The following is a 144,179-nucleotide window of genomic DNA, read 5'->3' as shown; positions in this document are numbered from 1 at the left end:
TACCGTCAAAAAGCATTACCCCAACAGCGAAATCGCCAATGTCCGCTCCGTTCTCCAGAGCAGCAGCCGTGTCCTCTTTAGCCAGTTTGGTGATGAAGTTCTTGGCGTTGTTAGCTGATTGGGTTTCCATGGCGGCCCAGACGGCACGGGCCACGCGGCTGGTCTCGGTGGACACACCCGTGGATGGGTTGTTGATCATTCCCAGTCGGACATTGTTGCTGGATTTCTGTAATGGATAATACAGCGTTTCACCGTACGACTGTATAATCGTGATGTGAAGGTTCTCGTTGAATATTAGATACCATGTGTCTGATGGCGTCGTAGAGCAGCTTGCGTCCTGATGGAGTGTCAAAGTCAGCCACCACCCAAAAGGTCACTGGGCGAATTAAGCCATCGTCTGGGGGGAAAAAAGAGGACAGAATAGTAGAAATGTGATAAAAAGATTGTTTAAAAAGACAGCTATTTACCCCATGAGTTAAAAACAATCAGTTCATGCCAACTAACGTCATATCAAGAACATAATTAAAGTGCAGCATGTCGTGGACATGTTTCTACAGGAAGCAATGAGTTTTAACTGGCCAAGACCTTCATCAAAGCACTAAAAGCCCAAAATCGCTTAAAAACGTCATTCATATTTCGTCTGGCACCGTTACTATACACAAGGATTGTTTTAAACACTTACACTCTTCGACTCCATTATGTTTGACCTGTATGCTAATCATTTATTAGCATTTACTACAACAAAGCCACATTTGCGTTTTCAAATGCAGCTGTGCTTTTGTACGATGTCATGTGTCGCTGTATAAATGTCAGAACCACAGCTGACTGTAAAGATTAGAACTGTTCTGATTCAGCAGTTTATGCAGATTTGGAGTTTGCATTTGTTTACGTTAGCGACCTGAGCCAAGATGGCTGCCGGTGGCACAGGTCACATGTCTGGCATTAACAGATTAAAGTCTCAAAATGATATGGTAAAGAGATCTGAATTGTGTATTTTATTGAAGATGACAAATAATGGAGGGTTTGTCAGAGAAGCTCAGTGTGAATTTGTCCAGAACTAAAGTCTTAATAAATATTACGACATCCCATCAAGGGCTCAGTGTTTTTACTCTCATTTTCCACTAGCTAACCTTGTTCCACGTTGTTGTATGTTTAAATATCAGTATTTCATCATGCATATTATTCTTAGTATCATGCATGTACAACCCAACAGTGTATGCTAGTTATAATCTTTACAACACATTCTAAATACATCTAGACATTGAATGAAATGTGTCTCTAGCGCTGCGTTCACACTTGCACGCACCAGAATTGGGACTTAACTGACACTAAGCCCCGAGTTAAACTTCTTGAAATTTGAGATGAAAAACAAAACAAAACAAATGGTTTGGACAGAAGGAAAAGTTGGAAAGATAAACAGGATTACCATGTCTGTTGGTAGAGGCAAGCCCTGAAGTGGGAAAAGGAACAGCACACAAACGAAAGATGAGACAGACAGAGAGAGATAGAGAGAGGGCAGGTAAGGACATGAGGAAAGTCTTCACATTACAGAGAGCGTTAATAATACAACTCCAACACAACCTAATCATGTACCTTTCTTTGTCATGTAGTTCATGCTGTTCGCGACGGCCGTGTTCTTCTCCTTCACGTCCAAAGTGCTAAATCGAGCATAATCGTCGATAAAATAGGTATCTGCAGAAGAAAAGACAGAGCCGTACTAGGATAAGCGTTCCCCTCTGTGATTCTTGTCTTTTATTTTGCTGCAGAGTGTAAAATGTTCCGTACTTGTGTCAGACAGGTCCAGGTACGTCCTGCTGGTGGACAGCACTCTGGGGTTGATGCGTGGGACCACATTGGGCTGGTTCATGATGTAGTCGCTGATGTCGTGATCTGTAGCCAGTTCACCCTGAGAAGAGAAAACACAAAGTTATTATTAGTGATTTATCTGCTGTATTTGTATGCAGCCGACTATACATTATCAACACTGAAACAGCCTGGCTTATCTCTGCCAATTACTTTTGACTGAATCTTGTGATCATAAAAACCTTCACAGCTCATTTAATGAAAGGGCTGCATATTTCACAGGTTTTTAGCAGCTGTGATTGTTATTCACAATTTCAAATAAAACAGTAACTGATACAAGCTTCTTCATTATGAAAGATTACACAAGGGTCTAAAACAGTCTGTTGAAGAGGCAAAAAAATATGTTTTTAACATTGTGATTGTTTCCATCCATCCCCTCCTGTTTATCCAGGGCCGGGTCTCAGTGGCAGCAGTCCAAGCTGGGAGTCCTAGACTTCCCTCCCCCCAGACACTTCCTCCATGTTCCCAGGCCAGCCGAGAGACATAGTCCCTCCAGCGTGTCCTGGGTCTTCCCCGGGGACTCTTGTCCTTTCGGTCATTACCCAAAGTTCCTACCCTCACCTACGTAGATTGACTGGTAAATCGAGAGCTTTGCCTTTCGGCTCAGCTCCCTCTTTACCACAACGGTCCGATGCAGCGACTGCATCACTGCAGCCGCTGCACCGATCCGCCTGTCAATCTCACGCTCCATCCTTCCCTCACTTGTGAACAATTGTTATTGCTTATTTCCTCAAATTGACTACCGTAATCTCAATTTATTTTTAGTTTTGAATGACAAGCACAAGTACACAGGACAGAAATACATAACACTTTTGTTTTTGCTCCCATTTATCATAAACAGAAGTCAAAGATAAAGACGCATATCGTTCAAATTTTGTTCACAAGTCTGCCAAAATCTGTTTGACTGAGCAGTGAATATCAGTATGAATAATGCGTCCCACCTCACAGGTGTGACCTGTCCAGATGCTGATGAGTATGAATATGTCACAGGTGTGCCTGAGGCTGGCCAAATTAAAAGGACACACTGAAACTCTTTTGTTTTATTGGGAGGGTCTGGGGGGGGAGGGGTTCTTGTTCTACATAAACATCTTTGTGAATCTAAAGCTTTGACTTGCACCATTTCCACTCGGCCAGGTGACACAGTGATGGCAAAACTCTGCTTTGGCCTCGGAAAGTTGTATCATTGTGGTGAATAATTAGGACGATTGGAATATGTGAGAAAGTTAAGATATCTTTGGACTGCTGCAAAAGTTTCAAATTAATTACTTCTGTTTTAAGCTATGTGCTTTTCCAACCACTGTATTGTCCGTAGACTTGTCAAGCCAATAATTGTGATCCTTAAACGATTTTATCTCAAATCTATTAAAATTTGATTCATTGTCGAGCCCAGATTTGGCCCTTCATCTGACAATATGACATCATCAAAATTGAGAACGTGAACCTAGCCTGAACGGCACAACTGAGCAGGATTCTAAAAAGGAAAAGTACGTTCCGCAGCGTTTCTCAGATGACACACAAGAGCAGAATGGAGCGGGAACACACCAGGTAGACGGCTCTCTGGTAGAAGGTGGTGGTCTCCAGGATCTTCTGCATGGTGACGGTCTCCATCTCGTCTGGGTCCAGGTGGTCTCTCTGATAGGGTATGCCATTATACAGGACCACAGGCAGGGGTCCCACGCCCGTCTGAGAGTAGTAGGCCTTTGCTTCCTACAAGAGCAAAGAAATGTATGATAGTTTGACCTCTCGCTTTGGCTGAACCATTTAAGAAAACATTTAGTGACAAGTATTCCAGATAATATTATTATAGTATTACCAGACAATACAATACATCACAATACATGTGGCGATAGGAGATATATGTAAAAATGTATCATATCATGGAGATTTGCAAAATAAGAATATTGAGTGTATCGTCAATAATTAAAATTTATCTGAAAGAGATTTTTAAAAATCTAGTGTAATCTCCCTTTTTCAGCTGAACAGCATTAATGCAGTACTCAGCAGGTATTATGTATCGTGAAAAAGTAGGCTTCCCTATATCTAATTGCAAAATGCCAAGAAGTCCATCACAACAATATAAGATACTTTGTGATTACCTTTCTGTTTGTATCATAACTGGAGTCAGATCCGAGCACGCTGCTGATCTCCACATAAGGAAACTTCTTCTCCAGCACTTTGACCACATCTGTAACAGTCAGCTGTCCACCAGGGGGCAACTGGTTGAACATCTAAGGAAAACAACCAGAAGAAATCTTTGAATCTGTGGGAAAACTTTGTCATCATTTTACTTTAGTGTGACTGAACTAACCGACATGACGGCCTCAAAGGCGCTCTGGCTGTTGACCTCGTCACACATGTAGTTATAGGCTCGAACCAGTGCCACTCCTGCGTCCTGCATCCCGTCCACATCGTCCTCATCAGACACCACGAACACCAGCCCGATCCTTTCATAGGACACCAAGACAAGAGTTACAGAAGCAGATCCAAAAGCTGTTATGTTTATTGTGTGGCCCAAGTTAAGGTGTTGAATGATCTCAGGAGCTATGTTGTTGGGGGCTTCAAGCCCCTGGTAGGGTCTCCCAAAGCAAAGTGGTTCTAGGTGATGGGGTCCAACCCATCAAGAGCGGTTCAGAAGCCCCTTACGTCACCAGGATTGGCATTGGCATGACATCCTGGAGCCAGGCCTGGCAGGGAGCACAGCCCGAACGAGCGATGTAGGGCCGTCCTCCAGTGGACCCACCTGCAGAGAGATCTGGGCGGCAGTTGACGGCAGGGGCATCGGCGACCAGATCTCCGGACACAGAAACTGCCTGGGGACATGGAACGTCACCGCGCTGGGAGGGAAATAGTCTGAGCTTGTGCGGGAGGTTGAGTGGTACCGACTAGATAGTCAGCCTCACCTCCACAAACAGTTCAGGCTCTGGAACCCATCTCCTCGAGAGGGGCTGGACGCTCCACTTCTCTGGTGTTGCCCGCAGGGAGAGGCTGGGGCTGGTGTAGGCTTGCTTATAGCCCCTCAGCTCAGCCGCCACGTGTTGGAGTTCACCCCAGTGAACCAGAGGGTGAAGTGATGCCGTCAGGCTGAAGAAGGAGGCCTATCAGGCTGCTTTGGCTTGTAGGACTTCTGAGGCCGTTGACACGTAACGGCGTGCCAGGCGGGCCACAGCATGTGGTGTTGGAGAGGCAAAAACCTGGGGCTGGGAGGAGTTCGGGGAGGCCATGGAGGAGGACTATCCGTCAGCCCCAAAGAAATTCTGGCAAGCCGTCCGGCGCCTCAGGAGGGGGAAGCAGTGCTTCACCAAAACTGTTAATGGTGCAGGTGGAGACCTGCTGACCTCGACTGGGGATGTCGTCGGACGGTGGAAGGAATACTTTGAGGACCTTCTTAATTCCACTGTCATGTCTTCTGAAGAGGAAGCAGAGACTGAGGACTTGGAGGCTGGCTCGTCCATCACCCAAGCTCAAGTTACTGAGGACTGAGGTTGTTGGACCTTAAGTCTCTGGATGTTGTAGGACTGACACGTCTCTGTAACATGGCGTGGCGGTCTGGGACAGTGCCTCTGGACTGGCAGACCGGGGTGGTGGTCCCTCTGTTCAAGAAGGGGGACCAGAGGGTGTGTTCCAACTATCACAGTCCTCAGCCTCCCAGGTAAGGTCTATTCCAGGGTACTGGAGAGGAGAATCCGACCGATAGTCGAACCTCGGATTCAGGAGGAGCAGAGTGGTTTTGGTCCTGGTCGTGGAACACTGGACCAGCTCTATACTCCACCATTCGGTGCTCAAGGGTTCATGGGAGTTTGCCCAACCAGTCCACATGTGCTTTGTGGATCTGGAGAAGGCCTTTGACCGTGCCCCCACAACCTGACCCCGGATAAGCAGAAGAAGAATGATGGATGGCCCTTTAAATGTCCCTGGGATGTTGGCATGTGGGATTGTTTTTAATGCACTGTCAAGCACTTTGGGTACAAAAAGAACTGAATACATAAAGTTGGATTGATTGAATAATGATGCAGATACTGCAATTGTGATTATAATTTTTGAAGCCCTAACTCGACAGATGTGAAATTGCTTGCTTAGGAACCAAAAAACTTTCTACACCAACCTTAGTGGAATGTTATTTGAGTAGAACATCTCAGCTACATTCAGAAGATCTGCAGAGTTGTCTTGAGTTGGGTCCAGGATGATCACCTGCACGTACACACAAACGCACACATATTTATCTCTTCTTCATGACGACTCTGATCTCACTCACAGGTTTGGGCGGATTGAGTGTGCGGCGCTCACCAGATTGTGGAAGTTCTTGCGGATCTGTCGGATGACTCCAGGGAAAGTGGGCCTCAGCAGCTCTTGCACATTGTACGGCCATGTGCTGTACCTGTGGTCTGTCTCCAAGTTATTGATCCACTGAGGATGAGAAACAACAAAAACAACGTGTCAAGACGATTGTACCGTGTGGTTGCAGGTTGTGTGTTAGTGTGTTTCTCCGGCTTTTTAAAACATATTTGGTCTTTTTAGGCTTGGTATTTCACATAGTACAACCTGAAAGATAATGTATACCAATACGAACACGCAAGTAAAATGAGTTTACACCTAAATTTCACACAATTCTGTTTCCCACTTCAAAATATCACAATAAATATCACACAGAGAGATTTGCATATTGTCACATCCCTGATTAAAACGGAATTATAGTAATGATCAAAGCTAAATAATGAGAACAACTTATCATTGTTCAATATTGATTTAATTCCAGACTTTAAAAGAAAAAAGTACTTCATAGTGGGTAATTTATAGTGGTTATTGCGACAACAATAATGAAGTGAATGATGCCTCACACTGATGGCGGGACTGCGTATGTCCACGGCGTAGTCGGACTCCGCGGGCTGCACGTTGAGTTTGAGGATGTCATGGATGTACGGCGTCTCGATGAGCAGAGAGCGCAGCCCCTCCATCACCCGGGCCTCACTACGCAGCACGTCAAACACGCTGCACGCAACACGGACACACAACATCCATCACATCCAGTCACTAAACATACTGTCCAATGTACTGTGGCATTGTTGTTTTGTGTGTGGAGTTAAAGTCGTGTTTTTCTAATTACAGCCTGGCTTGATGAGACTTGTGGGAAATATTTATCATAGTTTTTCATCAGTGGAGAGGATAAAAGTGTTCTAAAGAATGTTCTAAAACGGAATGTCATCAATGCAGAAAATTCCATCCAAAATGCAGGGATGAGTTGCGTGTGTTGCGCCCTTAACCTGTCACACGTGCAATGAAGACAGTTTAAACAATAATTTAACAAAATAAAAAAGTCTTTATTTGTATTAGTCTATTTCAGTGCAATAACAAATAAGCTTTTATTCCTTGTTGCTATTAAGATTCATACTGGGGCTTTAAATATAACAGTGTTAAGTATATGTTAGTGAAATTAACATTCGAACCTTGTCATATGCAGTTTAATGAGGAAATAGTGAAAGTGCAAGAACAAAATCATATCTTAAGAGTTTCAATGAAATGAAGACACTCTAGTGGTTAGAAGTGTACGCAGCAGCACATCAAATAGTTCAAATGCACTCTAAAAGTCATTTCTTTACCTGTTAAATTGTTTTAATCAATGAAAGTTTTCAGTCTCGTCTAAGACTATTGAGGAATTATGTATTTTATGACTTGGTTTGGAGAGAATACCTACTGTGCTGTAAATATGTATCATAGTTTTACATCGGTCAAGTGACAAAAAGGTTGAAAAGGAAAGTTAAAAATGGAATACCTCTACCTTTGTCATTAACACGGAAAATTACAACCAGTATTATTATTCTACTGAAGAATTATACATGTTTTTATATTGGCAAATTCTGCCGAATCGATCTACAAACCTGAAGATATCCTGTGCATCCAAATCTATAAGCAGCCCGTTAATAAACAGCGCCGAGTCTCCGGGCTGCAATCCGAGCGTCCCTTTGAAAAACTGCAGGGGAAACAATAGCGAAAAACGTGTTTACATATGCAGCTTTCATCCTAAATTACATTACACATGTAGATTTAAAACCACAGCCCGGGAGAAGGGTTGACACTCTTATTTAAAACGTCTGCAAACACACGCCATGGAAATAAATGGAATTATTAAGCAAAAGGATGTGGTTGTCTGTTGAGAGGAGGAAAAACACTCAAAAGTCATTGTAGGGAAGTCAGCTCTCTTTACGGCGAGACAAAGACATCAGATTAATCATATTCCAGACGCAGCAATTATCAAAGTTGCATGCGGAGGAGGGGGAGAAGAAAAGAGGGGGAGTGAAAACGTGTCCAAACTGCAACAATCAATAATCATTTTTGCACAGCGGGACTGGCCGTGCTTGCCAATGAGTCGCTGATTTGGTAATTAGGATGTTTGCTACGTACTTACCCCCCTTGAGCCCCCCCCGACGCCGGAGCAGAGGAAATGGGAAACAGCTGGAGAAGGGGCCGAGGTGACAGGGGGGCAAGGCCAGTGGAAAAACAATTACCTACTCAGTCAGTTTGTTTTAGGCAGAGCTGCCGCGGTTTTGTGGACTGTTTAAAGTTGATGGTATAGTTACAGATAATAGAGAATGCTTTAGATGCCATACTTTTACTCCTACTAAAAGCTGACAGTGTAACAATACTCTTACCAGGGCAGAAAGCCTCTAGTCGATTAATCCAGTATTTTTCCTGGTACACTTTATTTTTGCTTGAAAAGATAACACGACAAACCATCTACGAAAACAAAGTAGATATTTTATTTAAAAATCTGTTATATAATGTGGTGAATAATATCCATGCCACAATTCACCTTGTCCCACCCACTTTTGGCTCTTTTTGTTACGGATTAGTACTTCCGTTGTAATGGCACTTCTGAGCTGGAATTCCATGCAATAAACGTGGAGAACGAGGGAAAAGTCTAGCAGCTAAAATATGATGTAAAATGGGTCTATGTGTGTTAAATATTCAGCGTTCATGTGAACAAAAAGTCAACCATGCACAGATTCTGTGGGCGGACAGAAAATGGCTTTGTGTCTGTATAAAACTACCAAGCTCCTGTGTTATGGAATCAGCTCCTGTTAAAGAGGCCGACACAGTCTCTTCATTTAAGACCAGGCTTAAAATGTTCCTTTTGAAATCACTTATGGTCAGGACAGTTAGGAACAGAAATATAAAGCTACAGTTTCAGCTGCACTGCCCCAGGAGCAACTATGCTGGGGAAGTATGTCAGCTTGAGCATTATCCTCTGCTAAAGACTACTTATTCTATCAACAATATTTCATATTTCAGTTCTATGTCTGTTCACATGTTTTTGTCCTTCTTCCACTGGTGCCGTTTCAGACACAGCTGATGCTGACCTGTAGATCCAGATGTTCCTCAACTGCCAGGAAGAACGCTCTCTACTCTAGATGAACGGCTCTTCATCTGCCTGGATGAACTGTCTCTAGATGAACCACTCTCTCTCCTGATTGGCTCCAGCTCCACTGTCCATCTCTCGTTTGCCTGTCCGTCCATGGAAGCCGGATTCCTCCTTCACTGTGGAACTCCTTGAGGTTTCTAAATTCTCCTAAAGGGTTTCCTAGTTTTTCCTAGCTAAGAAGGAGGCTATTTGCCAATTTGCTATGAACATTAATCTGTTTTTTACTGTCGCCCTTTGAGGCAACAGCTGTTGTGATTTTTGGCATTACGAAACATTTTATTGAATTGAATTTGCTGTGGAGATCGGCAGCTCTATGTTGACTGAAACAAATGGAAGAAGGATTACAACGGATGGTGGAGTCGACTTCCAGGCTAATATGGCATTATTGTATTGTCATTGTCCTTTAAACGTGTTCTTGAGTACCTTTACTTATATCTCATAATTTATAATTAACTAACTAACTAGATTTATATCTCAGTAAACATGGAATATTGTCATTCTCTGGAGCCACAGACACAGGCTAAACTAATGGGGCCTCTAAACAGGGTCACTGAACTTTATTATGAGACACAATGAACCATTTCACGGTTTCACACGAGCGGTGGAGTAAGTTGTACAAAGAACTAAGGCTAGACTCAGTAATAAAGAACAGAGCAAATCAGTCAAAAATGAAGGAATGTGGACAGTAGTTTTTGAAGTTGTAGCCGCCTTATTAGGGGCCGTTTTACTCGCACTCATTAGCAGCTCCACATTAACACAAAGCACGTGTTGTTTTACTACACACTGCAGAGACAGGACATCTACACGAGGTAGAAGTACAGGAAGTCGGAATATCTATATTGCTTGTTGTAGTTTTGACAAGATCAGATTTATTTACGTCTAAATTACTGGCCTTGATTAAATGCATTTCTGACTGACATAAATGAATCACCAAAAAGGTCATGGAGGTTTTTTTTTTTTAAAACAGCCAGAAATACATTAAACAAACATGTGGATATTCAAACCACATTCAAACTTGTCAAAACAGGTGAAATAAGATAAATATCTTAAATCCAAGTAATACATAACAGTACTAAATCTAAATTTACTTTGGGTTTATTCATTTAAGGAAAGATTTATTGTATTTTATTCTCACTACAATACTGATATTTTATTCTTGCTTTTGATTTTATTTTGCTGGTCGGCTGCATGTCTATAACAAAAATAATTTCCCCTTGGAGATGAATAAAAGCTATTCTGTTTCTGGTTACAACTGCGTGCTTACATTAGCATGTCAGGGGCTTTGTTTAACTCCCCTTTGTAATTCCCTCTGCTGCCAGTAGATGGACTTCTAAATCAATTCGTGCCATTGGAAACGCCCGACTGAAATGAAGTCATGTTTGCTTTTTGTGGACCAATTATAGGTACAAGAGCAAGTTTAGGACAGCGGGACTGGACATAACAGAAACAAATAAGTAAGTAAGTAAGTGAATAAACAAATAAATAAATCATATTTACTAAAAAAATAAAATGTGTTTTCAAAGTCATACCTTCTGGTTTTCCCCAATCTCTTTGCGCATCTCGGCGCTCACCACGGTTTTCGTGATGGACCTGGGGACAGCAGTCAGAGTTTGAACAAGAGGAACTATAGCGTGCACGTAGAGTTGTTATGAAAGCGCGTGTTTATTCCGGCCGTATAATACCTGGCTTTGGTGGGGAAGTTCTGGCTTAGGTCCTTCATCACATTTAGGGCGTCGACAGCCGGAGCAGCCAGGATGCGAGCGGCCGTCTGGAAACTCAGGTCTGGGATGGAGGGAAATGAACAATACAGAAGGATCAATAAGTCTAATTTATAGATTTTTACTGGCCAACAGCCACCGGGGGGAACTCTAGCAGGAAGTGCAAGCACTTGGCACTGTGTAGAAGAGTTCTCTTTAAGCTTCAAAACGCTGTGTGTTTTATTACACAGACTGATTATCAGACTCATATTCATATTAGCATATTCTGTTATAACACTTAAACCATTGCATCTGGTTCGTCCAATGTTATGCCCATATTAAAATAAAATAAATATTAAATTATAATTCACAGAGAAATTAGTCCAATGAGGAAGTGAATCTAGACGCAGCGAAACGCAGACACCTGCAGCATTGAAAATGAGATTGAAAATGAGACTGAAAATGAGACTTTCTTGGCTAGACCTGACCCACGAGTCAAAAGACAACTCCTGTGTTAAGCTTCAAAATGCTGTGTTTTATTACAATCCAACTCATTAACTGAGAAATTAATCTAATTAAGTCCGCTACGCCATGGGTGTGTCGCAAGACCCACGGTTCAAAAGACAACCGGCGTACATATAGTACACTACTGCATTTATTTATGTGTAAATATCTCATGTCACAATGTGGGCACCTGTGGCTTATTGACAAGTGCGGCCCGTATATGGACAGTTTATTTTTTCTTTGTAAAGATAAAAAAAAATAAACTGTACGGTAGTACAGTAGTGCTATCTAAATGAAAAGGCTGAAAACATTACGTAATATTAGTATTCTTTATGTATTTTTTCCACTTTTGGCTGGTGCTTTTGCAGTGAGATGGCTCTTCTATTTTTAACGCTGCGTTTTACTTGAGACACAAAAGGCCTTGAGCTAAATCTGATCCTGAGAAGCTTCTACTGTCCCCCTGCGGTCTCATTATGTATAAACCGTGTTACGGTGTAGTTTAGAGGAAATGTATCAGATTTTTTAACTATATCTAGTTAGCAGCAATTCTTTGGTAAAGCTTGTGTTTAGAATGCGTTTAAAATAAGCACTGTTAATTGACTCTTGATGTTGTGAACACAATGTGACCGAATTAGATATTTTTCTGAAAATGTTCCACCCTACTATTTTTGCAGCAAGAGGTGGGCAATATATCAGTATTTAGATAATATTGTGATTGTTCTAGTCAATATTATCCCGAACCCTCATTAAAAGATATTTAAATTTCATTGGTGCGTTGCACCAATGAAATTTCCCCATGTGGGACAATAAAGGAATATCTTATCTTATCTTATCTTAAATTCTTCATCCATCCAACAGTAGCTTAAATCCTGCCAAATATCCAAGTGTCAAGTTTAAAGTGACAACGTTTACTTAATGGGATGAGAAATAAGATAAAAGATAAAGAGGAAACACTTGACTCAAATGTGCCTTCAAACGGATTGGCAGCCTTGATCGGACCTGCGAGCTTATCTCTGTACAGTTGTATGCATAGAGCTGTTGGTGGTTAAACAGCTTCGGTGCTTGGTGCCTGCTGAGCCTGTCAGTCTGCTGTTATAGTGTGATCACTGCCCTCTGGAGACGCCCCTCTATCTGTAAACACAGCCAGCTAATGAGCCCCACGGGCCCCAGATAAAGCAGGCAGTCAGGCAGCCTCCTCATCCCAGTCAAGTCACCCGGGCTCAAATCACTACACAGCAGTCGAGTGTCACCGCACTTTCAAACTCGATTTGAGACGCCATACCACCACAATTATTATTATCTCTTTTACTTGAATGATATGGATCAAGACAATTTTAAAACTAAATCGAGAAATTACTAACTTTGTCCTGTTCATGTCAAATTGTCAGTGCAGGATTCAAACTCGTGACGCTGCGGCAAACATTTATCAAGCTTCAATCCAAGCTTTAGTATCAGTACCTGGGATCTACACCAAAGCAGCACAGCATACGTGTTCAGTTCAATTTATTTTTGTAACGCCCGAAACCACAACAGCAGTTGCCTCGAAGGGTGACAGTGAGTAGAGAAGTAGAATAAATAATGTTCACAGGAAATTAGCGAATGGATAAATATCCCAGCGTCCCCTGTCCTTAGACACTACATCTCTGCTAGGAAAAAACATCCTCAGGGAGAAACACAGAGAAGGAGAAATCTTACTCCTGTGGATGGACAGACTGCAGATGGTCCAGGACTTCCATTTGCAGTTTATGGAGCCAGAACCATCAGGAGAGAGGGGTGGGGGTTCAGCTTTTGACATTACCGTATTTTCCGCACTATAAGGAGCACTTAAAAGCCTTTGTTTTTCTCAAAATACGACAGTGCGCTTTATAATCCAGTGCGTCTTATATATGGACTAATTCTGGTGGTGCTTTCTGACCTTGAAGCAATTTTGTAGTCCGGTGCACTTTGTGTATGAAAAATGATCTAAAATTGACCATTCATTAATTTTAATGTATCAGTGTCAATGGATAGTCTCCACTGTCAAAATAAACTTACAAATTCAATTTCAAAATAAGTGATCTACAAACATGACGTATCCAGGACTTCAAGGAATGTGAAAAGTTTATTATTGAACTGGAGGAATGTACACTTTAATTGCTGAATACATTCATTTATTTAAAAGCCCAAAATCACAGTGCTGCACAAAATTGTTGATTTTATCAGCAGAAAGGAAATCACCCTGTCTTTAGACCATCCTATGCGACATCAACCATCAATTTAACAAGAAAGAGTTGAACGTTTGACAGTAAATAGCCTAATGCCAGCGCGCCAGCCACAGCTTATTACTGCTCTATGAAAGGCATTGTCCTGATGATCAACTTTTACTAAATTTAAAACCTACTTCATCCAAACAACATTTAATATGAATAGAAGACACACAGACTTATGTTGCAGTCTCTGGTGTCGACTGACGCTTCAAAATATGGTTTGGAGATTTACTGTAAAACCATGTCATCTCTGAATGTTATTCGCTGCAATAACGATGATTTACAATTACGTTCATAGGTTGTTGCCCGTTATTGAGTTGAGGTGCTAATTATATTTTCTTAAAACAGACAATAATGTAACATCATGATGACTACATGTGTCAGGAGGTTACCATTGATTACCTACAAATTCAAGCAGCAGGTTTTAATCTCGAGTGTAATTATTTGGCATTGTCCCGGTTTATTGTGCAGCGTTTGGGAGCAGACTCACCTTGCATTTGCCAGACTTTGAGCGGAGCCATTTCATTAGTGCTTTCGATCAGATGCTTCCTCAGCTCCTTCAGTTGCTCTTTTAGTTCGGGGTAAAGAGTCCTGGAACAAAAGAAAACTAATGAATGCACATTATCATGGATCTGTATTAAACAAGCTTCAACGGAGCGCAACAGTTCTGACGACTTCGAAGCTCGTCGAGGTTAGAGACGCAAATTTACCAATGTTTCCATAAACGTTTCGAAGTTTAAAGGAGACATATTACACTTTTATTCGGTAGTATTGAACTATAACATAAGTAGATTTTCATTTTGTATTTTGTTCATTGTTAACTGCAATATTGATCTAAAACAGCTCTGTAACAGAAACAGGTCCATTGACTTCCTGTTCAAAGCCTTTTCTTAGTCACATTTCACCGTAACAAGCAGTGGATTGTTACAGTGGAGCAGATAATTAGAATAGATGGATAACTCAGTAGTTCAGATTTGTGTGTTTACATGCACAAAAGGAATATGATGAACATAAATAAATAACATATGTTGACACGTATGAGTTAACTAGTGGATTTTAACTGCCATGAGTGGAGTGTTATATTTCAGTTTGCCCGTTTTGCATACATTTCCAAGTCAAAACCTGCACAGCTGTGAACGATTATAGGTGTGCATGTGAACAAAGCCATAGTCCATCCAATCCATTGCTAAAAAGGAATAACCACTAGCTTTCAGTCTTGTTATAAATAAAAACTTGTTATATATGTATTTTAAAAACCGTTTGACTAATCAAAAAACTGAAAGAAATAGTTGACTACTAAAATATAAGTATAATAAATAATAGTACTTTTGCATAAATAACTAGGAAACAACATATCACGTTTTTCTTTTGTGTAAAATTAAAAATTGCAGGCAAGACAGACAGCAAAAGACAACTCTTGGTATCTTTGCTCATGTTTACAGCAAAGATTCATTTCCAATATTTTAATATTTGGAGGGGGAGATAAGGTGGGAGGACACGACTAAAGCCTGCCAAGTGGTGCAATTCCAGGCAGAAACCTCCTCCTCATGTTTCATCAGGCTCCGACACGGCATCACTCACTTGAGTTTTCCAAAGAGGAATCCTTGGACCTCATCCACGGGATCGTTCTCCCCGATCACTGTGGCGTTCACCTCCACTCCTGAAAGCAGAGTCCATGAGCTGGTTATTCACGGCAGGAGCACAGTGCAGCCGCGACCGTGCCCCAGCCGCCACCGTGCCCCAGCCGCCACCGTGCCCCAGCCGCCACCGTGCCCCAGCCGCCACCGTGCCCCAGCCGCCACCGTGCCCCAGCCGCCACCGTGCCCCAGCCGCCACCGTGCCCCAGCCGCCACCGTGCCCCAGCCGCCACCGTGCCCACCGCCACCGTGCCCCAGCCGCCACCGTGCCCCAGCCGCCACCGTGCCCGCCGCCACCGTGCCCCAGCCGCCACCGTGCCCGCTGCTTACCCTGGACTTGTGTGTCGTCCTTTGCCTTGTACTCCTGGCTCTTGATGGCCAGCTCCACGCCGTATCCTGACAGGTGCACTTTCTTGGCGCTGGCTTTCTGGGGAAGCAGAGGGGTTTTGTTAAAAAGAGGAAGGCAGTTAAGAGAATGATTCAAGTGGAAATGTTTCTGAAGTAGTTACGAACATCAGGAGTAAAACCTTGTGAGTAACAGTGGAGAAAGGCTACAGTGCAGTCACCACAGAGGTACTAGTAGTACTTCTAACTGTTCACCGCCTCCTTTTTCTTTCTCTCACTCCTGAGGACCTGTGGACCCAGATGCCCCTCCCCTGGTGAAGTGGTCCCTGCCCTGTGTGGACGGTCCCTCATCTGCCTGAGGAGTGGGTCCAGCTCGCCCCCGACGGTCCCTCATCTGCCTGAAGAGTGGGTCCAGCTCCAGTCTCCTCGTGTCCGTCTGTCCGTCTGTGAGAGTCGGATCTCTCCTTCACTGGAACTCCTCCAGGTTTCTACGCTTTTTTCCCAAAGAGGTTTTTTTTTGTAGTTTTTCCTGGCCGAGAAGGAGAGTCTAAGGACAGAGGACCCTGGGACATCGTCCCTCGCCACCACAGACATTGTCTGACTCCATCGCCACCACAGACATTGTTGATTCATTTCTCCCTGTGGCCCTCAGAGGCAACTGTTGTTGTGATTTTGGGCCTTACAAAAATAAATTGATTTGATTTGACTTCTTATATCTGTAAGTCTTTAGCGCTTTAGTCGCTTTATCAGGAGATGGCATCTTCGACAATCAAAATTTGTATTAGTCGACTAATTATTATATTTAGATTTATATCACAACAGCAGAAAGGAGGAGGCATGGAGTTAAATTTGTTTACAGCACGTGTAGTATGAATGTTCATTAACATTCACTGTCCCCACCCCAACAAATAAGAATAAATGTAAAATACAAATCCTTGTTCAACATATCCTGAAATAGTTTTGACATAACAGTACTTCTTGTACATTTACTTTACTTCATTTTTGATGCAAATTAGATTCAGTGACAACCTTTGCGCGCACAAAGCGGCTGCAGTGGAAGCACATCACACAGGCAGTGTCTGGAGTTACCTTTTCAACTCCAAACTACAATAAAAACCCAGAGTGCGTAACAACCTGACCACTGCCCAGGACCGCCGTCTAACAGATGGTGGGAATATCTTTACATAATTACGAGCTAAACACGGCATTTGAATTTGAGAGAAGCAGGAACGAAGCCCAACACGTTTACTCGTGTAAACGAGGGCTAAACTTAACAGATCGAGAGAAAATGAGTTTGCTATTTAAGAATAGTTGCTGGCTATTGTGTGCAGTCTTCTCTTCTGATGAACATGGCAGCGCTATATTTTAGATTGAATTGAAATTTAGAGAAAATCTATGAAATGTATTTTGTTTATCTTGGCAGGTAGTACAAACCTTAGAGATAAAAGTGTCCGTATATTTATTTGAATAATACTATTTAAAACATGTTAAGTATTGTAAGTAAATGAACATTAGACTTAGGTAGTTATAGTAGTTGTGGTGGTCGTCGGGGATCGGAGAGATCAAAACATCACATGGTTATAGGGTATTTATACCCCGTTCTGCCCCAAGTAGTCCTGCCATAGAAAGTGTGTCCTTTTATCTTGAGCTAGGTTTATGTAGTAGTAGTAGTAGTAGCCGTAGTGAAAGTAGTAGTAGCTGTAGTGAAAATAGTAGTAGCTGTAGTTAAAGTAGTAATAGCTGTAGAGAAAGTAGTAATAGCTGTAGTGAAAGTAGTAGTAGCTGTAGTTAAAGTAGTAGTAGCTGTAGTTAAAGTAGTAGTAGCTGTAGTGAAAGTAGTAGTAGCTGTAGTGAAAATAGTAGTAGCTGTAGTTAAAGTAGTAGTAGCTGTAGTGAAAGTAGTAATAGCTGTAGTGAAAGTAGTAGTAGCTGTAGTTAAAGTAGTAGTAGCTGTAGTTAAAGTAGTAGTAGCTGTAGTGAAAGTAGTAATAGCTGTAGTGAAAGTAGTAGTAGCTGTAGTTAAAGTAGTAGTAGCTGTAGTTAAAGTAGTAGTAGCTGTAGTGAAAGTAGTAATAGCTGTAGTGAAAGTAGTAGTAGCTGTAGTTAAAGTAGTAGTAGCTGTAGAGAAAGTAGTAGTAGCTGTAGTGAAAGTAGTAGTAGCTGTAGTGAAAGTAGTAGTAGCTGCTGTTGTAGTAGTGGAGTAAGTAGAAGTTTATTGAGTTGAGTGCTTTATTTCATGCCTGAATTTTAAGTAATAAATTAACACCTGTTCTTGAATTTGAGTTCAAAATAGCAGTAAAAACGTACATTCCCATTATTTTTCAGTTGTATTTTAAGCGTCCTTCACTTACTGCCACATAATGTCGGAGCACATATGCCGCCTCGCCTTTATGCACCATGGACACCAGCGTTTGATGGAGCTCTCTGAACTCTGCTCTCCCAAACTGGGCGTACAGGATGACCACAGGGGCATCCGGGCTGGAGCCGGGGTATTTGTGATCGCCTTTGAACAGGTACGGCTTGGGTCTGAACGAAACACCACGTTAGCTCAAATCAAAACTCCTCACGCTTGTAGTCGTGCCCGTTGGTACCTCTCAGATGCGGCTTTCAGCAGATCTCCTAAACTTTCAGTATCACATGTCTTCACTCCATGGATGCTGAAAAACGCTGAGCAGCCAGGAGGAGGCGGCTCATTGGAAGCGATCTGCAAAACATAATCATGAAACTAGATCAACTTTATAGGGTGTAATAGGCTTTATATGGACAAACAAACCACTTGTCTCCATGGTAGGGATGTCAAGATTATTAAGCCAATCGATAATCATGATTATTCAGGTCATAATATAATTGTAAGAACCAAAAAAATAATAATTGTGGGAAGTTCTTTTTTAAATATAAAATATACAGACCTAAATGTAAAGAACTTTTTTTAACTTTATTTTGTCTTTCAGGAAGTGCCATATCATGAAGTCGGAACAGTAACATTCACAGGACAATTAAAGATTTCCCCGGTCAGAGTCTCAATGATCGTGAATAATCGTTAAATCGTGATGTTTTTTCTCACAATAATCATATCACTAACATTTGATATTGTGACATCACTACTCCATGGTGAAGTTATTGCTTTGCCAATCATTTCTCAGTATTGTATTATGCTTGTCTATATAGCGTTTGTTTGATTATGGTTGTTTTTATTGCTCTAAAATGTGCTTGCCTTTCCACAGATTTGGCCTGTGACTTGGCCTGATGGGGTCACCTACTTGTATGCATGGAGAGAGATAATTTTAATGCTATATTTTGTAAGATTTCCAGGAAAAACTATACCATTCATGGAGACATAGGGTTAGTGTTGTCACAATACTAAAATTTAAGTTTGATTTCTTTAATCTAGTGTAAGCCAACCATTAAGACTATGTTCCATTATCACACAAACATTACTATTTGGATAAAATGTGCACGTCTGGTCTTAATCTGATTCATTCTGTTTATCATATAGTTGGTATTTTCCATGTGCTCATTGCAGGGGGCGGGGCTTACACGCTCTTCTGCCTCATGTTTTGACTTCTCTGCTTTCCTCAGTTTTATGCAGAAACCTCATACATTCCTAATACTGTATGTACAATTTCTGATGGTTTTGGGAAAGCAACGTGAAGTTTGTTGCTGGATTATTTACCACAGGTTAGCGCAGCTCAGCTCTCAAGCGCCTTAAAAGTAAATAATGTAAATAAAAGTTCAATAAAAAGTAAAATGCCATACATTTCTAAGAACCCTCCATCCCTTGTTGGGAAATGGGAGGTTTTGTCTATAGGAGCTTTTGTTTATAAGAGTTCTTCTATTAAGAGTGTTTTTTAAACTTCCTATAATCTGTTATCTATTCTTTTCCTCTGTATCTACCTGCGTTGTATCAATGAAATTTCCCCATGTGTGGACAATAAAGGAATATCTTTTCTTATCTTATCTTATATCTTAACCTCATGTTTCTCTGGAATTATTGAGGCTAGAGAAACATTCTGGAACAAAATAGAGACTGAAAAAGGGGTCACACCCTGCTATACATGTGTAGCAGTAACACAGTACTACTAAATGGGACTGAATTTGGAATAAAATACAAAAGAAACAATGGTGTGTAACCTTTGATTACCTGTTGAAATGAATGAACAGTAGCAGAGTAGACTCTCAGGGACAAGGCAAACTTCAGCATGTTGATTTGGACCGAGCTCAGCAGTGCACCCGCTTTCTTCACTATCAGCTCGTAGTAGGCAAGGTCCGTGTCTAAGCAAAAAAACATAGACGTGGGGAATATGTTCAGCATTTATTGTCATTTCCGTTACCACTTGTAAAGCAGAAAAGATCCTACAGCAGTTGTTTTTTACGCTAAAAAAAACAAACATGAATAAAGCGAAACACAAGGCAGCTCTGGTCCGGTCTCGTTAGTGCTTACACGAAACCCTGACGCTGCAGGCGCTGCCAGGAGGATGCACGGGGTACAAACATCATCAATTCAGCAGAATGAAAAATGTTATTCTAGTTTAGCTCAGCCCTACCGTCATGCTCGCCCTCGATGTTCTCATTAGCCTCCACAAAGTCCCAGAACTTCTCCTGGCTCTCCTCTGCCATGAACTCACTGAGGGCAGGGTAGAGAGAGGTGAGCAGTGTAGATAAACACACTTGAAAATGTATGTATTGTTTTCTGCTGTAAGGGCATCATTTATAATCATTTATTACAATTTTAACAAGCGTACAATGACCGTTAGAGCAGCCCTTTTTGATTGAACTTAAATTATAAGAACACATTTAATATGCATCAGTCTTGCAGTCGAAGTGATGAAGAGATTGATGCATAATTCATTACGCCTTGGGGCAGACTGAACTGAAATGTGCCTGCAAATCTGTGCCTACAAAAAGCAGTGTGTGAAGTCAAGCGTCTTTTCTCAGTGCATGTCGGGCGTGTCAGTTCGGATTGGGAGATTGCTCGTTCACCCGACCTGCATTTATCCGCTTTCTTACTTTGTATTTTTGGTTTTTGACTCAAATTTTCAGAAGTTGGCAACAGTTCTCCCAAGCGTAAAGTTAACGTGATACAAAATACCTTGCAAGCTATCTTATTTGTTGTGAAATATGTTTTGACTTCCACAAATCATACGCCCCCGATGCCACAACTTGGATCGTTCATGTCGCTTCCAGAATTCCATTTTCTCTGACTTGAGCAAATAGCTATCATTAGCAGTGTTTTCATGTGCAACTTCTGCTCAGAAAGTTGTATTTAGAATTTATCTGACGCCACACGAAGGTATCATAAGAATTAAGATAATCCTTTTATTGTCCCATATGGGGAATAAGGAGCTAACCCGCGGCTTATGCTAGGATATTAAAACAAAGATATATAATTATTCGTCCAAAATTCACAAGCACAAGTTATGAATTAGTTATTAATGTGTAAAAGGATTTTTTCATACAAAACTGATTTTTAATAGAATATTGCACCTGCTTATAATTAAAGGCGTAATGGACGATTTTTCGGCGATTTGAGAACATCTCTTGTCTCCCGTAGATTTCCGTCTCTTCTGAGTCAGCTCGAACTGTCTTTCTCCGTCTTAATTTTGTCCCGTGCACTGAGGGAACTATATTATGATAAATCCATGCGCTTAGACACGCAGAAACGTGCTGCTCTCCTGGGGACGAGCCGACGAGGCTGCAGGTGAGCGGTAGGTGCGTTCTATGATTGATACATGGCAGAACTAATTGGCCGTCCACGCCACGAGGAAATGAGACTCAGATTTGGGCCGAAAAAATCGTCCATTACGCCTTTAAACGAAGCACAAATTTGGCCTTCTGGTTTGGCCTGTATAACAGCATCATTACTCTTGCAACTGAAGGCACGTTAGTTACAGTATAATAGACAGATACCTGGCTTCGAGCAGCAGCAGCGTCTCAGTCCATTTGGTGGTGAGCGTGGTTGTGACCCCGTTAGAGTCCTCACTCCCAGACGCAGAGCAGAGCAGGGACAGCAGCAGGACGAGAGCGAGCCACATCCTCAACGTAAAGGCTGGAAGACAGGGACACGAACCAATCAAACATTGCAGAATACTGACAAAATAAAAAGGTAAATAAACAGGTGTTTCAATATAAAAACACAATAAATACTACAAAGATACATTGGTTTACACTGCCATATTATGTCGTAGTTATAATCCAAAGGAGTGGACCCTTTAAAGCTTGTTAAGAAAACAAAACAAACATCCTGGACTGGAAGCAAACATAAGTGGAATGTGATTTCAATGGAAAAACTGGTGTTAACCTTAGAAATATTACCAAATATGAAGAATCAACGCAGTTTAGACCGATGAATATCACTCAGATACATGTGAGTGAATCAAAACCTGATTTAAATACTTTGACAATTTTATTTTACAATATTTGTTTATTTCATAGATTACAACAGACACTGATTTACTGGAGAAATACGTACATAAATGTTGACTACTTAATAGTTTTTTAATTTTATCTACAGACAAGTTGCGTGTGTTACCACAAAATTTACTTTCTGGGTAGCTCAAATACAGGAAAGACATTTTATTTTTTCAGCAAACAAACTGACATTTCTAGCCTGGAAACACAGGACACACAATGTTCAATTTTAAAGCAAAATTTGTGGATGAAATTAGATTTTTGTTTAGTTAAAGTGAAGATTAAGAATTTGACGCCAAAGCTGGAACTAAAGCGTCCAATAGAAAGTTTCAGCGTGTCTCCTCTGTCCAATCAGCGCGGAGTTTGGACATTCTCTGACAGTCTTCTTACCTGTCAAGCGCTTTGGACAACAATTTGAGCAATATCTTGATATTCTAACAAGCTTTCGGGCTGTGTATATGTCGCGTTATTGCCTCATTCCAATAAAATGTCTCGCCATTGCACACGGGCCAGTTAAAGACTATTTCAATGCACTTTTGTTGATGTTTTAACTGCAGCTACGCTAACAAAGCTAGCAGGTTTCTATTGTCCAGTGGGGAAAATATCAGATTTATAATATGTGCAAGCTTGATTCTCTGCTGCATGAAGCGGATGTATGTGACACGATCAGACACATTGGAAAACACCCATTTGTAGCGTCAGAACGGAGAAAATATCTGATAATCCTCACCGAAGCCGGCTCCGGTGCGTAAAGTGCTTCCTGCTTTCATGATCCGCGAAGTGCAGGGGGCGTGTCCTCAGTGAGGACGCTTCGCAGCCACTTTAGGCGCCCGCAACTGTCGCCTGTACAAAATTATGTCATGATTAATAAAAACATGATTTAGCGGGAATTAATTATGTTTATATTTACTAGACATTGGACCGATTTCCTTTTGGCCTATACATTGTGCCCATGCAGTGCAAGTGTATATATATTACTGTATTATGATCATAATAATTATGTTTTGATCCTGAAACCAATCAGATTTCATGTGTGTTGCCTATTAAGTTGCCTGAATATTTTTTTTATGACATGCATTGCAAATTTCTGAATGAACGGTTCCCCTATAGATTTACAAGTACTTTGTGAGCTTGAGACATCCAAGCATCTGAACATGTAAGTTCCAGTCGCCACCACAGACAAGGGTTCCCTCAGAGTGGTTTGCACAGTGGGAGTGGTTTGGACTCCATATACCATATTCTGCAAACCACAAGGAGCAGAATGCTCCATATACAGTGAAAAAAAAGAGAATAAAACGAAACAAGACATGTGATACGTTCTGGTGCGGCGAACTGTGGAGTCATCACCATGGCGCATGGAAAGCATCAACAGTATCTATCTGTTGTGCAAAAGAGCAGGAGAAGGGCCTCAGTGATGCGGGAGGAGGGATATTAGGGACCGTGGGGGGCCCTCATAATAAACTTAGTAATGAGTTTTTGAGTGTTTGAGGGCCCTTAGGATCCTCCGATCACTACGGGCACCACCGATACCTTCACTTTCCAAGCCTTCTCCAGCTATATATATATATATATATATATATATATATATATATATATATATATCGGCTTTGATTTTTTCAAAGTGGTTACCCTGTGGCACTCTGCCCATACTTCAATGATGCCATGTCATGCTGCATTTCCTCTCGGCGCCATACCCAGTCCAACTTGCTTTTTTAATCAAATGTTATATATTAATTGTTAAAACCCCAATTCACATATTCTCTGAGCACTGGCCAATCAGAGCTGTCAATGCAGTGTCCTTTTGTGTGTTCTTTGGTGTTGAAATTCCAAGTACAATCAAATGTTTAAAAATTGACCCAAAAAAGTACAATTAGTCCAAAAACGTACTCAATTACAGTAACGTGAGTATTTGTAATTAGTTGCTTTCCCTCCTTGGCTAAAGCCCATGAATAAGGCCATCGTTTACACATGCAGAGGTGCTGACAGAGAACCTGCTCCACGCTCTGAGCAGAGAGCTTGAGAAGATAGGTATGAGAGAAGAAGTCCTGCTCCATCAGCCTCCACCATGTTTCAACATCAGCACCACAACCACAGCCTCCACCAAAGGATTCACCAGCAGCCGCTTTGCCACCTCCAGCGAAGGATTCAGCTCCAGCTGCTCCACAGTCACCTCCACCGCCTCCAGGGAGCGACTCATCATCAGCAGCGCCACAACAATCTTCACCGCCGCGAAGGATTCAGTCACAACATCAGTTCCTTCTTCTTCAGACTAGCGTGAATGAAGCTAAATAACTCCAGAAAAAGTCAATACTGTATAATATGTGTCCTTTAAGTTATGTAGTGTAATCTGTTATGTGCGTTTGATTTGATCCATCCTTTAAAGCAGCTGGAGCGAGGCTGTGTTACATCAGGAGTACTTCTACCTATAATGTTGGAGAATGGCTGACAGTGAATGTTTCATTAGAGAAAATAACTACCTTGAGGACACACAAATAAAACAAGCAAATTACACGCAGAAACCCCTTGTGTGGTTTGGAACAAAATCTGTGACCTACTGGCTGTGAGGCGAGCCACGTGGTAACCACCAGGACAACTGCCACTGTGCCTCTGTTAAAGATACACTGTGTAACTTCTCTGGTGGAAGATCCACCACCTGCTTTTATTGCTTATCTATCTCCAATTGGCACCACTAGGCCAATTACAGGTCAGATCTGTTGAAAGGCAAGCCCACGCTTAAAGAATGGCGGTATTTTTGATCAATAAAAATATGTAAAATTAAATGCTAGATAGTAGAGGTGGTGAGATATACTGAAAATGTGATAATATTGCAATTGTTATTTTGGAAATATGTAAAATATCAGGTAAAACGTCTATAATTAAAACAATAAAATATTGGCTCAAAAAGGGACAGAAACGCATCAAGTTATTCATTCATATTTGAACTTCAACCACGACATTTACATGAACATTTTATCATTATCGAGATTTTGAGATATTGATTTTTGTCAATAATGGTCACCTGCCACCAGAAAAGTTACGCAGTGCACATTTAAGTTTCAAGGTTTTCTTTCAGTTACTGACCTTGTAAGACCTTGTAAGCGTTTCAAAGGTAAATCAAAGGTGACAAATTACAGGTGCAAACGCCATGTCCTTTTTAAACCAATGACAATTTACTATTTTTACTTTTCCACTTCCACACTCTTCTGCCTAAACGAACACGGATATCCGATCCTCTGGTGTGACAGAGTTTTTATTTAACGTAACATCAACACAGCCACATTAATTATCCTGTTGACTTCGACCTTGGAAATACACAGTCCCCCAAGTGTAATTCACTTCATAGCGTGTCACTATTTTCAGTACTTAAACCAATATGGCCTCCCCACGTCCACCCATCCACCCTGTGCTGTTCATCTGCCACCATCTGACGTGCACTGATGAATTATGGGACCAGGTTGTCATCTCCTCTTGGGTCACATTTGAGATATTAACCCAGGCGGACTCCCTCTCCCCGCCCTGTCACAGTGTCAGCCATTTTGGAGGTCGAAATGCCTCAGCAGGGGACCAAATCGACCTCAATTAAACTTGCATTAATATGAATACATTTTTGGCGTTTCACGCGAGTTGCCTCTAATTAAATGTGTCCCTGGGCGTGTAATGGGGGTCAGTGGGGGTCCGGATGGAAGCTAATTGACTACATTACCCAGGGTGCATGGGGGGGCAGTGCAGGAACAGGCTTAAATACAGCTTGATAAGAAGGGGAAAGTGGTGGTTACCTTGGCCTGTTTAAGTTGGTTCAATGGGGTCGAGGTGTTTTCTGCGTCAGCGCTGATCCCTCGGGAGTGTCTGGGTTCAAAGGGCATGTGGGAGTGTAAATAGACTTTGGTTGAGCTGTTATCCATGGTATAATTTGTTATAGCCGTGCAGCTAATTTGTCATTTCAAAATACTTCACTCTACATTGTTGCCAGCAGAGTGCGCCAGAGAGTAAATACATTAAAGCGTCTCTCCCCCTTTGATTTGACAATATTCTCTTAATGATAATGTAATGCAATGAATGATAATGTAATTGGGTAATGACCAAAAGGACAAGATACTAAAACATACAAACTTCACAATGAAAGACCCAATGTCGCCTTTAATTGCCTGGAGAGTTTTTGTATTTTTTATACAGATCAACATCAGTCAGGTCGCCGGTTTCATCTCCCCAAGTTCAGCGTGACGGACAGGTGGATTAGCCAATCAGATACATGCAGATACACAGGATTTGGTTTGTTTGCTTTTAACAACAGGTTCATAGAAATAAAAGTAAATGATTAGTAATGACAATAACTATAAAACAATGAATGAAATGAATACAAATACATAAGTGGATGTTAATAATGTGAAGCTCAATTGCACAGAAAATGAAACAGGAACAAAGACAATGCCGATAGGGATTAACCAAAAAGAGCTCCTACTTTACTGTCATCGTAGGAAAAAATACTTTGGTTTGTTTTTTTATAAAGATTTTTTTTATTTTTCAAAATGTTGAATGAACATGAACCAGACCAGAGCGAGTACAACAGAGAGAGAAAAAAAGACATCCATTATAACAATGGAAACTAAAACACTCTTTTACCTTTTACCTACCTAATTTGACACCTAAAAATGTCAAATGAGATGATTTTCAATTTCTGAATGGGATTTTTTTTATATTTTTGTAATGTCTAATATAATGTCTGTCCAATTTTTGATTGTCGGTGCATTTTGTGTCATCCATTTATTGTGAGGGCCTTTCTTGCTGCAGATTGTGTCCCAAAGACATTGTTCTGAAATCCAGCGGAATGGAAATGTCATATATTGTCTGTGAGGCTATATTGATCTCAATCCAAAACCTCTGAGCAACAGGACAAACTCCACTGTATTTGACACATGCTTTTCTGCCACAGTGGTCACTTCAGACTCATCTCCAGATCTGGACTGAGATCCTGGGCAGGAGAACATAGCAGTGACATTAGCCTGTGTGGGGGGTCTTAGCAGGCGGGTATGTTCCCCAATCCTGCAGCTCACAATCCATAAGAAATGGGGAACATAGACACCAGGTGACATAGGTATCTGCACCCTAAACTGTCACGCCCCTTTCCTTGTGTGTGGATGTGGGCGGAGTCTGCTGGAACCACTCCCCTGTGCTCACTCTGCTGTCAAGCTGTGCAGGACAAATACTCAGTATACACCATTACCTAGATGGTGATTCCCAGTCAGGCGATGATACTTTCCAGGGTTAATACTTTGGCTCTTCATCTCCTGTGTCCTGGCTCCTGAGGCCAAGACTTTCGCCCTCAGAGGCAACCGTTGGGCGTTACAAAAAATAAATTGAATTGAAATTGAAGAGTTCTTGTTCCTGTCAGTGGCTCCTGAGGAAAACCCTGTCAAAAAACTCTGTACTTTTGCAGTTGGTCTTGAGTGTATTTTTGGATCCAAAAACTAGCCTAGCCTTAAAACTAACTTTTACTCAATTGTAAAAAAAAAAGGAAAAAAAAAAACTAAATTAAAATTAAGTATTTGATAAAAAAATGTATTATGGCCAAACAAATTTGTTCTATTTATTAAAAAAAAAAACACAACAGTCTTAGATGTTTTGTTTTTGTTAGATGCCCATCATATTGCAAGTTCAGATCAGCTACAGTTTAATGGGTGTACAACAATAATTAACAATAATATAAGGTTTAACTGATTATCACAATGTCGATGGGCGAACGCTTAACCCACTGCCAGTTTTGCCCCCAGTAGTGATAACATTATGCCATTTTGACTCACTCAGTACAGCCTTCCCTGGTTTATTTCCCAACAAAACAGTCCACGAAAACATTTCTGTAGAGATTTATCTCTTGTGCATGTGATGATTAAGGTCTAATGTCTCTCCTGGCAGCGGCTCATCCTCCACACAAAAGACTGACTCCATTGTGGGCCCAGCCAACAAGGGCATCCCTCCAGAAATACATTTGGCTCAGTTGGAACTTATCTGCTGAATTCTGTGCTGAAAATAAGCAATGACTAAAACCGATGCATGCTTTTGTTTGAATGAAAGCGCGGGAGGCATTGGGACCTCTTCATAAAGGACGGCAGCTGGAGACTAAAACCTGGATTCTGGCCTGGGATAGGGCATGTTTTATGGTTCATCACAATGGCAGGGACTATGTGAACATTGGGCTATATAGTGTATCGCTCTTGATATATCGCCATTTGCAATATGTAAATTGGAATATCGCAAAATACTTACACATTCGACAAAGATTGTAGCTACAGCTTCAACTTTTCTCCTTTATACAGTGATACAAAATGTATGACACATTGCCCTTCTTCTTTGTTTTCAGATAAAGCTTGAGACTGGTCTTGCTGTTATGAGGCGCATCTATTACCTTCACTTTTGCTGGTGTAAAAGTGTGTGAACTCAGACTACTTGCTATTTAATACTTACAGCAACACAGTGTGAGGCGACATAGGAATAATGCCTTTCTATTCACCACTGAGTCACTCTACACTAAGCCCTTAGTCACTGGTTCTGTTCATTCTTATTCTTATTCTTCTGAAGTCATGGTTCTTGACTGTAAAAAGGTGGCTTGTCCTCTCCAGGTGAGAAATGTGGCTCCTGTGCTGTGCTTGAGTGGTTAAAGCAGGAGCACATATGCCAGGCTCCATGTGCAGCCGGCCGCAGTGTCATGAGTTTGAATCTCGACAATTATTTACTGCATGTCCTCCCTTCTCTCGCGTCCCCATTTCACGCTGAACTGTCCTGGGTAATAAAGCCTATGAGCAGGGCCGCTGCTAGCCATTTGGATATCTAAGCCTGAGGTGTCCAAACTTGTTGTCCAACATTTAGTTCTTCCAAAATGTATAAAATCAAAAAATCCAATAAGAGCCGTGTCATATTTGTTACGGCGTAGCTGTCGTGATGACACAAACCTCCTGTGTTATTTTAATCAGAACATCGCCAAATCTTTGAAATACATCACACAAACTTCTCTTTGGGCCTTTTTTTAAAGTGAAGGGAGAAGTCTCGATAGCGCCACAGATTCGGCAGTCGGTGGAGGCAGCGGCGCAGACGAGGGCCGATCATTGTCGCTTGCAGCTATATTTATTATTATAATGACATGTTTAGAGGCCCTGTGGAGCAGGCCATACGCACATATGCACTATAATCACATCCTGGAGCATCTTGTCCTTTTGGGATGAATAAAGTGATCTGATTCTGACCCTCAATTATCCACCAGAAAACATGTCCAGGAGTTATGCTGGGTGAAAAATGCATTGATCAGAGCTGGAATAGAGGATTTGACCACCAACCTTCAGCCCAACACAGGTATGAAAGACGCTTTTGGCTTCTTTTACCACCTCTGATACATACATAACGATAACAGCAATATTGTACAGGTTTTTTGGAGTAAACATGAGCACAGATGTTGTCGACCTTCTCCTCTAGTCAAGGACAAGCCCCCCACTGCCCTGCCCTCGCTCCCCAGCGGCGGGGGGGCTGCATTAATGTGCGTTAGCCTGCTCCCCGAGAATAGAGAATAGAATTACTGTGTATATCAGCGCTGACAAGGTTGTGGGTGTCATCAGGGCGAGTGTGGCTGCTTTATGGGGTCACGGCTGTGGACAGTGGAGGCCAGAGAGGGGCTCGTCCTCTATAGGTGTAACCAAGGAAACAGTTAGACCTGTACCATGCAAAATGTTTAGTCCTGAGTTATGGCTGGTTTGATGTTGAGGTTAGACTGGAGAAGTCTTGATGTAGATTCTTTGAAGAGTACACAAGTGAAGAGGACTTTTTTTTTTTTAAATCAATGTGTGCAGCAGACTATACATTTAAGTAGCGTTGTAGCATTTATATTACCATGCGAGTCAGTCCCTTCTAAGGTTTAGCATCACAGCCTGGTGTAGTAATCTATCTGTTCTGCTCAAAACCAGGCCTCGTCCACATGGCATTTGCACGGGAACAGGACCCGTCCCTGCAGAGCATCTGAGCAGGTCACACTGTTTCAGGCCTGTATAAGATCCTGAATGACCCTCAGCAGGCTCTGTACTCAGTTATTACCTTCAGGGAGGAGGTTCAGGGCCTCTCACTGTCACATGAAGAAACTTCAATACTCTTTTGAGTCAGAGTTAAGTTAGTAAATAAGGACAGATTGAGTTGGATTCTGAAACGGCATCTTACTGCAATTTGTATGTCATTTTTAATGATTATGTGTTTATGGGTCCTATTAGTGGGACAGTACATGTCATTTTAATCTTCTACTCTCTGGTGCAATGGTCACAGCTGCTGTGAAATACATGCAGCAAAAACTGTCTGAAAAGGATTCAAACACACGATGCTGTGGCCTAGAGCGCACGTGTGCTATCCACTATCTTTTTAAAATGTTTTCTTATTTACTCAAGAGCTTTTGACATGAACAAACTGAGTGTTCTCTGATTGTAAAGTATTGTAAGTCTTGGCTGGTCATGTAACCAATTACATCGGCTTAAATTCCATCATGTTTGAAGAACTTTAAAGACAAATGTTTAAATGTATTGATGCAAAAATCATAATTTTGCTCTTTTTCATCAGGACTTGCTGCAGAGAACCAGATTGTGTGTTATTCTGTACATCTGTATATTTAGGCCTGAGCCCCAGCAGGACGTAGGGCCTATTGATCCTGCAATGCTGCAGCAACTGTTCCACTGAACATGTTCGATCCCCTGTTGCCAGTGGCGATAGCCGCGGGGGAGCGGTCGTAATCTCCATGTCCACAAGGACTGAAGGCACGTTAGGACCTCAATGAAATGCAGAGAGCGGAATACGACGCCCCGGTTGCCTGCGAGGGCCGTTCGATGTCGCTTGTGGCTTTAATTTGTATTTATATTCAAGTCTATTTTCATTCAAACACTCGCTTTTATGCATGTCTTTATGTGGTTTTAAGTGTTTACTGTTTTTCATTGTTTTATGCATCACATCGCCAAAGACAATTCCTAGTTTTATTTTCTTTATTGACAAACTTTTCTTATTCTTCATGAACCAGCAACATTGTCAAAATATAAAGTTTATTTTTTATTTACTATTTGTGTTGCTTGTGATGATAGGCATTTTTTTTTTATTTATGGGGATGTGATTTTGTAACAGTAACAACAAACAAAAGCTGTTCAAATATGCCACAGAGTGAATGTCTCCACTGTGGGACCAATACAGTTCAATCTTGAAGAATAAAAGAATGAAATACAAAAATCAGTTTATTCTGTAAAAATGAAATATTTTAATTGGTGGTTGAATGATTCCTTTTTGCAATCTTAAAAAAACAAACCCATAATGTTGCATACAGAAGGAGACAAACTGCACACCATTCCAAAACCATTACCATTTATAAAAATAAAAGGGAAACATAATGCTTTGCTTATTGAAAATAAACCAAGTTAAGACATGAACATCGTGTGAGGCCATTTTCAATTTCCCTTCAACAATTCAGATGCAACTGAACAGTTTCGACACAGGATGATTTATAAACGGACACAGACATTTCTTGAATGACATTTCAAATTGCTTTAGAATTTAAATTTTGGATCACAATTTGCCGTCAGTATAAAATTTATTTAATCACTCAGACTGGGCATTCAAGATTTAAAAATGGTCTAAAATAGAGTTAAATGTTATTGCTAGTTACAGAATGCATGGGTAAAATTGGCATCAATTCACATAAATTGGAAAAATGAAGTGTCAAACATTTCAAAATAGACTAGTGACCTCAAGGCCCAAGGCCCAAGGCCTCAAGGCCTCAGGGCCTCAAGGCCAGGTCCGAATGATGCCAAAACATTCATTACTCCCATTTTACATTTACTTAAAGGTGCTGCACCTCATTTTTACGGTTTAAGTGAAATACAGAATTAGTTCATTTGAAACAGTTTTCCACAATCAGAATCTGAAAAGGTTTATTGCCGTTGTCAATGAACAGAATTCACAAACATAAGAACTTGCTTTGGCGATTCGGTTCAACATAAAACGATGAACAATGATAAAAACACAACAGCTCTTCACAACAAGCAGCTAACAAACGTTAGCATGCTAACAGTGCACTTCCTGGTTTTCGGAGAATAAAATGTTCTACAATTAGATGCAGACAGCACACAGTGGTCTCATTTCCACCCTTCCTGTGCTGGGGCAAAACAGATTTTACTCCATGACATGGGAAAAAAACAAAAAAACAATTCTGGTACAGTTCCTTCAATATTGAGAGTTGAAATTTGAGATTTTGTAATTTTTAAAGCAATTTGTCAAGGTCTCCTAATTGATAGCTCTTAAAAAATGTATGTTTCAAACGTCATTGACCATAAATATGTCAATACAAGTAATAATGCATTCTAATAATATCAATAATATTGCATGGGCTGCAAATATAGACATAAGGCGAGACATTTTGAAAATATATGTTGAATTCATTGTTCACAGTCCAGTGTCTTGCAAGTAAGATTTATCATGATTTAAAAAAAAAAAAAAAGGATGTTAGATTTTTTATTTTATTTTACACTTTGGAAAAGCAGACAGAAGCAATGTTGACTTTTGCTGTGTAAAGACTTTATAAACCAATATACTTTATGATTATGGAAAAACAAAAATACACTTTCGGCACAAGCAAACAGTAGTTAGGCCAAGAGAGCTGTAACATTCAAAAAGAAAAGAAAAAAAAAGCACAATTGCAATCGGTTTATGGTTCATTTCTCAGTTTGAACTAATCAAAATATTAAGCAAAAAAACCCCCTGGATTGACAATATTTGCATTTAGTTTTTTGTGTGATTTAGTGTTTTTTCTCATTTTTGGAATTGGGTTCAAAACGGAAAACGCAGCTTAAATGCTTCTGTTTGCTTCACCAAATTTAATAAAATTCAAAACGCTTCATTAGCGTTTTCGAAATTATTGGTAGAAACCTGCTGGAAATTATAACGACAAAAATAGTTGCTATGGATCATTTATTTGAAAAGGGCAAACAGGACTGGCTCTGCATCACACATGTCGCCATATTGGAATGAAATTATTAAAAAAAAAATTGAAAAATAATTTCAGGCACGCATTTTTTTTTTTTTACAAAGGCATTCACATCCAAAGGCATTCTGTACATAGTATTTACACAAACACACAGTCATTCATGAGTAGTCACTTGTATATGCGTCTGTTCTGAGAGGCACTGCTTGGCCTCGCCCAAACCCAACCAGAACCAGAACCAGAACCAGAACCAGAACCAGCCAAAGCAAATACAGAGAACGCACTGGTCGATGGCAACGTGTGAACCAACAGTAAACGTGGACTTATGTTGGAGAATGTTCACTTCATTAAATGTATTTTGGCTAAAGTTATAATGGTTTGTGTTAAGAAGCAGGCCATTCATCTTTTGAGTACATTTGGACTTATCTTAGAGGATTTGCCAAAATAACTTTATATTCTACTTTAAGAAATTTTGTGTTGCACTTGACAATTATATATTTTTTCAAGCGGTAAAAACTATTGTACTGAAATTATGTACTGCAATCCAAAAAAATAAAAACATAAAAAAGGGCATAGTCAGAATTTACTCAGATAAATATCTAGCCATTTGAATTTATTTAAGAATTATTTTTATTCCCGAAAAAAAACTGAAAAATATGAAAAAAAAATGAGAATATTGTGCTGCTTTTATTCCTGGAAAAAGTTGGCCTATATTTTTTTCAATTGGTAAATAAATAAAAAATATATAAAAAACAAGTACTCTCCATCTTGAATGAACTCACATTCAACAAAGACATTCGATAACCTGTGGTAGAGTTAAAACAGAAGCGGCATTTTGTCAGCAAGTAAAAATAAATAAATAATAATAAGTTGCAGAGTGTTCACACATTGCCATGGCAACCTGCAGTTCCACATTTCCACATTTGTCTGCGGTGAGGCTTCCACGGCGGCTCCTTTGATCCCGCCCCTAGTCCAGAACCCTGCGCTCTAATTGGCTGTCGGGCTCAACAAAGCAACAGGGACCAGAATTGCGCTGGAATATAATGGAAAAATACATTTGAATGATCTGAAGTGAGACGTCTGAGTTACGGACGCTCCCATTGGCTGTCGCTCGTCCACAGAGAAAGCATGCAAAGTGGCTCTTCCCGTGTCAGAGGTGATGAGAATAAAAGCTTCACAAAAAGCCCCAAAGATGATTCATAGATTTAAAAATGTGTTCATATTAAAGAAAAATGTCACAAAAGGTCAACCCTAAGAATTTAATATGTCATTTCTGATTTATATGTCACCTATAGTATTGCAACTAACGATCATTTTAGTTGTGGAATAGTCAGAGATTAATTTTTTTTATTCGTCAAGACTTTTCAAATTTAATGTTTATCCAAATAAAAGGTTTACTGTGACTTCTAGCTGGAAAAGATGTATGAATTAAGTGTTTTATTAATGAAAATCAGGAATTCTGTATTATTTTTTTAAACTTTCGAGTCTGTATAGTCCAGATAACGATTACTTAAATACTACAATAATTGGTGAAATGAAAAAAGTGATATATAAAAAAAATCTAACAGTAAAATTGTGACATTCAAATGACTCCTTCATAATTCTTCATTGTAGATTTGATTTTTAAAAATGCTGAAGAAAATTAAGATCGACATGTGATACATTTCCTACTGTATTTGCTTGAACTATGGAAGCCTTACCCAGACAAACTTAGACAATCTTTATGTTTCAGAAATGGTCCGACTCTCCAATCCAAAAGCTTTGTAAAAAAATAAAATCAACAAAAATAAAGGAATAAAGGAATTCTTTAGGCAGCAATATTGGTCTCAGTGTTATTACAATTCTGCTTTCAAAAAAAGCATCCACACAAAAGGAAAAGACAGAATGATGCGTCCTCCTAAAATGATCATGATCCAAGCTTGTTCGCGGGGAAAATGGCGGATTTCTTAAAGCAGAAAGTTCTTTTAAAGTCTTCTCTCCCCACGTCTCAGATTGTTCTGTTCAGCAGACACTTTCACCGTCTTCCAGGAACTAGTCTGGTCCGAGGCTGAAGTGGGGATTTTGTTATAAATGTCTCATGCTCCAGACGAGACTGAACAGGAGGCTGCTCAGACGGCGGGACAGACACAAGCGAATGGGGCAGGAGGGCGCTAATGTCGGCCAAGCCCCGGGTTTCCATAGCAACCACACCGACTCGGCCCCAGAGCCGAACGTGGAGTGTCCTGAGGGTAGTTTTGTGTCTTTCATCCAAGCTCATTTATGTTACGGAATTTTTAGATCGTTACATTTTCACAAAAAAATTATAAAAAAACTAAGTTACGAGTTTAAAAAAAATAGATGGTTTGATATGGATCGTTTTCAGCCGATACAATATGTGATATTTGGCTTCAGCAATCACAGATATTTGCCAATAACTATATATATATACATATATATATATTCTAATTCATAGCAAGGCCCACAAATTAAATTCAAATTTTAGTAAAAATAAACACAGAATGCATCTAAAATGATTTGTGGCACGATTGTGTGAACATACTGACATATTTTTCTTCTTTTCTTCCATTTTTACTCATACGAGTTTGTTCAAAAAGTCATAAAATATATGAAATATCAGAACGAACTTTAGAACAAATAAGATTTTTCTTTTTAAATCTGCAAATAATAGTCAATATTGGCCAAAACGATATATCACCCATCACTTCTTAAAAAAACTGAAAAAGAAATATTAAAATGGCTCAAAAAAGTATCCCACCACAAGCCCAAAGTAGCTTCCACAAAGAAGAATACGTCTTTCTTTCTACTTGTAGATTATTAATACTTCAATTTGATTTTAAAAATGACATAATAATGATAAAATGATATAGAATCCGATCTTTTAAAAGTAAATCTGTTCTCTTAAAAGTAAAGCACACAAACCCAGAGCTAAAAAGGCTTGAAAAGACACAAAACCCCTTCATTGTCCCCCGGGCGCCGGAGCCGTCCTTCACGTCAGTCCCGATGCTACCAGCGGTTGATGATCTGATTCATGTAGTCTTCGGTGGGCAGTCTGGAGCCCGCCGTCTCCTCCGTGCGGCCCCCCGCCTCCTCGGCCCCCTCGTCCCGCCCCTCGGCCCCCTCGTCGTCCTGGGGGGAGGAGGGCCACAGGTTCACGCCCAGCCCCAGGCCCTGGTGGGACTGCTGCAGGTGGTGCTTGATGCGCTGCTGCCTCCGCTCCTGCTGCCTGGTGTACTGGTAGCGCTGCTGGAAAAGGTCCCTGGCGTAATCGTACAGCTCCATGTCCAGCTCGTTCAGCTCCTCGATGCGCTGGATCTGGGGACGAGAGGACATTTTTACACCAAACGGAGGACAAACTGCCTGATTACTCTTTTCGGAAAGTAACCGAAGTACTAACAACTACAGCTCTACAGCTACATATGGAAAAGTAAGAGTAAAAAGAAAGTATTTTGCACAGATTTTGAGAACTGTGTAAGATTCACACATAAAATTGAGCAGATTTTACGTAAACAGTTGCAATTCCAATTAAATTCCTCATTTTTGTAGTGAATTGTACGTATATATTTTTTGTTTTCTAAAAGCTGGAGCTGGAACTCATAATCTTCCGTCAGGATGTCCCCATGAACGCCAAAATAACACCTCAAACCAGTTCAAACGTGCAGTAGAGTAGAAAGTACAGATACCGCTCTCAAATGTAGTGAAGTAAAAAAATAAACGATACCTAAAAACGGCATTACTTTCCACCACTGACTAAAAAAAAGAGGAACTGTAATCGCTCAGGGACTAAAAAGCCGGTTCTTCCCACTTCTTACACTTCTCCTCATTTCAAATAAACACCAGCAGAGGATAAACCAAGTATTAGTTTGGGTTCACAGCTGATCTGCCACAGTCAAAACCAAAAGACACATTTCTATCGACAATACATTATATCAAGGAAAAAAGTGACAAAAATGAACTAGGGCTGCTAACATTGAATTAGAAAACACTTATTGATGTTGTGTCCTTGGAAAAAAACATTAAACTCTAAATTTAGAGTTTGTTTGCAGCCAATTTAAATCAATTTAGAGTCTAATTTGATTTAAATCAGCTGCAAACATCCTCGTCGTTACCGGCTGCTTCACTTCTCAGTGCCAGGAGTCTTTGCTTTTAACATTGTCAGTGTCATTCTTCTGTACTGTAAGTGCCTATGACAGGTTTTTACAATTTTCTACTTTATCTGGTGTAGTTATCCTGTTGTACATATAAATTATAGTTTCACACCAATTGGGTAGGTATTTGTGGAGAAATGACAGGAAGTGACATCACACTTGGGACATTCTAGTCAAAGTTTATGGCTACATTACAATAAAATGTTTGACTCTCTAAACATTAATTCAATAAAATAAAGTCGCTCTCATATATTTTAAGTTGTCAAATTAAAAGAGGTTAGTTTTTGCCCAGTGTTTGCTAAATAATTTCCTTGTGTGATGTCATCAATTACAAGCAGGAAGTGAAATTATAAACCTAAAAAAATTGCTATTCTGGGATAACATTTTTATATTTTGAAGGTACAGGTCAGATTTGTGTGTTTTTCAGGGTATTTTTAAGCAATAAAAACAGCGTTAGGGAAATAAACGCTAGATATATAGAAGTAAAGCCAAACTGTGGAACATGTACATGCACCTTTAACCACCAGGAGTCAAGACTGAATCGTTTTTGCCATTTTGACACACAAATTGTACCAAAGCCGAGCAGTCCGAAGTGTATAATAGTGACTAAACGTGTGCCATGTTAGCGTTTTTTTTTACACTGACGTCTCTGACTTTGTGTATTCAGCGTCGGAAGGCAGTCTCCGGTGTGATTTGAGTTGCGATTGCTGAAAAGAATTTGTGTGCAAAACAGATCCATCAATAACTGCTCCAAAATTATATGTTGATGAACCGAGAACGGGACGCGGGCTGACAACACAATTTGAAGCTCGTCAAGGCGATGTAGCGCCGCGGAACTGTCATCCGTCCTTTCAATCAGTCTCACAACAACTCGTTCTTTTAAACATCAGTTCCAAACGAGGTTGTGGTCCTTCCGTGCGAGCGGCGAGGTCATTTCAGAGCATCCACGCGTGATTGGTCCACAGCAATGCAACGGAATGGTTTTTGCTTTCTTTCTGTGAACAGTTTAATGTCAAAAACAACAGAAAAAAGAAAAAAACAGCTGCTTAAAATAGTGTTTTTTGTCCTCTAAGTGGCAACATGGCTTCACACATCACGGTTTTATTAAAGTGGTCACTCAGTCACTTATGGGCACATTCCTGTCACTGCAGAGGAGCTATAAATAACAAGTGGTGTGAGAAACTGCATGGTCCATTTGTGGGTAAAGATAGTGTTAGCGAAGGTCAGATTTAACCGGTATTTATTTATGTATTATTCTTATTATTATCATCATTATTATGGATGGTGTGTTTTGTGTCTTTACAGAGCACTCATTGCTAGATCGATAAAGTAAGAAAAAATATGTCGAGTTGGCAGCTTTTTCCCACATAGTGTAGAGTTGCCTTTTTATCTCTTCTATTATGTAAGGAAAAGTACAGTTTATGATCTCCATTAGTGCTTGGAACCTTTCACAATTGGGGGGAACCGGTACTTGAAAGATACCTGGTGAACAGGCCCTCAGAGGCAACCGTTGTTGTGATTTTGGGCCTTACAAAAGTAAATTGAATTGAATTGAATTGAACAGTACCTTTTCCTCTATTCATCGTGATTAACAATAAGAAATGATGTTCTTAAATTACACTGAACACCAATTCTTTGAGGATAAAATGGCCAAAAAAACTTCTAAACTGTCAAGAGAATTTTTCCCCCCATATCAATCTCATATAACAATAGTATTTATTTTTTGATACTGTAGTGGTATTTAAAGGCACAGTACGTCACTTTCTGAAGGTGGAAAGTCTCCTGCATGATTCCATGGAACTAGAAAGGTAAAACCAGACATGGATTCGTTTTATCGCATACTGTGGAATATTATTGTTAAGGGACCAACATTTCCATTGAATCAAGCAGGAGTATGAGTCAGGTCTGTGGAGATGCTGCTCATAGAAAGGACGCATGTTTTTCAGTGCAAAAAAACGACATGCTTTTATTCAACACTTTTATGACTAAAAAGTACTGGGGCTTTAAACCTTACTTTTAAGACGGTAAAACATACAAATTAAATGTGAACAGTGCCCAGCTTTAGTCTCTGATGAACTCTTGATCTAAACTTTTGGTTTATGCATGTTTTAGGTTGAGTTTTAGTAAGTTTGGAGGGAAACCCACCGAAAACCCCCAGCCCAAACACTGAACCTGAGACCCCCTTTGTTGTGAGGCAGGAATGGAGTCACTGACCGTGGCATTGTCCAGGTCCACGCCGGCCGCTCTGGTGCTGTTGTACTGCATGAAGGGCCGGATGAAGCGCAGCCTGAAGGTGCGCTCAAACAGGAACTGGGTCTTCCTCTGGTACTCTGTGAGCCCGAAGAAGGCCATGTCCCGCAGGTTCTTCTTGGCCGACTCCAGGAGGAGCTGAGCACGCTTCTTCTCTGGCACCGTGGACATGTTATAACAGCCCACGAGGCTCAGGTCTGCCAGCATACGCACCTGCAGGGACACAGCAAGAGCAATACAACATCGGATCTTTATTTAACTGCCCAAGAGCCCAAGTGTTTGTGGCTGAACTAATCCAAAACATCACCAATGTGTGTCATTTTGTCCAGTGTCTTCACCAGACTGCAAAAATCAGCAAATCAATGAATTGGTCTGGCCCTAATTAAGACTGGGCAATATATCGATAGATTTTAAATATCGATTTTATTTTTGGCAAGATATAAATTTGGCCATATTGTACATATTAATTAGCTTGTGATTAAGTGTGAATCTCAGATGGAGGGTGTTGTGTTTCCTCTGACCCAAAGTGAGATCTATCCAGGATTTATCTGAGGTTTAATTTCACTCACATTTGCGTTTACAGGAAAAGCGAGGCAACTGTGGCGCCAGTGCTACGTTAGCTTCTTTCAAAAACGTTTTCCCTGTGTCCGTTTTGCGTCCCGAGAGCTTTGTGTGACACATCTTTGTGATAAATGTGCTCAGAAACGGACCTAAACTAACTCCAAACTGCGTCCTGCGGAGGACAGGGGCTTGTGGGCTGTAGTCTCTCTCACAATGTCAGATGTAGCTACATTAGCATTAGCGCAGTGCTAACCATGGGTGCTAACACAAAGCTAAGCTGTGCTGGATGCGCTGCTACATTTTTGTCCATAACGCCAGGCCCTAGTTCTATTGAATAGAAAATGTACGTTTGTTTGTATCAATTAAGTCTTTTTCCATTCCATACAACTAACTATTACATCACTAATTATGTATTAGTCGTTATCATTTTTCATTTGACATGTAATTCACTAAATATCAGCGTTTGTAAAGTCAAAGCATGAGCGGATGGAACTAGGTCTAGTCACACACAAAAGCATGAATTCTGACAATAAGTGCAAGACTTGTGAACAAAACCAAATATGCTGAATAGCTTTGGCATTTCCATCTGAAGCTGGTCCTACTCATGAATTAGTCTATTGTTTCTGCCAAGCGTGACAAATCCATTATTAACTTGGCAAGTCGAGAAATGAATCGTGTTTTTGCCGTTTTCATCGTCGCACTGGTCCTGCAGTCTGCGTGTTGCATGTGTGAAGAGAGAAACATAACCTGCAGTAACGGCCCTAATGCACAGATGAGGAGGAGGAGGAGGAGGAGGAGGAGGAGGAGGAGGAGGAGGAGGAAGACAAGATGGCGGGTGTGAAGAGAAGGTGTGAGCGCTGGCCAGTGGAATGTGTGCGCTTCTTCTAGACACATCTGGCCACAATGCAAAGCCCGAGAGATATTATTTAGTAAATGTCACGGAATTCTAAAGGCTGGTTTCCACTGGTTCACTTTGGAGCGGACCCAAAGTGTCTCCACGGTGTTAAGTGAACCGTATCGGGCGTGTTAAGTGATCCAATGTGGGCTGTGAGAAGTACTACCTCACAGAGCGGTCTGGCTCGCTTTGGCTCCAGAACGCTTTTAAGTGACGTGATTGGATAAGAGAGACGCAGACTCAAAACGCTAAACAGCAGATGTAAACAGAAAAGAATGAATTAAAAAAAGCATTCAACATCAGATAAACTCAACGCACAAGACAAAGAAGAGAAGTAAATTACCAAATAAGCTGATGCAAACAGGAAGTAGTTTCTTGTTTATGCTAGCTTTAGCCACGTCTCACAGCGCCACAAACTTGGAATTACTAAATGTATTTTTGTGAATCCCTGAGAGTATAATTCAGGTACAATTTAGATTTTCTTTATTGAGAAAACATTTGAAGTGTTTGGGGACTTCTGCGAGCCAGGACCTGAGAACTGGTGTGTGGGGCCGGGGCCTTAGCGACGTGTATGTTGACTATTTATTATATTTAAAGTGCGTATGACAGGTTTTTACCATTTTGGAATTTACTTTTTCTGGTGTATTTATACCTGTTGTACATATAAATGAGAGTTTCAAGCCAATCAACAAGCCAATTGTGGAGAAAAGTTTAAAAAAGGTTTGTAGGAAATGACAGGAAGTGACATCATACCAGGGACACTCATTCCATCCAAAGTTTATGCAGACTTTACATTTTATATATATATATATATATATATATATATATATATATATATATATATATATATATATATATATATATATATATATATATATATATATATATATATATATATATATATATATATATATATATATATATATATATATGACAAATATATGAGCGCACCTTTATCTTGCTGAATTAAAGTTTAGAGGGTCAAATAAAAGTGTGTTCTTAGATGAGTTTATGAGTGGTTGCTAGGTTATTTCCCAGTGTGATGTCAAATTCTAAACCTAAAACAATTTGATATTCTGGGATAAATTTGATATATATTTATCTTAACTGCATTTTAGTTCACCGAGTACTCCAACCTGTACCTGAAGTTTAAAGTATGGTATGTAGGAATACTTTAGAGGTCTAACGTTGTGCACTATGTTTTATAGACATCAGTTGCTGTTATAGACTTTATTTCTCATCACCACCAACAAGAGCAGCTCTCTCCCATTTTTAGAAATTCAATATAATTTACCAAAAAAACCCCTCAAGGACAAAATATGGTTATTTTTAACAGTAGTAAACAGGAAGTAGAAAATTGCATGAGCTGATTTTTTGTGTGCGTGTTTTTCAACTAAATTAAAAAAAAAGCACCAGCCGGTATTATGGAAACCTCAGGAGTAAACTAAACTAAAGGGGCGCACAGATAAAACAAGATGAAAGAGCAACTTTTCAACCCCCCCATGTTCAGTGCAAGAACAGACCAAATGATTTCCTTTGTTGTAGTTTTGTGGTGGAAATAGTTTGCTCTGTCTTCATCTCTACTAAAGCTGCTGTTGTTAACCTCATTTGGTGATGTTTTCAAGTATGAGTATGATTCGTCTGTCTGACCCAAAGTGCACACGGGCCTCACCTGTCTGTTGTTGGCCAGGTTGTAGGGACAGTCCATGAACTGCTGCAGGGTGCACCCGGACCAGTCGGAGCCCTCGTAGCAGGACGGCAGCTCCTCTGGCGTGGGGGTCCGGCCATCGCACATGTGCAGAGAGGTCTTCCACGTGGCCCCCCGCTGGACGTGTCTCCATTCGCTCAGGTACCGCGACACCGGGTCCCTCAGCAGCGTGATGTAGTAGAACTTTCTGTAGAAGGACACAGGGAGGGTAGTCATGAGATACATGTAATCTGGGAACTGTTTTTCAGGCATAACATTTAAAAACATTTATTACACCGGTGATTCTAGAGCAGAGTACTTTAGACACAAAAATGAGGCCGCTGTGTGCTGTCTGCATCATCAAGTTTATGCCTCAACCTGGAAGTAAGAGCAGCGTTCTGATGTTGATGTATGATGGCTGTGTTTGGTGCTCCAGTTTCACATCGGAGGAAAGAAAAAGCTGTTCTAAAGCCAAAAAATATCCATATTTCATTGTAAACTGAAATATAGTAATGGAAACAGGTCCATTGTGAGACAGGTTCTACTCTGACAATGTTCAAATCTAAGCTAAAAACAGTTTTGTTTAGCTGCGCATATGACATTCATTAGTTTAGACAATCAGTTGGACTGATTTAAAAAGGATTTAAAAAGGAGTTGGACTCCGAAAACACGTTACCCTTTGTGGCTAGGTGTTTATTTAATTATTGATTTAGTTAATTTGAGTGTATTTCTGTTTATGTAATTTCTTTGTGATTTGAATGCATTTTTCCTGCTGTGAAGCACTTTGAATTGCCCTGTGTATGAAATGTGCTCTACAAATAGACTTGCCTTGCCACTGACTTCCTGTTGCAGAACTGATAAGCTCTGCCCCTTCATAGTCACATTTCACTGCGGTTTTTATTTTTGAAAAGTGGCTACATGACATTTTAGAACATGTAGTGTTGGAGTGTTACTTTTTCAAATAAGCACGTCTAGGTACAGATGTGGGCGGGGATAGGGGGTATGTGAAAACACGACTTTTCTGAGCACTGGAGCCTCTGTTGCAGGATTAACTCAAACATGCAGGAATCAATCTAAATACAACTATGAGTAAACTGATGACGAGGAGACGGCTTTGTAACAAGGTTAAAAACTCATTAAAGTGGATTTAGCATAATATGTCCCTTTAATAATGATTCTATCAGACACAGCAATCTGCACATGTCAAGAGCGCGCCAAGTGCCCCAGGACGAGTACAACGCAAATGGGACCAGACCACATCAAAAACAGGAATATTACATCGGGAATTAACTTGAAGTTGGACAAATTTGTCTGACTTTGGACCAATTGGGACATTTGTGTTGGAGTTTGTGTCTTAGTTTTATTTTTATATCTTGATATGTTTTCCTTTTGTCTTTTTGTCTCTGGTCCTGTTCTGTGTTCTTATATTTGTTAAGTGTATTAAAAGTTTGAAAAATACAAACAAAGAAAATAATAAAGAAAAAAATAAACTATGACCAAACCAGGTCTAAAACAGAAATAAATGCGACTAAAATCAACTGATTAAAACCAAGATGCCTGGAATGATAACAAACTTTAAACTGTGATATATTGCTACAGAAAATATCATGATAAATATCAATATTCAAACTACAATGCCAAATGACACACTCCAGCAGGATAATCCAATAAAACTCTTTTCTAAATCAACAAATATCACACAAAAAACCCCCACAAAAAACATGAGCTGCAACAGATAAAAAGCAGAGTGAAACAGTTCAGAAGTTGGTCAGTAAGTATCCGTAGAAGTTAGCTCAGATCTCATCACAAGACAAAGAAAATGTACACATGATAAATAATGAAAACTATTTACTGAAAGAGCCATTATCTTGACAAGCCTACAACTTCATGTCTTATTTTAAAAGTACAAATTGTCCACTATAAAGAAACAGTCGCTGCAAGCCTCATTGTGATATTGGCGAAGTGGTGAAGTGAATCTTTCCTTCCCTCTGGGACCATTCCAGCTGAGGACTGTAAGAGGGCTGCTGTTCTCATACTGTCCATGTGGTGGCACTGTTCCACACAACACTGCAGTGATGAGGAATAACACTATTGTAGTATCTGAGCAATGCAGAACACAGAAGTATATATCTTCAGAAATGCGTGTTTATATTATGTAAATGCAAACAGATTGAGATGAATTACTTTTGCATTTTGGGTAAAGTTAACAAAGCAGGTGGGTGGTGTTGAACAATGAGTTTAATCACGAATAAATAACAAGAGCTTCAGTAGAATATAAAATAAAACTGACACCAACAACAAAGGGTTTTACAGAAAAAAAGCTTTATGGACCCAATTAATTCATGTTTTCCTAGGTATTTTTGTTAAGTAAAAGTGACACGCAAGAGAAGATTCAAATATAGTACATAATTATTTCTAAAGTTTTTCTTTATTCACAATCACATTTTGTACTATATTTAAAATAATAAACTGAGCAAAACCAACATTAAAGTAGAACAATTTACTTTTATTTAGCTTTTAAATAGGTTACGATTTAGTTGGCTTCTTAAAACTGGCGAGTTATATGTTAAACACTTTTAAAAACAGTATTTGTATATTGTGAACAAACAAATATTGCAGTCAAGTAATTCCTTTCTATAATTTCTCTATTGAATAAGGATAAAATCTATTTTAAAATGTATAGAACAAGTTTGAAAACATAATACCTTTCACTTAAGCCAATTCTTTATTAGATCAAAAGTATTATCATCATCTTTATTATTATTATTCTATCAAACTGAATTTCTTGTTAGTTGCAAATGTATTTAATGATGCAAAATGTCAAACGTTTCTAGAGCTTTGACGTCTGTAACGTGTTGATTTTTGGATCTTTTAACATATAGAGTATATATAGAATAGAGAATAAAGGTTGGATTGAAGATCACCACATTCTGTCAGAAAAGAGCAACGACAACCCTCTGTTCATGAAGCAGTTTCCTTCCTTTTTCTGGGAAGAGACGGCAGCAGTGCAGCGCTAACTCTTTCATTAGCATTTTCCTCAATCAGGTAAATATTGGCCGATATCGGCCCTGGGCCTGTACATCTGTGCCTCCCACGTCTCCCCCCGTATAACTCCACTTCTCTCTCTTTCGCGCTCTCACAGGTCTCACCCCGGCTCCAGACGTGCTGCTGTCTGTCCAAACGAGCCGGTGTTGATCGATTCCGCAGCGCTAATTAGCACCAGGGAAGTGAAGGCCAGTTTAGACAGCGCATCGCCTGGCCTTTTCCTCATGATCCAATCACAAGTGGGCCAGCGCACACATGGGACGAGACCACGGCCGGCTCCATGCAAAACAAAACCAACAAAATGATCTGATTTTCCTTGAAAAGAAAGACCCTTAAGACCAGGAGTTAAGACTGGGAAGCCTATATTTGTCTGGCTTTCTTCAACACCTTTTCAGAGCTTAAAGGTCCCATATAACACCAAATAAATGTATTTTCTGAGCCATGACGTGTTATTGTCTCTCACCAAAAACATCATTTGGGTTGTGTTTTCTTTCATTTATGTTTGAGTCATCTCGATATTTAAACCATCACGCTCTCCAAAGCTGAAAATGTTCTGTTACTCCTTGTGATGTCATAGGTGGTAATCCAGGAAGTGCAACCTAACATTTAAGTCCTCACACCTTCACAAGATTCTCATCATTTAAGTGCACCAACTTCTTAAAAAACTCGTCTGCAAAAGCGCTTGAGTGCATCTCAAATGTGACACTGGCAGCTAGTGTTTTGAGCCTCATTCAAACTGCTTCCCTCCACAGTACCAGCAACAGTCTTTTTTATGAGCTCAGGAAAAACTGCGCTCATAAAACTTCAACAATTCACACAAGATAATATTAGCCAGAGCAACGAAAATACACCCTAAAGCCACGGCAAATCTAGCAACGTCCAAAACACACAGGGCACAGCAGGCACCAATCCGGTCCGGACTTAGACCGAGCCCCTCCAGATCTGGCACGGAGACCCCGCTCAAACCGCGGGGGATCACAAACAATGACGGGCCAAAACCCTAAATCCAGGTGCAAGCTGGGAGCGCCATGGCAACGAACCAAACACAAACTCCAGAGCTGCAGCGGTGCCTTTTAAAGCCTCATTTGGTGACGCTGGAATTTATAATGTTACAGGATAATGTAGTATAATGTACAGAAAGATCGACGTAGGGATAAAAGTGAAAAAAAGCAATAGGTGAGATGTCTTTTGGTAAGAATTGACAGTTCACATCTTGTCCAAAGCGCTGCCATCGCATCAGTTACTAATTTAAATTGAATGAAATCAAATAAAATAATGTAATAACTAACAGGACGGGTCAGGTGGGCTCAGAAGATCGGGCCGTTTCCCAAAGCCTAGACGCCTCGCCTTGGGTCGGATCTGGCGTGGTAAGACATCCAGGTCATTAGTCACTGCCGCTCAAGTCGTGTTCTGATGTCCATGTCCTTTGTTTGGAGAACATGTGACTCATTTACCAAGGACACATTAGTGTAGCTGTCGCTGCCTCGCATAATGCAATAATGCACTGTGATGGAGGAAAGGATGGAGAGTGGATGTGTATGGGTTTTTTAAATCAATTCAAGTTTCATTTAAGTAACTTTACATTTTAATACGATTTAAATTTAATTAAAAATAAATAAAATAAAATAAATAAAATAAATGTACCACTGTAGATAAGGTTCAAAGCCCAGAACTTCTGTCTTCTTGAAGTATCAACCCTTTTCATGTTCAGTTTTATGTGCTGTTTTTCATAACTTTCAAAAGTGAACATACTCCTGCATGATCCATTAAGATACTAGAATACTAGGTCTTAGATTTTACATTACTGAACAGAGAATACGCCGTGAGATTCGGATATTGCCACATTCCAACCTTTCAAGTCACTCCGGCCAATTTATAGTCATCAATTCACAGATAGAAGACAAACCCCTCTCTTAGGACAGGTGGGGGACACTGGGGGCCCCTGGAGCTGACGGGAGCCCTACATTATGGAGATTCCTCTGGCGACATTATCTGGATTCCTCTCACCTCCCCATAGAGCCTGAGTCTGTGTGTGTTTGTATGCACCAAGGAGAAGGAGACTACGCCTATTAAATCAGCGATGACATTTCCCCTCTTGGCTCCGGTTCCTTTAAAAAACAAGCCGTTGTTTGGCCCCGGTCGGCTCCTGAAATGCGCAAGACTGAAAAACACCAACTGGAGAAGGATAGAGAGACGAGGGCAGCGGGAGAGGGAGGAAAAGAGGGGGCGGAAGAGAATTTCAATTAGTTTTCTAATACTAGCAAAGCAGCAAAGGCCCCAAGACCAAAGCGATTCATCAAAGTTATGGCTACTGCTGTAATGAAGGCTCGGGCACATTACAGGCTAAATAAATAAATACATGACATTCTCGCACGCACACAAGACGGTGGACGCGCTAAGGCTGAATGAATGATGCCAAATGGGGCGTTTATGTGGCGTTACAACTTCGCATCGGAGATATTCACCTGTCGTGATGATTTCTGGGCCTGACACGCAAAACCGCCGATGCTAAATATGGGCTAGCATAAACAGCGGGGCCAGTTTAAGATCCCCACTTATTTACACGTTTATGGCACGGAGCTAGCTTATCAACAGTAGCGGCTAGCTGCAAATGCCCCTCCATTAGCGACATAGCGAGGGCGATCCAGGAGCTATTTTAAAAGCGTAGTTACTGTACGAGGAGAAGAGTTAATGTGCCCCGCCTTCGTCGCCTCTGCGCATTTCCTGCCAACGCGAGCATCTGATAACGGCTTCCAAATACTTGTTCTATTTCCAAAGCACTGATGTCGAAACAGATTTGTATGTGTGGGGAAAGTCCACTGGTTGGGGAAAGTTTATGGGGAAAGAGAGAAGTGTCTGAATGTTGTCCAAAAACGTTAGAAATGCTTGAATGTTCGGTCCTTTAAGTTCTCGGGCTTCACCGTCAAATTTCATTCCGGTTGCCGTGTGTTGGATGTGAAATTGTAATTACAGAACCTGTTATACTCTGATGGACTGGAGCAATCGATTGTGCAAAGAGCCATACAAACAGCAGTAAACACCACAAGTTTCAGCTGCATGGTAATAACGACATATTCCATCTTAAATCGTACGCAATTCATCATTTGATTTATCTAAATCTTGCACTGTCAGATGTCTAGACAAGACAGGGCGTGAAACTTTGTAATTACAGTTTTTTAGAAAGATATTTGATGAAAATTTAAGATACAATGCACATTTGTAACTGTACAAAAGTATGAATAGTTGAAAAATAACTGAGATATTACTTGCTAAACCAACACAATTATCAAAAGTATTTTAAAACACATTTGTAAGAGTTTCATACATAATATAAACCCATGGAGACGGGATATTTTGTTTCCGTATTTTCCGGACGATAAGTCGCACCTTTTTTCATAGTTTTGGCCGGGGTCCGACTTACTTATACTTATATTTATACTATATACTTATACTCCGGAGCGACTTATATGTGATATTATTTGTTATTTTCACACTTGCAACTGCATTTCATACTCCAGTGCAACTTATATGTTTTTCTCTTCTCTATAATGCATTTTTTGGCTGGTGCGACTTATACTCTGGTGTAGAGCTGGGTTGAAATAATCGATTTTCCGATTTTTAATCGATTCGCATATTAATGACCGATTATCGATTCGTACGTCCAAAGATCGATTTTTAATTTTTTTTTAAATAAAAATTATTTTCTACATTTCCCTCAGTGAACTTCAATCTACCTTCAAGAAAGATAATTCAGGACTCCTGGATGATCTTTCTTGAAGGTAGATTGACCCTTAACCTTTTCATCAGTCTTCCATCAGTAACTACCAATACTTGTAAGATTTACTGTTTAATATTGATATAATACTAGTTTTAATATGTTGCTTCTCTACACAGTCATGAAGTGGAGGAAACGGTTCAAATACATTTTTAATTTTTAATAACATTAACCCCCGGATTGAATCGAAATCAGATCGAAATCGGAGCGAATCGGATGGGATCTGAGAAAATCGGAAAAAAATCGATTGAAACGTAAAAATCGGAATTGAATCGATTCTTGAAATTTGAATCGAAACCCAGCTCTACACTGGTGCGACTTATAGTTCGGAAAATACAGTATTTACGGCAGGCATTTTATTTTGAGAACTGGCAGCTTTTACAACCTACTTTAAAGGAGACATATTGTGCACATTTCCAAGTGCTTAGTATTACACTACAGCATACGGAGACAATTATTTTACATTTTGTTCATTGTGAATCGCAAAATTGATCCAAAACGGCACAATAAAAAGAAGTGGTTGTTCAAAACATCATAAGTGACATATCAACCGGAACAAGAAGCGGATTGTCATTTACATGTTTTTATTGTTGAAACATAAGAATGTGGAAAACCCTTATAACTAACTATAATAACTCACTATTGCAATTTAAAATGTCAAAAAAATAAGACAATAAATCCATGTTCGTCATAGATTACAACAAAATAGCACATTCTTCTTAAACACAACCGTTCAAATTGCAATTTCACCTCAAAGTCACTCAAAAATGCAGCTTTAACCTAGAGTTTATAAAAGTGCTCCTCGTATTGTTGTATTTTGTACTTGGGACGTTAACATTGTACACGTCTTCGCTTTCACCTTTAAATCCTGTCAAATCCAGACTGAGGTATAGTAGTTGCGAGACGGTGCCACCGGGACTGTGTCAGACTGGTGGAGGTTTTAAGCCCACCGCGGGTCCTCCACGGCGACCCCCTCCAGCGAACATCTGCTGCCTGTCAGGCCCGAGAATGGGATTTTCACAGCGCTCAGTCATCAAAGTGGCATCTGAAAAAGCAGCACGCCACACGCCTCACCTGTTATGACAGCTATTAGGTTTAAAGGAGGAGGAGGAGCGGTGAAATGATCTTTAAAGAAAATGATGTCAAAAAGAACGTGTGGTGGTGGGTTTGTTTTGATGTAATAGTTCTTGTAGTTTAAGTTCCGGTGAAAAACAGTTGTGGAAGTGAAGTGGGTTGTATCTGGGTCACAACTGTATGTGCTTGTCTGAGGTTTGAACCGGTGATTGTCTGGTAAGAGGGCCGATGCGTAACCCACTGCAACAAGAGGATTCTAGATGACAATAATCCTAAAACACCAATAGATTTCAAGCAAAAATCATTTGGTTCTGAAATGATATGGCGGGAAATTAACCACAAACATTTTTTTAAACATTACTTTTAAAAGGTGGACTTTTCTGGTGAAGGTCTGCCATCCTCTCTCCTGCTTTTGACTGTGCCAGCATTACATTTCTCCATCTTGCTGGAAACTGATGGAAACTATTGTATCTTTTCCGGTAATGTAAATGTACCGATATCAGCCAAGTTTCACCAATATCCGTATCGGCCGATATAGAAAAATGTGACGATATTTAGGTTAGGGTTAGGGTTTGCCTAACCCTGAGCAGATTAATGAGTGGAAATGTAAATAGAAGAGAAATTAGGCCGGATATTTACACAACTGAGCTAAATAAATTCTGTTATTAAATTAATTTGTGATCTTTACTACAATTTAATATCGATTTGTGGATTTTAAAATCAAATATCAGTTATCGGCCACAACTGCAAGCCAAATATTGATATTGGTGCAATCCCTATACTGTATTTCATTATGGGATGTTTTAATGCTCCAAAATACCTTGGAAAATCATGCATTCCTACAATGAGCGGTTAATTAACTGACATACTGTGGAACTGACATACTAACATCGTATTTAGTCTGATATAGCCATTACTATTATTGTTATAGACATATTTCATCAATCAGCCCCAGGGCAGCTTTAAAGTGTGACAAATAATAAACCAAATTGTTAGAAAAGTGCTTAAGTTTTACGTCCTAAAACTTTACCATTTCATTTTACATTTCCTACAACTTGCTCAAGGACATTTTAATCTTAACTTGTTTCTGATGTTTCTTATCCAATGCATCTGTCGTCTTATGCTCAGTCACCAGTTCACTCCTTTTAACCTCAACTTTAACATTTATTGTTCTAAAACTCCAATACCAAAGCTCTAAATGACATTCTTCCTCTGCTTCCTCTTACCCTGTCCACTTGTCTCTGTGATTACTGTGCTTTGTGGCGTATTGTGTTAAAGGTCTGGCCGTCGGACACGTGCCCACAAACCACTAAGTACCCCGGGAGGCTCCTTACGCCAACCATAACTCTAATACTTTTCCTTCCACGTCAACTCTACTCAGCGCTAACCGGATGATTAGATGCCTTTCTTTAAGACACCTTGCAACGTGCCACTTGACATTTTTAGCTTTTACCGCGCCAATTAGATGTGTTGGTGACATTTTTTAGTGGTTACAAGTGCTTTTTTTGTCCCGTAAAACACCGGGTTATGACACGTCAGCCGAACAATCGCGATTTCTGTGGAGCAGATACCAGTTGTGATGAATAATGACCGTGAAGCTTCTCCGTGCTCTCAAAAAGAAGCATGCAGATGTGAGAAAAATGCACAAAAAAAAAAAGCTGTGATTGTTCTGTGCAGCGTTATAACTTTGGAAACAGTCATGAGGGAAATGAGTTGAGGGTGTGCAGTAAAGAAAAGTTCAAAAACACTGTCCCAGTCTTCCGTGTATAGCGCCACTAAACCAACAGTGACCTCTGCAAACCAAACTTGACCCCTGGCCCCTTCCCCCCCTCGTCTCACGTCGTGTCCACTGCCTTCAGTCCAATAATGATGCTATGAGAGACGGACAGAAATAGCGCCTCCGGTTCAGCTCCGTGTGTGTGCCGGTCAATCGATATCGGTGTGCTGGCGTCTGAGGAGCCGCACTCCGCAGACCGAGTGAAGCCTGTACATTATATACATTATACAGACACAAGCGTGGTGGAGATGATGAGGTACAATCAAACTATTCTTCAATTGTTTAACTGACATGTACACAAAAGAAATACAGATCAAATATAATACAAAGATGATTGTAAGATGAAGATGATGTGATGATATAGTTCAATGGTACACTTTTACTGTCCCCGCAGGGAATGTCGACCTTTGAATTTTGACCCATGCCACTGTCCCGCCATGATAACAAAATGTGATGATAAAATTAGATAAGAACGAGAAGACGATAAACTTAAGAGATGATAATAAGATGAGGATAAGATGAGGATAAGATGAGGATAAGATGAGGATAAGATGGTAACATGATAGAGATAAAGATAAGATGATTAATTGATATAAGATAATGATGATGATGATGATGATAAGATGAAAGGATGAAGATAAGATGATAACAATGAGGATAAGATGATCAAATAATGAGGATAAGGATAAGATGTCGGTTTAATCCCTCATTCGTCCAGGACAATGAAGATAAGATGATGGGGATAATATGATAAGATGAGGATGATAAGATAATGATATAATAAAATGATGAGGATAAGATGATATGATGAAGACAAGATGATGGGAATAATATGATAAGATAATGGTGTGATAATAAAATGGTGATGATGATAAAATTAATGTGATGATAATGATACAATAAATAATGTGATAACGATTACTTTTTAGTCATTTGGAAAAAGAAACCGGCAATGAATCAGAGCACCATGTTTTATAAAAATTATCCGCAAAAATCAGAGTAATTAATCACCGCAGCTCAGATCAAAAGAAATACAAATAGAAAATGTGACAGATGTGTTAAAGAAAGCAGTGGGAAATGTATGAACAGTTGCAGAGCTGTGCGTGTTCTACATGATCACGGGTGGACCAATGTGCATTTTCACACCATTTTATTCTATTACTTATGGGTGCTGTAGTCTTGTTATTCAGTGTGAGCTATACTTAGCACTTGAAATAATGTATTTTTATAGAGAAAAGTCTCATAAGCAGCAGCAAGGACTCTTAAGCAGTCTGAATCAGGCTAAAAACAAGAGCTGCTATCATTAAAGTTAGTTTAAGAGCATAGCCAAGCCAATTCAAGCATTTTTTCAAACCAAAAGTGTAGCCCGACTTTACTGGCTCACCTGCTCCGTCTCCATGGAGATGTCCTTGCTTTGCTTGCCGATTTGAGTTTGATGAATGTGTGTGGATTTAAACGTTAACAAAACACAACTACAGTTATTACAACATTGTTAAGTTTAAAAAATGAATACAAGAGAATCGAAGTGCAACAACCGAGCACGACATCTGCTAAAACAACTCTCCAAACGTCATCTTTTACCAATTCTCCACGGCTGAAGCACCGATTGCAGGTGTATGGTTGGACCGTGGACTTCACAGCTGAGGAGCGAACACAAACATGCAACAGGGAATCCCCCCCGGAGTCTGCAGCTATGTGGAGCCGGAATGTTCTGGCGCCTGTCCGCTCATGTAACTGCTGCACTGGCAACCGACCAGAGACCTGTCACCCTTCCCCTCCCTTCCACTCCCTTCCACTCCTCACCCCAAAATGAAGAAACGGCCGGTTAGAGAAAGAGGAACGGCGCCTATCGTACGTTTCATTTTTCGCTCAAGTTTGATCGCGGATGAACATTTTCCAAACGCATTAGATTCAACTTTTTGCGACACATTTGAGAGATTCTGATTGGATTTGCTTTTACAAATCAAGATTCCTTTCACATACTTTTGAAAACGCATTCAGAAGCAATAACATTTGACAGAAAACTGAGAAATTAACAGCTAAACTAACACAAGAATCCCATGCATTCAAGACATGGAGCTAAACTGTAACGACCGGGACATTTAGTTCTTTACTGAAGACATTACATCATCTAAAGAATTGGAGTCTTTGCGATGTGCTAATGCAACCATTCCAATTCCAATACAATTTTTATCAATCTTTCCGCCCTATTTGACAACGCGACATGATTTGAACTTATCTCAATAGATCGAAGAGTGTACAAAAACGGCTTATCGCTAAACAAAACCCAGACCACATATACTCCATGACCGGCCCACCATGTAATGAACTAATTTGATGGGTTGCCAAGAGGAGCGGATTCTTCATCGGAATCTTGGGCCGATCTTTGGTTGGGAGCTAGAGGAAGAGCTGCACTGACTGTCATGTTATGCCTCTGGGCTGCAGCTGTACCCTGGACTAATAAAGAAGACATTATTAACTCGGGTTAGATACAATAAGAACAGGAAACGCATCCAGCCAACAGCCGGCCGGGACGAGCATGAAGAGAAAACTACACCAGGGCAACAGGGAGAGCTGGAAACTTAATAAAGAGATATTGAATATGGAAAATTGCATTACGAGTGTCAAAAATACATGGGTTGGCAATCACGGGGTCATTCAAGACTCACAATACAAGCATTCTAACTTAATAATTCAATGTTTTTCTCCAACAACATGCCCCCATAATGTATATCCTCCTGTGCTAGCAAAGAAGTCGTTTTAAAGTACTTCAGCTGACTTGTTCTAACAATCAGATCAAAAGTTATAAATCATTCAAAGCAAATATTTCCAACTGCCGTTCCACGATTAACGGGACTCAAAACTCGATTCACACTGGGGATAAAAAGCAGCCGGATTTGATGAAGATTTGATGTCACACGGTCAATAGAAAGACAATTAAGGAAATTGCAGTCTGTGTGAGAAAGACGGTGTCGCTCATCAGAGACGGAGCGCGTACGTCAAGAAGAAACCCGCTTCTTTATCGACCAGAGCTAATTTCATCTGAATATGGTCCGTGCACAAAGAGAGGGCGTTTTTCAATCCGCGCGCTCAGTACTCCGCCAATTAAACGCACGCTGCTGAAGGACGCGACTGCAACACTGGCTTTTAATCTATACTAAATTAACAGATCGCTTTCTTTTCATGACAAATATTGAGTGTCGCTTTGAGCACATAGATTTCCTTTGACCGCCTTTCTTTTTCTTCCCTTTATTGTCAGCTACAGCGGTCATATTTCCTACACATCAAAAGGAATTTGAACGCCACACAAACAGCATTATTCTGTTCAGGAGACGAGTCCATTGTGTCGGCAGTGTTGCTTCAGATTTGTCCAAACTAAGCCGCATTTGTTGGTCTACTTTTCGCACGTACCCGCTGAGGGCTGTATCCCCGAGTGACTTCTGCTTTTGTTTGTTTTTAGTGAGTGGGAGAGAAAAGGGGAGAGTAAGAGAGAGCTTTGGGGTGAGGCGTTTCGAAGTTGGTGGAGGTAATTACTGCCACATCAGCCCGTGGGTTTCCTGCCTGGGCACACAGGAACCACAAACAGCTCATTTTCACTTTCACCAGCGCTCTTCACAATAAGACAAGGCTCATTGTGTCCTGCCTTATACAGTAAACAAATGGAGGATAATGCATTCACTGAAGAGAGGAGATTTAAACGTCCACAATGAGCAATTAGAGTGCAAATGAACCATCTTAGTGACGTAGATTTTGGTGGTGATTTTCGGAGCATTTTCCGATTTGAGCTGGGACTAGAGCAAATCTTTGAAATACATTTAAAAGCTTTAAATCAAAGACAATTATTTTGATAAAGACCTTCAAAACGTAATATAGCAATATATTTAACAACTTTAATCTATATTTTCTATCAATATTTCAATCAAATTTGTAGTTATAAATTAAGAATGGTCAGATATGGATTTGTCTTGCTGCTGTGGCTTGTACTGGTATTAAGATGTTAAAATTCATAGCCAGGCCCACAAAGTATAAGAGTTTAGACTTTGGAGGAAGAATATTAAGATATCTGTATTGTTTATGTTCAGGAAATCAATACTGAAAGGGATTTGTATTGTGTTTTTGAGAAGGAAAAAGACAAATCGAATTAAAAATAGATATCGATCAATAAAAGGAGAAAAAAACTTTATTCATTTTTTGCCTTCTTGCTCTTCTACTTCCATTTTTACTCATGGGGCGGGTCAAAAAGACTAATCTGATGCACTGAGGACAAACTGACACGTGGAGACTTCACGATACAATGTTGGTGCAAAATATCTGCTCAATTTTGATTATCAGAAGAAAATTGAGCTTTGTGCAGTGGTCACTCGCTCCCATCATCAATACACAATCATGGTGAAAAATAACGCAACACTGGATGGAAATACATCTTTTAATATCGCAGAAGCTTATTGAAACTATGCCACGGTGAAACTGTGTTGCAATCAAAGCTAAAAGGCAGTCCTACCAAATATTAGCATCGTCATTTTAATCAACTTCATCAATAGACGTTTTGCCCACACATCCACGTAGTTTCTTCAGTTCCCCGTTATTATACATTCATTCCCTCTTTTTTGTTGCTCTGAATTGTCATGTAAGCTCATTTGCAGGCATTCCCCCCCCCTTTTCCTTTTCTTTTTGCTCTTCAGATTCTAACTCCCTTATCACACTGATTTCACACGTCGCGGTTCAAACTGAGGCGCCTGTTGCCTGGGGTCCTGTGTGCGAGACTGATTATTACCACAAGCCCGACACATCACAGATAAAGAGCAGAAAGGAGAGGATGGAGGGGGAGAGAGAGAGAGAGGGAAAGGGGTGGTAATAACGACTGCCGCAGCCCCTAATCCCGGCCGTAGGGTGGCGCTTGTTTGTGTGCGCCCGCCTTTAATAACTGTGTGTGGCTCGTCTCCATAATAGAGCCACCTGTCTCCTCATTAGGCCCGTTACCCGCTCCTGTAATTGGGATGAACTCGCTCTGCTTCCCCTTGCCTGGCTCTTCCATCGGGCTGGGTCTCCGGTGGGTTATATAGGAGGGGGCTGCCTAAATAAACCCCTGGGACACATCAGTAATAATGGGACGGAGGGCCCTGTGGAGATTGGGATTAGGAGAGGTGATTGCAAGCAACATGGGACCAAGGAACGCAAAATGTGACTATTGATGGATGCAATGTTTTGGAACCAACGTTTGGAGCAGATAGTAAAATGTAACAAGACAAGAAAATGTGTGGGGATCACGTGTTTTATGGGATGATCAAGTAAAAATAAAGAAATAAAATGGGCGATAAAGCAAAAGAGTCACAATTTGGATTTCGATCACAATTCACACTTGTATATTCAGCATTAACCTGAAAATTACTACACAATATAACATTTAATCACATTTTGTAAGTATTTTTTTCACTCTTTTGGATTAAGGATGTCAAGATTATTCGGTTAATTGATTATCATGATTATTCAGGTCACAATATAATCACAAGAACTAACTATATAACTATAACTATAACTATAACATAAACATTTACATTTTAGAAGCAAAAGTGTGTCATTTTTATTCACGCTACACTCCTAAAAGCGCTTTTATTTGGCAGATTAAATGACCAATAATGATTAAGAATGTTATTGTTTTTTCATGATGAACAATTGTAAAACCACAATGTTACTTCTTACAATAATCATAAATCTCACATTTAATATCCTTAGTTATAAATGTTGTATAAAAGATGTTGACATTTTGGCGTCATGACAAAACGAGTACATTTTTGGGTTGTTCTTTTGTTTTCTAAGAATAAAGTTGTCACGTTTGAGTAGGAGAAGCACCAATAGGGACACCTCTCCGTCACAGGGTGCAGCAGAGGTGGAGCGCGGCAGTCGCTGATTGCTCTGACCCCGGTGTCACCAGGCTGGGGGATATATTGTTAGCAAAAGGGAATTCAGTCCATACATGTTTTATGGTGCGTGTAATGTCTGGGGCTGAAGATTTGTGTCAGGTTTAAAAAAAAAAAAAAAAGCTAAATGCCTTGATGAGGGCGAGGGAATGGAAAGTTAAAAATGAAAAGGCAAAAATAAATATGTGGATTTGTTTCAAGCCAGTGTACAACTTATTTTCACTTAAATATGTTAGAATTACAGTCTATAATAAGGATAATCACGTTCATCACAAATTTAAGCCAATATTCTTTTCTTACAGTTTAGGGTGACAACAAATATTTGCTGATGTCAATATTTCTAAAATCAACTGCCAGGCCCATAAATAGTAGTAAATTAAACACAATTGTTTGTAAAATGGTGCCTGTACATCAGGACGAGGCGGTGTATCCACTCTCTCACACCCGGGAGTCAGAGGAAGTGGGACTGCAGATGGCGCTGTCGTCCCACTGCTCCCAGTGAAGATGGGCCAAAATTTGTTTAAATCAGCTGACAAGAGAGTCAGAGTGACACAAGTGACACTTTTGAGGAGGAACAGTTGGAACTGTGAAGGTATGAAAAAAAACAGAGCTCTGTTCGAACATAATTATATCAGGAGACCAAATGAACCCAACTGGATTAGGTTATTATGCTGCTTTAGTTTGAACCAAAGCACCTCGAGAAACACGGAGCTGAACACGGGGAGATGCCGACCCGGATTAGAACCTGAGACTTCTTGAACACAATACTTCTCAACTTCACACTGTGCCACCCAACCATTCCCTGAGGTATTTGTATTCAACTGAAAACTGTTTGCGTTCATAGGAGAATGTCAAATCTAATGGTCCAGGTTTCCATTAAACACAATTTATTTGGATTTATTCTGGGAATTATAAGGATTAATTCTTAAGCACAATTTCTCATTCGCACTTCATTCCAAAATAGCTTTGGGCATTTTTGTTTGAAACCCGACCTCAGTTTTAACCGTCTGTAACTGGTCCACGGCCTGTGGCTGTGCAGACGGACCTCCAAATAAGCTTAAAATGCTGCCGCCGGCGTGCGTGTCCTGGCGGCGTGAGGTTAGCGGCATGTGCATCTGAAAATCAATGCTACAGCGAATGCTAACGGTTGCTAATGGCAATCCGACTGGCCGGGGCCAAGGGATATGTGCCTGGGGCTGGATTTGGCACTGTGGCCCACAAAGCTAAGCCTTTCCCCGGGGAACAATGCCAGTCTTTAAGGAGGGAGGGAGAGTGAGAGTAGCATGAGGAGAGAAAATAGGGGCATATGTGTGTGCAAGCCCAATTAAGTCTGACACCATGTCGGAGGGCCTGTGCCAAACATGGCCCACCTGTTTGGAAGGGCTGAGGGGCTAATGAGATGTGCCCCGGGGGGAGGGGGGATCAAGACCGGGGTGTGGAAAGAGCGAAGTACGGCGGAAGAAGAAAAATCGGCTAAAAGAATTCCAAGGAAGGATGATGATTACAAGATTCCCGGTTTGAGCCCTACAGCACGGTCTCATTATGGGGACGTCACTGGAGACAAGCCGTCACCCAGCGTGGCGTAGTTAAAATGATCCGCTTCAGAATCATCACAGTGCTGGTGTGACAAGGCTGCAATCACCATGACGATCCAAGTATAGATTTCCATATTTATCAAATGTACTTCACAACCCGGTGCAGCAAAATGCCACAAAGCGGTAACGCCTGTCAATGCAGTGAGCGGAGCAAAGTTGGTCATAATGTGGTTTTGGTTTTCAACTTTTGTGCACTTCTTAGAAACAGCACGGGTGCAAATTTTAGAAGAGTCTAGTCGTTACACACGACAGAAAAATAAAGAAATGCGCTGCATGCCTAATGCACCAGCTTTACACTGTTAATAGAGAAATGCCAGTGTCTTCCTCTCGGCAAGGTCAAAATGAAGCACAGGAATATCTCACACAGGTTTAGGGAACAGTCACGTACTATTTAGAGTTTTCTCTTTGTACGATAACTTCAACTTTAAAAGGTGCACTGCATAACTTTTTGGAACGATGGAGATGTTTTTGCTTTGCCTTGAATGTTCCAGGTGATGCTTTCCAGCAAAACTTACAGGTCAGATCTGTGGAGAGGCGACCTCGCTCATAGTGAGAATATAGGTTTGAAAACCACAAAAAACAAAGCAAAACACTCACAAAATAAGTGTATGAATTAAAGCTAGAAGGTTCACGTGACATTTATTATAATTAATTTATTATTGTTTGTTTATTGTTTACTAATTTGGGGAACCAAGTGTTCTGTTAAGCTGCTCCCACAGCGCAGAACACTTTTTAAACAGAGCTTAATTTTCGAGAGCTAATAAAATCCTACATTTGTAAAGTAAATGATATACAAGTTTAATGTCATATTTTTGGATCATTTCAGGCAAAGCAAAATATCCATGGAGACAAGACCTCCACCAAAACGGTTACGTTGAGCACCTTTAAACAATAGAATACATTAGATTTAGCTACAGTGTGTAGAGTATGACCATGCTAGAGCTACAGATTCTTATTTTACAAACTAAATGTATTACTTAATTACTTTATCCCTCTCAAAGACAAGACTTTCCTTTCATTGATTCCTCCAAACAATGCAGAGCAGCCAAGTTAGAATTTAGAGTGCAGCTTTAGACTTCAGCAGTGTTTGTGCACAGATTCAGAAGCAGCTATCAGGCCGGCACAAACAGGCAGGGAGCAAATTAAAGCCATCAGAACGAGACACAGCCACAAGCAGCTAATGAAATAATCAGCGCCCAAAACTGTGTAGCAGCAGCAGCAGCAGACTTCACACAGAATGTCTCAGTGAGGAATTGGAATAACAACTTTCACATGTGGAGCTTAGACTGTAACTGCGAACCTAATTAAGGCTTCAAACTGGATCTCAGCCTTGGTCCAACCATGTGCAATGATAGACATCCACTCATTCTCACACTCGTATTTTAATGGGTTTAATGCAACTTTTCTGGAACAAGAGTTTGCCACCTTCTTAATGCTTTTCCAGTAATGATCCAAAGTATAGCAGGAAACGCAGCTATCGCCATAGAAACATGCAGGTGACACCATCAGGCCAAGTAAGGGTGAGATCTGTCGAAAAACACACAATGCATGTTCTTCAAGGTAGTTTTAGCATTAAATTCAAGACTAATATGTTTAATACTATACTGCGGAACATTCTAGGCACAACATGAATATCTCCATGGAGACGAGCAAGAATGTTGATTTTACGTAACAATAATCTGACAGTATTTTCCCAACACAAATGTACAAACCTGTGAACATGGCTCACAGCAGATTGGTCTGTGTCTGAATTGTCTTCACATGAATCAATCTGGGAAGGCTCTTGCCAAAAGCTATTGGGATGTTAAATACTTCCCGCTGAAGCAGAAGAAGCAGACAAATCTAAATTGTGTTAAATCCAGTGTTTAGAAAAGCACAGTCCTCTTTCTCATCCACAGATGTACAAAGTGTGTGAATGATTTTAAAAAACAAAACGGTCTGTATTTCTCCTAAAATAGACCGAAGTACGTCTGTCTGCGCCGCCATGTTTGTTTTGATTCGGTTCTTTTGGCTTCTGCCCAAACAACAATGCTGCTTTGTGATTGGTTCCAGTCCCGCCTGCCATGTGATTGGCTCGTTTAGCCCTGCTGCAATCGAATCAGTGGGAGCCTAACAGGATGGATTCTCAAGTTTGTGAATTCACAAAATTCGCAACAACTTTTAAGGAACCTACAAAAATGTAATCAACAATAAAAAACAATCAATTAAAATAAGAAAATAGTAGAAATTTGACTTCATACACAAATAACCTCATACTTCATACTTCAAATTACCCAGCAAGTTTCTTTGTTCTTTATTACAGACAGTACACTTGATCATTTTGCACACCTCCAAATGATCAATAGTAATAAAGTACATTTTAAGTTATATTTCCAGCCAAACAATTTGAGCGTTTCCCTTTCGTGCAATCATATAACCCGCAAAATCTATCCAACTGGACCAATTTGTGAATTTCATTTCATCCGACACACCAGATTGTACACCGCAACCTTAAGACACTTGGCCGTAGACCCAGCGCGTGATGCAAGAAGAACCTCATCTGTCGACCCCGTAGTAACAGAGCGAGTGAGGAGAGCGGTCATCCGAGCACTCTACTGACCAGCGAAGAGGAAAGAGGCTCCACGCACCATCTGCCTGAGCGCACGGACCCTGGATTCAAAAGACTACACTTAGCGACGAGCGAGGGAAAGCTCTTAAAACAGTGTTTGCTCTCAAAGGGAAATTACAGGAGGGAGAGCAGCAGGTGAGAGGAGGAGGAGACCTTTCACCGCCCGGTCTGGTGCAAAAAGGAAACCATGTGTCGGCATTTGCATTACTGAGAAACGATGACAAACGGGTGAGCGCGAGCGACAAATAGTGGCGTGCGTTCCAACGTCCTGGCGTGCTCGTGTCGTTACAGCCAGCGTGTTCAAATGTGCATATGTCACTTTTCCATAAAGACATTAATGCATTGCCCTGACCTGTAACTTAGCCTGAAAATACTACTGCCACTACTAAGATCTACTGCGGAACATTCTAATCAAAGCAATCGTTTCTCAACTGAGACGAGCATCATGGAGCCGTTTCAGCAGGTTTGTCTTTTATCACTTTATCTTTTAAATCATAGACGTATTCATTAGTAGATGCAGCGTTCGATGCTTGTGCCATCAATCACCAGGGCCGGCCCAAGCCTTCAGGGGGCCCTAAGCGAAAACATTTTTGGGGGCCCTTCGCCACGTCATCAGAATCAGTTTTATTGCCATTGTCAGTAAACAATTCACATATGGGAACTTTCTTCAACGCAAACAAAGCACCAAAACTCCAGGGCATCTGTTTGCCAGTTAGTTTATTCTCAACACCTCACAAGCTCAAATATTGATAACTTAAATCCCACAATGCAACTTGGTATTCCGCTGATATCACTTCTACTCCCTGTACAAATAACACACGTCCCAGATATGTTTTTGGGCGTATTTGTGGGCGTTAAGGGTCGACAGCCACATTAGCAGTTTAAATTAATGAACAGGGGGGGTCTGGGGGCCCTCCCCCAGAGATTTTCAGACCTTTTTTGGGTCTTCTGCTGCATTTTAATGTGGTCCAGCCGGCTAAAGTAAGAGTAAAATGTTGAGGTTGTAATGCTATAAAATGATGATGTGATGAAACTGTGCCAGGAGAAAATGACTAAAGCCAGTTAGTAATACATTAGTGTACTTAATTACTCAATACAATATTGGCTATGAAAAATAATTATGGTCAAATTGATTCATTTTAATAGTAATAGTTATCCTTACTAATTTATCTTTTACAGCTCCCAACTGTTCCTTCTTGCCAAAGTGACAAAACAAGTTACATTAAATTAAACAAATGGCATAAGCATTGCTTGATTAACAATTAACACTGATAAAACAGTGCAAACATGTTATTCCCAGAGAATGAACAGAACGAGAAGTGAAGGTCCAAACCTAGCTATAGTGAAGAGACTGCGTTTCTGCAACGTTGCCACTTATGTTTAAAAATATATAGTATTATTCTATAACAGACGTAATCATAATATGTCTGGTTATTTTTCACTATCAATTTATTATAATTTATAACAAATAGTCTAATGATGCTTTTTAAATAAATTGAAATGTTTTATTGCTCTATTAAAAGTGAATTAGAATATAAATGTTTGTTCTGATCAGAACATCACACACTGGACTCCTGCATGAAACAATGCTGCGATGTGATTGGCTGATGGACCTGACGTGCATAAACCTTTACGTTCCTCTCATTCCACTTTAAGAAGTCAAAGTAAAACAGACATCACGAGTCACGATTGATCTCACATGAGGACTACGAAAAGTCTGAGGAATAAAGTGTTAAGTGACCATCTAGGGATGAGCCCTGGGCGCAGAGCAGCAGTTTAAGACGCTCCTCTGTCGCTGAACTCTCGCCCGTTCTGTCACATGTGAAGTGTTCAGATTCAAGACAGATAGAGACTGTGTGTGTCCCTCGTGTCCCTCGTGTCCCTCGTACAAATAATGCCAAAAAGTCACATCTCAGAAAAAATATTTCAGGCGTCAGACCAAATAACTTAAGGAAAATAACAATCACAAATGACACAAATACACAAATGAATAAACACGTAAAATGTGGACTGCTAAACATTAGAGCAATTTCCTCCAAATCGCTCTTAGTTAATGAATTAATTAGTGACTATAACATAGATCTTCTAGCTCTAACTGAAACGTGGCTTCAACAAGACGACTACGTCAGACTAAATGAGTCCACCCCACCCACCCATGTTAACTTTCAGACTGCCAGGAGCACAGGCCGAGGTGGTGGTGTGGCAGTGATCTCACACTCAAGCCTACTCATGAGCCCTAAAACTAACAATGCATTTCACTCATTTGAAAGCCTTATGCTGTCAATCACATGTCCAAATATGAAAAACCAAAAAGGAGTTTTGTTCATAGTTATCTACCGACCTCCTGGTCCCTATTCAGAGTTTTTAACAGAGTTTTCTGACTTTATATCAAACTTAGTGTTAGCCTGGGATAAAATAGTTATAGTTGGAGACTTTAATATCCAGGTGAACATGAGTGATGACACTCTCATTAATGCCTTCAGCGCCTTGTTAGACAGCATTGGTTTCACTCAAAATGTAAATAAAGCGACTCATAAGAACACTCTGGATCTTGTCCTAACGTGTGGAACAGAGGAGATTAGTGACCTCATTGTCCTCCCTCAAAACCCTATATTGTCAGATCATTTCCTAATTACCTTTCAGTTTATTCTTAAAGATCATCCAGTCCCACAAAATAAAGTTATAATGAAAAGGACAATATCTGAAAAATCTATCTCAAAATTCAAAGAAATAATAGAGCCAATATTCAGTGACATGTCATGTGATCATGTCATGTGATCATGTCATGTGATCATGTCATGTGATCACGTCATGTGATCCTGCTGAGAACAGTTTTAGTCCCAGTTTAAGTGATCAATGTGTCGACTTGACCATGAATTCTCTGAAGTCTGCTCTTGACGTTGTAGCGCCGTTAAAACAGAAGGTCATTAGGCCAAAGCGCGCCTCCCCATGGTACAACCAAGAACTGCGTTCACATAAACAAAAAGTTAGAAAGTTAGAGGGATTATTTCGTCGCTCTCACACCGAAGAATCTCTAAAAGCATGGAAAAGTTGCCTGCTGTCCTATAAGCAGGCTCTGCGTAAGGCCCAAACCAGATATTATTCAAATCTAATAGAAGTCAACAAAAGTAACACTAAATTCCTTTTCAGCACTGTAGCTAGGCTAACAAACTGTCACAGTGCAGTAGAGCCCTCAATCCCAGCTACACTTAGCTCTGATGATTTCCTCCTATTTTTTAATAATAAAATAAAAACAATCAGCGATAAATTAGATGAAATTACCCCCGCTATTAGCCCTGAACTAGCCCAAGCTGTAAATCTAACGTCCCATATAAATCCACCTGTAAACCTAGAAAGGTTCACAGCTGTTGATCAAGCAGAGATAACTTCAGCCATTATGTCCTCTAAAAGCTCAACTTGTGTCCTAGACCCCATTCCAAGCAGACTCCTCAAAGACATTCTCCCCCTAATTATAGACCCTATTCTTAATATAATAAATACTTCACTCCAAAGTGGCTATGTTCCACAGTCCTTCAAACATGCAGTCATTAAACCTCTTCTGAAAAAGCCTAATCTAGATCCCGACCTATTGGTAAACTACAGACCTATTTCAAATCTTCCCTTCGTCTCTAAAATCCTTGAAAAAGTTGTAGTAAAACAGCTTTGTCGCCACCTGCAGGACAATAACTTATTTGAAGTTTTCCATTCAGGGTTCAGAGCCCACCACAGCACTGAAACTGCACTAGTTAAAGTCACAAATGATTTGTTATTAGCCGCTGACGATGGACTGGTCTCAATCCTGGTTCTGTTGGACCTCAGCGCAGCGTTTGACACCATCGACCACAACATTCTACTGCAGAGGTTAGAATGTGATGTAGGTGTTGGAGGAACAGCCCTCAGCTGGTTTAAATCCTATCTATCTGATAGGTTCCAATTTGTTAATGTAAACCAGAGCTCCTCACCAAGCTCTAAAGTAATTTACGGTGTGCCACAGGGTTCGGTACTCGGTCCAATTCTGTTTACTCTTTATATGCTGCCATTAGGCAACATTATCAGAAAGCATGGCATTAACTTCCACTGCTATGCAGATGACACTCAGCTGTATTTATCAATGAAACCTGATCAGAGCGATCAAGTAGACAGACTTAGTACTTGTGTGAAGGAGATAAAAACCTGGATGACACTAAACTACCTGCTTCTTAACCCTGAAAAAACCGAGGTCATTGTGCTTGGCCCTAAGCATCTACGAGACTCTCTATCTGAGCAGATAGTCACACTGGACAATGTCAGTGTAGCCTCCAGTTCTACTGTAAGAAACCTTGGAGTCTTATTTGACCAGGAGCTCTCATTTAAAGCTCATATAAATCAAGCTTGTAAAACAGCCTATTTCCATTTGCGCAACATCGCCAAAATCAGAAGAATCCTGCCTAAAAGTGATGCCGAAAAACTTATCCATGCATTTGTAACGACTAGATTAGACTACTGTAACTCCCTGCTTGCAGCGTGTCCTAAAAGCTCCATAAAAAGCTTTCAACTGGTTCAAAATGCAGCAGCAAGATTACTAACAGGAACAAAAAGAAGAGAGCACATTACGCCAGTGCTGAAGTATCTTCACTGGCTCCCCGTCGAGTCTAGAATCAAATTCAAAATTCTACTCTTGACCTACAAAGCCATAAATGACATGGCCCCATCCTACCTCAAAGATGCTATAGAACCATATCATCCAAACAGAGCTCTTCGCTCTCAGAATGCTGGCCTTCTGGTGGTGCCAAGAGTCTCTAAAAGTACTGTAGGAGGTAGAGCGTTTAGCTACCAAGCTCCTGTGTTATGGAATCAGCTCCCGACCCATGTTAAATATGCTGACACAGTCTCTTCATTTAAGTCCAGGCTTAAAACGTTCCTCTTCGAAATCGCTTATGGTCAGAGTAGTTAGGAACAGAAACATAAACCCACAGCTTTAGCTACGCTGCCCTAGGAGTAACTATGCTGGGGGAAGTATGACAGCTTGAGCACTATCCTCTTCTTCTTCTGACTACTTATGCTATCAAACAATATTTATTTTTTGATTCCACTTGCAAACTGTTCACCGCCTTCTTTTCTTTCTCTCACTCCTGAGGACCTGTGGACCCAGATGCCCCTCCCCTGGTGAAGTGGTCCCTGCCCTGTGTGGACGGTCCCTCATCTGCCTGAGGAGTGGGTCCAGCTCGCCTCCGACGGTCCCTCGTCTGCCTGAAGAGTGGGTCCAGCTCGCCTCCGACGGTCCCTCTTCTGCCTGAAGAGTGGGTCCAGCTCCAGTCTCCTCGTGTCCGTCTGTCCGTCTGTGAGAGTCGGATCTCTCCTTCACTGGAACTCCTCCAGGTTTCTACGCTTTTTTCCCAAAGAGGTTTTTTTGTAGTTTTTCCTGGCCGAGAAGGAGAGTCTAAGGACAGAGGACCCTGGGACATCGTCCCTCGCCACCACAGACATTGTCTGACTTCATCGCCACCACAGACATTGTCTGACTTCATCGCCACCACAGACATTGTTGATTCATTTCTCCCTGTGGCCCTCAGAGGCAACTGTTGTTGTGATTTTGGGCCTTACAAAAATAAATTGATTTGATTTGATTTGAAAGTCAGGCGGTAATGCAACAATTGGATGCCAACCGCTATAAAACAACAACAACAACAACAACATGGTGATGTGAGAGAGAGGGACGCAAACTCAAACCAGCTCATCTTTGACTGAGGCTGCACAGGGGCCCGGGACAGGGGCCCGGGACAGGGGCCGCACACTGTTCACTCCAAAGTCTCACGTCAGAGGTTCTGGACGAGACGGCGCTCGGAGACCGGATCTCCGCCTCTTAGTGACCCGGACCATAGAGGCCCCTCACCGGCCTCACCTGCAGCTAACACTACGGGGCTGGTGTAAATGTTAAGCTTATTATCTTTCATTCACACATATTGTGCTCAGAGCTCTCGTCGCCTCCAGCCTGATCGAACTAACGTGACAGAATCGTGTTGTTTCAAACAGCAGCATTAACCGTCTCTTTGTAAGAGAAGTTCAATACCTGGAGAGTGTTGTTGAGTTTGCAGTTTCTTTACATCGTCAAGAAGTTTCTTCTTTTGTTTTTCGGCATCGGGGGGATATATTCCTCTGGACATGAGGACCACGCAGGGACCACGTTCTGTTGTGTTTATGTTTTGCTCTTCTGCTCGCGCACAATGAAGTTGCCCAATCAGCGCAGGTCTGGTGTCTTGGTTGCCAGATTGTCATTACAAATAAATGCGGTTTGTGCATTATATGTTACCGCTGTGTGCGCTGCCGCGCCAGCAGCGCTACTACACTAGTGGCGCACGCTGCGCTTGCACTTCGCATAAGACGGGTTGCCAGATTGGGGGCTAACGCCTAACTAACGCCTCGGGGCCCTACGCGGCTGCTTAGTTCGCTTATAGGCTGGGCCGGCCCTGTCAATCACTTAGCAAGTTCGGGAAGATTTGAAGGACAATCCCCTGTATTTTTTCCCTATAGCTATTGGCATTAGCTGTTAGCAAAAGGATGAATAATCGAGAGGGTTTGGGCTGGTACTAACAACCCATTGACCACATTTAGGTCAAAGCCTCGCTAAAAGTCAGTCGTTTTATTTTTGTAGTAATAATTAATGTGTAAAAGTGGCAGCGGAGACAAAATTTTAAGAAGACATTTTTAAAATTATTTTTCATTTGTTGTGCTTGAAGTCAGAATGTTACTGTGAGGAGTGCAGATAAATGACATTAATATCATAAAATAAACATATCACATACATCCCAATAATGTTTTTGTCAAGAAACGTTTGAGTTGTCGTAACTCGGTTTGCGTCGGCGAAGTGAGTTTGAGCAAAGCACATGGAGAATCGTGTGTCTATGAATGTCTATGTTTTGAATGGGAAAACGGCTAAAATTTTGCACATACCAGGAAGCTAAAAACCCATGAATATGAAAAAAATAAATAAAACATTAATCATCAATCGGCTTCTTATGGCTGTGAGAAAATATTGCCGAAATTCACTACTTTCCATTCACTTCTATAGCTACCACTTTGTCCCAATGTTAGTAGACTAAATTCAAAACGGTTTCTTCTTCTCTTCTCTTTCTTCTTCTTTTTTCTAATTGTTCCAGGGACTACATAGTTACACTTGATATCAAAGGAATATTTCATGTGCATTCCATAGTCAAATATTTTCAGTTTCACATAGTACATTTGCGCAAGTACCAGAGAAGTATTGTTCAAGTACTCAACCAATAACCCAAACCTACAAACCTGCAAAATCTCTATATTTTTTCCATTTTGCCTTCATTCACTCCATCGTGACGTGTTTTTGAGGACGTCCATGGGAACAGGCAGCAGCGGTGAGGGGGGCGGGGTTTTTCTTGATGTTCTGGTGGTGTGAAGCGGCATCCCACCATTATGAGGCCTGTACTCTTCCACCTCTTCCACCTCTTCCACCTCTTCCACCTCTTCCACCTCTTCCACCTCTTCCACCTCTTCCACCTCCTCCACCTCTTCCACCTCTTCCACCTCCTCCACCTCCTCCACCTCCTCCACCTCTTCCACCTCTTCCACCTCTTCCACCTCTTCCACCTCCTCCACCTCCTCCACCTCTTCCACCTCCTCCACCTCCTCCACCTCCTCCACCTCCTCCTCCACCTCCTCCACCTCCTCCACCTCCTCCACCTCTTCCACCTCTTCCACCTCTTCCACCTCTTCCACCTCTTCCACCTCTTCCACCTCTTCCACCTCCTCCACCTCCTCCACCTCCTCCACCTCCTCCACCTCTTCCACCTCTTCCACCTCTTCCACCTCTTCCACCTCTTCCACCTCTTCCACCTCCTCCACCTCCTCCACCTCCTCCACCTCCTCCACCTCCTCCACCTCTTCCACCTCTTCCACCTCTTCCACCTCTTCCACCTCTTCCACCTCTTCCACCTCTTCCACCTCCTCCACCTCCTCCACCTCCTCCACCTCCTCCTCTGCCCCTCACCCACACACATGCACAATTCCACCACTCATCCAAACTAAAGGGGATGGTGCCAAGTTTGACACTATTCAGCGTTCTTACATCAAGATATTTCTGGTTTGAGCGATGGCAACGTGACTTGAGAGAAGATGTAATTTCATTTATTAGTTTAGATGATTGTTCTAGAGTCTAATGTGCTATAATGTATTCTCTGGTGCCATGTTTCTGAGGCCTTCAAACTGCTCAACAATCCATCAGCCTTCTACATCTAAACTGCAGCTGAAGATGAGTTTAAACTTCATCTCAAACCCATTTTTGATATTTAGCCATTAAGGATGCACCGTGTAACTTTTCTGCCACGGTATTCAACTTTTCTACTTCTTCTGAGACAACAAACACTACTACCGACACTGCATGTTTCTGATGTCAAGGCTGTTAAATAACCAGCCGAGGGCCAAAATGGAGGAAAAGTAGCCAGAAAAACAAACATGGAGGCACCTGCTGCAGTTTTTAGATCACATTTGTTGGATAAGTTCTTGATCTAGTGACTTTTTAATTATAAAGTTGAGCTTCCACTGTGTTCACTGTAAAGTTCCCAGTGGTCAGATAATGTACAGCTCTTTTTCCATGCACCTACATGTTTTGAGGAATAAAATGACAGACAGAACAATGCAGAGGACCTAAAAAGAAGTAAATGCAAGATCGTTTGGATAGAAGTTATATCATTACAGATGGCAGACAAAAGACATATGCAGCACATTTATGGAAGTTTCAATATGTACTGCCCTTTTAATCAGTTTATCTATTGAAGGAGGAGTATAGGTTATATAGGCTGTAGAATATGCAATATAGTGCAATACAAACAACAACTTGGTTTCATAAGATTAACGCCCATCACGTCTCACAACCATTACTCAAGTAAACAATTATACTGTTAATTTACGCTGTACAGTATACGTTAAATACTCTTGTACAATGACATATTGAGTTGGCGTTTAAACCTGTATCGTACATAGTGAAGTTCAGTCTGACCCTGTGCAGCTGGGGGCAAAGACCACACTGGCCCGCAGAGCTCGGAGCACACAGGGGCTTTGTGTGCCGCCCACTGTAATTCATGTTGTCAGAATGCATTAGCCACTTAGCTTAGCCTGTGCCAGCGCCAGCCAGCCTGCGCAAACAGGAAAGCAAAACGTTGGGATTAGAACAGTGGAAATTCAAATAAATAGGTGGTAAATTAATTTGGAATCTGGCATTCTCTGCGGGCGACTGCAGCGGCGTTCGCGGCTGTCGCCACCTGGTTGGATTTGGAGAGGAACGGGCTCAATTTGTCTGAAAACTAAGTTGGCATAAGGAACTGAGCGCAGGCTATCGGGGGGTTTTCTACACAGGAGGAATGCCCGTGTGAGACTGTGTGTTGGCCTACATAAAAGTAATCATACGTAACACAAACCTGGTAGAAGTAAGCTACTTTTCACAAATGATAGAGCTCTGGATAGAAAAATGCTCATAGTCAGCAAGAACATGGCATTGTCGATTAATCGGATGGAGCCCGTGTCAAACAACATTTTAATCTGTCGCTTGATGACTTTATTGAGATTATGAAAGATATTTGGACAAGAAAGTAGAAGTTGCAAATTCTGGAATCCATTGTGAATTTATTCTGACCTTTTACATACAAATATTGTACTCATCTTGTCAATATGGCCAGATCATAGACACACCCTCTTTTAATCAATAGAGCTACACAATATATTGCAAACGTATCAATATTGCATTATCACATAACGCAATAATCAATATCACAACAAACTAAATGTAACGCAATAACACAATTGATTTATTATTTCCCAACGTCCTAAATGTGATTTGATTTAGTCTGGGTTTTCAATCCAACTGAAAATATTATGTAAAAGTATATTCAAATGTTGCAGTAAAATCAAGGTCCTCTGGACAGAAATGTATTTGTTTTTCAATTAAAAAAGTAGAAAAGATTTGAATTTTAGAATAATTTTCCTTTTTTTGGTCTAAATTAGCTTTGATATAGTCACTGTTTTTATTTCGTTTTAAATTGAAATTATTGTGTCAATCATACTCATTTTCTACACTAACTCTAAGCTCGACTAAGCTCAGCACTGAAAGCACTGAAAGCACTCAATGTGTAAGAACTTTAATGTAATGTAGCATCGAAAATAAAAAACTTGGACCAAAGAAAGAGATAAAACATGATGCAACAGTTTAGTTAATGTCACTTAACACTGGTGGTAAAGAGGAGGAGATGGAGAGGCTGATGTTTCTGCTGCTGTGATGGAAATTAGACGTCGTCGCTCATCCTCGCAGCTTCAAGACATTTAATCACAAACTGTGTCTTTATTAAATCTAAAATGGCAATTTCATACATAATATATTTCATTCCTAAATATTATTTATGTAAAATCACCATAATCTACATTCATTTGTTTTAAAAATCTTAATCAACAAAATAAATCATTGTTTGACAACTTATAAAAAAAAAAACTGAAAATCGCAGACACCTAAAATAATAGTCCGCTGCAGCCCAAACAGGTTTATAGTTAGGTTATGTGTCTAGCTCAGTGACACAACAACAAAGTGCAATTAAACAGGCATGTTATGATCCACATTAAAGTGCACAGTCAATATGCGCGTAACAGATATCCGCCGCCAAAGACTGAGAAAAAAATGTGTTGCCGCACGCTCTCCTCAATCAGCCGAAACAATAGCCGGGTTTGTCTTGGGGAGATATCAAAGCCTGAGTGGGCGGAGGCTGATATGTAATTAAATTCATGTGCTTGGTAGCCAGAAGAGACGTGCCTGCTTGACGCGCACACATGCTCACAGATAAAAGGGGAGTACCAGCAGAGGAATCTCGGAGAAACCCAAACAAATCCCCAGATCAGGTCCCGGTGAGACTGGAGGGAGGGTGGGTGGTGGATGGAGGAGGAGGAGGGGGGCCCATGGGTGATGGGGGGTGCATGCATGTAGACCGGGAGGGTTCTGCAGGAGGAGAGTTAGTGTGCGAGCTTCCCAAAGTGGTCACTAGAGACGCTGCGTGGCTGTAGAGACCTCAAGGGACCAAGCGCCGAAGGAACAATGTGTAATGCAAATGAAGCAAGTCCATATGGTAAATGTGCAAACCCATGAAGCCACTGCTCACACTTCAAGCACCAACATTCAAGTAAGCATACGTTAGCGTTAGGAATACAGATTGGGCATCGGAGCAGATCATTTCAGTCTGTTGATAGGGTGGTTAATGGTGGATTATTATGTGCCAAGCAGTGTTGGTCAGATTATTTTTGTAGTAACTTAATGTAATGTAACACGTTGGAGTAAAACACTGTAATTGGATTATAGTTACTAGCCATTAGGGCTGTGCTCAATATATCGTGATATATCATGACAGACTTCTTGGCAATACGTGTATTGATACAGAAATCCATATCACGATACACTTTAACAACTTTAAGTCTTCCAAAATTGCCGAGTTCTACACTTCTTAACCCACAGACTTCTGCATCAAGGCTGAATCTGAGGAGCTGAAGATGTGACATAATCATGGAACAGTTGAATCTGATATTGAGGACAGGGTGCATTGTGTCATTCTACTTAATCATGACATCATTTTATTAAACTTTTAACACCGGTTTTAAGGGATATCCATGAATCAGGACGTGTATTGTATCAAGTGCCGTGTATCAGGATTTGTATCGTATCGTGAACCCTGTATCGGGATATGTAATATATTGTGAGGTTCTAGGCAATACCAAGTCCTACTAGCTGTAGTAACTACACATTACTTTTTATGACCAAAAATACATCTTTTATTCATTCCAATCTGCTATAAAAGGGGAAAAATAAAAAGGAGCAGGAGATGTCACATCTTAGTGACATCACCTTTCAGCACCAGGCTGTGGACCAAAGCTAAACCAAAGTGGTTTAGTCACTTTGCCTCTGATGTGGGAGATGTGTTCAAGCCAAGGTAAGAAACAGCGTTGTTCGTTGTTGATTAGGAATAAGGACCAGCATGTTTTTAAACGGCTGTTTAAAGGAATGAACTATACTTACCAAATTGACTGGCTTGATATTCACTCCAAACATTAGATTAAACATGTCCACGCTTAAGCCTGTTCTGGCAGCCCAGCGTGGATCTGTTCGTCTGCTCCTTTTGTGCTTCACATCTGAACTCATTCTGTTTCTATTACAGAGCACAACGTCAATATGCACAGCTGAGAGCAGCTGTTATAATAATACCTTATGAAGCAATCAATATAGTAAACAGACCGAGTGAGTTCAGATGTAAAGCACTCAAATATGGCTCACAGATCCATAAATGTGGACCTGTTTGAAGACTATAGAACACCACAATTCTAATAAACATAAGCCTAAATAATAAACAGGACTGAAATGTGGAGAGACTCTGCTTAGTAAGTTCATCATAATAGCAAGAGTATTTTTTAAATCAATAAATAGAAGTTTAAGAAAGTTTTTCAAAGTTTTCATAATTTAGACATTTCCCTTTTTACTAAAGTAATCAGTAATCTGACCAACACTGGGGAGGTGGATGGGGTACCACAATAGTGGTAGTCTTTCAGTCAATTAATCAGTTAAAGGCGTCTTAAGAAACAAAAAATTGTGTTTTAGGGATTATCAGGATTTATATGCACAACAGCAGGACAGAGAAGGCATTGTTTGAGATTTAGGAGTGAATGGTTGTGTTTAAGCTCCCTTTTTACATCCAAATACAGTTTAATGGGACTTACTTTTATAAATCAAAGGTGTCCAAACTACGCCCTCGGGCCTCCTGCTGTAAAGACCCACATTGTTTATCATCATTAGAACCGCAGAACATGGCCTTTTGGTGCCAGACGGACAATGTTAAGGTTTTCCACACTGAATTAAGGCTTGGTACTTACAAACCTCAAATGCATCTTTTATGAATATTTCACTCTACGGACCACCGATCTAGGTTTTTATTTAGTGCAGTTTTGGTCCAGCTTTAGAGGTATTTTGATTAATAAATTAAAGGGAGATTTCAAATTCTACAATGTGAGGATGCCAGAAGCCAATACTAACCACACCGGGTTTTTAACAGAACAAACCAAAATGTGGAGATGTTATGCTTACAAAGGTTTACTTATTCCTTTTTACTCATTGACGTCACGTGTTCATCAAAACCGGCAAACCATAAATGCACGACTTTCCATTTTTATTGACTGACACGCATTGCATATTCAGTCAGCCCATATGGCGAGTTCCGCATCCCCTCCCATGTCCCCCGTCAAACATGTCTCCTGCACCCCTCAGCCTCATTCACATGCTAAAATCCACCCTCCTCCTCTTCTTCTTTTCCTCAAGAAAAGGAAGAGCGCATCCAATAGACTGAAAGGACAAGCGGGAGTGGAGAGCACCGAGCCAAAATGTCCGCTTCTGCAGCTCGCGATTAGCATTCGGCGTCACCGCGGGAAACGTTTAGGAAGTCTAGCCCCAATCAGAAGCTGCGGCAGAAGCTTCCTACACCGGGTCACTGGTGGTCTCCCGTGTCTACCGCAGCCCATTATCTCCTCGTCCACCCACAAAAGGTTCATCCCAGTCCAACAAGAAGCAACGTTAACAAGAAAAAACACCAAAAAAAAAAAAAGGTTTTAAAAGGGTTTGCCGCAGGATAAATTGTGCTTGTGCCGAGATTGGCTTGATTTGCCTACACTTTTAGAAGCGTTTCTTTCGGACAGTCTGTCGGGGGGGACCTCTGCAGCACGCCCGCGGGGGAGGAGAGGTGAGCGAGCCAGGGATCGGAGAGAAACGGGAGGAATTGAAACGAATATAGACTTGTAGAGGAGGTTATGAAGGGTTCAAAAAGAAGAAGAAAAGTCTGAGAAACTTCACAGAATGTAACTACAGTAGACAAACTGAGGATGGTATTGTTTGTATTGACAGAGGGTGAATGTAGCTGCTGCGTTTTGGGGAAGGATTAAAAACATATGCGGCCTTTATTACCACTGAACTAAACAAAGTTATGGTCAAAAGCAACTCCTTCTTGCCTGTTGCAACATATCTTAAAGAGCAATCTGTTTCTTTGCAAATACTTTTTGGGTAAAATTGCTGTGACAAATGGTATTACTAAAAAGTAATGATATTTTTTATTTCAAACTAAAACCGTTCAGAAACGTCTTGTCCTGTTAATGAGCTTGTCCTACATTGTCCATGTAAAGCACGTTGTGATTTTTTTTCTGCAAAGCGCTATAACACATACTTATTTACTGGATGTGAGGCAAAAGCTGTCAAAACGATTAAGCATCCCAAAGATCTGACCAGATATCTGACCCAAACTGCACTCACAACACAAGAGTAAAGTAAGTACCGGTATTCATAATGGGCACATCAGCGTCGAAGTATTGATATATCGATACTGAACAAGTCTAATGTGAGTATCAATAGAGGAAATATCACTACTAATTAGCATAAGTACATTTTAAAGGTCCATTTCTTCATTGTTTTGTGACAAACACACGCACCAGTAGAACATTGGACTTATTCATCTGTATCAGGTCTGTTTGTCCTTGAAACACTTTTTATTTGATTTATTGAAATGACTTGACCCATAAGATTAGACTATTATTGAGTATCGGTATAGAAAAAATGATGCCCAACGTATCGTACTTGATATCGTTTATCACTAAATTAAATAAGCAGAATAAACTCGCAAATCCTAATAACTAGTTGGATGATAATATTTTTGGTTGACCCAGACATGAATAATAATGTTTCCCCAGTTATGATATGTGGTAGAATGCCTCTGCTCCTTTCAGATCGGAGCCAAGCAGACCCATGTAAATTAAGCCTATATTCATTTACATTTTTAGGAAAAGCTACAAGTTGACCGTTTAATTAGTGACGAGGCACTTAATCAACAGTCTAATTATTGAACACTACAGGCCCACAGTTGTGATGTCATCCAATTCCAAATAATGCCTGAGGGGGGGAAAAAACAACAGGTTTCAGGCGCTTGCGGTTGACGTTCCTGGGTCGCGGTTAAACGTTTCTCTTTCGCTGGTCGTGCGCGGGGCTTTTCCAAATGGAATGTGTGTATGTGTAGCATGTTCCAGGGGGAAGAATGGGCTGGAATGATGATCCTGATTTCCCCTGGGGGCCACATCTGCCCTCGCCGAGAGCCCCATCCCACATTCCAGGAGCATTCCACCAAAAGCAGCAGCGGTCTTCAACAGCCCCCCCTCCTCCCCCAGACACCTCCTCACACTCTCCCCAAGAGTCCTCCTCCCCCACCTCTTCCATAACATACAGAATGCACAGAATGTCTCAGATGAAACAACCCAAATCGCCGTGTTCTTCATTGTTCATTTTTTGGATCATGATTTGCGTTCATGTCATTCTAGAGTTCCTCCAACGGACCTCTAGGTGAAGCAGTCCATTCATTATAATGTAGAAAAGCTGCTATATCATCCATTGTTCAACAACTACAAGAGCAAAGGACTTGTTTTTGGAGTGATTTTGTGCTAATGACAGTTAAGAAATGAAGAATAAAATGATCCAACACCCCAAATTTGTATTGTTATTCAAGAATGCTTACGGTAGCGTTGGGACTAAATGTTATCACAATACTAGCACCGAACGCAGTATTTTAACATCCGCAGAACAATCAGTTCACTTTTCTGAAGTAACGCCATGTCGTCAAGAGCTGTCAAGACTCGACTTGAATTAGTTATGTTTATTTTAAACATAATTCGCCAGGAAAAATTGGAACAATACTGTGTTTCCCATTGAATCAGCAGAGACTTTTACCCTTCTATGACACGTTGCCAACTGTATCTATGGAGGTATCAATCTTTAACCTTACTATGGACAATTCAACATTTCTGAAAAAAAAAAATACCAAACTGAAAATCCACAAATGTTAAATCTGGTCATCGTTTTGGATTGAGTCCACAAACTTGCCTACTGTGCCAATTTATAAGCTAATTTTTCTAACAAAGACTTTGGAAATTCATGCCAGGTCATGTATCATGAGGATAGGCCTTGAAATAAGAAATATTAACCACAAACCAGGTCCGCACATTGTCGACCTTAAATTTATGCAGTGATTTCACATAAACGCAACTTATTCTTCATCCATTGCTCACTCCATCTCTGTGGGAATTCGGCCGTTCTTAATAAAGGTATCTTGCATGTCTTCCTAACGCCTTTAACAGCTGGATAGGGGACTGTGTGTGTGTGTGAGAAGTGGGAATAGGAGCGTGCACTTGAACATCTGCGCTCTGATGGGAAATAATGTTGCGAGTTCTGGTAAAGCGAAATCTGTCACACATCGGCGTATCAGCGCAGGAAAGCCCCTACAACACTTCATCATTCACTCGCCCCCCACCCAAGCCCATGTGATTAGAAAGGCTAGACTGGGGAATTTAACAGGAATTTGCAGAAAAAAGTCAAATTCCAAAGATGCTAACGCTAGTCATTCCACAAAAAGGGTCACAGAAGATACAACGGATCAAACGTCTTCGCCAAAACTTTATTTCGACGAGTCAAGTAAGCGAGAGCCACTAAATTAGACATCATCAGTAGCAACAAAAAGGCTGGTCAATACGCTATTGATTGGCTCAGGTTCGACTTCAGTATGCTAGCTGCGGTGTTGTTTACCGTTAGCAGATGGTCAAAGAATGCTAAGAAGCTTTAAGACACTTTTGGGCTTGTGTCAAACAACATTTTATCATGCAGTGAAGCAAGATGGTTTTCACAGAGAGTTTCAAAACTAGTATGATCCAGAACTCTAAAAAATCTTGGGCTGAAACAAGTTTGTGGATTATTTGCTACTATAATTGTCATCTCAACAAAATACAGACTTCAAAACATGCTATGTGCAGAGTGAAGAAGTTTCATCACTCGCACAAAGAGAAAAATGTTTTTAAAAAGACAAAAGACACATTTGGTGGTTTTGATTTAAAAAAAATATTTTGTCCGTAAAAAATATCCATTACCATCATCCACAATGAGCAAAATAAGATAAAAAAAAAAACACACAACTTTTCTCCACAGCCCTCTTAATTAAAAAGTAAAGCATGATGCCACAGTGATATGGAATGGTATTTATTTTTTGGGGTTTCATTGATTTAGAAAAAAAATTGACAACCCCATATTACACAAAAAAATATATATAAATACGCTTTTTTCTAATAGCTAATATTTACTACCCAACTACTGACAGAATTGTGTGTGCATATACAACTATATAGGCCAACATCCTCTCATAATAATGCAAAAACCGTTGCAACCATGGGAACACAAAAAAAAAAAAAGTCAGACAAGGCCGACGCAACTAGTCAAAGATGGCTGTCTCCATCCAAGCCCCTTTATCACACGCCATAAATCTGCCATCTTCTAATTGTCCCGGCGTCCCCGCTCTCTGACAATCTGCTCCTTGACAACTCGCTCATATAAGTGACAAACGGCGCCACCCACAACTGTCGTCCTGGGCAACCGGGACGTTCATCAGGGGCCCCCGAATTTGGCACGGTTTGGGCTTTTGGCTTGGGGTGCTCAGTTTGATGGCGAAAGGTGGAATGCCATATTTTACCACTGCTAACTAAAATCAAATGGAAAGAATGTGTTTTTCCTTGGTTCGGAGGGGAAAAGGGTTTGGAATATAGCGTACTTTTTGGGCTATTCAGACTGTCCGGACTGAATAAAAGCCTCACACATGAAATTTACAAAGAAAATAGAAATTGTACATATATGGGCCGCACATGTTGATAAACCACAGGTGCCCGCGTTGTAACATGAGATATTTACACATATACTACATGATAGTTATGCGTATCTTCTCAGTGAATGAGTTGGATTGCAATAAAACACACAGCATTTTGAAGTTTAACATACAAAGTACACATGACGGCTGTGCTTAAGCTTAATAAACTGTCCACTGACCACTGTCCACTGACGTCTTCTTCTACAGTGTGTCAAATGCCTGCGTTTCCTGCTAGAGTGCCCCCCGGTGGCTGCCAGTAAAATCTATAAATTAGACGCACCGTTCAACGCGTGGGAAAAAAATTGTCAAAAGAAAGTTTAGTTTCTACTTTAAGATGTCTGCAAATTGAGATTGAAAAGTCTTTGATGCCAATTTCCGTCACAAGAGTTTAGTTAAGTACATAAAAACGAGCAAGAGCTTAGTAGGTATATGTCAATCATTGGAGCGACCATACAGATTGGCAGTCACCTTACACAAGTCTGCTCCGTGGAAACTGTGGCTAGTAGTAACCTGGCTCACACCAGCTTGATATGTGTATCACTCTGATTTGAGTTCAACACAATATCTGGAGAGTCTTGTTGAGAGCTGTCGGGAAAAGGCGTAAACGTCATGGCGAATATTTTAATCTTGTTGATTGAAGCGAACAGGAACAAGCCGAAAACCTTTTCCTTGTCCTCAAATACACAAAGCACTTTTATGTGCAGGTAAAAAAACTAAATAGTCCGTAAATCTGCTAAAATGGGCCAAAATACGTTGTCGTGTTTGTTTAGGTTCGTCCTTTTGACTTACAGTCAAATTAAAAAGCAAAAAGCAAATTTGAGTATCTAGAAAAAGTCTTTAATGCATTATTTATAGGAGTAATTACCTTATGTTTTTTTTTTATTTTATAAGAAAGTGTAAGATGTTACCCCTAAACCTCAAAAAGGTTCACATTTTTAAATGTGGTTGATGGGTTGGTACCAGCCGACACCCTCTTGATTATTCCATCAACACTTCCATTTACTCCTTCCATCAACCCAACCCATCAAACACACATGAGGTAAAGCCAAGCCTTGTTAAAAGTCACTGTTGCGTGTATAAACCTTTTAGAGGTTTATTTTGTGTCATTTGAGAGCTCATGCTAACTGCCATAGGAGAAAATACTGCCTCTAGAGTCCCTCAAATCTTCATGGACTAGCCTAGTTGACAAGTGATCGAGAGCATGAGCATGAGCATGAGCATGAGGACGAGGACGAGGACGAGGACGAGCATGAGGACGAGCAGGAGGATGAGGATGAGCAGGAGGATGAGCATAAGCATGAGGATGAGCAGGAGGATGAGCATGAGGATGAGCAGGAGGATGAGCAGGAGGATGAGGATGAGCATGAGGATGAGCAGGAGGATGAGCATAAGCATGAGGATGAGCAGGAGGATGAGCATGAGGATGAGCAGGAGGATGAGCATGAGCATGAGGATGAGCATGAGCATGAGGATGAGCAGGAGGATGAGGATGAGCATGAGGATGAGCAGGAGGATGAGCAGGAGGATGAGGATGAGCATGAGCATGAGCAGGAGGATGAGGATGAGCATGAGCATGAGCAGGAGGATGAGGATGAGCAGGAGGATGAGCATAAGCATGAGGATGAGCAGGAGGATGAGCAGGAGGATGAGCATGAGCATGAGGATGAGCAGGAGGATGAGGATGAGCATGAGGATGAGCATGAGCAGGATGAGCAGGAGCATGAGCAGGAGGATGAGCAGGAGGATGAGGATGAGCATGAGCATGAGCAGGAGGATGAGGATGAGCATGAGCATGAGCATGAGCAGGATGAGCAGGAGCATGAGCAGGAGGATGAGCAGGAGGATGAGTAGGATGAGCATGAACATGAGCATGAGCATGAGCATGAGCATGAGCATGAGCATGAGCATGAGCATGAGCATGAGCATGAGCATGAGCATGAGCATGAGCATGAGCATGAGCATGAGCATGAGCATAGCAATCATATGTCAACAGTACAGATTGTCACCTTCCACAAGTCTGCTCCAGGTAAAATGTGGCTAGTAGCTCACCTCCACCGAATGAAAAAGGAACAATGCACAAAATTGAAAAGGGTATCTATAACAAGTCTTTGATGCATTATTTATACGGAATAATTCAGCTTTTTCTTTTCTTTTTTAACTGGGAAAGGGTAATAATATGTTGCATTAGGGTGAACAAATGGAACACTGCCGCTTTAAGCAACGGCAGGTAACTCACATCTGTCTTGTCTGAGTAACTGCAAGGATGGGGCGTGAGTAAGTTTATTGCCTCTGGAAGGTGGGGAGCCAAATTATGCTGAACAGGGCTGCGGTGATATCCCCATCGCTGTCGAAACAATGCGTCGCCGCCAACCACTTTTCATCCCGACAGCGGCATCAAAGCAAGAAGAATGGATCCTGGCTGAAACCTTGGCTCGATATCGGCTGAAACAAAGCCCTCACTGTGATACGCCTCTCCTCCTCCTCTCCTCGGCGCATTCATCCCACTGTTAATCCTTTACACATTACTGCCACTGCACTGTAGGCCATTAGGACGGGAGCATTACAAAGCAACAGTAATCTGGTGCACTCCCACGTTCAATCAGCCCAGCAGCCTGCAGGAAGCAAAAGTATGCGCGTTTGTGAAGATAGCAGACGGGTTAGGGTGATGCAGCAAAATGTGAGGTACAAAATCATTGATAATTTGGTCGGTTTTGTTGTTAAAGTCACAATATTTATCTGGATTATTAGATGGTCTTTGTGTATTTCGATGAGCGTTCAGTAAATCAGTTCATACTCAAATTGAAGCAATAAAACATGAACATAAAACAATCGTGAATACGTTTTCTTACTTTGATCTACAGTCCAAATATTACACCTAAATGCCAACGACTTTTTTGATCGGTCACACTAACATTATGGCTTTTCTATCAGAAAGTTACATTTCATTAATCTGGTCACAAAGGTGAGAAATAGGGTGTGACTTGGAATACAGACAATTAAAGATTTCACAGTTGTTTGGTCATGTTCTGAGGAATTGTAATTAATCGTTGAATTTTTTTGTGATGTGACCAGATCAGTTTTCAGTATTTCTAATTGATTTCAATATTTGGTACCAGTTTAAAATAACTACACCTGAATTAGCCTTAATAAAGCATGAACAAAGACCTCTTAAGTAGTTTTTCATTAATTAATGGGTTATGGTTAGGGTATTGATTAAATAATTACTAGCCTTCTTAATTCAGGAGCAATAACCAACCTACACAACAATTTAACAACTGCAGACATCAGTTTTAGGAGATTTTTTAGTACATAAGGAATACAAAAAATCATATATGGTCTTAATTCAAGGTTCTTTATGGCCAGTGCCAAGCCTGGACAAATGGATGTTGCCGTAACAGTAACAATATGCTGACCGTTCGCTGAAACGACCTTGGAGAAAGAGGCAATTACCTTAGATTTACAGACCGTAATTGCCAATACTCACTTTTTGTTTCTTTACGGTCAAAACCAAAGCCAAATAGTCTTTTCAATTTGAAATCAATAAAATCTATTACTATGTCAACTTGACTTGTTTTGAGCTAGTGGAGATTAAGTGGCTACTATTGAAAGCTAAAATAATGAACCTTACCACGTAGTCAATAAAAGCAATTGCAAATGTAGCCTATTCACCTGCTAATATCGCGGCAATTTCTGAAAGTGTAGCCGGAGTAGTTTCGCGCATCGACCTGTGGGTAATACAATTTGTAAACAGACGGCGAGTTAAAAGTAATTATTTGAACCGTGGCGTACTTGCGATCCCACATATTGTTCCATTTGATTTTATTTTCCTTGCCCGTACTGTCCTTTGCAATATATTATAGCGCTAGCTGCGAGGGAGAACGCATGGATTTACAATTAGCCGCAACAAAGCTAGCGTCCGTCTGCACAAACTCTGCGGGCGTGGCCTCTAAACGTTTGGAAAGACAATCGCGGCTTGCTGGGAAATCTATGTCAGGTTTATACAGAGAACAGAATGACCGTGGGGTTAAAGAGATCTGACCACAAAAACAAAACTACAGGAGAGTATCGAGCGTAGATCTATAGCACACTGGGGCTGTCGGCAGGGGAAGGCAGATGGTAAAATAGACCTGTACGAGCATGAACAGTGGAGGTGATGATAATAATGGATTAGACAGCGGTGGTTCTGTGGTGTTCTGGTGTAATGCGTGAAAGTAAGTTAGCGTCAAGAACATACAGGATGCTAGTGGTGATGGAGCTACTTCTTCAGGCATTAGGGCCAGACCCATTCAGATCTTTAGGAGTCGATACTGATGCCGAAAAAGTGGCATATATATGATGTAAATGCATTTTAAGAACATCTAAACAGCTGTGTGATAATATTGCTGTGCATTTTAAGCCCTGACCTTTGACCCAAATCAGCAAGATTTTGGCCGATGTCTCGCGAGACCAAAGTTGGTAAAAGTGAGTCTACAAATCTGTGCCATCCCCCGTTCCGACCACATTCATGCGTTCAGGTGTAAGTGTCTTGCCCAAGGACACGACAGTAGGTGGTGAATGCTCTAAATACCATGATTCAAATCATTTTGGTTTAAGTTGGGCTTAGTTCCTTGTAATAATTAATGAAAAGGCCACTATCAAAATAACTGTGGTTTCTTCTGGATTACATCACATGTGGGGGGGGGGGGGTCTCCATGACTATCCCTGGAAATTTAATTAAAATGAGAAACAGATGTTCCAAGTTCATTACATTCTTTACTCAGTCCTTAAAGTGTTGCATAATGAAAGTTGTTTTAAGTTAGAATGGTAGCCCCAGCCTCTCTTGCAGCTGTAATCTTCTCACCGCCCACACTTCTAATCAGCCCAGCGGGAGAGGGGCCCGGGCCCTGCCTCAGCTTCAGCCTCTGCCTCCAGCTGTAGCCTCCAGCTTTAGCCTCTAGCTTTAGCCGCCAGCTCCACCTCAGGATGAGCTGGGGCAAAGGAACGTGCTCTGAAGATGTCTTTGTTACGTATGTGGCCTACAGCAGGATATGGAATCAGCTCAGTGTGAACATGAGGACTAGAGCTGTATGGACAAAGCACAAAATCATCTATTGTGGGCAAAAAAAAACAAAAAAACACAATATTCTCAAAACAATTTAACTTCTTACTTGGAAGTGAAACAGCATTTTCTGGTAAGCTGAGAGATCTTAAGTTTGTATTGAGAAGGCGTGTGATCCAGATATACTTTGAAGCACCTCAGAGACTACAAGATGCCCAGTTTCCAAACTCAAATTTGTGTTTAACGAAGGGCAAGAGAGTGCTTGGCGGTGGCGCAGTGGATAAGAACATGCACATGTTGTTTGCAGACTGTCTAGACCCCTTCTCACCCCATTTCATGTTACAACTGTCCTGTCATATAAAGCCTTAGGGCAAGAGGAGCCAAATGATCCATCATGAGTCTTCTTTATTACTGTACAAGAGAAAGTGGGGCTTTGCTACAGTGGCCCAATACACTGCAGAGTCAAGTAAACTAGGAAACAGATAAAAGGATAAATCTCACTTTAAAGAAATGTATATTTGTCTAGATCCGTTCAAGACTAACATAAAAGAAGTAGAGGAAATGGATGACATAAAGGGATTTATCTAAAGTCATTACATTTTGAGTGTCAGCTGTAAAAACGGTGTTAAAATAATCTCCAACTACTAGAGATTTTATACTTTTTTTCCTCTGGTATTTACGTAGAACCTATGTGGATCTTCACTTTACACTTCATCAAATCAAAAACACCTTCATAGAAACTGGGCATTGACTTCCTGTTCAACACTGCTAAAGTGAAATGTAACAAAGACTCAAGTTGCCTCTCCAAAGAGAAATGTCTATTTAATTTACTTGTTTTTATATTTTAGAACCTTTAATGTATGACTGAGGACTTAATTTAACTACAATCATAGAATAGTTCCTGGGCTACATTTCTTTATATGAACAAAGGCCAAAACAGGTTCTACTGTCCAAAATCGCCCGTTGTTAAAGTCGTTCTGTAGCTTTTCACTGAACCGTGTTGCGGTCTGCTGTTCTGCTTATTGTCTCCCAGCTCGAAGTCACAGGAAGGACAGGAGGACATTTGCCAGAAAAAAGGCCTGTAACAACACGACACACTTCTCTCACTCCGAGTGTTATTCGAGTTGGAAAGTCCTCGCACCAGATTATTTTACTTTTGCACCTGGAATACGGAACAAACCTGACCTCACCCTGGCATTCTGCAGCCAAACGCACTGTGCTGAGATGGAAATTCTTCAGACATAAGGCGGAGGTGAAATTTACCGCTCTGTCGAAAAGGATAAACCTTCCCGAATGATGCCTGCGGCTTTGTGGAGTTCTTTTTTTTGGGGGGGCGCCCGCTAGCTCCTTGGATGGCGTTCTGATCCGGTTTGATCCAGTCCCAAAACAGCTAGACTGAGGTCAAGGACGCCCGCGGAACCGTAGCACCTGTCAGCGCGGGGCGGCAGGGGTGGGATTAGGCGGCGACGCAGGGGAGGGGGACAGATTAGAAGGTGACGCAGGTCGAGATGCGGAGCGGCAATCTGGAGAACAGTTGGACCCAAGTCTTAGAGCAACAGGAGAGGGGAGAACAAAGATACTGGGTTTATTATGTAAGTTCATTGTAAATGCATAATGTACTTTGGGCCAAATCCTACACAATTTATTTGAAATTAACTTTTGTACCAATTTGTGATGATTGCAATAAAAAATTCCAACTCAATTTTGATACTGATTTCAATATTACCGTGATCATTTTGAAAAAATGTCAATACCCTCTCTCCCCATAAAAAACTTCTAGCAACTCAACTTTTTTATTTCATTTTCAACCAATAATCATAGTATATCTTTGTTACCAGTGGCCGTATACTAGTTTTGATAAAGCTTCAATCTTAAACTGATCAGCAAAGGTCAAACTCGGTCTTGGTTATGTGATTTCTTTTTCAGTATTGATAGAAATTGTTTTGATACAAGTTTAGTATCATTTAGTATCAGAATTGATACTTTTGACAACCCTAATCCCTTTGTAAGCCAATACATCCATGGAAACAGCAGAGGATTGCAATTATGAAACAGAAAGTCTGCGATGACGGGGCGAAGACACAGAGGCTAAAGTGAACAGCACACGGAGCTAAAGCGGAAGGATCACTGCTCTCACTGACAAAGTTTTACATAAAGTCTTATATTTTAAGTTATTTGAAATAAACACAAACTAATTCATTCTGACAAGTTAATCAGTCCTTTATACATATTCTTCATATACGATCAGAACAGTTTGGACTGGTGAAGTCAAATATTGCCATTTTGGGGACAAACTTATGTATTTAAGAATAACATGTGTTATTTTAAGCAAAAACTCTTTATTCATTATTTGTTTATTATTATAAACCATAACATTTATTTGAAAAAATATTTAATATGCTTTTTAATGGTTTACGGAGTGTACAAAAAAATGTACCAATTAATCAAAGAAAAGAATCAATAGATTACTCGATTACTAAAACAACCGATAGCTGCAGCCCTAAATACAACCGCTCTTTGTTGGGGTTGTAAAAGCTCAGCGCAATAAAAAAATTATATGGTATATTTTCAGCCATATTGAATCTATGATGTAAAACCTAATGAATTAATAACCAAGAAATCAATTACTAAAATTGTTTCTACTTTGTGGGCTCATCCCTTACATAAGGTTTGGAAACAGTCATTTCTGGTTTTCTAGGACCTTGGGCGCATGTACATTTTGTAATCTGACCACTTTCGCTCCCGTCCAACACTGTTAGTTCAACAAACAGCCCCGAGTCACGATGAGTCGCATTCTGCATCTCCACTGTTGTATCTTCTGCCGTCGCAGGGTTTTGAAGGCTGTGGTTAGAAAAAGCCCAAGGAAGATGGCTGTACAAACCAGACTTTTATATTATGATTACTCGAAATATAACAAATCCAGAATGAAACCGGAGCTGAAGAAGGCCTTAACCAGGACCAAACCAAGGACTAACCAAGGATTAAACCGGAAAGAAGATTGACAAGGATGAAAACTACACCAGGACTAATCCAGGGCTAAAGGCAAGGATTCAACCAGGATTTAACCAGCATAAACCAGATCTAAACCAGCACCAAACCAAGGCTGAAGGAGGGTTTAACCAGGACCAAATCCAGTCGAACTAATCAGGCCCACAGGAAAGGACTAACCATGGCTTTTACCAGCATAAACCAGGGCAAAACGAGAACCGAATCAGGACTAAACCAGGCTATAGAAGAGCCCAAGACCAAACTCAAAGTAACAAGCGCCAAAATGAGAATGACTCTTGTTTTTGTTTGTTTTAAACAGTGTCCAGACGACAACTGAATATTTTTCTAAAAGCTCTAAAAAGGCAAGAATCAAACCAGGATCTGAACTAACATGAACCAGGACTAAACCATGATCCAACCAAGATCGACCGAAACAAATCCAAAACACCAATATGAAAACTGGACTGAAACCATAATACAAAAAGAAAACAGTCTAAACCAGGACTATAAATGTTAAAAAAAAAAAGGACTAAAGCAAAACTAAGCAGAGTCTAAAGAAAGGCAGTACTAGCCAAGAGTCGACAAAGGTTGTGTCTTATTAACAACCCAAAAACCCCATCTCTTCGTTTTGATTTGTTTAAACTCTTATCTTTTGCATCCACTTAATCCCAGCCATGTTCTTTTTTAAATATTCCTTTCTGGTTCAAATGTTTGTTATTCTTAGTCATAATAGTCTGCCGGTCTAATGGTGGTGAAGAAAGCGCCTGACTGTGACCAAAATGACTACAAACTTTCTAACTCGTCTGTTCTAATAATGGCCTTAGTGGAGGAGACTGAAGAGATGAGAACTTTTGACCTCGCCGGCACAGCTTGGCACAGCACGGGAAAAGCACGGCACAGCTGGGGGAGGGGAACACACGAGAACTGCTAAACACAATTTATATCCAAGTCATGACATCAGGGCAAAGAAGGTGGAGTGTTCACTTAAGACATGTGAGGCAAAATGGCCAAATGTTTCAAGGGTTATAAGCCTTTTTGTACCGTGATGTTGGTCCTCTATATTACAATTGTAAAGAAGTAATGCCCCAAGCAAGGGATCTCCTAGTTCAGAGGTAAATGCTTTATCAATGAAGTCACGAAAGGATCAAAATCATTGCCGCTACACAGCTGACGATCAAGTTCTTTTGACGCAGATAAGAATGAGTGTAATTATGGCTGTGCAATTAATCTAAATTGAGATCGAGATCTCAATTTTTAATGATGATTTGGTGATTTTTAATTGTCAGTGATCAGCTTGGGCCTTTTTAATCGAGTGGTCCAAAGATGTCAGTAATCCTGTCAGTAAAAGCATGTGGTTTGGAGTTCAGAGTTTGGTGGAAGAAATTTAGGGATTTAAAGTACCATATCTTCCGCACCCATTTTCACAGTTTTGGCTGGGGCGCGACTTATACTTATATACTTATACTCCGGAGCAACTTTTATGTGATATTGTTATTTTCACACTTGTAACCGCATTTCATTCTCCAGTGTGACTTGTATATGTTATTTTTCTGGTGCGACTTATACTCCTTAGCAAATAGTTATTGAAAGACCATACCCCATGCAAAACAGGCTTAAAACAACTTTTTAACCATGTTCTACTATTAGTCCATCATCAAAAACATACCTGTTGCATTTAGCTTCATTCACGCTTGTTTGATCAATCCTGTTTTGAAAGTCGTCTCCCTTCGAGCATCAAAACACTCTGACATCTGTGATGTCATAGGTAGCTCAGAAATCTTCTGCAATGTTTCCAAGTTAGACTCAAACAAAGCATTTCTGCCATCACAACTGCGTGGCTGAATTAGCGTCAGAGGAAAGCTAGTATTGTTCATCTCACCTATGCAATTCCCTCTGCTACCAGAAGATGGAGCCAAAAGTCAATTCCTTTAGTGGGAAACACCAGACTGATGAAATAATTTTACCAATTTAATATTTTTGTTATAAAATATGAGATACCAAACTAAAGTTACTCAAGAGCATGCTTAAAGATAAATAACAATACAAATAATGCAGAATATTTGTCCTTTAACTTCTCTGTATCATGCCATGAAGTAACGGATATGATCAGGTGTCAATTAGGCTGGTCAGACAGTTAATTTGGCCTCACTAAATCACTAAATTAGGATTTGATTGTGCTACTGCTATGGTTACTTCCATAATACAAATGGTATAAAACGATTAGAGTGAGCATATGTTTTCAGGTTGTGTGCACACTCAGTCATATAAGACGTGTTGGTATGCATTACAAACATATCTTATTCTGTGAAATGGACATCACAGTGGTCAAACCTCCGCTTGACCACTGCGTTCAAGGGCATTACACGGTGAATAACCAATCACCCACGCCCGCACCATTTTCACACTTTATCAGCTTCTCTTCCACACCCCTACGTTCGCAGTGCTCATCTCCCTCCCACTGTTTAGCTTGCATTCACAAATGCAAAATGTGAAAAACATTCCAGCCCGCAAACACTGATTTAATTAGCTGATTTAATTAACTGATTACCAAACTTCTCTCTCAATGCTACAAACGGCGGGCGGCATTATTAATCGCAGAGCAATAAGCTGCACTTCCCACTCACTGCTGAACCTCGCCAACCCAACATGGCTCTGCTTTGACTCGGTGCATGTCTGGGTTGTTTATTAGCTACATGTGTTTTAATGCTTGTTAATGCAAATGGCTTTAATTACATGGCGACATTTGAAATGAGAGCACTGGTGTTGAATAATTAAGAGAAACAGATGGATTCCACAAGATATGCAAGCTTATTTTAACCAAGATAAATGTGTTCTAATACAATTTAGGGTTCAAGACAATATTTTAAAATGTGCTGTACAATGGGCTCCATTTTGTACAGTTGTAGTCTCTTTTGTATATGTATATTGTAAAAGCAGCTTTTCAAAACGGTTAAAAACAAAAGATCGTACATCACCTTTAATGGTATATTACAAACATCCTTTAACAATGACCTCTAGTCAAATAATAAGTTAAGACACAGACATATCAGCTGCAATTCACAATATAATAATTATAATATACATATTTTTTATACCAAAACTAACAATCTAAAGCAGCCGCCCTGGTACTTTCCTGGAAGGACAAGAGGAGGCGTCTCGGGAGGGGGGGGTCTGGATATGTCTACTTACAGAGTACGGGACAGTGCAACAAGGTAAAAAAACACGAGTGAGTGAATTATTGCTTATGAATTATGTATAGTCCCTTGTGTTATCTTGTGTCTTAAGATTCAACAAAGGAAAAATACATAAAAGGACAGTGTGGGGTTATTCCTGCCCCACACTACTGCGCAAGGACACTACATGTCCTTGGGCAAGACTCTTCACTAGAGAATGGCACTATATTGAAACTTAGTTATTGTGAATCTTATTTTGAAGATCTGCCAATTTTATAGTCTGAAAAGGCTGATTAAAAATAAAACTTTTAAAAATGTATGTGGTTAACTTGCAAATAAGTGTATAAAGGTGATATTACTGCACTTTTGTGATTACTTTAAGAGACATTTCACACATGACTGATAATTACACCTCAGCTGATACATTTAAAGACATGTTTTAACAATGTTTTAGTTTTGAATTTCTGCTGGATTAACATAATATTGTCTGACTATCACTATCAGGATACTACAAAACAAAAATTGTATCTACATTTTGGTGAATATTGCCCAACCCCACCACTCATGCACATTCTCTAAAGTTACAATCACTACATTTTCATGGACAAAAAAATCGACTCATTAGTATTTTCCCTCAAAACCGTCAAACCAGTTCTGCCCGAGTTTAGATGCAAGAAAGGAAATCGCTTCAAACAAGCGAGTGCAACGACTCCTGTCCAGCAGGGGGCGCGGTGCGTCAAGTGGGTGCAGCCAATTGCGTACATTTCCAGTTGACTTTGAGAAAAAAACGTCTCTTTGTCGGTCCAATACAGACTCAGGCTTTTAGATAGAGACCCGTCTTCCCATATTTTGGACGGGGTATTTCAAAATGTGGACGGGGATTTTCGAGTGCATTTTATTAATAAATCTTAGAAAAAAGGGATTATTATCATTAAATTGGGCCGGGAAGCATTTGACAATTGTTCGCCATTACAGTTTACTGTCTACAAGTGAAAATTTGCATGCTGCGCGCTGATTGGTCGACAAAATTTGTGTGCTTGGCTCTGATTGGCTGCCGAGCCGTGGTCCGGAGAATGCCGAAGCTACTCGTTTTTTCGGCCCCCATACCCCCCCCTCACAAAATTAGTTGGACGGGGTGTTTTCAAATCTAAAAGACATGACATATGAATTCGGACCACTTGTGCCTCGTGGATTTGGGAGAATCAATCCACGGCACCTCAATCGACGTGGTTTACATGCTCTTTGAACAATAAATTTGAATCGAACCATTCGACCATGATTTTCCTGCCAATCATGTAAACGCAGCGAGTTATCGATGTAAGTAATGAGCTATAGCAAGCAATACTCGTCCTGACGGCTGACGCAGAGATTTACAGGGTGGACCTTGTATTCTTGTTGCAATAATCCCGACATACCAAGAGTTAAAGTGACAGATGCCAAAAAACAAATTAACAAAATCATTCCGTCAAGGTTTCCGACTCTCACCCACACTCTGGGGTATCTGTACTGTTCTCCATTTTCTCCCGTCTTGCTCCGACAACGGCACTAGCTCTCGGTTAAATTAGTGCGTTTCATTCCATCAGTGTTCATCAGTTTTTCATAGGCTGCTGAATATTTGATGCGGTGTGACTGGGGTATAGGTCGGTGTTTATGAGTGGGGCGTTTTAAAAAGGAGTGTGTATCCGTGTGTATGTACGTCGATGCGCGTGCGGGGGGGGGACATTAAGTATTAAGTAAGCTAAGGGTCCAGGTCTTCTACCATCTTCCTCGCACGCTTGGCCGCTCTGCCATGTCTCGTCTTTCCAGGATAGGAGCCTGGGGAGCTGTCAAGACGCGCCGTGCTGTTCTCCGTGTGGAACTGTGTGTGTGCGTGTGCGTGTGTGTGTGTGTGTGTGTGTGCGATGGATGAATGGATGGAGGCTGCTGGTGGTAAAGCCAGATGAGTTAATAATGCTTTTTGCTGGAGCACACAAACAGTGGGAGACGCTGTGTGACATGTGCTCGGCTGTCCTCTCCGATTCGTCGCATAAAACCCGACAGCTGGGACAGACAAGGGATGAGGAGAGTGTTCAGCGTATAAATCAACAGTGAAGACTTGCGACTGGTTTGAAGGGGTTGGAAACGGATATTTGTGTCAAAAGGAAGGATTTTTGTAACATAAAACGGTGTGGGAAATATAGATTATTTTAGAGCCTAGGTCACAGTTGAGACTTGGTGTTTCTGACAGTTCACACTTCTCTGTGATTGATTAAACTCAGCTGTCACTCAGTTGTGTGCGACAGAGGCTGACCAATAGGAGGAGTGGGCAGGGAAAGGTGTCTAATGCAGCACGCACTCCATCACAGGGGTCGGAGCACGATTCAAGTTTAGCATCATATTGCCCAGTCCTGAGTCAATCAATTAGAGACGGCATATCGGATATCGCTGATATCTGAGGGTTTCTCCAGATAATTGTATCGGTCCAATATTGAACATTTTGCAGATATTTGGCAACGATATTTTGCACTGCTCCAGAAGGTGTGTGCTCATGTGTCATTACCAGTTCATCCACAGATTATACTTTTTGAAGAGACTAATGAGTAAAAATAGAAATAGGAGCCTAATTAGGCTGAAAATATGAATGATAACACTCATGCCAGAAATCTTTTAAAGTTAATTTGTCAAATTTACTATAAACTTAACATATATTTCTGGTCTAATTATTGGTATCGGCAAATATTATTTATTAGCCACAACAGTAATACATATCACTATCGACACAAATAGTTCTTATTTAAACATTGCTACAAAATCAATCAAAGCTTATCTATATAGCGTTGACAAAAGGTCAGTCAGATAAACATTAAGAGCACAAACGGACACTTGCCATGCATTATTTGTTGTTGCTGACCTTCAAACGTGCTCATCAGGACCTCTGCTTTAGCATTTCATGTTTAAGAGCTTAATATAGTGTATTTCCTGACAACTATGCATGACTTTTACTCCGTCAGGTAATCCCGTGTCAGGAATAGAGTTAGAACTCCATCTACTGGAAGCAGATGGAATTACAAAGTGGAGATAAACAAACCTAGCTTGCCACCAACAAGCTATCGCAGACACACACTTGTAATGAACACGATTTTACGACAGAAACGCTCAGAAAGAGAAACCTCCGGGTCGACGTCACAAATCGGTATTCTGAGGCTCACAGGGGAGAGGACTTACGAAATACGAGTCATCAAACAAGCGTGAATGAAGCTAAAAACAACTCCAGGCCCGTTTCTGGATTAAAATACCAACAGTGACAGGCACAAAAAAGAAACTAGGTGTCAAAGGCTAGCCTGAATAAATGTGTTTTTAGCTTGGCTTTGAAGAGGGATCGCTCAGTGACAGACCATAGCCGTGATGGGAGAGACTACCAGAGCTTGGGATGAGCACCAGCAAATGAACATCAAGTAGAATGATCTTTTTTTTGGTCTTTACACTTGGCATGGACAAAGAAAATATCCAATAAGTGGCTTGACTCGTATTTTGAAATTCATTTTAAGGGCTTGTCTCGTCTTGTGAGAATTGCAGCTCGTCCCACCCATAAAACACAATAGTGAAGTGAAATAAATATCTAGAGGAAATGCTTTTCACGAGTGAGGCAAACATGACGGTGGAAGGTAACTAGAGTTTGATTCCGTCCCAACCTCGACGACGAGGAGAACATGCGTCTGGTTTAAATATAAATGACTAAGAATGATGAACTGTGGCAAATCTAGAAAGGAAAATGTTTAAATCTACAAACTCCTATATCCACCGTCACAAATCCACATGCAGCAAGTGTGGATTTAAAAAGGTCAGACCGTCTAATCATAGCACGTAGCCACTCTGTCTGGGGCACAAAGACAGATAGAAGCTACTGACAGGAGAAACTAAAGAATGCGTCCCGGCGTTGACATGAAGCAGGTGTGGACACTAAATTTCTTCTGCTCCCCCCCGCCCCCCAACCCTCACCCACACTCTCTGCCTCATTCATCCTGGCTCATCCCGGGCCTATCTGGGTCATCCTTTCTTCCGTCTCCCCGGGGTGCTACAGCAGGTACAGGACAAGTCAGGAGTGTGGATAAAAGGCGGACGGGATGTGCTGGTCACTTAAGCGCGGGCGAATTCTTCATGGTTTCTACTTGGAATACATCTTTAGACCGTCTTTGGTGATGCTGCTCTGCTACGGACAGATTATAGCCTCAAATCATTACGAAGAACACTTTGCAATGGCTTTTAGCTTAATCAATAGCAAATTGCATTGCTCTACAGTGGCACAATTTTAATGTGAGACACTGCAAGGAAAAAATGATTTAAAACAACATTAACAAATATGAGCTTTCATCTTGAAACAAAAGAGATACTCATTCACTCACATAAAATCAATTTGCATTCAGATTTTCTTTAATTTATTTCTCCCCCAGAGACATAAAGATCAGCCCTTAAAGTAGCACCTTCACACACCAAAATGTACAATCTTGAACTTAACAAGTGTTTAACAGATCATAATAAAAAGGAAAGACGGAGGTCTAATTTATGATTTTTTGGCAAGAACTCAAAAACTTCATAAGATATCCAAAATCCCCTCTGTATATATATATTTTTTATTCATCAACAACAACATATGTCTTGAGCCATTTTACACATAAACACAACTGTAATACATTAATGTGAGTAAACTTCCATTTGATCACTCTAAATGTAAGATGTTTCACCTTAAATACTTTGGGTTCCACTATGGTCTTTGAAATATTATACCATGCGTATTATACCAACGTCTACTTTGCATGAAACACAATTTAAATCAAAGTTTTCCACTCCAGTGCAAAGCTGTGTGGACATTATTGGGTTATGCTGCTCTGGCTGCTGCTGCTGCTGCTGCTGCTGCTGCTGCTGCTGCTAGTGCTGCTGTGTCCTTTGGTTTGTTTAAAAAAGAAGAACACGAGGCGGAAGGACAGAAAAAAGGATGAAAGCGAGAAGTGGGCGCCCGGCTGCTTTCATGTCGGCATCACTGGACTGAACCGGGACAAGCGCACCGATACTGTACAAGAACGCACAGCACTACACAAAGTCATACACACGAGCAGAGGTAGTAGGGCAGCGGGCCGGAAACGAACGCACATCCTCGACAGATTGTAAAAGGAGTGGACTGGAATGGAAAAGAATGGAAAAAGAAAGGAAAGATAGAGAGAGGGAGAACAGACGGAGGGTGGCGGAACGTGGAGGAACAGCACGGAGAACCTGAGCAGAGCTGGACTGAGAGCGACTGCCCGGGAGAGATAAAGGATGCCTGGAAAGAATACCGAGAAACACGAGAAAGAATATAAAAATTATCATCATATTTGTACATTAAATATGAAAGGGGGCATGCAATAATTGAGCCATATGGGGAATATTTGATCAATGTAGACAAAAACAGATTTCCTTTCTTTAAACAGGCATAACCTGAACACAAAACTGATCAAAATATGTCCTATAACAATCTTTTATCCTTAAAAAAATACCCTCATACTAGTCAGCGGTGTGAAATTTTTGTTGGTTTCATCAGACTTCCAGATGAAAAGGCCCAATTACCACTGGTGAGTAAAGGGTCAATAAATGGTAATAAATATATAGCGCTTTTCTATGATTAAGGCACCAGAGTGCTCTACATCAAGGTGAAAGAGGTTTGGACTCACCTGTATACTAGTTCAGGGGTCGCCAACCCTCAAGCAGGGGCCCAAAACTGAGCTGTGGGCCATTTGGTACCAGCCCCGAAAGAATATCTCTCTTTTGATGTATGCATTTGACTTATTCCTTCATAGTCTACTGCTACAGCGCTGTTTTACTCTGAAAATATTGTGGAAATGAACCAGGCATACAGCAAACATCAGTATTAAGACTACGGGTTTGCTGTGGTTACCGACCCCGTCCTCATGAGAAAAGAGTTTGGGGACCGCTGTACGAGCTGATACTAAAACAAATCACCGAAAGTAAGAACACAGATGTGGGGGGACATTAAATGCAAATAAAAGTTGAAATGATTATGGCGCTTCAGGCCCAACGACTGCCAGTTATTGATCGCATTACATTAAATAATTAGCAAAACCTTGAACTTATCCTGGAGCCGATTCTTGTGAAGTCAATGTTTCTACATCAGAGCCAAAACCAAACACCAGTTTTATAAACCATTTAACTTTAACACCTACGCCTATATGTGTGAATGTTTTGCACTGATCGGGAGAGCAGTCAAGGAAGTCATTGGCACAAAATGGCATCCATGTCTTTGGCAGTGAATAATTAATGAATGCTTTAGATATAAATTAATTCAAATTATTTATTAACACTTAAAACGCCACTTGCAATAGAATACCTACGACAACTGCTCGTATGAACCCGTTCAACTCTCCAACTCCATCAATTATACAAAAACTAGACAAACAAATCCCTTTACAACCCCGGGCACTTAATGTTCAACTAGAATCAACAGCGATGGGGGCGTAGGCTCAAGTCGCTGCACCTCCCGAGAGGCAGGCGATTGGGCAAACAGGGGAACACATATCCAGGGGAAAAACAATTGGGACTGTCCCAGGGCAATGTTGTTTGATTAACCATCCCTCTACTGCTAAGTCCTACACCAACAACCCTGTACAAGCGCTTACCTGTTTCATGGAGAAAGATGGCAGCAGCGGCAGGTCAGGAGAGGACAACCATGGAAAGAAAAGAGAAAAGGAAAACGTTAGTGCTGGTAAGAACTTGGGAGTAATGTTCAAATAATTCAAAGCGACATTGTGCAAATATTAAGTAGACGACTCAAAGTCCAATTTCAAGAGCTCCAAATGTCAAGGCTGAGCCCATTTAGGACAAATACAAGGTTTAATTTGACGGATAAGTGACAAGGGGGAGGAATTAGCAGCAAGGGAGACTGGCAGTGAACCAATACCAACGGGCCGAGGGACAGCGAGGTCAGGGAAGAGTAAAAAAAATAATCAAAAGCATTTAAAGATAATATACATACATGGTTTTAACTTTTTTGTGTGAAAACAGGACTTTTCTGACCACTCGAGCCTCAGTTGCAGGATATTACAGGATTACTCAAACATGCAGGAATAAAACAAAATATAACTGATGGTGAGGAAACACTGTTGTAATAATAATAATAATAATTAAAATTGATCATATACATATCCACAGTACACTATGTCAAATATTAACCAAGGGACAACATTTCCATTGAAACTAGCAGGAGGAGGCTAAGTAAAAGTCAGGTTTGTGGAGATGCAAGCTCCACAAACATTTTTAGTCCAATAAAATCATCCAAAATAAAAACACATGCTATTATTATTATTATCATATTTTTTTAGCTAAAAAGTTACATTAAATGGCTTTAAGATGATCAATTAGGCACAAGTTTTATAAAAAAAAAAACCTCAACAAGTGCTTCATAATCAACCAAATCCACTATGTAAAACTGCCATCTATCCTGTGCTACTTCCCTCGAGTCAACATAAAAAAAAAACTCCACTTCTTGGCTTGACTCTATCCTTGGGGTCTCATACTGGACAAAAACAGATGTGGACAGCGGACAGGGGAGAGGAGACTGGACTTGTCGCCGCGGGAGAGGGGAGGACGGTGAGCCAAAAAAGCCAGGCAGTGTGACACCTCATTACGAATGAATGAGATGCGCTGCTGAGAGAGACGGGGCAGAGGCACAAAACAGAAGCAAAAAACAGCCAAAAAGCCAAAGTCGAGAGAGAGAGCGAGAGCGTGCGGATGGACAGGTAGAGTCACACACGGGAGAATGGAGTGTTTCTTTCATGTTTATCCAGCTCCAGAGCACCACCGGGCTGGGCTTCTTAAGTGCGTCCAACTCGGAGCGGACCCTGGTGGACTGATCGGAGAGTACGTACACCTGCACATGGCAGGTTTGGTGCAAAGCCGATTGTTATCAGGGTTTTATAGAGACAGTGCAGGAGGCGACGTACGGCGAGAGGCAGGTGAGGTCAGACGGACTCATTTAGTCTATAAATTAAAGAGATGACCACCAGGTAAAACATATTGAAGTGGTGTTTGGTTGTTTGTGGTAAACGTATATAGTGCTGTAGAAAAGAAGACCATTTCGTACTATTTCAGACCAGGACCAATCCGAGACCGCGACAAGACCAAGAAGACCATTGAGAGTTGAGACCGAAGCAAGGCCAAGACCATTGAGCATTGAGACCGAAGCAAGGCCAAGACCATTGAGAGTTGAGACCGAAGCAAGGCCAAGACCATTGAGAGTTGAGACCGAAGCAAGGCCAAGACCATTGAGCGTTGAGACCGAAGCAAGGCCAAGACCATTGAGAGTTGAGACCGAAGCAAGGCCAAGACCATTGAGAGTTGAGACCGAAGCAAGGCCAAGACCATTGAGCGTTGAGACCGAAGCAAGGCCAAGACCATTAAGCGTTGAGACCGAAGCAAGGCCAAGACCATTGAGAGTTGAGACCGAAGCAAGGCCAAGACCATTGAGCGTTGAGACCGAAGCAAGGCCAAGACCATTGAGCGTTGAGACCGAAGCAAGGCCAAGACCATTGAGAGTTGAGACCGAAGCAAGGCCAAGACCATTGAGAGTTGAGACCGAAGCAAGGCCAAGACCATTGAGAGTTGAGACCGAAGCAAGGCCAAGACCATTGAGCGTTGAGACCGAAGCAAGGCCAAGACCATTGAGAGTTGAGACCGAAGCAAGGCCAAGACCATTGAGAGTTGAGACCGAAGCAAGGCCAAGACCATTGAGCGTTGAGACCGAAGCAAGAGACCAAGGAACATTGTGGCAAAACTAAGACTATCATTCTAATATTCTACATTTACATGTAGAATATTAGAATGTTTTGGGGTTTGTTCATTTTACTTTCAAACAAAATAGAAATTGACTCTAAAAATCTACCACAATTCTTTTAACAATTTCAGAAACAAATAAATATGATGGTATGATGGTAATTGGCTGCAGATAAAATGGATGGTGATAGATAGAATGCATGCTCAGCCATGTTTGCTGTCACTTATTGTGTTAGACTTTTATTTTTTGTATGTTAAGTGGATAGACCCAGTCATTAAGGAGACAAACCCTGTGTTGGGCAATATTGGGAAAAAATTATCTAAAAATGATTGGGACTGTCCCGATCTAACAAAAATGTGTGAAAACATGTCTTTAAACGTAATTCTCTGAGGTTAAAGTTTAAAACACAAACTCTAAGCTAAAATTCTGAACTGCACTCCACCTCAATATCCTTTCACCGGCCCATCCTCAAATTCTATCTTTTCGTTGAATTCCTCAAAGCCAGACAACCAAATGTCCACTGCCAGAACACATCTATAATCAGCGGCTCAAAAAACCCTCTTGCCTCGTCTCCATCCTTCTCCACGACAGAATGGACCCAAATCGAGCGGGAGAAACCAGGGTTGGTCATGTTGTCATGTGCCAGTGCCTGAAATAGTCCTGGATGGCAGCTATCCCCTTTCGTCTGATCGCCACCGCAACAGATAACAATATAGCGCCCTGGATAGATACGTCAGTCACTCTTCTGCGCTCGCCGACATTTCAGAGGTTGTTCACTTGTGCAGGGCTGTGGTAGGTTTACGAAGCATCAGTCACTTCACCTCTCTCTGATGTGAGGGGATGTGGAGCTGGGCTGGCAGCTGACATGTGCGTGGTTCTACATAAGGATTAACAACACATCAGCATTCTGGAGATGTACGACGAGGGGCCGCACAAACACGCTGGATTAGCCGTGGAAAGATGTCAAAGCATGTTCATATTAGGCTTAATGGCTGATAGGAATGTAATGGATAAGAAATGTATTAAAATGTAGTAAAGATGTTTAGTAAGTGGCTGTGGGTCACCAAAAGCTTAACCGGTCAAAATATAAATACAGCTGTCATTGTTAGGCAGGTCATGGTACCAAAATGATTAATTGTAACCGGAAATCACGATATTTTCGTTTTGCTGCAGTTTAACAGACTGTTTGGCTGCATCTTCTCACTAGATTTTAACCAGGCCAAATTTACTCACGGTTTATGCGTTTATGTGGAGCGAGGAAGAGGAGGAGGAGGAGGATTACAGCAAAGTGTTGATCATGTCCGTTTTGGCTTCAATGCGACCGGTTTTTACCATTCAATTTATGCAAGAAAGATATATATATATATATATTTTTTTACCTTTTAGAACCCATTGAGATTGAAACCTCTTTTTCAAGGGTGACCTGTGGACATCTTGACTAGAATAAAATAAATAATTCAGGTACATGCCCTTTAAGTAGTTAGGAAGACTTCAGGTTTTATCAAATTTAAAAACATTGTTTCCCCATGTTCCCCACGGCTTTTACGGTGCTAACACGTCAAATGCAAGACTTGATCCAAACTATATTTACTCCTTGTTTGTGTTCACACCCACAATATGTCCAGAACTTCTTTTGTGTCTGGAACAATCCGCGGCCCAAAGTAGCGCTCTTCTCATGTCCGGTCGTCAGTATTCAATCACGGCGGCAAACAATTCTGAGTGTTTTTTCCTCGCCGCGGGCAGCTGGAGTGTGGTAGTGAAGCGGGGCCCATTGTAACAGAGCAGTTGTTCACTTCAGAGGGGCACTTCAGAGCGAACCCCCTCCCGACACCGGGACGACCTCCGACCCCGGCGTACACATCGCGGCCTGACCTTTCTGCGCCGATTAAAATTCCATCAGAAGGAAGGAAGGAGGGGGGGGGGTGACACAGACTTAAGAGATTGACGGCATGTGAGCAGAGTTTGCTAATTGGAGAATAGCATCCGGATGCTCCTGTCACAGTAGGACTTTTTATTTTATATTTTTTATTGTTTGCAGCAGCTCCCCATGTATCACTCACTTCCCTGATACATTCTGACCATCTTAAATATTCACCACAATTAATTTATTAGCACTTTTCACAACTCTCTCTGTTCCGGGTGAAGCTAGCGTGCCAACGGTGTACTTCCTGGTTCTCAGAGACTAAAACACTAGATGTAGAGAAAGCGCTGTGGTCTCATTTTCACCCGAATATATGCTTTTACAATACTGCATATCTGTGCTGGAGCAAAACAGGTTTTACTTTATTACATGGAAAAAAATTGAGTTCTGTTTTACACGTTTCAAAACTTAAACAAAATCTGGTAAAGCTCAGTTAAGCAAATATCCACCAAATCATTTCAAAAAAATTGAGCTTTATTTCAGACATGTACTGCAATTGGAATAAGATTTGGGATTTGAGTGTACACATTCACATTGAAAACTACTGAACTAATGCAAGAATTACATGCTTTTAACAACATGAAGAGGTCTAAACTACAGGGTTAGAAGTGGCAATTTGGATTCAATTGCAACTAATCTTGTGATCTCCAGTAAATCAACTTTACCATTACATTGTTAAAGCAGACGATTTTGGGAAGAGTTCTATCTACTGCAAACCTGGAAGGAAGCGCCGTGAGGATAGCTGGAATTGAATGTGCTTTCACAAATCTGTGCACACTTCCAGAATGCATGTATGTGAATATTACTGATGAGCTACAAACCAGTTAGATTTAATTACATATTTTCTCCTTTTACGATTTGTAAATTGGGTAATGCAGCTTAAACGCTTCACACAGGCAAAGACACTCATCTGGTGGGTAAAACTGTCAATCTTTGAAACCCTCAAGTCATTTATTTGCAATCTTCGCTGGGTTGATAGTTTGTTTCCTTCTCAGTCACTGTATTGATCATAAAAACGCTGCATTATCAGGCTGCTGCAGACTACACTTTTGATTGTTTAAGCTGGTAAAATTAAATGGTGAAACTAAAGCTCCAGAAGAGTGCGTTTTCACCGTATGCGTTTAATCCATCTGATTCCTGCACGTCTTCCCTGTACCTGCCTGTTGACATGTCCTTTCTCCTGGCCTGAGCCTCTTGTTTGAATACTTTTGTATAATTATGGCTGCTTCACAATGGCCCCTCTATCCCACCCTGAATGTGCCGCTGCGTGTCGTCGGTGCATGTCAGGACAGGCCTCTTGATTTAGCGAACATTACAAAACTCCATTGACTCACCGCAGGGACCAGAGGAGCCGGAACCAGAGGAGCATTTATGCAAAATTTGGTTTTGTTGATTGTCATAACAAACCATTATGCTTTGAGGAAATCACGGAAAATAAAATAATTAGCATTTGATTAACTCGACCGTACCTTTCGGAGTTGTGAGAGGTGAAATTTGCGAGCGGTGAATAGCGGGTTATTGCTTGCTGCTTTCAGGAAATTGCTTTCAAGGTGCGACAGCGACACTAACTGTTTTTAATAATTGCCGTTCCATTTTCAAGTACACATGCTTGCTTGGAATGTTGTGTGTAACGTGGAATGTAGAAAAGTACAAATAATGTACTTAAAGCTACAGTACCAAACTTTTGACTTCTGTTTTCCCTCTATAGAGTATGTTTTACAAGCCAGACTTGGTGACAAAGACGAGACCGCTGTGTGCTGTGTGAAGCCAATAATATTATATTCTATGTCTCATTGACTTGGAAGTAAGAACCAAAAGCAGCGCTCTAGTTGGCTGTGCTTGGGTGGTCCACCCCAGTTTAACATCTGTCTGAAAAAAGATGTGCACACTCCCGAAAATGAATAGCTCTGAATATTAACAATGTGCCAAAGGGTTTTTATGAGAGCAGTAACATTTTTAGGCATCTATTTACTTGAGTAATTTTTTTGCACCACTGGCTAAATTATCAAGATAAAACTCAAAACGCCACTTTAGGTCAAGAAAAAAAAATTCAAATGCACTACTTTTTAGTTTAGTTTTAAATAGAAACATTTCATTTTGCCACATTTAGAATAAGTATATTACAAGATTAACATTGTTATGTTTTGAACAGGCTAAAAAAAACGTGCGTGTCACATGAATGCATGACACAAGAATAGACTAAAATCATCCAGCCTGGTTACGAAAACAAATGTTTCACTCAATGACATGAACAATATCCATAAGCGCATGAAGCAATTCTCCCCTCTCCAAAAAAAAAAAAACCTGACCATCAAATCAGTGCGGCTCTCATTTGCCACAGGCCAGTGAGGACGATCACATGTCCGCACGGAGCCGCAGTGCTGGACAAAAACTGGCCCTGTTCTGTTTGTGTGCAGTTAAGTGTGAGGCGGACTCCAGCTGAGAGAGAAGCAATAGCAATTCCCACTGACCTGAAAACAGCCGCTGCCGATCCAAGCAACTCCAACACGGCGCCACGAATGTCAGCGAGCAGCATGCAAATATCTACACTCGCGATTGGAATTTTCATCACCGTATATACTATACTTTCCACAGACTTCTGACAGCAAAATGCCCACAAAACATGCAAATAGGTCAAAAGAATTATTTGTCATTTTTTTCAGTAAACAAGAAGCTGGCAACTGACTTTTAAGATCAAAGCAAATTCGACCGTAGAATTCCTTTATATCTGTGATGCTATGCTGTAGAATTTAAGTGCATATTGTTAACCTACATTTGGTTCTCTATACGAAATATTCACTCTTCACAACTTCTACTTCCTAGAAGCGCTGAAGCAAAAGAAAGACCAATTTTGTACGATGCAATTTGTTGTTGTAGAAATCCCAGCGACACAGTTGATCCTGAAGAGTGCGACTGTTCTGATATTTGAAAGCAGATTATGCAGCTTTCCAATGCAGTTTACCTTTGTTTACTTTAGGAATAGAACCAACATGGCCGCAGTAAGTCACGTCACTGGCATGAACCGATGGCATCCTTAAAGCACCAGCAGAAAATTCTTGCACTCTTTACTTACATAACCTGGAATACCAACGCTAAGGTGGGAAAAAAATTGTTGAAAGCCAGTTTAATGTGTCATGGAAGATCAGTGATTAGGATACAATGCACAGTACTTGGATCAACCCAACCACCATGGACTAAACACTCACTAAAACACTGTATCCCACCTCCTCTGTCCCACAGGTGCAGGGGGATTATGGGAAGGAACAGACGGCACTCCTCTTTTGTGAAGGCGGCTCAAGTGAAAAGAACACAGGAAAGATGATACGATAAATGACTGTGCCCAGCCAGAAAGGACAAAACAAGTGAGCCTGACCTGTATAATGGGGTGAAAGATTGTATAGAAATTATAAAGGGGCATGCACAATATATGACAGGTAGTGTGACACTACTAGTTCTGAGCCCACCACCTGGAGGTTCTTTTGTAATTTCCCTGATGAACACACGTCAGTGTCAAACGTGTTGGCAGTCCATACTACCGGTACAATAAAGGAGTTTTATTTCATAGCACAAAGTGCCTCGGATTCCTTCTATGATTGCTGTTAAATTGTCTGGTAATAATATAGCAAAGTCCTTCATCTGTGTGAAATATACACTCCTTGTATTGAAATGATATGGGGCTATGCAAAATATATAACCGCTATTATTTAATTATAATAGGAAAAACATAGCACAAAGCTATATGTATATAAATACATTCCAGACTAATTACTAAATTGTTGAATTATTCCGTTTTGTATTGAAATGTTATGGAGGTATGCAAAATGCATAATAGGTACAATGTAAATGTATAATATAAAGCAAACAAAAGCAAAAAGCTCGACTTGTATTTCTTTGAAAGTTTTCTGGAAAACTGTGCCAAACTAATCCATTTACTGTACATACATGCAGACTGTTTCTTACATTGTTGAATTATGCCCCTTTGAATGGATCATTTTCATCACTTTTCTGCCCCTTAGCAAAGAGTGGCCTCTTAAATAAGTGTGGGAGTGTGGATACCCCTGCACCCTCCCCTCCCGGTCAAGCGCCGGTCCCAGCTCTCTTCAACAGCTCCTCCTCCTTTTTCATGCACTTCTGAGTTTTTTTATATACTCCTCCCAGTGTGTTAGCGCGCCACTGAATAGAACCCTCTTTGCAATGAGTGACTGATGAATGAGGTAGCCTTTGAAGCCAAGAGTCACGGCACGGCTGGTCGAGCATGAAGAGACGGTGCACAAAAGCCGAATGGGGGGCATGTGCGAGTAAAAAAAAGCGATACGAGGGGGGTGTATTCAAAATGATGGGTGAAATAGTGAACATACAAGGAAGGGAAGAGGATGGAGGAAGAGAGGGAGAGCAAAAGAGTGAGAGAGTGTGTTTGGGGACATTTTGCATTGACGACTTGAGCGATCTGCATTGTGTTTTGCAACCTAGAGCCGGTATCAGGCAGAAGAGGGCAATAAGCTGGTCAGGGAGTGTGACAGCGTTTTTGGATAGGCTTGTTGATGTGAAGTGACCGCAATTTACAGCTTTTGTGGCAGCAGAGGCACACTTTGCAAAAGGTGCATTCAAGTCAAAAGATGAGTTGCTTTTGGTTGTGAATCAGGCCGAGCAGCATCATAATGTGCTGCTCAATATGGCAGCACAGGAGCGTTCTGCAATGTTGAGTACACAAAATACAATAATGCAGACACATACAAACTACTGACGGCCTTGGGAGGCAAATTTACAACGATTAATCCTCATTTTAAGTTGAATATGAACCTGAAAATGGAAAAGTCTCAATCTCAATAAACAAATATCTTAAATAGATAAATATAGTGTCATACTGCCCAATACTTAAATAAAATGTTGCATAATATAGAGGCGTGTTCATATTTTAGCATGTTTAAATTGTTATTTAAATAGCTCTGATGAACTAAAACAATTCTAAATAATAAATACATTGAAATTGTCACTGTCACAGTCACTTCATTGCAAAGGAGAAATAGTGAATTACCACAGTAACCAAGATATCTGCCGGTTATATAGGCTACTGCAGAATATGGTATCTTATAGAGGGTCATTTTGATTAATAGCCTTAATAACGTTAACATGTGAAAAGTAGCAGCCGTTGCCTAATCAGTCCAAATGTGAGAACCTGGAACGATAATTTTCAGTGGAAGAATTAAAGACTTGAAACTCTTCATTTCAAGTCAATGATTGTGAAAAGCCTGTTCAAGTGTAACAACTACTCGTACGCCACAGACTTTCAATACTAAATGGAATATTCTTACCCTCACACCAGTTTGGTTAAGACTTGACACCCGTAATTGAAAAGGTCTGTTTATAGTAGTGATGAGGGAGTCGGCCCCGTCATCTCTGGGTTCAGTGATCCACTTCTAATGGAGGATGACAGTGTATGGAAACATTTAAAACCCCACGACACAGCCTTACACGTGGATGTAATGAAGTCATGGCCCCGTGTGCACCAGGGAGGTGTCCCATATCATTCATTTGCATTAGCTTTGCATTCACTTGAAGAGTGTCACATTTCCATGTTTTTTCTAAATTGTGCTGAAGTCTCGTCATGTGTTTTTCCCCATTCGACTATTTCAAACTAGAAGTGCATGATGGACGTGGACGTTCATTATTTGAACTCAAAAATGTAATTTATTGAAATTATTTAACTATTCATAAATGTCCATATAATATTGTATCCATGTGTAAAAAATACTATCTTATTATAATTTGGAGAGCTGCAACTAGAGATTCTTTTAGTAGTGAACTAGTCAGCGATTCTTTTTTCTTTTAGTCGACTGGTCAAACAAATATTTCTATTGTACATTGAGACCTTTAAATATACTATCAACCAAATACAAATATGATTCTAGATAAAGAATACTTAGAAATTAAGTGTATAATTGATGAAAATTAGAAATTGTTCTTTGACATTTTGCCACTGTAAGTGAGTAAGTAATCTTGCTGTTTTTGAGTCTTTAAAGTCCAGATAACAATTACTAGATGTGCACAAATATACCGGCCCATACAACAAAAATTAAAGTGTTCAAAATGACCAAACAAAGTATAGAAAATATCCTTTAACGGCCCAAGTGTTTCCAACAACATCGTATCGGCCTAAAATGTCCATATCAGTGCAAGTACTATGATCAAAATATGCCTATGATTATTTTTTATAGTCAATTAGTCCTGATTAGTTGATTAATCATTGCAGCCCTAATCATTTGTACTCGCTTTATATTAGTTTCCTGAGTTCTGAAATTCTACACTTGTTGGGAGAGCAGTTGAGAACATAAACCTAGGATGAGCTAAAAGTCTTTAACCACTTGCAGCATATCAAATTCAAGCACTTTTATCTCATAGCTCTTCCATGTTTAGCCAATCAGTGCTGGTTTGGCATCGACAGTTTCGAGCAGTGAACACATCTAATTTGTTGAGAAAGCCACTGCCATAGCTCACTGAACAACATTGCTTTGCTGTTTGATAACTACAACAGACCATCTGGACAGTCTGGTTATCTTTAAATCACAGCATTATATTGGTGGCTACTGCAACCAAAATTTACTTCGCCAAATCCTGCATTTCTCATCCACCAAAATAGCATCCGTTTAGCCGTCTTTATTTTGCCAGAATCTACGTGGCACAATTCCCACTGTATTACAAGACAGAAAATGGCAGTTTACTTTTTTGTTCTTTCTATGGAGGTGTCAAAACATACCCCATTTAAATGCAAACTTCTACACACCTCCGAAAAAGTTTAAAAAATAAATAAAAATAATCGCTAGGTTTTCTCTTGCTGACAGTCAATGCCTGGCTGTCAAGGAAACCCATTCCGTACCCATCACACATGGTGACACAGTCTTAGAAGACTACATCCTCACACTCGGGAACACATTTTTAACAAGTCTCGTCTCGCATTCTCTTTGTAATTTTGGCGATCATCACTGCCATGCCGGGGCAAAATGTCTGTGCCGCGCAAAATTGTAACTACTAGGTCTACTCCCTCTCCATCTCTCTCGATCTGTTCCTCTGCTGCTGTGTTTATCTCAATATCACATCGCATGAGATCAGATCGCTTGGCAGATAAAAGCGCTTTCCCTGACGCATCACTTCCTCTCTCCGGAGGAAGCTGACACGGCCACGGGAACTCAAGACGACAGGCGACAGAGGAGGGGAAAGACGCAATCCAACGGAAAGACCATACAGGACCAAAAAACTAAATAAAGATATGGCACAAAAATAAGGCGTAATGTAGAGTAGTGTGTGCCCTAGATTTGCACAGAGGAGCTGAGGGCTGCACTAAGGATAGTAAGATTAGCATTGCAATGATCTTTTTTAGAAGCACTTGGTAACACCTACTGCTGGCTTCTATTAGCTTGTAGCTTGCCAAAACAGCGACGTTACAATGGCATCTTCAGTCGCAGGCCGATTACTGGAGATTAGATAAGCCACTGTTAACACAACAAAGGCAGAAATAGACTCCTTCCAAAACAATTAGCATTTTAATGTAGTTCCCCCCAAACTTTAGGAATTGTGGCATTCCAGAGCAGCAAAGGACAAGGGAGAGAGGAGGGATTGTTTGTAGACCCCCACCAAGTATTGCAGCAGCTCATCATGCAACGGCTGCTCTCTAGCTCCAAACAATGATTTTAGACCGTCATGGCAATACGGGCGAAGACTTGCAAATAATAATAATTTGGAGAGTTGAAAACAATGTCTTTCTAACTCTCATTACAACTTTTTGCCAACGTAAGCATACAGGAGAAAATCTATTTCCATATTGACATCGTCTAATGAAGATCTTAATAGAGCATATATTGCAAACAATAGAAGAGTTTGCCAGTCCTAAAAGACTGCAAAAGCCAAGTAGTAGGAATATTCAAATGAATACAACTTGAACCCCCTTTAGTGGTCTTGCAGCCACTGGTGAATAGGTTCAATAAAACACAGTGGCTCTTAGCGAAGTTGACCTTCTGCCCGTTTCATTCTGAATGACTTCTCAAGGAGATCTTTTATCACACAAGAAGCAAGAGACTCAAAAGAACACCAGCTCAGACATTTTTATTCTTTGAATCAAGATAGGCATGTTTTAAGCGGTCAGATCATGAAGTTTGAAAGAGTGACACAGAAGTTTGTCACAACCGCCTTTTTTATAAAGAAAATAATGAATCCTTTAGTTTAGACCAGTGGTCCCCAAACTTTTTGACTCGAGGGGCCGGGCCAGGAAAATATGGTGCGTTTGTGTGAACGAATGAATTACTATAAATAACACGCAAGATTTGACCTGTAACTTGTAAGAAAGCAACAAATGCAAGGCTCAATGTACAAATTGTTTTCCAAATGCATTAAATAATGATTAATTATCTACTGTCTTCTACTGTCCACAAGAGTCTTCTACTGTCCACAAGAGTCTTCTACTGTCCACAAGTCTTCTACTGTCCACAAGAGTCTTCTACTGTCCACAAGAGTCTTCTACTGTCCACAAGAGTCTTCTACTGTCCACAAGAGTCTTCTACTAAGAGTCTTCTACTGTCCACAAGAGTCTTCTACTGTCCACAAGAGTCTTCTACTGTCCACAAGAGTCTTCTACTGTCCACAAGAGTCTTCTACTGTCCACAAGAGTCTTCTACTGTCCACAAGAGTCTTCTACTGTCCACAAGAGTCTTCTACTGTCCACAAGAGTCTTCTACTGTCCACAAGTCTTCTACTGTCCACAAGAGTCTTCTACTGTCCTCAAGAGTCTTCTACTGTCCACAAGAGTCTTCTACTGTCCTCAAGAGTCTTCTACTGTCCTCAAGAGTCTTCTACTGTCCACAAGAGTCTTCTACTGTCCTCAAGAGTCTTCTACTGTCCTCAAGAGTCTTCTACTGTCCTCAAGAGTCTTCTACTGTCCACAAGAGTCTTCTACTGTCCACAAGAGTCTTCTACTGTCCACAAGAGTCTTCTACTAAGAGTCTTCTACTGTCCACAAGAGTCTTCTACTGTCCACAAGAGTCTTCTACTGTCCACAAGAGTCTTCTACTGTCCTCAAGAGTCTTCTACTGTCCTCAAGAGTCTTCTACTGTCCACAAGAGTCTTCTACTGTCCTCAAGAGTCTTCTACTGTCCTCAAGAGTCTTCTACTGTCCTCAAGAGTCTTCTACTGTCCACAAGAGTCTTCTACTGTCCTCAAGAGTCTTCTACTGTCCACAAGAGTCTTCTACTGTCCACAAGAGTCTTCTACTGTCCTCAAGAGTCTTCTACTGTCCTCAAGAGTCTTCTACTGTCCACAAGAGTCTTCTACTGTCCACAAGAGTCTTCTACTGTCCTCAAGAGTCTTCTACTGTCCTCAAGAGTCTTCTACTGTCCTCAAGAGTCTTCTACTGTCCACAAGTGTCTTCTACTGTCCTCAAGAGTCTTCTACTGTCCACAAGAGTCTTCTACTGTCCACAAGAGTCTTCTACTGTCCTCAAGAGTCTTCTACTGTCCTCAAGAGTCTTCTACTGTCCTCAAGAGTCTTCTACTGTCCTCAAGAGTCTTCTACTGTCCACATGAGTCTTCTACTGTCCACAAGAGTCTTCTACTGTCCACAAGAGCCTTCTACTGTCCACAAGAGTCTTCTACTGTTCTCAAGAGTCTTCTACTGTCCACAAGAGTCTTCTTCAGTGTCAAACACTTCAAGTAGGAAGCGCAAGTGTATTGCAGGTGGCCGTTTGTGGTGAATTTTATTTTCTGCGCGCCATAGATTTTCTTGTGCGCGCACTGAGTGCGAGCGGTGCACCATGTGCGAGCGGTGCACCATGTGCGAGCAGTGCACCATGTGCGAGCAGTGCACCATGTGCGAGCAGTGCACCATGTGCGAGCAGTGCACCATGTGCGAGCAGTGCACTATGTAGTGCACTATGTGCGAGCAGTGCACCATGTGCGAGCAGTGCACTATGTAGTGCACTATGTGCGAGCAGTGCACCATGTGCGAGCAGTGCACTATGTAGTGCACTATGTGCGAGCAGTGCACCATGTGCGCAGCTGTGCGAGCAGTGCGCAGCTGCGCAGGCGCAGCTTAGAGGGAGCAGTGGCCATCTCTTGGGGAAATGTGGGCATTACAGGCGAAAGGTAAAATGAAAGGCCAGCCACAGTATCGTGAGTTTGAATCCCGACTCTGACATTTGCTGCATGTCCTCCTTTCGCTCTCATCATTCCCTTTCCTTTCTTTCTCATTCCAGCTACTGTCTAATAAAGCCTATGGCAATTTTTTTTTAAATCTTTTTTTTTTTAATTTTTAATATCACTTGGACAAGCTTGGCGGGCCGGATTGAAAGGCCCAACGGGCCGGATGTGGCCCGCGGGCCGTAGCTTGGGGACCACTGGTTTAGACCTTTATAAACGTGTTCTGAAGTGGATGCAATTCTGGTATTCCTGTTTCCATTTATATTTCATTCTTCCCTCAAATGAGAAGAGTGCACTGTAAACTGAATTCTGTCTTGGAAATCTGACAAAAAAACTATTTATTAGCAAAAATGAAGCAGCCCTATGACATACAAAAGGCCATGCAAAGTTGAAATGTTGTTCGCAAATGTGGATTCTTCCTAATCGGTCCATCATATCTACATTTTCTCATGACAAACTTACATAAGATTTGATTTGAATGTGGCACAAACATCCTCCAGAATGGCCGGCAGGGGTAAAGCGGCATAAGCTGACAAACATTTGAAAAGGACAAACGTGGACCATGAAAACGCCAAGGCATCACACTCCGTCATTTTCTTCTGCGGATGTGGTCGAAGTCATCCCGCTGGGTTTGACTGTGAGGATTGCTTATGCCCCGCCCACCCATTCAACGAGGCCGCCCGGGATTTGCATTTTTCCCACAATTCAATTAACACGCCTGTCAGCCTCCCCTGCGCGCTCGCCGCCATCACTCACACACACATGGCCGCTGAATGCGCGCTTCTCCATTGGAAATGTATGCAGATACTTATTTGTCCACAAACAGCTGAGAGGGGCTCCAGCTGAGACGAGAGGAGACGTTCGAGGGTCGCATCCTGTCACCACTCGTCACATTCAGGGACGCTGGGAGATTGTGTGTGCAGCTAATAGATGCGCAGCGAGCCAGACCCGGGGGAGGGCGGTGAAAGTTAGGCCAAACAAAAACATTGCATGCACCATTTCTTTAAACTTCCCTACTATTCGTGGTTTCAAGGCAACATTTCTGACCAGCTCAGTGCAGTGTACGTACAAATCCATTTCGCTGTGACGTACTCATTTGTCAACTCGTCCCCAAATGTCCTTTTTATGACACGGCAGAAACCAAAAAATTGACAACAGGTCACAAAGTTGCCCTTGTTTTTGAGTTGCAATCTGAAAAGACAAGGGGATTTTTTTTTGCCAAATGTCACGCTTGGGTAAATAATGGCCCTACTTTGCTTGCGTACACAGAACATGTTTACACTGCATGATTTGTGCAAACTCAGGCGTGCAGTGAGTAGGCTTATCAGGACAATCAATGCTAACATCGACGGTCTGTTTTTTGGGAATCAGACATGTCAGCCTTTCCTCTGAAGATGTCAACATGTTTTGAGCAGTCTGTGTGAACAAACTGCCAAATCACAACCAGGAATGACTGCTTGAACTTATCTAATCAGGGCAATTTGTTTCCTGGTCAAAACCTGTTTCTACTCGAAAACAAGTTACATTTCAGAGCATTCGTCAACAGCCTCGTCTTTTACCCAAACCGCAATAGACCAGCTTGGTTCAAATTCAAAAGCTTAATTATTTTGTTTGCTCCACTGCGCTGTGCATCTATTCAAATTTCAGGCTACTATTTATTTGGTAAGAGAGAGGAGCTGCGAGAAGTCCCAGGGTCACATTCTGTCCCCTCTTGTCAAACTCGGGGACATGTAGACACGGTTGCCCTAATGGATGTGCCGCTTTTCCCCGGGGAGGCCTTCCACTTCCCGCCTGTCCTTCTATGTCTCCGAAGAGAAGGAAAATAAAAGGGCGAAGAAACGACTAGAAGCCATCAGCGCGCGGGAGACGGAGAGACAAAGACTTTATACGGCAGTGTTTGGTCAACGGGGACGGGGCCGGGGTAAATTTAGCAGTCAGGAAGCGAGAGCGGCCGAAGCTATGCCGACTTTGCCACGGGGAAGGCTAATGATTTTGCCTCCCAGTTTAGATTAATTGCTTGTAATCCCATTCCCGTGGCCAAGCATAGCCGTACGTGTCACGGCGCTATTCATTAAATCGCTATACAAATTCCAATTAATGGGTGCTACATGCTAAGGCTAAGCTAATCGATAGGTGCTAATCCCATTGGCGGACAGGCGGTGTTACACGGCCAAGGGAAAAAGGGAATACAAGTCATTTCAAGACCCACGTTTGGTAGTAGAGGTCAGAGATAAATTGTTTGTAATACATCGTTTTGAGGTTAGGTCGAATATGAATATGATGCAAGCAAAAAACTGCAGATTTTGTAAATGTATGGCCTAAATGTGAATCAATGTAATAAAGATATAAAATGAGTTGACATTTAATCATTCCCACTGCAAAAGCATCCATAGTGGTTAGAGTTGCAAAACCAGCAACTAAAGGAGTTTGTCTGCCCTCTCACAAAAGGGTCAGTAGTTCTAATCTTCCCTCAAGGTCAATCTAATGTGTTCCTATGCATTACCTCCAAGCATGACAGGACGGACATCTAACCTAAAAATATTCAAAACGTTAAGTTCCAAATCACAATGCGACAAGTCTGATCTTGGAAAAAAAGGAGAACTAAATAAAAAGATTGTATGGAGAGACAAAATAACAAGTGTGATTTTATTTGGACCTTCACACCCTTATCCCATTTGTCCATGTGGTTTGACAAATAACATCAGTGGGAGGGCTGACATTTGACAAACGCCATGCCGGATGACACACACGCAGCCTTGCAATGATTAAGAAACGCATCAGTAAGTCTTTTCCTCCCCGCTCCCTGCTCCTGCGTCATCCTGGTTATATCAATCAATGGAAAAAAAACGTGCGGATCGATCGGAATGGCTTGGAGGCGGACCAGAGCTCACTCTTCACACCGTACCACCGGCAGCAGCGGCGCACATTAGCAGTGAAAGGCTACAATCAATTGGGTTTCCATACGGTTTTAAATCAAGTATGTATAAGCTTCACTTGAGACTGGGGATAATGAAATGACGTTAACCCGTTCAATCCAAATGGCAGCGAGAACAGCCACTAAAAGGCTTTTATGTGTCCATGAGACGTGCACCAGGGTCAAAGACATGGTTGCTTTATACTGTACAATGACAGACTATAACAATAAGCAATATCAATGTATCCATAATGAATCACATGAGAAGTGTTAAAAATGCATTGAAGTGAGGAAACCCCCAGCAGCAGAGTGAAAACAACAAGTTTCTTTTGAGAGTAGAGCTTTAAAGAGGTCCAAATTGTTAGCAAGAAGTGTTGTCCCAAAACCCTAAAACCCCCCAAATGGCCTGTTCCTAAACCGAACCTTAATCCTAACTCTAGCTTTACTGTGAAAAATATAAACTAGCATATTCAAAGACTTGATGTTGTTTTTAGCGTATCACGATGCGCATCGCTGTATCGATACACGTACTGCCAAGAAGTCCATCACGATATATCACAATATCGATATATTGAGCACAGCCCTAGTGGCAATAGCTCAATGGTTCGAGAGCTCATCCACAACTCCTGTCGTGCCCTTGGGCAAGACACTTCACCATCTTGCACAAAACTTCAACACGTATATGGCTGTGGTTTGCGAGAGTGATTTTGGTACAGATTTTGCTCCTGTCAGCCGTGGTTACTGAAGTAGTTTACCACCACAAAATAAGGAGTAAATTAATAATGAAATGTAAAGTGCTTTGAGTATCTTAAAAAGTGCTTTGTAAATACAAGACATTAACGTTAACTTATAATCTTATAAGGAAAGTTTTACTTAATGCTAATTAACGCAGACGTCAAACAGAATGGTTGTTCTTAGTAATTGTTCCAACTTCAAATTCATTTTGCATTCCCTTACAATGAAATCTGAAAGGAGCAGCACGATCCAGCAACAAGTGCTTTTTAGGAAATACTAATTAAAAAGTTGAGTCATATAAACAGAACCGAATGTGCATGTGGCTTTGGTGATTAATGGCATTCTTTGCAGCAACACAAAGAGCATGTGTGTGTCTTGGTATTCCTGCTAATCTGAGTTCTGATGAAAGGGCATGTCATCTCATGTCTGTTAGCATCACGGAGCCACTGTAGCTTCAAATTTCCGCATCCACGATTAACAACAGCTAAAAGTGCTCCGATCGATCGGCCGCTGATCATGATGTGGCCAAACACGTTCAGAGCCAAATCTGTCGTGCATCAGGCGTATGAAATGACGTACTCTGACTGAGCCAAATGGTTTCCCAATGTATCCACAGAACGCACTGACTTCACTCGTTTACACAGGTACACAAGCGCTGGTGATTTACGCAACAAAAGCAATACATTTAAGCGTGCCTTAAATGTAACAAGAGCCATGGGCCTGTGAACGCGGTCGTGTCTTATTTTGCTGATAAAATGTGCTTTTTGAAGCGGTATCGTTTCCAAATGGCTGCGTATAGGAAAGTGAAAAAGCAAAGCACATCATGGTTTTGTCAAAGTCGCGATGGCACGTCAAATCGTCCTCCTCGCTGAAAAGCCTGCTCCTTTATCCACTTCGCTTGGTTGCGCCAGATGCACCGCTGCATGAACGGCACAAGTATTCATTTATCCCATGCGGTTAATTAATGAGCAAAATTGCCAAGGAAACCGTTGATCCTCTAAACTAGACAGATTTGGTCGAACTTCATATGATCAAAAGCTTTTTTTCCTAAACAAGGTATGTATATTTAATAAAAAAAAAAAAAGTATTTGTTATCCTTAGAAAAAGAAAGTCAATGTGATCGGTATCGGCAGATCAAACGTTGGTATTGGTGATCGGCCTGAAATATCCTGATTGAAGCGACTCCAACAACACTACAACAGCACAGCCCTTAATTACATGCCGCCAACTGCAATCATTAACTCTAAATACCTCAATGCTAGCACACTCCCAATACACAAGACACTTTGAACAGCTATTTTTCCCCATTCTAGACTTCCCGTTAGCCTCTCGCAACCTTTTCAATCCCATCCTTGTAACAGGTAAACCGACATGTTGCCCATTCCAACCAGAGACCTGACCGGACTAAAGGGGAAGCCGTTTGGTTGCGTTACCGCGGTGACCTCGTCCTGACCGGTAGCTGAACTCGTGGCTGTGAAAGGGAAGGCTGTGGTAGTTTTAGAAGCGTGCTGTCAACGCCGGAGCCTGGAGCTACGCGCTAAGGAGAGACACATCAGGGTCGTATCGCACCCGGGATGTGGTGTGAAGATTAGGTGTGAGCGTCCCAGCCTTTTAGCGCGTTCCACTGAAGCATTGCAGCAGTTTTCATTAGAGGGCAACGCAGCCAACTGTTGGGTAGAAGGACGGCCAATTATGCGTTTTAACTGGTTTATAAATCTTTGTTATGAGTCGTTAGTGAAAAGAGCAATTCGATTTATAACGCCAGGACAATAGTGTGGAAATGGTAATCGGCTTGGAAAGTCTGACAATAAGCGCTGCTTTTCAATTAGAAATTAAAAGTGTGCTGTATAAGGACGCAGGCTATAAAAGTGCGTGGCTTATTTGTGAGACATCAAGTTTATGGAGCATTAAAATTGGCTAATACAATCAATTTTAAATACTATTTTCAAGAGGACTAGAGAGTGCTTGTACCACCAATCAAGTTTATAAAGAGGGCTTCCATCTCCTGCATTAGCAGCAAACTTTAAATAATGGAAGATATCTCATACGTCTGTGTATATCTACCAAGCCAACAGAATGAAGCAAAAGATTTAAACTTGGTCCGTCCATTATTGAGATTTATGTGTCCCAAATATGTTCAATTGGGCAATTTTTACACATGAAATGCTTTATTTGTACATTAAGAAATAAGAAGCCACTCTATAAATGTAAGAGCTTTTCCTATTCACCTGCAGTGTCTCGTCTATGGAATTGGAAAATCACTACAAAATAAAACTTATTGAAAAAAAATTCACTATCGGTTTCTAATGGATCATATGTAAATATTCCTATTGTTCGACACTTTGCAAGTAAATAAGTGATATTTACTGAATGTCAACACTGTTCAAATCGGCCAGGGGTTCAGTTACCAGCTTTTTCAACTCCTTTAACAACAATACTGCCAACCGCCTCTGGATTTCTATACCTAAAGGGCTCCATTTTACATTATTGCGCAACCTAGTGCTGATGGTACAGAATATTTTACAACAGGTCTTTAATGCACACAAGGATCGAGTATTGACAGCCACCTGGACTCTTTTTCCTTCTCGCACTGATGGATAATGGCAGCATGCGCCGCTACAGCTGTATAAATCCTCTATGTATGTACACAGACAAAACCTGATGCATTATGGGATTCAGAGTATTGATCATAATGGCTAATCCAATCAGGGCCGTGGTTCGGGACGGGGATAAGCGGCCTGGACTGATAAGTGAAGGCGATTTAGACCCGTGGACCGGGCAGGAGTGGCGGCCGGAGCAGGGCTGGTCACACAGAGGCTATACCCAGGGATGAGCCCACATAACCAGCTTTGGTGCGCCGGGCCGCCACTGTTTACCACCAGCTAATCTGATTGGATTAACACCGACCTGCCTGGCTCTAAAAACAAAACATGCCTCATTGTGGTAGGTATTCATTTTTCTGTTTTATTAGAGCTGGCATATATATAAATAATACAAATATTGAAATGAACATTTGAATAGTCTATAATAAAACACAGCAAAGGCACAACAACACAAGGCGCAGAATGATAAATGCACTCGTGCGCTTGAGTCGAAATTGACTGTTGCATATTAGCACATTTTGGATGAATGACTAAAATACGGTCTGACGTGATAATTTCTAAAATCAAAAACCAAAGTTCTAGCTAGGACACCATAAAACTGTGAAATTGCGTGTTTGGAGGCTCACAGGGGAGAGGACTTACTAAATAGGACTGATAAACTACTCCAGGTGTGCTTTTGCTGAGAGAACGATGTTATAATACGGTTAAAAAGTTAATTTGACAAATGTGTCCCACATTAAAAAACTGAATCCAAATTCCAGTACATTTGTCTGACAACGGTTCTCACATGTCTAGGTAAACAGGCACACACTTACAAGGCTTGTTACGCATCTTCCTGGGCTTTCTGCAGTAATTCGGGCCGTCCTGGCCGGCACCATGCTGAGCTGCGACGCACATGGATACAAAGACCACCCTCTTGTCCGCCCGGATATTTCTGGAAACTCATTTTTCCATCAACAGCAAACGCACCTCTCTTTAGGGGCTTTCTGGATACTACGGGCGTGTAGCAGTGCGAGTCAAGCTGAAAATATGCATGGGTTTCAGGATTGTTGCCATAGCAATTAACAATGTGTACAAATAGTTTATCTTTTGAATAGAGGAAAAGTCCTAAACAAAACTGAAACACAAGAATAATGTTTGCCACAGAAAAGCAAGTTAAGAGTATTTTAGTCATCTCACTTATACAATAACACAAATGAAGAACAATAAATCATAGACATAGAGTTAGCAGACGTGGCTTTGATGTCCATGCAATCAATCACAAAGTGCAGTGGTAGAGAATGTAGTTGCTAATTTTACAGTTTTTCATCAGTTTGCGTAATAAACACCCCGTTTCACAAGCTGATGTCATGAAGTGGTGCCCTCCTATTCCAGGAAGTTATGAATGTGCACGCAATCGATACCAAGCTCTTGACAACCATGCTAATTGGCTATTAGCTCGCGCTCTAGCAACCCAACTAAATGTGTAGCTCATTTCAGATGTCCGATAGCCGCCATGCTAGCTCCCCGCTTTTCAAACCCACCCCTCCGTACGTCCTCTATTCACGCTTATACCTCCCCACCCATCGCAGCACCGGACCCCACACGCTCACCCCCTACACGCCCTAATCATTCATTAGAACCAAAGGCAGTTGTCCATTAGGCAAAGCAGCCATTTTGGAAATTGCAGCAAATCTTCCATGAAAAGACATTTGCCTCTAATGCAGCAGTCACGCTCGGAGGAAGAGCAGACAAAACGACGGACGGATGAGGAGAGATTGCAAAGTCAAAAAAAGGAGAGGGATAGAGAAAGAGGGAGGAAGATGGAGAGACAGCCTCGCGGCCATAAAACCAGCGAGCGGAAAGCAAAAGTATGTTTGATTAGAAAATGACACTACGGAGGAGAAGAGGCGAGGGGGACTGAGAAATTGGTCCCATCATCGGCTTCCAGTGAGAGGCTGGTGACACGCTGAGATAACACAGGCCGAGGTGGCACGCACACGGGCCACAGATGGGGGGCGCTAATTTGGGCAAAGTAATGGGGCCCTCTTTAACCAATTACACTGTGGAAGCTGGTGCATAATACATTATTGGTTTGTACATTCAAGCTATATCAAACAACACAGACGTATGATCACGGGTGAAGACAGGAACACCGATTTATTTCCTCTGCAATTGTGGACTCATAGTGACATTTCATTGTAACAAGCAGTCATTTTTTATTATTGGAACGCTAGTGTCACTCGGATTTTTTTAATAATCACAACTAAGTACAGGGATGTGGGCGGGGATAAGGGGCAGGTGACACGTTACTCAAACACGCAGTAATCAATCAAAATACAACTTCAATCATTAGTTTCCTCAAATTTAACCACTAATTAAAGTTGACTTTGCATAATATGTGCCCTTTATGTTATCAAATCAAGTTGAGATATTTGCTTTTTATTAATGAAAATGCAGCGTTGGCCCTTTAATGTCATTCCGATTCACCAGCAGTTTACAACGCTGCTCCATCCTGGACAGAAGAGAGTCTTTGGACCGACTCTTCTCACCTCGCTCTTCTCACCTGAACTCTACAAAGAACGCTGCGGCGAAATCCAGCGCTATGGCAACGACAGCTGCGCAACTTTTTAGGAAATGGGCCGGTTATTATGGTGACAGCTTGTGTTTTCGATCATCGCTCGCATGCAAACCTGTGAAAAGCACGGTTGCTAAGGAAGATCTGATGCAATACGAGTCTACTGCTTCTGTCTCACTTCTGCTTTGTTGCAGCATTAGACGGAAAATCAGACAAACAGAAGTTATGAAAAGTCGCACTTCTGATTTTGCAGAAATCTTTTGATTAATAGTAGAAAACAGGAATTTGTCTCAAGGTGCACCGTGAAACCTGTGGCATCTGCTCGTCTCCATGGAGATTTTATTGCTTTGCCTGATGTATTCCACAGCATGGCATTAAACATATATATTCTTTTTAATTATAAATGTTTCTTAAAGTGACCTTGAAACATTGAAAAAATCATTTTATTATTTTTCTAGGTTTCATTTTTTTACCTTGAGCCGATGCGCGTAGGTTTGCCTTTCCACAGATCTGACCCGTAAATTGGCTGGAACATGCCGTCATACTGTGGAACATTCAGGGTTGCATGGGGACAAGCAGGCGACTGACAACCAGAAAAGTTATGTTTGACTTCACATTTACATTTGAGTGTCACTAGTTGCTTTTTGAAAATATAAAAACACAAAAACACGACCAGAGAGCTGAATTTTAAATAAAAATCCCAAATGGAAATCAACTAGAAATCGACTGGACAATAACAAAATCAAATCAACATTCAAGTCATGCTCAAATCAAAATAAGCTTCACTTCTTTCCCACTTCTATTGACGTGAATTCTGCAGGAGACAGAGTACAACTAACTACTTCATCTGCCAAACAGCAGGATTAAATAAACACAGAATAAAACAGTATTTAATCCTCTAAAAAGTGGAATTGCTTTTACTACAGATTTTTTTAAACAACCAAAACAAACATGCAATATAAATACATTAATTGAAATAAAAAGAGAGCGGGACCAGAGCAACACAAGCTAAGTAAAGAATAAAATGAGAAAATGAGGGGTTTCTAAAATAGTGGCCGGCCCCTGGCACTGCGACACGCTGCAGGTTAGATCAACCTGTCCCGCCATCATCTGAGCACTGGTCGTTTTCAAGATCGAGTTGTCATTATATACAATAAGAAAAACTAAAAATACTATTACTAAAATACTACAACACAACATACGGTAAATTCAAAATTTAAATCTACAAATGTCAAAACTGATCAATTATTATCTTTAAAAAAAAAAAAGAGTGCACTGCGTTGCTTTACTGGTAGATAGTCTGAATGTTCCACAGTGTGACATTAAAGGGGACATGTCTCGTAGTAGTATCTCGGGGTCTTGTTCACGAGTGAGGGAAGGATGGAGCGTGAGATTGACAGGCGGACCGGACTGTTGTGGTGAAGAAGGAGCCGAGTCCAAAGACGAAGCTCTGGATTTACCGGTCGGTCTACGTTCTACCCTCACCTATGGTCATGAGCTTTAGGTAATGACAAAAAGGACAAGATCGTGGATACAAGTGGTCAAAATGAGTTTCCTCTGTCGCTCTCTTAGAGATACGGCGAGGAGCTCAGACACATGGGGGGAGCTCGGAGTAGAGCCGCTGCTCCTCCAGCTGAGGTGGCTCGGGCATCTGTTCCGGAGCCTCCTGGGCACCTCCCTGGGGAGGTGTTTCGGGCATGTCCCACCTGGAGGAGGGCCCGTGGAAGACCCAGGACACGCTGGCGGGACCATGTCTCTCAGCTGGCCTGGGAAGGCCTCAGGATCCCCCCGGAGGAGTTGGAGGAATTGTCTGGGGAGAGGGCAGTCTGGGAGTCCCTGGTTAAACTGCTGTCCCCAAGGATAAGCAGAAGACTGATGGATGGATATTACGTAGTAAACTGATTCAAACATATTGCCCTGGTAGATTCACCCACTTGTCTCCATCTCTTAAAGTTACATAATGCAAGTTTAATGAGAAAATCCAAACATGAGCGCGAATGCGACCACAACACCAGCGTGGTTTAGTCTGACTTCTGTCTCAATCAAACACTATGGAAACTAGTGATGTCATCTCAAAGCCAGTCCTTCACTTCAACTTTGCTTTGGCGGTTTGAGTGCACTTCAGAAATGTGTCTAATTTAAGCGGTATTTTGTCAGACTCTTTGGCATGTGTGCATTGATTTCCACTGGCGTCTGTAGACACGAGCGCGCATCTTCCAGCGCCAGCCAGTTCTAAAGACACGGAATTTTAACGTGACTTTGAAGCGTTTTCATTCCGTAATGGAGCGTTTAGAACATATTGAACAGAGAATACATACAATATGCTTATGAATTTAATGAGCGTGATTCGGTGAGAACAATTCAATAACGGCAACGTGGGAATAGAATAGTTTGGCAAAAATCCTGAAAGAGGTATTGGAAAGTATAGATACATGGTTTGATTTGATGTTATTTGTGCATTTATTTGCATTTCATATCAATTCAAACTGAGGTTGAAAGAAAACAATGGCCAACATTCATCCAGGACCTTCAGCCACAGCACGTCACACTTGAGGGTTACACTGGGTTATGTCCTAACTTGCTACAACATGCTAGTTAGCCGAGTGGCATAACCATGTCATTAGTCTTCACTTTACTGGAAGTATGTAAACAAAATGTCCCAACAGCACATTCCGGAGAACACATGCCCCATCAAAACAAGCCAGATACGGACTTTACAACTGACACATGTGAATGGCCCAATTGTTCTGAGCTTTAGCGTGACCATAGTTCACTGAGGCTGTATATCTGCAGTACACGTTGAGAATAACATGTCTCTGGGCTCAGTGTAAAGCTGTATCTAGTGCAAAGGCAGTTTCGCTATGTATTCAATTATCCGAGACCGTTTTATTTGGAATGTATGCATTACTCGTCTAATTCAAAGTGTAATGATGCCACTGTATGAAATAAATAACCAAGATATGCAAGTGTTTTGTGGAGTAATTGGCTGCTGGATTCTGGTGTTTTAGAATCCCATAGTGTGTAAACACGGGCTTTCATTGTTGTAGCTTTTATTACTGGATGAGTCATCATAGACCACGGTGCGATACACGAGTAAACGCAGCACAGCGAGATGGCAACAGGCCATTGAACTGTGCACAACACTGCTGATCAAAGCCTCTAAATGCTGTTTTGATGCACTGTTGTAGTGATTATAATTAAAGCGCTCTTAAATAAAGAGCAATGGTGTAAAGTCGGTAACGTTAGCCGCTTACCTTAGCTTAAACAGGTAAAAGATACAACAGTTTGAGGTAAAAACTGTCCAATCTTTCACCAATTTAAATAAACCATGATGAATATTAGTCCACAAACACTGCAGTGTCCAATCAAGCTTTGATATCAATAGGTCTACATTATTATCGGAGATTTATCAAACTTTTTCTCGCATCGAGAGGCGTAAAAGTTGTGTGTGGACACTTGTGCTCTCTCTGGTGGAGCAATAGTATAAATAGAAAACAAGGCAAATGAAACGTCCCAGTTGACCAGACAAAATGATTTCATACTGTTAAGCATGACATAATTTTCTTTGACCAATATTTTTTATTCGTTGATTATTTTTCATTGTATAATAAAAGATGTATATGGATGACAGCAGCAAGGAAGAGGTATAGAGTGACAGAGTTGGAGTTTGGGGAGTGGATCATGAGTTTATATACGCCAATAAGACATTCTGTGTGTATTCCGTGTGTGTTCTGTGTGTATATGTACCTCACAATACAATATGTATCCCGATACAGGGTCCACGACACGATACAAATCCAGATACAGAGCAAACTTGTCCTGATTCACAATATTCCTTAAAACCGGTGTTAAATGTTTACTAGAATTATGTTTTGATTATTTAGAACAACAAAATGCATTTGAATTTTATGTTCACACTGTCCTCAAACATTGGACAGTTGTATTCTTATATTAAGATCATATATATCATAAGATATTCCTTTATTGTCCCACATGGGGAAATTTCATTGGTGTAACGCAGGTAGATACAGAGGTAGATCCAGAAGAACAGATCACTTATAGGAAGTCTGAAAAACACTTTCAGTAGAAGATCTCCTATAAATAAATAAAAACTCCCATAGACAAATAAATAAATAAATAAATACCATTGCATGTGATCACGACAGTAATTGCACATGAATATGTGTCACGACAGCACATAGATTGCACATGAATTTCACAGTAATTGCACATGAATATGTGTCACGACAGCACATAGATTGCACATGAATTTCACAGTAATTGCACATATGACAGAATTGCACATCAGTATTAGGTTAGGTCAGTATTGCGCCGGGATAACGTGACGATCTCCGGGTAAGACGACTGTTCTCCGCAGTTTCATGAGTTCCTCCTTTGTGGAAACGCGGTACGGCGCCGGCCAGGGGGGGCGGGGCCGGAGCCGGGGGGCGGGGCCGGAGCCGGGGGGCGGGGCCGGAGCCGGGGGACTCAGAGCCAAAACACATCGCAACGACACGACGAAAACACTCAATCCAGCCGAATAAAGTCAAAACAAGTTAATTTAAAGCGATTCCAGTGCGTGTCCCGATCGTTCATGAAGTTCCTCTTTCATATAAACGTGTATATAAACGTGTACCGACGACACGCCGTACTTTAGCGCGGCCGGAGGGCGCGCGGGGGCTGGTGGGCTCGCTCGGAGCTAGCTCACGTCACAACAACACAACGAAAAACTCTCAAATCCAGCCGAAAAAAGTCAAAAACAGTTGAATTAAAAAACTATTCCAGCGCGTGTCCCTATCGTACAGTAAAGTAGAAAAAAATATACTAACTATATTTACAAAATATAGGAGATAAAGCACAATAAGTGTGAGAAAGAAGAGAGAGCGTTTACACCGGGCTGCCAGCTGTACCAGCGCCTTATGACGTATGTTCAGCTCCTCAGACTCAGCCTGATGCAGCAGCCTGTAGGTTCAAAAGTGTAACTCTGCTATTTCTAATGAGTTTGTTGTTTTTGGCGTATCACGATACACATCTCTGTATCGATACACGTATTACCAAGAAGTCCAGCACGATATCGATATATTGAGCACAGCCCGTGTGTGTGTGTGTGTGTGTGTGTGTGTGTGTATATATATATATACACATACACATAGATATATATCACTTCTTGTGAGTGCAGTTGAGTCGCATGCACGTCAAATTCCTTTTTTCAAGGCATGTCTAGTCAACTAGAGCCCTACAGGACAAGAAACAAGCTGCAAAGATGTCGACAAGTGGACCTTCTTACTGCGAGGCGAACGTGCTAGTCACTGTGCCATCATGCAGCCTGAATCACTGAAACAAAGAATCCCTTTTCAACTTTAAAAAGTAATTATTTCACTGCATTTTGTATTCCTGAGAGCGACAGTGGATGTAAACTTCAGTCCACATCATTCCCCACACTGTAGCCTTAGTTCGTCCCTCATTGCTGCGATTGTCCTGTGTTTTGTGAGATCCTCTCTTCTCTCGCCCCCACACTGTCCCAAAGCTGTCAGGGCGCATCAGAACTTCCACCACGGCCGCACTTCCAACAGACCCGTGGTGCATTCAAAACCCCCAGAATCTCCTGTTTTTTCGCATGCCTTCCTGCCTTTGTGTCGTGTTGGCCTCTTCTCTGCCCTTTCAGCTGCGCACAGCGTATGTCGACAAATGTGTTTCACCCCGAGTTTAAGAAAATATTCCTGTCTACGTGAGAGGAAAAGACCTTCACAAGACAAATGGACAAAGCGGGCTCCAACATCTAAACATAATATTTTCCCACAAGAGGGTCCGGAATCTGAATTAACTCAGCCAGACAAGATAATAAAAGCTTAAAAAGACTTGATAGATAATATCCAAAGCATCATCGCTGATAAATGCAAGGCAAAAGGTTTATATTATTCAAATGTCAAAACTAAGAAATCCCAAATTAGTGTTGTCACGATACCAACAATACCAAAATTGTACTTTATGTTCTCATCTTAAAATATAACTAAAAATTTTTTTTGTATTGATACTTGCTCAAGTGAGTATCTTAATTGCGTGTTTTAGTATTGATTAGTATCTGATTTTCAATACTTTTCCCATAGCAATGTAGAACCACCATCACGTGCAAAACATCCCAGCATTATACACGCAAACGTCTCCAATCTGGTTCCAGGGCTGACCTCTGACCCGGGCAGCGGCAGGAGCCCGGTCTGACGCCAGTAGCAAATACCAGCAGTAATGGGGTGCTTATGTGTGCGTCCCCTCACTAATAATCAGCCGGATTAGAGTGGAGCCAAACCCCCGCAGGGTCCCTGTTCTCCCCCTCACACCGCCTCCCCCGTCTCCCCAACCTGCCCAGACCACCACAAAGACAGCATGGCATTGTGGGAAGTACACGCCATGTGACTTTTTTGGGAATACTTGATACTGATTTTATAGAAGATTTTACACGTCGCAGTATTTGACATATTTCTCTATACATGCCCCAGTGGACAGCACATATGCCTGACGTAAGGAGCGGGCTGCAGCGTGGAGAGTTTGCACAGTCCTGTCCTGTCTAATAAAGCCTATGGGCCAAAAAAAAAATCCATTTATGACATTTATAAATTAATAATAAATCCTCAAAAAATAAAAGATTAAATGCATAAAAACAACACTTTGAAGCCTGAACGTGTCAGTGGGCGGCGGCCCTCTGAGTCAGAATGACTTTTCTTCATCCAAAGGGGACATTCTTGTTTAAATTCTTCTACATAACACTAAGTTTACATGCACAGGTAACAGAGCACGCCCTTGATCTTATCTCAGTCTTGTTTCTCCAGAAATTGGTCTTGTCCCAGTCCCAGTCTACTGTGGATCAAAGAATCCAATAGGTACAAACGGGGGGCTGAGAGATCGCTAGAGGCATCTAGGAATTTAGCATTACTTAAACATTGTAGCTATAATAACTCAGATACGTACTGCATCGTCAGAAAATGTAAGAAACTCAAGAGGATAGAGGTGGGAGATGTATATAATAGAGGATAATATGTGCTTGTATGTGTTGTTCTGGAGATATTTGTGAATTTAATTTTTTTAACTAAATTTGACCCAAATAAAGCTTAGGTGCCACGCTTAAGGACACATGTTATCAAGTGTACTACATCAAAACATAAAACTTTTACACATTTTTTGCATAATTTAGATAGATAGATGAGTGCTAAAACCTCTTCTCTCTTCACATGGCATCTGTTGAAGTCTGAATAATGATTGTGAACAATAATTTGATTATAAAATTAGTTCTCCGTTAATTCAATCAAACTGATTAGTCAATAAACTTGTTTCAACCCTAATTAAAACAATGAAAAATGACCTCAAAGAGAGCGATGTCTAGTGTAATCTACCAAACACTTGTTTTTACACATTCCTGATGCGTTGTGAAACTATTGTCTGAAAATGTAGATATTCATTTCAGTCAGTTTCACTTAAATGTATATTGTGCGGGGAAATATCACAGATTTTTTTTTTCACGAACACCACTTAAAAGCAGACAAACAATAGCTCTGAGAACCCGCCCAGAGCCAAAAGCACCTTCTCCAGCCCTCGTTGTCCTATTGATCAGCCAGAGCCCAAATGAAATGTTGAGCCAGCAGAGGCCATACAAAGACACATAAGCTATTGGAGCAGAATAGCCTTTAACCACAGGCGTGCAGTCAAATGGAAGCTGATACGACAGTCAATACGTCTGGATGAGGCTGGAAACAACACTGGGAATGCACTCAAACTGGGAATGAAAACTCTCCTTTCAATCAATCAGAGACAATGTGAAATAATTAAGACTCCAAATGTTTTTTTTTTCAGGTATTTTGTGATCTGCTAAAACTTAAAGATGCAATGGACGATTTTTCGGCGATTTGAGAACGCAGGCGGAAGTGCGCATGCACCCGTGTGGACTGATACAACACACACGTGCGTTTGTTTATTAGCGCAACGGAGCGCATCGCATCTCTCGTCTCCCGTAGATTTCTGTCTCTTATGAGTCAGCTCGAACTGTCTTTCTCCGTCTTCATTTTGCCCCGTACACTGAGGGAACTATATTATGATAGATCTATGCGCTTAGGCATGCGGAAACGTGGGGAAGAACCGCACGCGGCTGCAGGTGAGCGGTAGGTGCGTTTTATGATTGATACGTGGCAGGACAAATGATTTATCCACGCCACGAGGAAATATGATCAAAAATTTGCTGAAAAAAATTAGCCATACCACCTTTAAATAGATCAGGATTTTACATTTTGTTCATTGTAAACTGCAGTATGGTTCTAAAACGGCTTTTAATAGATACGGCCATTGACTTCCTGTTCATTTTTCTTCCTTAAAAATCGCAAGTAAAACAGAATTGTGGGCGGGGATAGGGGGTAAGTGAAAACAGAAATGTTCAGACCGCTCCAGCCTCAAATGCAGGACCATACAGGATTACTCAAACATGAATGATTCACTGAAAATACAACTTTGAGAAATCTAATGAGGATAATTATTTAAAGAAAAGTTGATGTTTTTCACGAAAAATTGCACACACAAAAAATGAAAAATATATAAAAATGTCAACACAAACAGATAAAACATTTTTTTTTTTAAGTATTGCTGTAAACAAAACCAAATGATCCATGATATTGAGAGATGAGAGAGAAGGGAGGACATGCAGCAAATTGTTGGAGTCGGGATTCAAACTCACGACATTTTCTACCATTAATTCTCATATCATTCCAACACTGTCCACCATCTTATACGCCGCCCTTTTCCCTTTAAATGGCAACGTGAGCAGCTATGAGGGAAAAGTAAGATTTATTTTTTTATAACTCAAACTTCGACCTCAAATAGATAGTGAAGAGTTATCCAATAACCACATGTGCGCTCGAGTCTGGGCGGCTGTCGTGTCATGTTTTATCAGATCCCCCTCTGCTCCTGCAAGTGTATCCATTATACCCGACATGAAAAATGTATCACACTTGAAGGGCAATATTTGTATCCAGTTTGGAGGGTTTGACAGTAAACTATAACATACAACGAAGAGCATCAGACAAGACTTACATCATTTATTTATAATTGTTTGAGTGTGACAGAAATGGAAGCAAAAGAGTTTGGTCTGAAGTGAAATTATGTACAATTTAACCAGGCGGAATTTTTAAAAAGTACAATTTTTCACAATTCTTAATAGTGCAGATCCTTATTGCGCAAATACAGCAAATATATTTTAAAAAGGCACCCAAGAAAAGACGTGGACATTGCAATGACAAAAAAATAAGACTTGACCTTGAGCGATAAAGACTTGACTTATTCCTGCACTGGAAAACAACGCTTCACAGAGACGCCAATCAGTCTGGGAATCGAACCCACGCACTTCTAACCTCTGCTGCCGGTCGTTTATTTTTGGGAGAGCTGGACTGTTGGTTTGGAGAAGGAGAGCAAAGCAAAGACCCGAAAATGAACAACTTAAACAACTGCATGGAATAAACTTCTGGCATAAACCGAGCGTAACGTATGAGAAAAACGCTGAAATGCACAGAAATAATCCAGCGTTTAAGACTAGATTGAAGCATTAAACTCTGAAATCCTGTGGGGAAAGCACCAAACTGTTCTTTCTTCTATGTATTCAAGTCATTCTGATTATAAAAAAAAGAATCCTTTCACTCGCAGCCGAACGCAAACCCAGTCTCCTGCTGCCGTCTGCACCTCCGCTGATGCTGAAACCAACATGCTGCAGACCATTAATTATTTAAATACTTCATACATTGACCCTTTTACTACTCTATGCAACTCGACGTGCCCCACCGAAAGATGAAGGTTACGGAAAAGAAGCCTCTGTTTGTCATCCAAATTGTCCAGACTGGGCCTTCTTTGTTGAGGCTAAAAAAAAAAGTGTCACGCGCTCGAAATATTTCTTCTCCAGCTCGTCCCGAAGACCCTCACTGGGGTCAAGGTCTGTGGAAGATTAGAATCTACTTCTCCTTTAGATGTTCTCTCTGCTCAATGCCAATGATTTGACCATTCTCAAATCTATATTCCATGACTATGGGATTCGTCTTTCCACACGGTCGTTTCAGAAATGAGAAGCCGCATCAGTCGGGTTGAAATACCGTGTTGCAGCTGAAAGATAATCACCCATACAGTAATTATCCAGTAGTTAATCCAATTATTTAGCTGAATTTAGTTGGTTTAGAAGCATAACGTTGCATAAAGGGGTTTTTCCGACCATTTTTTGAGGAAAACTACAATAAAACCAGAAAAATAATGAAGTTACGAACAAGTTATGCTTATTTACATGTTATAAAAAGGTGTACATTGTACTGCTTGTCTGCGTGAAGATGTAATCCTTTTTCCTGGAATGTTCCACAGTACGACTTTAAACGCATCGATCAATCTTGAGCTTTATTCAATACCAGCTAGTTTTATTGCTCAAAAATACATTAAAAACATGCATTCTTCAATTCGATTTCAACAACACGATGACATTAAAAACAGTCTTTTTTTTTTACACAATCAAATTCCAAGCGTAGATAACACTAGCACTTTCTTTATATTCTTTATGTTATGTTGTCTTTTACTAGTTCTGGTAAAAGGTTAGGAAACAATGGAAACAAGCAGCTGGCACGTCCTCCACCAGAAATGATGCATCCTGTACCATTCAATTTAGAGCTTGCATAAACATAGTGTATGAGGGAAAAGTCTACATTTTTCCATACATTCATTTAAATAGATCAGCCTGAGTGTTTTAGTTTGTATCCAATCCACTCATCAAAGTAGGATTTGTGTTCAAAACTGCAGAGGATTTCATAGTGACATTTACAGTAACAAGCAGCGAGAACACAACAAAACCACTCAGTTTTTTTTCTAAAAACAAAGGTGTGGGCGGGGATAGGGGGTAGGTGAAGACAGGATTTTTCTGAGCCACAGCTGCAGGACAACACAAGATAAAAATCAACCACAATCAAACTTTAGAGTAAACTAACGACGAGGAACCACGTGAGTCACAATGCCCAGCTTCACCCATCTCTCCCGGGGGCCCCTGCCATGCCATCTCTCCGGGGGGGCCCCCAGCATTCACTCACCTGGGGCTCTTGTTCTTGCTCTCCTTCTTGTTGAGCACGCCGGGCACGCAGTTGGTCAGCTCGGTCCAGTCCGCGTGCAGCCCGCAGCTCCAGCCGGTGGAGAAGCGCGAGAACAACCACGTCTCCTTCCGGTTCGGCCGGTAGCACGTACACTTCTTCTGGCCGGGCCGGCAGTCGCACGGCACCTCCAGGCGCACGTTCTGGACCAGGTGCCGCCCGAACGTGGTCCCGCCGGTCTTCTGGATGTGGAGGAACACGATCACGTCCTCGCCTTTCATCTGGAAGTCGATAGTCCGCTCCAGATCCCGCACGGGGAAGTAGTATTTCTTGACATAGTGCGGGTCCGGGGTCGGGAAGATGTCCACATCGTCTCCCTCCGTGAAGTAGCCGTGCGGGGAGCCGAAACTGATCACCCCGGGGGCCACGTACTGGTAAAGAATCAGCATAAAACAAACCGATCCGACGACGACCAGTAAGAATTTGCTGCTCCTCTCGACCATGGTCCTTGCTTCTTCCCGTCGGTGCGCGCTACCATTTCCCAGTGAGGCCGACGAAAGGCAGCGGGGCGAGGGGCTCCGTCATGCTCGCTCTGGTTCCCCCCCCCGGCGAAGAGAGAGGCTCCGGCGGGGATCACAAGGAGAAGCGCCGCGGTCCGCTCCGGAGAAGTTGGCTCATGGCGCTGGGACAGAACGGAGGGTTGTTTTTCAGCGAACGCGGCGGAAATGTGGAAGTTGGTGGAAAGACATTCGCGGTAAAAAGCTCCCGGACGCCGCTCCCGTTGGAGTGAAGTTGCCACGCCGCGGGCACAGCACACACTAGTGCGTCTCCGCCGCGGAGTTCATGTTGTGTTCCCAAGATGCAGCGCGACTTGCACCTTCTCTCTCTCTCTCTCTCTCTCTCTCTCTCTCTCTCTCTCTCTCTCTCTCTCTCTCTCTCTCTCTCTCTCTCTCTCGCTCTCTCGCTCTCTCTCTCTCTCTCTCTCTCTCTCGCTCTCTCTCTCTCTCTCTCTCTCTCTCTCTCTCTCTCTCGCTCTCTCTCTCTCTCTCTCTCTCTCTCTCTCTCTCTCTCTCTCTCTCGCTCTCTCTCTCTCTCTCTCTCTCTCTCTCTCTCTCTCTCGCTCTCTCGCTCTCTCTCTCTCTCTCTCTCGCTCTCTCTCTCTCTCTCTCTCTCTCTCTCTCTCTCTCTCTCTCGCTCTCTCGCTCTCTCGCTCTCTCTCTCTCTCTCGCTCTCTCTCTCTCTCTCTCTCTCTCTCGCTCTCGCTCTCGCTCTCTCTCTCTCTCTCTCTCGCTCTCTCGCTCTCTCGCTCTCTCTCTCTCTCGCTCTCGCTCTCTCTCTCTCTCTCTCTCTCTCTCTCTCTCGCTCTCTCGCTCTCTCTCTCTCTCGCTCTCTCTCTCTCTCTCTCTCTCTCTCTCTCTCTCTCTCTCTCTCGCTCTCTCTCGCTCTCTCTCTCTCTCTCTCTCTCTCTCTCTCGCTCTCTCTCTCTCTCTCTCTCTCTCGCTCTCTCTCGCTCTCTCTCTCTCTCTCTCTCTCTCACGACCCGCGAAAGCAAAAGTCGCTTTAATTTTCTGGTTGATGTGTAACGCCCACCGCATTCTTTTTGTTCTGCCCGCCTCAGCCAATCAGAGAGCAGCTTTGAGGACAAGCCCCGTTTTGATTGGTTTACGGAGTCATTTCAGCTTACACATTTTATTTTTGTCGTATTAGTAGACTTTTTTTCACTGCATTAATCAAGTTTTACGAGCTTTTTGCCATGTTATAGCAGTGTTTCCACATATAATCAGAGATCGTCACGTTATCCCGGCGGACATCCTAAGGAAAACGAATTTTCACAGAGACCTGGTTAACAGCAGAAATGCCAGACTCTATTGTAGGTTTGGACAATTTTCATCTGCTGCGGGCGGACAGAACGAGAGAATGCTTGAAGAAAAGAGGTGGAGGTCTGGCGGTGTATGTGAACACGAGCTGGTCCAAACCTGAACACTGCACAGTGAAGGAGCAGCTATGTAACAAGGATATTGAACTATTGGCTATTGGCATGAGGCCATATTATCTGCCCCGGGAGTTCTCACATGTGATTTTGATAGCAGTCTATGTGGCCCCGTCTGCCAATGCTGAAGATGCTTGTGAAGCACTGCTCTCCTGCACTTGTAGGCTGCAAACACAGCATCCACAGGCTCTCTTCCTCATCTCTGGTGACTTTAACCACGCTTTCTCCCTCTTCTGTTCTACCGACATACACCCAGTATGTCACCTGCCCCACCAGAGAGAATAGAACATTGGACTTGTTTTTTGTCAACACCAAGGAGGCTTATTCTTCTTCCCCCCTCCCTCCCCTGGGCAGCTCGGACCACAACCTTGTACATCTGAGGCCTGTGTATGAACCCTTCGTGCGCAGGCAGCCTGTGGTGTCCCGTGAGGTGAGGATGTGGTCTGCTGAGAGCGAGGAGGCTCTGAGGGACTGCTTCAGCACCACTGTCTGGACTGAGCTTTATGACCCACATGCGGAGGACATCAACACCATCACAGAGTGCATCACGGACTACATCAACTTCTGTTTTGAGAACATTGTTCCCTCCCGGACGGTGCGGTGTTTTCCAAACAACAAGCCATGGATTAACCGTGAACTGAAGGCTCTGCTGAAGGAGAAGAAGAGAGCCTTCAGGTCAGGGAACAAGGAGGAGCTGAGGACTGTGCAGAAGGAGCTGAGGAGGAAGATCAGGCAGGCTGAGGCCGGCTACAAGAGGAGGATGGAGGAGCAGCTGCAGCAAAAGAACATTCAGGGAGTGTGGAGGAGCCTGAAAACCATCTCGGGCTTCAAAATCCCCCCTGCCCAGACAGAGGGGGATCTACAGTGGGTGATTGATTTAAATGCTCACTTCTTGAGGTTTGATCGGTCACCCGCCCCTCCCCCTGCACAGCTGCACGCTCCCTCTTCCACAGCTGGACAATGCCCTGCATCTGTTCCTCTTCGCTTATCTGCCCCGGACCATCAGCTCCCCACTTCGCCTGGACTCACCCATCCCCCCAGCACACGGTCCCCCTGCCAACCACTGACTGACACAGCAGCACAGGTGAGGAGTGAGCTGAAGAGGACCAGCAGGACCTGATGGCATCAGCCCCAGGCTCCTTAAGTCCTGCACAGATGAACTGTGTGGAGTTATGGAGCATGTCTTCAACATGAGCCTGAAGCTGAGGGTGGTACCACAGGTCTGGAAGACCTCCTGTCTGGTACCTGTGCCTAAGACACCGCGCCCCAAAGACCTCAACAGCTTCAGGCCAGTGGCTCTCACGTCCCACCTGATGAAGACACTGGAGCGGCTAGTCTTGGACCACCTCTGCTCCACCGTGAGCTCAGCCATGGACCCGCTGCAGTTTGCATATCGGTCTGGCATCGGAGTGGAGGACGCCGTCATCTCCCTGCTGCACCGCTCTCTCTCTCACCTGGAAAAGCCTGGCAGCTCTGTGAGGATCCTGTTCTTCGATCTTTCCAGCGCCTTCAACACCATCAGCTCCTGAGGGACAAGCTGGAGACGGCTGGTGTGAAGTATGACCTGGCAGAGTGGATCCTGGACTACCTCACAGACCGACCCCAGTTTGTGAGAGCCCGGAACTGTGTGTCTGACACTCGGACCTGCAGTGTGGGGGCGCCCCAGGGCACTGTCCTCGCGCCCTTTCTCTTCACCCTTTACACTGCAGACTTCAGACATGACACGGACAGCTGTGTCCTGCAGAAGTTCTATGACGACTCTGCCATCATCGGACTCATCACGGACGATGATGACGCGGAGTACAGAGGACTGGCGCAGGACTTTGTGGACTGGTGTCAGCGGAACCACCTCCTCATCAACGCGGGGAAGACCAAGGAGATGGTGGTGGATTTCTGCAGACGCCACTCCACTTCCCCCTCACCAGTGAACATCCAGGGACGGGACATTGAGAGAATGGACTCATACAAGTACCTGGGTGTTCATCTGAACCACAAACTGGACTGGACTCATAACACAGACGCACTGTACAGGAAGAGCCAGAGTCGGCTCTACCTCCTGAGGAGACTCAGGTCTTTTGGAGTGACAGGGCCACTCCTGAAGACCTTCTACAACTCTGTGGTGGCATCAGCTCCTGTAGGTGTGGCCTGCTGGAGCAGCAGCATCACAGAGAGGGAGAGGAAGAGGCTGGACAGAGTCATCAAGAAGTCCAGCTCCGTCCTGGGCTGTGCTCTGGACTTGGTGCAGGAGGTAGGGGACAGGAGGGTCCTGGCTAGATTCACATCTATGCTGGACCATGAGTGTCGCCCCCTGCAGGACACTCTGTCCGCTCTGGAGAGCAGCTTCAGTGAGAGACTGATCCACCCTCGATGTGTGAAGGAGAGGTTCCGTAGGTCTTTCCTTCCTGCTGCTGTCAGACTTTATAACAAAAACTGTTAGTACTGAACACTCGCAATACTGACCTAACCTAATACTGATGTGCAATTCTGTCATATGTGCAATTGCTGTTGGAATTCATGTGCAATTACTGTGAAATTCGTGTGCAATCTATGTGCTGTCGTGACACATATTCATGTGCAGTTACTGTATTTATTTATGTATTTATTTGTCTATGGGAGTTTTTATTTATTTATAGGAGATCTTCTACTGAAAGTGTTTTTCAGACTTCCTATAAGTGATCTGTTCTTCTGTATCTACCTCTGTATCTACCTGCGTTGCACCAATGAAATTTCCCCATGAGGGACAATAAAGGAATATCTTATCTTATCTTAGCACCCCGGGCCGCTATGCTAATAGTGCTAATGCTAACTTATGCTAACGTCTATTACCAAAATTGAGATTCAGGAATGTTGTGTATTTTCAACACTAAATCACACTGACTGAAAATTGCCTGCTTGTTTTGTCACGTGAAAAGCTAAGATTGATAAATTACTAAGCTGTTTTAAGATAAGATAAGATAATCCTTTAATATCCACGCAAGGGGAAATTTTGTTGTTACAACGCAGTAGAACAGCTCTTATTAACAAAACTCCTCTCCTATCTTAATAGTAATAATACTAAAATATAGCCGCAAGCGGCAATGATCGGCCCTCGCCACGCCGCAAGAGGAGGGGGCGCTAACGCGCCCCAATTGTCCTTTTATTACGCCTACTGCTGAATCTGTGACGCTGTCACATCTTCTCCCCTTTGTTTTACCATTAAAAAGCTATTTTATTTTGAATTCTTGGCAAAATGTGCGGCTTTGCCGCACAGACACCGTGACTCTTTGAATAAAAATGTGGATAACTTTTGATGGTCCACCCCTGAAGATGAGTCTCACCAAATTTCAGGTCCTGGGAGGAGTTCGTGAAAGTCTAAAGTGTAAACATGTTCTGGCGATTTCCCCATTGGAATAATTGGAAGGTTTCGGTCATCGTTACAGCAAAACCATAACAATTATGACATGGGTCTCATTGACTTTTTGATGGGGCCAAAATTGAGTTGTGTGTCAAATTTCATATAATTTCGCAAAACTAAATATTTAACCTCCATATAAAATCTGTAGGGGGCGCTGTGGCTCCAAATTAATTTAATTCACTTCAAGTAGGTTTAGGGCAAAGAGTTTAACAACTGATTCTAATTTGACGCAATACGGACTTTATCTGCGCAAGCGGCAGAAATGTTTCCTTCTTTCTTTCTTCTTCTTCTTCTCGGGACCAACCCCCCTATTTTTCACCCAGTGAACATTGACGAAAAGTCACAAAAATTAGCATACCTCATGGTGTGGGTCCCTGGTCACTGACGGGTACTTTCGTTAATTTTGAGTGGGCTCCGCCCACTTCGTGTATTTGGCCCTCTATACAGTAATAATGTTCAATTTTTGCATTACATGCTTATATGCACGGAACATGCAAGAGATGGGGAACGTATTCGTGAGCTACTTAGCGCAAATGAGTGCTTTATATGGGGATGGGTCGTCATCCCAATTTAAAGTGCTCGTTTAGTGCGTACTTTTGCACGGGCTTCGCCCGTTTACAACGGTAAAGTTCCATTTTCCTACTACTAATTAGTATGCACGGGGCGTGCGTGAGTGAAGGAGTGCGTTAGTGAGTGTTTGGAAGTGGGCGAGCGCTTCGCGCTCGATTTCGTGCGCACTACGTGCGCACTTTCGCAGCCGTGCTTCGCACGGCCTTACGAGATTAATAGGCCTCTCGCCAGCTTGTGGCGCTCGGGCCTAAATAAATATAATAGAATAAAATAAAAATAGAATAAAATAAAGTAAAAATAACTAGCACAAGACTAGGTAATACTATTAGCAGGTAAGTAAACCGTATAAAAAACAAAATAGAAAACTCTTATTTACAGGTATTGCACATGGTTGATTCAGTATTGCACATGAATATGATGGTATTGCACATGGTTACATCAGTATTGCACATGTTCAGGGCTAGCAGTGTTTGTTGTAGAGTCTGACAGCAGCAGGAAGAAAAGATCTACGGAACCTTTCCTTCACACATCGAGGGTGGATCAGTCTCTCACTGAAGCTGCTCTCCAGAGCGGACAGAGTGTCCTGCAGGGGGCGACACTCATGGTCCAGCATAGATGTGAATCTAGCCAGGACCCTCCTGTCCCCCACCTCCTGCACCAAGTCCAGAGCACAGCCCAGGACGGAGCTGGACTTCTTGATGACTCTGTCCAGCCTCTTCCTCTCCCTCTCTGTGATGCTGCTGCTCCAGCAGGCCACACCTACAGGAGCTGATGCCACCACAGAGTCGTAGAAGGTCTTCAGGAGTGGCCCTGTCACTCCAAAAGACCTGAGTCTCCTCAGGAGGTAGAGCCGACTCTGGCTCTTCCTGTACAGTGCGTCTGTGTTATGAGTCCAGTCCAGTTTGTGGTTCAGATGAACACCCAGGTACTTGTATGAGTCCATTCTCTCAATGTCCCGTCCCTGGATGTTCACTGGTGAGGGGGCAGTGGGGTGGCGTCCACAAAGTCCTGCTCCAGTCCTCTGTACTCCACATCATCGTCGTCCGTGATGAGTCCGATGATGGCAGAGTCATCAGAGAACTTCTGCAGGACACAGCTGCAGTGTAAAGGGTGAAGAGAAAGGGCGCGAGGACAGTGCCCTGGGGCGCCCCCACACTGCAGGTTCGAGTGTCAGACACACAGTCCCGGGCTCTCACAAACTGGGGTCGGTTTTGCAATTTATGATGAACAAAATGTGAAATAATGATCTATGTACAGTGTTTACCATTAATAAAGGAGACTATGGTGGCCCCTCATAGACAAATGATGTCCCCCATAGTCTAAAACAAACTAAACAATGAACTAGTATGACAAATAATACATTTGGCTGCTCAAAAATGCAGTGTTTAGATATTTAATAGAGGCAATGAGTGACATTAATAATTCAACATTTGTATAAAATAGAAATAGGTTCATCTTTCCCTCCATAGTCTCAGAGTCTGTGGAAAAAAACTGATGTATGAATGATATACTATGTCTCCTAGAGGCCTATTGTCGATGTGAAATTTTTTAGGTTATTGTAGTATTACTAGAATGCAGTAATTGTATGTGATCGTTTGGGCCAATTCAGTGAGAAACCTGAGGGCGTATTCATCCTTATCCTATTAACACATCCCTCTATTTTGCTGTGTAAATCTTGGCTATTCTGTATACATTATGACAAAAGATGATGCTTATTTTTGTTTTATTTGTATTTGGCCTTATTTATCCTGTTTTAAAGCCCATTATACAGTGCATTTTTAAATCTAGATGCAAATGTTTTATACCAACCGCAGTCGAGTCTGATTAAGATTATTTGCTACCATCAATTACCCAAACTAACTTAATACACTTTATAAACTACAGTACATAAAAATAAAATACAGTCTAAATCCAAATCTCTCTATATCTCGTCACCAGTTGAAATATAAATGTTCAACCGACCCACCACTCCTTGCCTGACATCCATGAGATCAACACGCCTGCTGTTGCTTGTTCTACACGTTTCTGCCGCTAGTGGTCGTCGTTCTGCACTTTCTCTTTCAGCCCAAGCCTAACTGAAACGTCAGCTTGATTTAGGAGCTCCCCATGGGGATTACAACCAAGCATGTTTTCACTGATCACATTTACAAGTGGAAACGCAACAACCACATGCTTATGTAAGGACGAACACAGGGAGCAGTTTTACTACACCTCACATCCAGATTGCATTTAAAATCTCCTCAACTATGAATTAACATTTATTTTCATATAGTAGTTCACAATCCCAGGTATGTTTATATGCATGCATCAATATCAACATTTCACATCCATCCATGTTCTTCTGCTTTTCAGGACCCGGGTGGGGATTGAGGCGGTTTAAGATAGTGCAGTTATTCCCAGACTTCTGGGAGTCCCTGGAGTCCCTGGAGGAAACACATTCGGTCTGTTTTTATCCAGGGGGGATTTTGTCCTTTTCACCATGACTCAAAGCTCAGGTGACATCCAAATCTTGTTCAACATACAGTAGATTATGAGGAATGAGGAGTTATTTTCACCTGTTTTCCACAATATCCCTCTCGCCAAATACTGCACCCTGATGTTTACCATTGCACTGGTCAAGCTGAAACTAAAACGCATGCTGAAGGAGAACGGATGGACATTAGCCCATGGCAACAATCCAGCGTGTTTACAGCTGTTTCTCAGATTGACAATTTTTATGAAATTAGCATATTGTTATATTCTATAGATGGGAACAGTCTCAATATTTGTTTATTGGGTGGGGACAGTGCATGTTCAGGAACATACAAGATGCTGTAAACATGCTGGATTGTTGCCATGGACTACTTTTCATCCGTTTTCCCACATTCACTCTCACAAACACACTCTCATTATAGCGTACATACACACTGGAGGAAAGGTGGGTGAGGTGTCTTGCCCAAGGACACAATGAGAGTGCGCACTACCGCCTCCTGATGGCACTTGGCACTCCAGCTGTCTCACATCCAGCACTAACCAGGCCCAGACATGCTTCGCTTCAGAGATCTTTGTGTACACAGAAAGCCTATTTTTATTTTTTTTTGTATACTATAGCAGATTTAATTGTTTTTATTTTATTTTATATAGGTTGTTTTATCATTGTTCATTGTTGTTGCACCGAATCATCAAAGCAAGTTCCTATGTTTGTGAATTCTGTTCATTATGTGATTCTAATTCTGATGGGATCTGGGCATTGACAGGTTAGTATGACCATTTTTAATTTCAATAGATGTATTTACAGTATATCTGTACTGAGAGAAAACAGATTTGATTTTACTTCATGAAAAACGTTGGGTACAGCCTTTTTAAACTATGAGAACCATGTGCAATTGTATGTAAACCGTCCCTACATTTTGAACAGAGTGTTGCTTATTAATGACACAGTGGAGAGATTATGTTTAAGAACTCAAAACCTTTAGTCAGGATGTCTAAAAAATACTTCCTGCTTTTCAGTTCCAATACAAAAATGTTGCAGAGTAGAAAGTACAGATACCTGCTGTCAAATGTAGTGTAAGTAAAAGTATTCAACACAAAAGATAACTAAGGTTTTACTTAAGAACAGTACTTTTATTGTATTGTACTTTCCACCACTGACTAGAACATCATGAGGACCTGTCGTTTGCACTTTAACGACTCATCCCACCACCACCAGCAGCAGCACCAGCACCACCAGCACCACCCGCCTCCATCAGACCCTGAAGTGACTGCATTTGATCAACATTGTGTGCGTGCCGTAGTGCTAATATGTGCGTCCCCCCATGTGCTGCGACGGGAGGAGGGTTTACTTAAACAAGATGGATGCTGGCAGAGCGGTGCCCTCTGGCTCGCTTCTACGCCGCACTTTATCACCAGAGCTACTTTATTGTGCTTCCCTTTTGCATAATGACTTTGTGTACAGACGGATATGTTGGGAGCACTTCTACAGGGCGTGTGGGGAAGCCGTGTTGGGTTCGAGATGTAAAGTGTTAGTAATTATGTGTTGCATAATGAAGTAGTTCTAATGAAAGTTGGCAGTCCACAATATATTGACTTTTCATATTGATTAATAATGTCATAATATTTTCAGATGTAGGCAGGGAACTGTATAACTGAATAATGGGAGATTTATATTTTGTGAAAGGAATAACCACATTTATGATCCAGAAGTCCTGCCATATATTTCTGACCTGCCAGAGCAGAGTATTTATTTTTATTTTATTTTTTAAAGTAATCCTTTTTTATTATTATACTTCTGTACCTAACTTGTTTCTGTGCCTAATCCGTGTTGCAATAATGGACAAATAAAACTTATCTTATCATATAATGCTGAGCAGGAGGAGATAAAGGACACTTCAACTCGCCCCACAACATTGAATTTCCTCAAAACAGACTCAGACACATCTAATTGAAGGAGAGAGCGATCAACAGTTTACCTTTGTGTGACCCCAAAGTCTGTATCAGTGATAAATGTGGGCGTGGCTGTGTTCCTGTTGTTTATCTGGTTTTCTAACACTGTTGACTTGATGTTCTACTCGTCAGATACAGATGAAACATTAAGCAGATGTGGCAATCGAGTGGTTGATAAATTGGAAAAACTGAATTCTACACAGATCCCACAGGCGCACAGGTTAATTAATGAATTTGGGAAACGAGATGTGCCAGGAGCAGGAAGACGAGGCTGTGTTGTGATGTCATTGGCATAACCTCTATAGAAGAAATCCCTGCTCTCCCTTTAACTGGCACAAAATGAACTTTTATAGGATTTAAGGCAAATGGATATTGTAATATATCAACGTCACTGTTATCGGTCCATCCCTACTTCCATCTGCAGTGGTCAGTACCAATAAAACATGTCCAAGAATGAAAGAGTGCAGTACTAAAAGAGTGTCTGTCTCCTTGTGCCATACGAATCGTCTAAATAACTCTCATTTCTTCACATTTATCCATATGTCTCTGTCAACACGGATATTGACCCAGTGCTAGAGGTCAAAGAACATGCACAATCAGCCAAATTCACTTCCTGTTCGTGCTCGTGTGGAATCATGGCGGTTTACTCATTATTGTCGCGCAAAGATTTGGAGTTTTTCAACCGGAAGTCAACAATACATTGGATTATATCATGTAATTTATTTCATTTTGACTGGAAACCTAAGAAACATACTGTGCATAATAATCATCATCAGGTTCAGAGATTGTGGCATATTCAGGGTTCTGCAAACACATGTGGTCATTCCAAACACACCAGGCGGGTTTAGTGTGGTGTGAACTGAGCTGGGAACTGTACAAATTAATGAATACACGTCTTTCTTTTGCTTTTTCTTAGTCTTTTTTTTACTCTTTGGGATTTGCAGAAAGCTTAGCATCTAAAAAACTAAATATTTTGCATATAATCATTTCGTTTGTCCAATTTTGAGACCCGGACTTTTTAAAGAAGCTAAAAATGTAGATGTAAAAGGCGCACAATCCAAAGTGCAATCCAAGTAACAGACAATGCAATTAAAAAGTAAATTATATCACTATACTATACAATGCTGTGGCACAGGTTTACAAATACTTCTTTCTTTCATTCATCAGTTATTTTGTATTCTTTATTTGTTTTGTGCAGTTAGCTTACATTATTGAAGCTATTTATCAAGCACGAGGCTCTGGAACACATTTTAATTAAAATCTGCTTTTAGTCAACAGTCCTTGAACTCTACCATTTTCTCATTTAAACTTGCTCAAACACAACTTCATTTGTCATTCATCCGACGAGCAGCTTCAAATTCCACTGACACAAATGGAAAAACAGAACGGGGCATTATTTCAGTCTCAGAACTCCACCGTGATGTGACTCGAGCTCGTTTCTCGCTCTCGGAGGCTTCACCTTCACCCTAAGAACATTTCACATCTCAGAATATTGGCTGTTTATAAGTTTGTGCATGTGTTGAACATTTGATCTTACAATATACATGCGTTCGCGGTGACGTCACACAGCCGGGACTTCCCCATAGCGGCCATTTTAAAAGGGGCACGCGATATATAAAAACCAGCACGACTGCATC

At 41.4% G+C, this 144,179-nt stretch overlaps 2 protein-coding genes across 3 annotated transcripts in view; both read right to left on the bottom strand.

The window, feature by feature from the left end:
• The window catches only part of uggt1 (UDP-glucose glycoprotein glucosyltransferase 1), a 53,666-nt gene extending 30,768 nt beyond the window's left edge, over window positions 1-22,898 (bottom strand). Inside the window, exons 1-23 of one of the 2 annotated variants that reach the window (XM_072457237.1) lie at window positions 22,845-22,898; window positions 21,614-21,752; window positions 20,251-20,330; window positions 19,848-19,978; window positions 18,298-18,410; window positions 18,058-18,232; window positions 15,692-15,788; window positions 15,306-15,384; window positions 14,215-14,315; window positions 10,960-11,059; window positions 10,807-10,867; window positions 7,737-7,828; window positions 6,699-6,849; window positions 6,148-6,267; window positions 5,966-6,051; window positions 4,172-4,307; window positions 3,960-4,091; window positions 3,406-3,570; window positions 1,786-1,906; window positions 1,594-1,692; window positions 1,427-1,450; window positions 303-397; window positions 20-226 (exon numbers count right to left, since the gene is read on the bottom strand). In XM_072457237.1, the coding sequence (XP_072313338.1) occupies window positions 20-226; window positions 303-397; window positions 1,427-1,450; window positions 1,594-1,692; window positions 1,786-1,906; window positions 3,406-3,570; window positions 3,960-4,091; window positions 4,172-4,307; window positions 5,966-6,051; window positions 6,148-6,267; window positions 6,699-6,849; window positions 7,737-7,828; window positions 10,807-10,867; window positions 10,960-11,059; window positions 14,215-14,315; window positions 15,306-15,384; window positions 15,692-15,788; window positions 18,058-18,232; window positions 18,298-18,410; window positions 19,848-19,978; window positions 20,251-20,330; window positions 21,614-21,752; window positions 22,845-22,884 (2,544 nt within the window). In that variant the 5' untranslated portion in view covers window positions 22,885-22,898. The remainder of the gene's footprint in view (window positions 1-19; window positions 227-302; window positions 398-1,426; window positions 1,451-1,593; window positions 1,693-1,785; window positions 1,907-3,405; window positions 3,571-3,959; window positions 4,092-4,171; window positions 4,308-5,965; window positions 6,052-6,147; window positions 6,268-6,698; window positions 6,850-7,736; window positions 7,829-10,806; window positions 10,868-10,959; window positions 11,060-14,214; window positions 14,316-15,305; window positions 15,385-15,691; window positions 15,789-18,057; window positions 18,233-18,297; window positions 18,411-19,847; window positions 19,979-20,250; window positions 20,331-21,613; window positions 21,753-22,844) is intronic. The other variant, XM_072457239.1, reaches the window with a different exon arrangement.
• A 13,097-nt stretch (window positions 22,899-35,995) lies between these two features.
• Window positions 35,996-132,861, bottom strand: hs6st1a (heparan sulfate 6-O-sulfotransferase 1a). Its single transcript, XM_072457771.1, has 4 exons — window positions 132,170-132,861; window positions 42,622-42,844; window positions 39,458-39,706; window positions 35,996-36,410 (listed from the first exon to the last, which is right to left on the bottom strand). Exons 1-4 carry the CDS (start codon window positions 132,667-132,669, stop codon window positions 36,102-36,104), a joined length of 1,281 nt encoding a protein of 426 aa, XP_072313872.1. The 5' UTR covers window positions 132,670-132,861; the 3' UTR covers window positions 35,996-36,101.
• Window positions 132,862-144,179: the final 11,318 nt, after the last annotated feature.

The sequence above is a fragment of the Eucyclogobius newberryi genome, unplaced genomic scaffold (assembly GCF_026437365.1).
Source record: "Eucyclogobius newberryi isolate DKJ021-1_F unplaced genomic scaffold, fEucNew1.0.hap1 SCAF_21, whole genome shotgun sequence".
Lineage (NCBI taxonomy): Eukaryota > Metazoa > Chordata > Actinopteri > Gobiiformes > Gobiidae > Eucyclogobius > Eucyclogobius newberryi.
The sequence above is the reverse complement of the archived record's forward strand: the minus strand, read 5'-3'. Positions and strand labels throughout refer to the sequence as shown.

What these genes read in the sequence shown, in the direction of transcription:
- hs6st1a (XM_072457771.1), bottom strand. Translation starts at nt 132,669, where the DNA reads ATGGTCGAGAGGAGCAGCAAATTCTTACTGGTCGTCGTCGGATCGGTT. An exon ending in ACCTGGCCAACAACAGACAG is followed by an intron (nt 39,707 to 42,621) that starts GTGAGGCCCGTG and finishes GTGTCCCTGCAG; the next exon opens with GTGCGTATGCTGGCAGACCT. An exon ending in TGGACCTGGACAATGCCACG is followed by an intron (nt 36,411 to 39,457) that starts GTCAGTGACTCC and finishes TCTCGTCCCCAG; the next exon opens with ATCCAGCGCATCGAGGAGCT.